At 33.1% G+C, this 128,292-nt stretch overlaps 1 protein-coding gene across 5 annotated transcripts; it reads left to right on the top strand.

Moving 5' to 3' along the window:
* Positions 1–1,128: 1,128 nt before the first annotated feature.
* On the top strand, positions 1,129–111,907 carry LOC118200486 (Golgi-associated plant pathogenesis-related protein 1-like). Of its 5 annotated transcripts, none has more exons than XM_085816804.1 (5): positions 1,193–1,284; positions 36,740–36,925; positions 58,332–58,502; positions 79,437–79,559; positions 110,777–111,907. In XM_085816804.1, the coding sequence occupies exons 1-5, from the start codon at positions 1,260–1,262 to the stop codon at positions 110,995–110,997; spliced, it is 726 nt and encodes a 241-aa protein (XP_085672930.1). In that variant the 5' UTR covers positions 1,193–1,259; the 3' UTR covers positions 110,998–111,907. The 5 variants fall into 5 exon arrangements, with proteins under 5 accessions (XP_035228331.1, XP_085672930.1, XP_085672931.1 ...); XM_035372438.2 differs by lacking the exon at positions 1,193–1,284 and adding an exon at positions 17,748–18,030; XM_035372440.2 differs by lacking the exon at positions 36,740–36,925 and having other exon boundaries at positions 1,129–1,284.
* The last annotated feature ends 16,385 nt before the right edge of the window (positions 111,908–128,292 follow it).

A 128,292-nucleotide genomic window follows, 5' to 3' on the forward strand; every position in this document is an offset into this window, starting at 1 on the left:
TATGTATATAAATCTAATACTGCGCTTTCGAGACTAAAAAACGCAATTTGAATTTCGTCAATCAGCGCAGTAGAACGGGAGGTAGAGAACTGTCCGATTTTTTTTCGCAGTGTACATTAATTATAATTTCACAAGGTCATTTTTCAGTTACCATATTTTTCAGTTAAGCATTAATCCGCAAAGATTTCAAACAAACGAGAGTTTCATTAATTACTTTATACTTAGCTTAAATTCAACAAAGAAATTACTGAGTTAAGGTATTTAAATTTAACAAAGAAAATACTGAGTTAAGGTATTTAAATTCAACACAGAAAACAATAATTAAAATATTTAAACAACAATACAATAACAATAATTAAAATTAAAATATTTAAATTTACTTAAATAAAGAAAAAACTTCGTTAAGCTATTAAAATTATTTTCATGTGAAAAATGCGTAGATTGTTTTATTTGTCGTATTAACACGAAGGCTTGTGATCATGCTTTAATTTAAATAAATAGTCACTTAAAAATGTATATTTTTCGCAATCCACCATGGTAAAGTACACTATTCGATTCAGGCGTCTAAACATTTAAATCATTTAATACGTTAAAATAAATTTGGGGAAGAAATTGGTAAATAGCTCATGATAGAAGTCCAGAAATATCGGGATTATATGTTTATTGTACTAAATTCAACTTTCTTTTCTGTGATTAGTAACTTTCATGAAAACAGAAAATTTTGTATCTAGATGTCACAAAAAAGGAAACAAAGATGAACAAAATGATTTTGGTTTTCTGCATAACAAGATTAAGGTTTTTTCAAAAATACTATTGCCACACATAAGACAAATCAAAAAGATTGAGTGGATTATGCGTAGTTTTGCTGTGAAGTAAAAAAAGGTAGTATAAATACATAAATAACTGTAGCACTATTTTTTTAGTGTATCGTTATTTTAATAATAAATTATGGTTGCGTTTTACGTAGCGGAAAGCAAGGAAGTTCATTCCGTACTGTGTGATGACGGAGAAAATATCTCTCACCTTTGGTGAGTGATTGCTTGTATTTCAAGGTGTTAAAAAAAGACAGGCAAAAGTAAAAGTTGGGTGACAAACGGAGTGGAAATCGCCAAGGCGGCGACTTTTCGTCCGATATCCATCGCCAAGATAGAAGAGGAGAGGATTCAGAAGCATTAAACGTGTTTGGGGCATTGGGTCGCGGACACTTACTGCTGTGGATGATTGCCAGTTGCTGACACATTCATTGGAGGTTTTGAGTCATGGAAAACACGCTACAGAACGCAGGTGAGTCAGATTAAAAGGTATTTCCTCTAAATTGTTTTTCATTGTAAATGAATTTTTTGAAATGTATTGATCAATTTATTCTGTTTTTTTCATAGAGAGAACTAGTCTAGACACATAACATTTTTAATTTTGATGATTTTACGGCTATTATTTTTTTATCTTAATTAATGTCAAGTAAACATCAGTGGGGAAAAAATAAAAGTGGATTTTTTCCCCTTACTTTTCCAGATAGCAATTTATGTGATGCTAATTTCTTAAATTTCTGATTTACTTTGTATCTTTATAAAAGTCACATCTTAAGATTCGTTTTTCTGAATATATCATTTTAACAGACAAAATTAAATTCATAATTTTTAAACAAGGTTTTTATGTATTAAAAAGAGGTTTACATTTGTAAATATGATTTATTTTCAAATTTAATAAAATTTAAATTATTTTTCGAAAAAAGATATTTTAGGATGAGCAATGGAACTATGTGCTTAATGAAATATTTGGAAGGGCGGATGATTGAAACACTGATGAATAATGGGTAAAATTTGTGTTAGTTTCCTTGTTGTTGTTCAAATTCGACATACTTTCAAATGCTGTTTTATAATCGTTTTTTAACTACCATTTGATGAAAATTTCCAATTCAATCATGGCTAGCAGCAGTGTTTTCATCATTATAGTGTGCATATTTATTTTTATTATTTTTTATTTACGGATATCGGTGTTTAGGATAACTGATTTGGCAGTATTTTTTAAAACTGGAATTTTTGTGGTATTTTGATCAAATATTAATCGTCTGCAAGACTGTAAATTATTTAAAAGATTTTTACAGTTGTAACACATTGCGTAATACAGATTTGTTTCTTAAATATTACTCTAAGTTTTCATTTTACAAGGCGTAATTTATCAAGCAGTTACCTTTGTTCTCTTCACATACTAAAAGCAAATGTTAAAAAATTGCATTTTTTATAGCAAATTCAAAAACAAAATTGGTCATTTTAATCAAAAATATTTTACACATTTTAATCATTAAAGAAAGTTTCTGTACTTTTAAATAGACCCAAACTTTGCTTATCTTTATTTCGCGAAAATTAAAGGGTAGTTGTGGTGTATTTATTTATCGCAAAGCACACTAGGGCTATCTGCCTAAGGGAAGGGATGCCTTCGTGGAGGACGTTTTAAGGGAAACTGGCTCGTATACACGTTACACATGGGGAAAAGCACGAAAACACCCATGCAGCTAAGCCCGTTCGTGGGATTCGAACCTCGGACCGAACTACCAGTGTTCAACGACTTTACCACTCTGCCGCTGGTGGGATGAAAATTTAAGGGAATGTTGAATGCAAGTTAACAATATCATGTTTTACATAACGATAGTTTGCGTTTACTCAGAAAATACTATACGAGTTAACACGGAACATCTGGACTATGTTTTAGCTTGAATTATTAATCCTTTCAAGGAATAATGATGTATAACTGACATGTTTTTTAAAGTATATTTATCGATGCATAGGACCTGACGTTTCAACTACACGATTTCATTAGCATTTGAAGACTAAATACCAAATATTGTAATCAAATGTAAATCAAAGTGATGTAAACGTAATTTTTAATATATAGATTATTTTAATATATAAATAATTGGTACTTACGTATTAACGCAACCAGGCCAAAATTCGCATAAATTGCGAAATTTGGCGACCCTACTTACGGCAACCCTACGTGTTATAGGTAGTTTTGTAAAAAGAGCATGTGGAGATTCACAAAATTTTCCTGCATTTTCGTGCAAATTTTTGTAATTTATGAGAAAATAGCAGTGTACATGGATAAAGTCAAGAGTGTGCGCAATGCCATTTTTGTGCAATTCTGGGATGTTTTTTAAGTAAAAATAAGTCGACGTGTACATGGTTATGGCGAGTACGGTTTTCAATCAGTTGCTAAAAGCAATAGCCAAAAGATTTCCGCCGAAAAAATAATTCTGCAACTTATTCAAATTCGAAACCGGAAGGGTTTAATTGCTATTTTATATTTTAAAACAAAATAATATAAAAAACTGTATTAAAAATTATCTGTAATTAATAAATGTACATTTTCTTTCTATTCATACTTTTTTACTTACAAATAGCGCCAACCTGGTTGCGATAATACGTAAGTACCAAATAATTTTTAAGATCAGTGAAGTTACGGTACATAAATGATATATAACATAAAATATTAGATTTGCTCTTAGTGCATTGTATTTTGAAACAGGTTGCTGTATAAATCGCTCAGTGGATTTATTATTTCTAATTCCCATATTATGCTGACTTAGGTTTTCTTGGACCTAAGCTCGCGCTAACCACTAAGCTGACTTGGCACGAACAAAGCAACAAATTCCAAGGGGCTGGCTTGTCTCCAACAGTAGCATTAAACTCTTTTGATACGGATACGCTTGCCACAGTCGTCCTAATGTTTTAATCCGATATTTGAATCCCTTGTTAGCATTTAACAACTTCAAGTTCCATGTCTTGTTAATGTCGTTGCACTGGTGTTCATCTAGTGCCTGAATTTAATTTTTTTAAATATGCCAAATGATATATTAAGTCGTATAAAGATTTTTGAAATCTATTAGTGGCTAAAATCCCTGAACACTAGCAGCCCGTCCTTTGTTCTCTCTCCTCCTTGTAGCGAAGATGTTATCTCCAAAAGAGTTTTGCGATTTTCACCCTAAGTAATATGAACAGAGCCAGATTTAGACTTGATAAGGCCTTAAGCCAGCTAAAAAGTTCTCAACCTACCTTTTGACTACCTAATGCTAAGGAGCCCTAAACGTTCATCTAGGGACTGTTTGTTAAGTCGGTAGAACTAAAATAAGGTCTCTCTGCTAGAGAATTTATACTGGGTAACGCTTACGATCTAAACAAAAACTGAAAACCTTTATTACCACCACTACTAAGTACTACTACTACCACCACTCTTGAATAAATCTCAGATTGCATAAATTTACGAGTGTTGGAGAAAAACTCAATCAGGATGTTGGGTTTTAATTTTTGAATTTAATAATTAAAAATATCTTGTTTCTTTGCCTACCACCTATTTTTCTCTTGCGTACCACCGGTTGAGAATTCCTGACCTAAGCTATTCGAGATATGGGTCCCTTTATTTTAATACTATTTATACTATATTAATTTTGGGAAAGGCCTTGAGCTATAGCTTGTGTAGCTTATACGTAAATCCGGCTCTGAATATGAAAGAAGCTTTTCCGAAAAATAATCCTCCACGAAAGCGTCCTTTCTTTGGCCAAGTATCTGTCTCGTATTTTGCGTTAATTAAATCAACCAGATAACAATTTGAAAACTTGTTAAAAAATGAATAATGAAATTTCTAATTCTTTCAGTGACTAAAAAATATCAAAATGTCTCTGAAATTCTAAAATTAACCTTTCTCTATTCAAATTTTGTTTTTGATAAAAGCAAAGTAACTCTTCGAAGAAATGTTTTTGAGGGATATATTGCTTATGAACTTTCAGAATATTCAAAATAATAAGAAAAGGTTTACATATATTTTATTTTGTAGTTACGGCTAAAATGAATAACAGTTTAAAGCTCTGTTTAACTTTATGTCTGGCATGGGAAGTGTACAAACCATTTTTTATTCATAGTTTTTAACACAACAGCATCAGTGCAGTTTAAAAGCGTCAGAACTGCATTTTCCGCCGTTTCCAACAATTACGTTCTCAATAAACCGAAAGTCTAATGAAACATCAAATGCATAATTAATAGCCTGTATGATAATGACTTGTAGATGAACTTGCAATTTTCTCATCTGAAGGAACATCTAAATTATGCCCCACACAATAACATGCTTCAAAAATTATTTTGAAATTTGATGAAATGCTTTTCCGTTTGCATTTTTTCTTTCATAATTAAATTTACTCCGTGATTTAAGCTATTCATATTATTTGTAAAATAAAGTTTTTACTCAAGTTAAAATATTCTTTATAAATTGTTAAAGACTTAACTTGCATTTAAACTTATTTACTAAAACTTCTGTAAAGTATTTATGCTTTATATTATGTTCGCAGATTTTTAGTACAAATGTCCGAACTCTATTTAATATATTTTAATGTTTAAGGATAACATTAAGAGATAGCTATTTAAGCATTTAAATTGTTTTTCATGTATCTGTAGTTAGAATTGCTTAAGATATTATTAGTTTCTGTGAGAAACAAAATTATCTGAAAGCAAGGAACCCAAGAAGTTGATAGACTTAAATTGGTTATTTCCGGTTATTAATTAAAAACATTGTTCTCAGTTCACGAACTTGTAAAGGCAAGTGCCAAACTAAAATCTCAGAATATACGTTTAAGAGTAGAATCTAGCGCTTGATTATGAAATTCTGGGATACTTGTTGCAGGGTTATTTCAGGGATTCTCAACGAACATTTTCCTTATCTTTATTAGAAAGAGAACGAGTAATATCAGGATGATTTTGAGCCCTTAAAATCGTGCCTTTCTAAGCTTAGACTTTGTGGGTCTAAACACTAGTGAATCTCTAGTAGAATTCATATTTTTATGAAAAAAAGAATATGATTGAGTAACATTAGGATGATTTTGAGCTCTTAAAATCGTGCCTCTCTAACCTCAGACATTGTGCATCTAGACTAAGGTGACCAGACGTCCCGCTTTTGGCGGGACAGTCCCGAATTTTAACAATTTGTTCCGCGTCCCACTACGTTTTAAAATAGTCCGGATTTTTGGAAAGAATGCACGACAAGCTAGGGAACGGCGGGAGAATACGGTTTTGGGTGGCCATGTGGCTACTTCGCCAGGATATGAGTCTTATAATTGTTTTGTTAATTTTATAATGTTAAATTTTAATAATAAAAAATAATTGTTGGCAACTGATTATCGAGAACTGCTTATCAAAGTTCGCATTGTTGATCAGTTGTTAGAATTCAATAACCATTGTTTGGACTTTTTGGCATTGGCAATGGCGAAAACATTTTGTAACTGTCTCTCAGACGATACACATCGCACTGCGTGCTAGTGCTAGTTAAACAAGTGATGTCAACAAATCAGCTATTCAGATGATTTAGATACGTAATTTATCTCATAAACGCATACATTTTCTTGAATTTAGCAGGTCAGTACTTTACTCTTAATATTTATATTTTATAGTGGCGCGAAGAGGTCTAGCGTCGGCCTTGAAAGTGACGCTTACAACTTACGTTACGGCAAATTCAGAGGAAAAATAATACAAAATATGATAATGTAATTATATGCCTACTTACTGTGTTTTTAAGCAATATATATATAGATAAAAATTTTATAATATAGTTTATAAATTTATAATAAATTACTTCTTTAGATTTTTAACATAATGAGTAAGAACAGAAGAAGCAAATTCAAAGATGATCTAAGAAGTGAATTTTCTTTTGTTAAAAAAAACAAAATCGATTACATGGTAAAATGTGAGAAATGTAATGGTGAATTTTCTATTTCGCCCGGCTGGAAGAATGATATTTCAAAGCACTCGAGGACAAAGGATATTTAAATACTATTGCTTCTTCCTCCAAAATGCAGGAAATCTTTGAAAAACAATTTATGGAGACGAAGAAAAGAAATTAGCAGTAGCAGAAGGACTTATGTCTTTTCATGCTAATAATCACAAACATTCCTTAAGATCTCTTGTATCACAAGTTGTCCAAACTTTATTCAACAAAACAAAAAAAAAAAAAAAAAAAAAAACGACAGCAATCTACTAAGAATTCACTCAAATGCGAAATATGCCAAAATATAAAATAATACTATACGTAATTTTTTAATGTAATATATTTGTAAATTGTACTTATGTTGAAGTTTAAAAAATACATTACAATACTATTTTTTCGTTCTATGTAAATGTTTGTGTATGTAATGTTCTAGCCCATAGAGACCAAATGTTTAATCAAGAATTCCTCCCCTGTAAATGGTGTTCCGCTTTACCAATGTTAAAATTTGGTCACCTTAATCTAGGCGCTAATCGGTCCATAGAGTTCGAGTTTGAATTAAACCTTTCAGATAACCATTACGCTTGTTTATTTCTTTCAAATACCAAAAATCGTTTGACAAAATGTGATTAAACACGCCAATGTGAACTGTTTGCGCAGACGATATATTTGCGGTGGCGGGAAGCGTTCGTTAAACCGATATGTATGTATGTATGTATATGTATGTATGCATCTATCTATATGTATAATTTATTTACTAAATAAATATTGATTATATTATCTCCTAATATTAATTTTAGTAGAATATATAATATAAATAAAATGTATGTACAAAGCACACGAAATGTTGTTTATTTATAATTTAAATATAAGAACATATAACATAATGTCATAAATTACATAACATTCGCTTGAAAAGTTTACTTTTACGTAGTTTTAACTTTCCATATCATGGCTATACCAGCGGTTTAACTTGCTTACTTGTAAACAGAATTTGCTTTATCAAATTCGCGCTCGAAGCTCTTTCTGACCTTGGATTGCGTGAGGAGGAAGTGCTTCCCGGCATACCAGCGCAAGATCGATTCCAGACTTTAAGGGTTTGGGAGAAGTCCAAAATACAAATTTCCCCCCTTTCTTTTCACCACGACATGTAATTTTGTATTATTATGGAATTTTACGATAAATTTACCTATCCGCTTTCTGTCATCAGTTCCAATGCTTTTGCATCATAAAAATTTATGAAATATAGAAATCAAAGGCGCAGAATGAGTTTTTAGAAAGTATTTAATACTGTAATCCTGTTACCTTCTCCTTGGCGGCTGAATTGGTGGAATTAATTACTTGATTTAGGTCAATATTTGTTCTTTACGTGAAATCACTTTTCCCTGGGAAAATGAATTTGTCTTAACTGGATATATTATTTGGAATATAATTGTTGTTTTCTAGTATGATATTAAAATTGGTACAAGTGATTCATAAAAATTATTTTTAATTGAAGAAAAATAATATCTATATATCATTTTTCATAGAAGAAAAATATATATACATCAAAATCGAACATTATATGAACAAGGACACTGATATCATGGATAAAGTTAGGGAAAGATCTGCGGTTAAATGTTTCATATGATTTTTTTTTTTTTAAATTTCCAAGGAGACAAACACGGGGTTCTCCTCCAGTGTTTCGATCCTAATAAATTTATGAAATCACAAAGACTATATGCAATAATGATATTCATCAAAATGCGTACTTCTTTCCATTGCGTAAAAACAACTACGTAGGATTTAAATAGATACATAAAGTTATAATTTAATCCATTTATTTATGGCTTGACAGGAAATTCTGATTATACGAGTACCATACCCAAGAGTTATTTAGAAGTATTTAAATACCAAAGTTTATGGAAATGTGAAAACGTCTTAATAATGTGAAATTTTAGTGCGCGCATGCACTTTTTGCATGAAGGTAATGATTTTCTATTTTTAACAACGGTAACAGTTCAGTGTCAAGAGTTCATTTTGAACCCTTATTCCAAAAGATTAAGAGAAGTGCTTTTCCTCATTATGAATCCCTCACGTGATTGTAAATGATTAAACAAACAAACAAACCAAAGAAAAAAAAACTCGAACACTATTTTTTATCTGAACCTTATTTTAGTAAAAAATCTGTCACAGAAAATTCTTACGCACTTTCATGTTTCTATGGGAATCTATTTCGCACAGAATTGCACAAATTTATTAATTTATTTATTCAGTTTCTATCTATAGACAATTTAGATAAATTCGGAAGAAATTAGGAACTGTATTTTACAGTTGTACACTGCTTCAATATCACAGATTCGGCGTCAAAGAATTGATTTTTGAATAGATTTTGTAATTTTCCCCATCTGTAACACGAATATGAGCTATAACTTCCATAAAAAAATTCTCCAAAAATATCCTTAACCCTTTCCGGCACGCTACCTTTTAAAGTCGAAGTTTGATAAAAAAAAAAAAAAAAAAGAGAGAGAGAAAGGTAGGCAGTCTAATTAGGCCTAGAGGAGTACACAAGTAAAATTTTGTGAAGATGGCACTTATCGTTTTAATTCTGTGGGTGTGCCCAAAGTGGCACACTGATTGAATAGAACTTCGAAATGAGTGCTGAAACGAGCATTGTTGTCAACGAACTGACCGATGAGATGCGGAAAAACAAAGTATACAGACTCTCGGTTGTCTTCGATTGTCGGTGAGCCCGTTCTGGGCACACCTAGGGTTCGCCGTTTGATTTTAGGCAAGATTTCAAGGTAAAAATTTAAAACTAATATAGAATAAGGAGATTAGCATACAGCCAAAAAAATAACATAGATATTTCTTTTCAAACAATTCCTTTCATACCCTAAAAAAATCTGAAAGATTTCTTTGAAAAATGAGGGTCTTAAAAAACTAAACATGCCTAAAATAATATGGACTGGCTTGTGTTGAGCTGCCATCTACTATAAATAAAGAAGGTTCAGAGTAACCTATATTTCCTTTTTCATTCAGTGCGTACAGAAGGAAGTTTTTAGGTGTGTCTACACCGGACACACTGAGCCGCAAAGGGTTAACGCGGGCTGATTTTTGCCTTAATGCGAATAGCTCGCTTCGTTTGCTTTAATCAATTAACCATTCTGGGATCATGTCCCGAAATTATCAGTCTTGCTAAAACAAATAAATGTAGTTGAGTTACAATAATTAAAAAGAGCTGAGGATGAAATTAGCAGTCTTGTCTATTTAGTAATTAAATGTAATTAGTTTGTCGGCTTGTTTTAGTTCTGTGATTATTTCGTCATTCTGTATCGAAATAGATAATGAAAACGAGAAGGGTTGAATTATTTGATTATGGCATGTGACAGACTTTTCTAATAAAACCTGGCCGTTACTTAAATGCTAATCAATAGCTGAATCTGTTTAAAACCTTAAACCTAGGCTCGAATGCAGACAAGCGTTGTGCTGAGCTAAGCTGTTCATCAACGTCAAAGGTGAGAAAATTAATTTCTTGTTTCAGCAAGTTTTTTTTTTTTTTTTTTTTTTTTTAATTTTTAAATGTATCTGTAAAACTGCCAGATGTGTAGTTTTTCCTGTAATCTAATCAGTCAATTAGCGTAATTTAATATTTTTTATCGTTTACAAATACTGTAACAAACATTTCGCACACATATTGCTTTAACGCTTCTTAGTGAAGATGAAAGGAAGTTTAAAATATGATAAATTTGCTGTCATGGATTTTCAATAATTAAGTGAAAAAAGGAAACATAAGTTTCAAAATATCTTCTTCAGCTCGAAATTAAGCTGTGGAAAATCTGTGTTGCATTATTTTAAAATTTCCATTTATAACTAACGTTAAATAGGGATACCTTTTTCTTAATCCTGAATCCCAGTTAATGATCTAGTCACGCAGAGTTTGTGATTACCTGGTATGCAACATAATTAAGAGCAGCATTTCAGGCATTTTTCCTTTTGGAAAGAGAACATACCCGTAAAACTTTAAGCGACATGTGGCTGATACTGTACTTTCTGTTCAGCCAGCCTCAGTCACTGGTGTTTGCCGATATACAGTTTTAAAAAATTATATTCTTCTATCAAATACTACGCAGATCTCCGGCCGCCATATCGGTGAAATCGAATATCGCGGGCGTTTATATGTGTTTAGCATAGGGAGACAAAATAGACTTGGTGCTTAGTGTGTTATTTAAACAACTATCCACTTAAAACTGGAATAGTAAAGTTGAAAAAATATATACTTCTCTCTAAATCGCCGTAAACTGTATGAGCAGCAAGTTTATTCGCAGAAATTACATATCAGAAACGAAGAACAGAATTAATTTATACCTAATTAAATATTTTTCGTTATTCTGCATACTTGTTTGGAATAATTAATAATTTCTTCACAAAATAAAAGGCGCCTTTGAATATCAAGGTAGGCTGAAATAATGCAACGTCATCAAGTAGATTAGCAATTTTTCTGCAAACCTTTTAATGATCTGTGGCTAGGCTTTTGCGATTCAAATGATATTCGCGGAAAATGGGAAACAGGAATGCAACCAGAACCGTTATTGATTTAATTTCGGCAGTATATAAAGCCAGACTTTTGAAATTCGACTTTTTGTTTCACCGAATACACATTTTTAATTCTACTTGCCTTCGGATAATCTGCAAACGAGCAACCAAACTTTTTCTGATGCATACATGAGTCCCACCAGTGGCTGAGTGGTAAAGACCGCTGAATGCTGGTATTTCAATGCGTGTCCGAACTCGACGGAAAGGGCTGGCAGCATGGTCGATTTTTTTCCTCATGTGCGATACGAATACGAGCCGGTTTTTATTAGAACGTCCACCACGAATGCATTCCTTCCCTTAAGTAGATAGCACTCGTGTCTTTTGCCATATTTAAATAACCCAATCTGATGCAAACCTGTAAGGAAATAAAATTAAACTTTCTGATATCAATAATTCGGATTATAAATATTAGTTTATTTAGCAGATAATGGACAAAAATAAGATTTTTTGTCTTATGGAGGTCATATACTATACTCACACGGCTGTTAAAAGCATTGACGAATTGAAGAATGTCGTATTTACTTTAAATCAGACCTACTCGAATATAAGGACAAATTTTTAAGAGTTAAAATTTGGAAGAAAATATTGGGGAATATTTTGTAATGAAATTTCAATAATTCTGAGAGAACCTAAAGTCAACCAACCAACTGCGAACAGAAACGAAGACACAAGATAATTTAAACATAGTTCTCTATACGAGGTCATTTGTAACTTCATACGAAGACCGGTTTAAAACATACTGTGGGTAAAAAAAAGTATTTGCACACCTACATTTTTGTTTGCAATTCATAAAAAGAAGCATTGAGAAATAAAAAAATTGTATTGCCAAATCAGAATAAGTTCAATCATCCAAAACAAACAGAAAAATTACAATAATATAAATAACATTGCTTTTTTTGTAACAAAATTAAAATATCTCGTATCAAAAATGTATTTGCACACCTGCATGAATACAAAAGAAAAAAATATATAAGCAAATTTCAAATAACTAATATTTAGTAAGCATTCCTTTAGCATCTGTTACTGCTTGTAATCTTGCTGGCATTGATTTAATTAAATTTTCTGTAACAGTAGGGTCAGTATTCGATCATTCTTCAATAAGGGCTTGTTTAAAGGCAGATTTGCTTGGAATCTTCCTTTTTCTTATTTTTAAATCCAAAGAATTCCACAAATTTCCCAAAGGATTTAAGTCTGGTGATTGTGGTGGAGTGGCAAGTTTTCTGGGTACATTATAAAGCAACGACATACGTGTTATACCGGCAGTGTGCTTGGGATCGTTGTCTTGCTGAAAATAGTACGAATTACTGATACCCAATTTTATTGCACTTTGTGGCAAGTTATCTCGCAACACATCAATATAGGTTCGAGCTGTCATATTCCCATCAACGAAACAAAAATTACCAACTCCTTTGCTAGCCATGCACCCCGAAATGATAACAGAACCTCCTCCATGTTTAACTGTAGGTAACACATTTTTGGTATGAAAAGCAGTACAAGGTTTTCTCCAAACTAATTTCCTGCCATCTGATTTAAAGATATTGAACTTACTCTCGTCGGAGAATATGATATTTTTCCAGAAATCAATTGGCATATTGATATATTCCTTAGCGAATTCAAGTCTCTTCAGTCTATTTGGTTCAGTTATGAGAGGTTTTTTCCTTGGAGATCTCGCATAAATATGTGCATCGTGCAGGACATTTCGAACACTTTGGGCACAGATTTGAACTCCAGATGTTGACGCGAAATCATTGGCTAAATAATTGCACTAACAAATGGATTGTTCGATGCTTCTCTTATGATTTTTCGCTTTATTCGCAGTGAAAGTTTCTTTGGGCGTTCAGAGCGCAAGTTATTTGATGTAGATCCTCTTTCTTTATGACGCTTTATAATATACCGAACAGTAGAGAAGCAAACATTTACTTTTTTACCCATTTCTTGATAACTTTCACGTAGAGAAACAATTTTTTCTCGCAACGAAATCGGCAATTCAGATTTCTTAGGTGCCATTACAATTTGAAATCGACAATCAACTGATAACGTTTCAATAACACATCCTTTTATAGTCGTCTTACGTATGTTATTTACTGCGGGATGACTGTCAAATAATAGCATAAAAATGCAAATTTGCTAAAGTTGAGTTGAGTGTGCAAATACGTTTTTGACATAAGCTATTTTAATATTGTTGCAAAAAAAAATTTTTTATTAATATTATTGTATTTTTTGTAATTAATTTAAATAAATAAGCTTATTCTATTTTTAAAGGCCAATTTTTATATTTCTTAATGCATTTTCTTATAAATTGTGAACAAAAATGTATGTGTGGAAATACTTTTTGTACCCACTGTATTACTGCTCAAATGAGTATAAAAAATGTGTTGCCAGTATTTACTACAAGTAATAGTAGTCAAACTGTTATGGACTATTTTGACATAATTATATTTCAAATTATCTTTAACAATAATTGAGAATAAAACAGATACCAAATGAGGGATGATGCCCCTTAGAAATTTAAAATACCCATCTGAATTCAGTTTCTCGTAAAATATTTTTTACACTTTATAAAAGTATTGGATTGTAATATCCGCGGTTTAAATTCGAGCTTGGCTTTTCCTGATGCCTGCGTCATTCGCCGTTATGACGCAATCTTTCCTCCTCTTCTGTATGTATGTTTGTATGTATGTATATGCTATGCTTCTCCTGTGCATACACTGTCAATGTCCATCTAACTAATTAAAATGCTGATTGTTATAGTCCGTCTGGGCCCATTTTTCTTCAAAATGTTTAAAAGACATTTAATGCTAATGAAAACTCTGTGGGTGGCTTTGAGCAGCCAAGTTCCCTAATAATCCTTTTTCAATGATTATTTTTGACATTTTTGTCAGGATTTAAATACGATCCTATGAAGATGATTAGAATCATAAATATAATATTTTTAACAGGAAGTTCGTAATCAGTAATAAGAATAAAACATAGTGCTTCTTTAAAATTTAACTACTGAATTCGTAAAATATTACTGAATTGAGAAACTTTAGCTTCACTCATTATAAAGGGACGTCTGAAAGTCATACCCTTTTTATAATAAGAAAGAAAAAATTAGCGATCAAGTGTAAAAGTGCATAGTGGTGGGTAGTTCAACTTGGATTCAAATCGCGAGACACGGGAAATTTTTGTTTTTCTCGATGTGTACCGTATATACGAGCCAGTTTTTCTTTGAGTCGGTTATTAAGGCATCCTTCCCCTTAAGCAGATAGCCCTTGTCTGCTTTATAATCAAATTAAACCAAAGCAAGGTGTTAATAGTTAGTCGGTTATTTTTTCTAGTCTAAATTTTTATTGTGGGTCTAGAGCTTTTGTTACTAATTAAAACCCAAGAAAAGCTTGAAATCTTTATCTTACTATTATAGAAATGGTTTAAAGAAAATCTTTGACATCATTAGTGAATATTTTGTATTTTTTTACCGCAATTTTATGAATTATGCTTGAAAGAAAATTTTTTAAATCAATGGAGTGTGTGGTTTTCAAGGAAAACCACGCAAAACGTTATACAAATCAAAGAATTGAAGAAATAATCGGCCCACAAACCAGATTCGAACAATGAATGAACACATTTAATTGGTGTAACTTCGGGATCGTTCGTCATTATATTAACATAGCTGTTAAGTGCAAAAGAATTATTGTCGTGTAAAATTAGAAAAAATGAATTTGAAATAACACAGTGCAGTTTTAACTCTATGCAATACATGTTGAGCTATTATTGGAGGTGATATGTATACTGAAGCTGAGAGAAAAATCTTTAAGCTTTTTTTTCAATCGAAGATGCTTTAGATATCATACTTAGTCGTATTTTATCCATTTAAAAATATTAAATTTGGCTATTCAAATGACTATTTTTCGTCTAATAAGGAAATTCGTATTTTTTAAAATATTTCTGTAAAGAAGTAGTATGTTGGAGGTAGAGTGTCTATATTAAAGCCTCCAAGGACTGAAAGTAATACAGCTTTTATAAATTTTATGCTGAGAGCTAAAGAATGAAAGGGAATTGATTCTGAAATTCTATATGGAGCTGATTTATGTGAAGTAAGTATGCAGTGACAAAAACGAAATTACCCCTGAGACTAGAAAACATAATACTAGCGGAAAAAAATCATATCTTTGATCTCGGTGTATATTTGGTTTTGTCTACTGATTATATGAAGAGAGAAAAATTTTTTATTTTACTTAAACCGTGCTTTTAACTCGAAAGTTTCTTTTAAAGTCAGTGACAAAACTTGGAAACACTTTTAAAATTTGCAAACGTAATATTTATTTTCGGTAAATTAGGTTACAGGTGACATCGCATCTGTGTGTTTATGTGCAAAGCTTTTTCTGACCCGTCTGCTTTGTATGATTTCGATTTCGTTTCGAATGGAAACTGAGAAACCTTTGAGTAAATTTTCAAAAATTGTGTCATTTGTGATTCGGTAAACTCAAAATTTACCCATAACTTGACGAGATTGATAAAAGAAAAAACTAATAGATGCTAACATTTTAGTATCCTTAAATACAATTTGTTATTTGTGAATTTTTGCGATGTGCTGTATATTTAAATATGTTCCCGTGTCTCAAAATTATTAGAAGAAAGACATCTCTGACAAACTTATTTTGTGCGTTTAATACTTGTTTTAAAATAATTCTGTCCTTTTTTTTTTAAGACAGTACAAGTTCGAATACCTTATAACAGTACATTGAAATTGTGCGCCCGACATACTTTGTAATTGAGCATGGATACCTCTCCAGAAAATCGCGGAAGAATACACACTAAAAATGTTTCAATATAATAATATATGCAGCAACAGTCCCTGTTGGCCACCGTTAAATTAAATACGCTTTATACCTCTATTGTTTTCGGAAGTAGTCTTATTTTTTAATTCAAATATAAAAAAATTTAAAAAATCTGAAAGGTTTCAGATTTTAAATTACGTCCAAAAGGACGTTTTTAAATATTTTTTGTGCTACCTTTATTTATTAAATATCATGTTCTTTGCACTTAAACCATAAAATTCAGTTCAAGAGCAATATTGCAAAATAACTTTAAATTGATCGTATCTTTAGAATTTCCGATAGTTTCACGCGCTGGAGATATTTTTTTCTGTACAACGTTGCCATTGCTCGCTTTGAAATGCTTGAGTTTGTTAATCAAAAATTCGTTAAAGTTTTGCAAAATATGAAATCGTTAATAAAACAAATTCCAAATCTGGGCTTCCAGATGCCCATATTCGCAGTAGAATTACGTCATTCAAAGTTGGATGGCTTTTATCACAATGCAAGAAACATATATACATTTATGCAGATTCTTCATTATTTTAATTTCTTCAAATATAATACAGGGCGTTAATATTTGGTGGCAACAGTTTGAAAAGTGAAACGGACATTCAGAGTGATTCGACGCAAAATCGCAAAACGAAAACAATTTTTTTCCTTGTCTATTAACGTAACTAACATAAAAAGAAATATTTATGTTTGGAAAACTTTTACCGCAGTCAAAATGAACTGATGATGAAAGTATGGCTCTTGGCTAGAAGTATCCGGCTAGCGCGTTATTTTTCTAAATAAAACTGTTCCGGACATGCTGTTCGGTAACAGATAATATCCAAAATTTCTTTCGGCTCCTTTTTCTGTAATGAAAGGAACGGCAAAAATCCTAAATAATTGGAAATTATTTATAGAATTAGAGCCGTCATCTTGTCTTTTTCCCTGTGGAATTTTATGGTTATACTGTTCGATATCACACAGTTCTTTGATGAGGAATGAGTGCTCTCTGGATTAATTTTCATCAAGCTTTCAAGACTTGTTAATAATGAAATAATACGTAAGATGCTAAATGCCTGAAATGCATTGGCTACCTGAATCAATTACTCTGACATATATGGATTTATGAATTAGTATAGACTGACTAATAATTAAGCAACCATTTTTGCTTTAGAGAATATTTAGCCGAGCATTAGAAAACATTATGAAAGAAAACTAGATAAAACAAGATTTTCTGAAACGTTAACTACCTCAAGCTACTAAAGTGAACAGAAGCTAAAGGATAAAAGTGAAATTCGTTTATTTACTTTGAAATTAAATATCATGCATCATATTATTTTCGAAAGTATACTTCATGAAGTATGTATTGAAATATAAAATGTAATCTATTGCTGATGCAATTTTTCTGTAATTATGGAAAGGTTATTTTTTTACATGTAGCAAACAGAAACTAAGCACGTAAAGAACTGGAAATTATCATACGTCGAATTTTGCTTTTCAGTTTTTTTTAGATAGTAGTTGCTTTTTTTGGATCATGATATTTCGTTGTTCCTTTTTAGAAAAGATTATCATCCTCGTTATTATCTGGTGACTGATAATTTTATCTCGTTCGGAAGTTAAAACTAAACAAATTCCTTTGAGGGAAGCATTATGAAAGAAATGGGTAGATCAAGCATGTTTTATGACTTAATAATGGAATTTTTCAGTATTTTCTTGCGACTTGGCTGTGTGCTGCTTTCAGCTGCGTGCTTCATAAGCTGTGTGCTGTTTTCAGCTATGTGTTTCTTGTCTATGAAAGTGTACGAACTACTACTTTTAGGTTTTAGTCTTTACGTTCAGTTGGGTGATAAACTGATTAATGCTTTTAGTTCTTTTTTCACACTGGATGATTTTGACTTTGGTTATGAATATGTGGTTACAACGCCAGGTAAGTATGCATTTTGTCATTCGTTTGTATGTATTGTATGAAAATCTAAAATGCTAAATCAGTGTAACCATTTATTATCTGAGTATTTAATTCCATCAGAATAATTAAAACATCTTTGTTAAGAAATTGAGTAGTACAGCTTTTGAAACTGAAAATGTTTCTGTCAATCTTTCGAAGCATTAGCCCACCAGTGCTGAGAATTTAGATCTGATAAATTACGGCAAAACTCGCTATTCGCATAATAGGAAGGATGCCATCATGGATGATGATTGAAAAGAATGGTGCTTTACCGTTATCAAAGGCCGACTGGTTGAAGTCAAGAAATACTATTTGTTTCTATCGACGGTTGAACTGATTCTGCATTTTCATTGGATTTATATAGTTTTTAACCCTTCCCTGAGTAACGAGGCACATTAGCCCCCAAAATTGCTGAACACTGGCGGTTTAGATTAGGTTCGATTCCAAGCAAACGGGCTGGTTGCAGAGCGTTTTCGTGGTTTTCCTCTTGTATAACATGGATTTGCATTTATATAATTATGTAGTTTTATCTGCAAAATCGAATAAAGCCTATGATATGAATCAGAAGCCTGGTCTCTACTGGAAAGGCAGTCGTAGCGACGTAGGCTATTCCCATCCACTGCTTGGTATTGAATATTCTCCCCTTTTGACCTCTTCTTAATCAATACCTCTCTTAATAATAGCTTATGTATTTCCAAAGAATTGTCAATAGCTTTTTCAATTTGCTTTAGTCGGTTAGTGTTTGGGAGCTATACCTGTTCGATCTTAAATGAAGTTTCTGTTGCTTCCAACACTTTTCCCTTATCTGTGTAACATGGATAGAAGCCAGGTTCCTTTAGAAAGTTCTCCACTATGGCATCCTTCCCCTTAGGCAGATAGCCTTAGCCTGCTTTGCCATAGTCAAAGAAAACAAACTAAAATCTCGCGAGTAACATAAATATGGTCCGGCTTTGATTACAAACCTTTCAATGAAGATATTTTTCAATTTAAGCAGCCATTGTATATACTTTACCATAACCAAATCCAAATTTATACCCTTTTTTGATATTTTATTTGTATTTCTTTTAATTCTAACATTTTACCTAAACTGAACGCTATAGATTCAGATTTGAGTTCATTAGCTTAAAACTCTTCCTTGACAACATTTGCCTAATGTTCGGGCATTCAAACTAGACTATCTAATTGTACTTTACTCTCGATTAACTATTTAAAAATCCAATACTATGTTGTCATTAAAGAATTTATAGATGAAGTATGCTAAAAGTACCATATTTCATGTATGCTGACTAGGTTACCTAAGTGTACTTTACTGTCAAAAAATGTCTCCAAAAATAGGGATTATTAATAATTAAAGAGTTTATATATATGAAATAACTTAGAAATACTCTACTTTATGTATGCATACCTGGAATGACCGACGGAAATTTTATTAATTGGTAGCTTATTGGAAAGCACTGACTAGAACTGAAACAAAAGATAGTGTTCTTGTATGTTAGCCGATAACCATTTACTGTAATACTAAGCGTTATCCACATTGCATCAAAAACTCGAGTAAATAAGTTTATCACAACAAATCTGTTATCATTTAGTAGAAGGTACTTGTTTTCAGGTTTTTGTTTTGCTTCAATGAATGGAATTATGCCAAGAAATATACCAGTGTTAATGCTACAAATATTTAACAGAGTTTGTTAATATGATTTTAATGATAACCTTCGCTGAAAGCGGCTCTAGGTGACTTAATGAAAGTACCACAAGAGACTGATATTTATATCTTTAGATCGAATTTCTACGATGGACAGTTCACCACAGACCGAAGACTTAAGCTTTGAAGAACTGCTAGCTTTCTCCGACTACATTTTCCTGGAAACAGAGCACACTGGCTTAGTTTTCATGTATTTTCCAAACGCAGAGCTCTTTTTACTGGTTCACGAATGCATTTTCTTTAAGCGGAATACACACTGTGTGTTCTTCTTAATTGATAGCCTAATTTATCACTTCTGCTGAAACATGGCTGCATTAACTGTGTGGGTGTTGTAGTGTTTCCCTATGTGTACTGCAGATATAATCAAATTCTCTTAAAAAAATTCCTTAAAAACTGGCCACATCCCTTAATTGGTTAATAAGAACGCTTGGTTCTTATTAATCAATTATTCTGCTTTAAGTTCAATATTGAACCCTTATTGTGCGCTTGATAATTATGCCATTATGCTAATTTTCTGAAAAACAACCAGTTTATGGTGTATTGTCTTTTTGATCTAATGTGAGTATTTTCAAAGTTTTCTATGTGTATTGATATCCATATAACCACTAAAGAGTTCTATAACTGTATTTTACGTCTGCCTCCTACAACAACACTGCTTTTTTCTGTATGCTTATCGAACACATTAATTTTTCTTCTTTAATTCGAGGATCCGCCTTTTGATCTATCAACTGCAGCTTCATATAATTTTTCTTTCTAGCTCTTTGTCTTTAAGTACTTGTCTTGGACTATACATTTTTCATAATTATTTTGCTTTTACTTTCATCTGCTGAACTATATGTATGAGCGTTTTCTGGCTACTATTAAAAAACACTATTCCTTATATTTCTGGTTCAAAATTTTGTCGCTCCACGTTATCGTAATAATTTTGCTAGCACAGTGAATATTTATAATTAAAAGTGTTAACATTAACTCCAAATAAGTTTTCAAAAAAGCTATTTGGAGCATGCTATCCTATAATGGAAAACATACTTTTTTTTTCTTCAAACTTGATCAGACATTATTTTCGAGAACACTAAATGAAAGCTCTTTTTAAAAACCATCTACTTCTGTTTCTTCTATTTAATTTGCCGACAAGATAATGCAGTAGAACGCTGGTAGTTGCACAGTTCAATTTCTGCAGAACAGTTTTTCTGACTTGACAAAGATTTTTTCCATTTTCGATTCTACGATTTAAAATATGCGAAAGTGCCAAATTTTGTAAAAATTACACAAGTTTTAAAAACATAAGCTCTTAAATTTTAGCTCCTGAATGTTAATTGAATTTGGTATATGTTTAGTAGTATCTCTTTGTCTATTAAGCTTAATTGATACCTTCTTTCACAGTTCGACATTTAGGTTCAATTCAAATAAAATTCGCTGACATTTTCTAATTTCTTTTAAAATTTGTATTTTTTATCATTTTTATAAGTTTTTCGAAAAACATTTTGAATTATAAACTATAAAATTTTTACCATGACCTTTTAAGGTCATGGTAAAAATAAGTCCACTTTAGTAGATGTATTGCTAGTAGATGTATTTCTGGGCATATTTGAAAACAAATTAAATTCAGAATTTGCAAAGATATACGTGAATTTATATATTGGCGAGTTCTGAAATTTGGCATATTTAGTATAAGCGATAATAACGCCAAGGAATGAATTTGAAGGAATGAATATTGCACCTTTGCTTCCGCTTGCGCACAGTGAGAAACGAGATAGGAAAATAAGTTACTGTAAATCAAGAATATCGCTAAGCGAATTATTCTTGGCAGAAAAAGACAAACTTTGCGTCAAAATACCTATGTTATAAAGATATATATAAATCTAAAATATATCCTAAGTCCCACTTTGGAGACCTGAAAAAGAGCATGTTTTATTTTGGCAATCGGTCCAGTGGACCGGAAGATGTTGGGGAAATTGTCCTTTTGTGTGTGTGTGAGTATGTGAGTAAATACTGTTGAATGGAAAGCAATCATTTTAGTAAATTCCAGTTTTTCATTTCAGCAAAATTTTAAATAGCGTTTTGACAAATTGGTTTCCAAGAAATAGTAGCTTCTTCAAGAAACTGCTAAGGATTTCACAAAAAATAGTTCAGTATAAATTAATCATTTAAATGTAGGACACCTTATCATGTGTAATGTTTATGTATGGATGCTCCCAAGATGTAAAAGTTATTCCAAGCTTTCCAAAAGAGTAAATAGATTTAGAAAGGTTGATGTATAGATAGAAAAGTTTCAGCTGTAGCGCTTCATCGATTTCAGTGTGTTAACATTTGTCATTTTGATGGATTATCTATCCGCCAAAATGATAAATATTTCTCTGTGGTATTAATAAATACGTTATGATCACTCTTAGCTTTACAGTTAAATCTACTTGCAAAAAGCTCAAATAAAAATCAAATTCCTGTACCGAAATAAATTTAATATATGAAGTAGTTACATAAATAGTTTTAATTTAAAAGGATTTTTCAACCGTCAGTATGTGCACTTTTAATACGGAAGTTCAATATATTTGTACATCGAAATAGATCAGATGCAAAATGGTGAAGCCTGAGGCAGTGTAATGCATACTAGAAGAGAGATGAGTTAGTATAGAATTAAATTTGCTTTTGAAGAAGGATACATATCTATTCATCCCGAAATCGATGCAGTTTTATTCAGAATCAATGTCAGCCTGGTATTACTTTTTTTAATCTATTTTAAACAAAGCTATATACCGTGATCGACATAAGTGAAAGCACACTTTGCATTTTCTCAAAAAATGCGGGAAAATCTGTAAATTTCATTATCTTTATCAAAACATTTATCATTTATATAATCTTTGGAATGTTATAAAGGTCACTACAAAATGTAAAATTAAATTTAATGAACTTCAGTTTATTTTTATAACATTCAAGCCATCAAAATGAACAAAAGTAAAATCATAGTGACGAAAATTATCAGAACAAATTTTAATTTTGTGGTTAGTTCTTTGTTTTTGATAAGACTTGAACTTATTTTGCAAGGAATTCAACAAGATTTTCGTTGTTTCAGATGACATTTTGCCTCATTTCTTCTGGCAGAAGTCTTTTCATATAGTCCACACTCAGTACATCGTGTTTGCTTACCCTGTTGTCAAGTTCTTTCCATAAATGTTCGATGGGATTTAAGTCCGGGGATAGAGCTAGGTGACTGAGAATGTAGGGTGCATGATAAGAGCATCCATAGATAAACAGCATATGCCGTATATCTGGGATCATAGTCCTGTTGAAAGTAGCATGAATGAGGTTTGAAACTTTGTTGAAAACTGCATTTCAGAATATTCAAATCATGCCGGTCCATTGTGCCAATAATGAATTCAAGATTACAAATACCTCCACTTGACATGTAGTCACATACCATCATCACAATTTTGCGCTCATCTTTTACTTCAACACGGTTTCCTTAAAGCTCGGTTTTGAGTTGCCTCCAAATTAAATTTTCTCCATTGCAACGAATTAAACATTGTTTACTTTTAGCAAGAAAAGAATACATTCGACCAAAATACACCATTCTTAGTCAAATGCTCCTTTACAATAGGGAGTATTCCTGTATTCCTTTTCTTTCAGCCCAACCAATGGCCGAGCGGTAAAAACTCTGTCTAGTAGTTCGGTCCGGGGCTCAACTCTCGGCGAATGGGGTGGCTGTATGGGCGTTCCCGTGGTCTTTCCCATGTGTAGCGTGTGTACGAGTCAGTTTCCTTTAGAAAGTCCTAAACGAAGTCATCCCTTCTCATAGACAGATAATCCTCGACTGTCTGGCATTAATGAAGATAAAGTAAACCAAACATTTTCTTTCGACGGGTTTGATATGGTTCTTTTACGGCTACTTTAGATTTATAACCAGTCCATTCAAGAGTTCTGCGGATAGTTTTTGGATGCATGACTTTGTTAGTCTTCCTTGAATTTTATTACAAAAGCGAAGAAATTTTTCGTTTCATTTTAATAAAATCTTGACAACTTTTCGCTACGAGTTAACTTTTGACGGTCACTTCCTGGTGCATTTATCACACCGCCAGACGATTTGAAAATTTTTTCACACACCTTACTGTATATCGACTCATTCATTATTTCACTAGTTTCTTTCAGTGATTTATTCTGATTGTATAAATAGGTTTATTTTTCTTTTTTGAATGGCAGTTTTCATACACTCTCTAGCCATTTCAAAATTGCAACGAACTCAGAAATTGTTTATCGTTCCGCGCTACTACAGGTAAAATAATCTATTACCTGTCTTATATCACTGATTGATATGTACAGAATAACGCAATATGGCTTAATATGCATAAAATTTAATACTGTGCTTTCACTTTTGTCCTTCATTTTCATGGATGGAAAATTTTCATATACTTTTGAAGGTTTATTAATTTTAATTTAACATTTTGTGGTTATCTTTATAATACTCTAAAATTATATAAAATGTTTTGATAAAAAAATGAATTTTACAATTTTCTCCCATTTTTTGAGAAATTTCGAAGTGTGCTATCAATTATATCCATCGCTGTACTTAGCGCTTGATGAATTTAGCACAGTAGTTAGCGGTCTTCATAGTGACGCCTTACTTCCTGCAAATAAGGACGTTTTAACGCGATGTTGCTGTAACAGCAATTTCATATATTCTCATATATGGTGACATTTTGTACCAGTCGTTGTAATGGAATTGTCACTGTAATAAGTGGTCGTTATAAAGAGCGTCGACTAGGGTATTTCCTTGCCATCAATCTAAAGACAAACATCAGTGATGATAATCAAGGTAATGCATTTTTTGTACCCTGAACTAGCTTGTGTTAGAAACTATTCTGCAGGCGTCACTGGCAAAATTCCTGATTTTTTGCAGTTCTATTTGCAAATGTTACCTTCAAATTCTTTTCGGAGATAACAGACCTAATGTTTAAAACACTTAACTGTGTACTGAAAGCGTATTTAAAGATAAAGTAATTTGGCAGCTTTTCGGTGTCTAAAAACATTGTAAATGGAGAGAGATTTGTGAAAATACAATTTTAATGCAGATTCATTTCGTAGAATGTGGCATGTATTCTGTTCGCGGGATTATTTTGCGCTTTAAGTGTATTCGTGCTTTCAGAATAATTTCGCTAAATAATCTAATTTAACAATCATTTCTGCAAATGACTTCTGTTTAGCGTTTTATCATCGTGGATAAAATTGTATATGAGATTCTGTAGTGCTGGATTCACAGGTATGCAGGGATAAAAGTTTAAAAGGTAATAAGTTGGTAGACATAATAGCAAAAGCTGCTGTTGAAATGTCCAGTCTTTTCATTCCTTCCAGAGATGTCAACATTGTCTTCAAGAAGATCCTCTATAAGCGACAGTGACTCTGGAACGTTCAGCTGTTTGTTGAAAGAGTAATTATGTTTTTTCGGCGATTCGCATTTTAATAAATTGTCCTTATTTTAACGGACTTCGTGAAAAATATTAGTAGTCGTAAGGTAACTCTTCTTCGTCTGATCTGATAAACATTAATTCTAATATATTTCGATATATATTTCTATATTTAAGAGATACTGGTTTTTGCATTCACTCTGAAATAGTTTTAATGTAGTTTGATGTATTTTAAATGTATCATATGAGTTATATATGAGTTTCACTTCTTTGACATCGGAATTAATTTTGAAGATTCATGGGTTTCTTTATCACACATTGTAATCAGGGGATTATACAAGCTATCCATAATTTAATCACTGGATAGCAAAACTAAATTGAAACGTAATTTTACAAAGAAACAAGAAATAATTTATATCCATATAATCTTTAGTTTGAGGAATTTTGTTTGTTGTAATTTTTAGGAATCGCGACGGGGAGCTTTGTTTACAGACAAAATGGCGTAATCTATTAAAAGATGGTTAAAGTAATTTCGGAACACCAGGCATGTTTTTGTATAAAGGAAGTGCAGGTAGGCCAAGCGTCAGTAGTGAAAATGTTTTCGCCACTTAAGATCTGTTTTTGGGCAGTCCAAGTAAATCCATTTGCCGTGCCAACCTGCAAACACTTGCATTCCAAGGTCGACCATTCAGTTCTTATGAATGGTTATTATCGACTAGGTGTAAATTGCATACTTGTCATTAGATCAAACCTAATGATCTGTCGAAGGAATTTTCTGTATACATTCTTGACCGAATCAGTAATGATGATAAAATTCTTCAGAATATCTTATTTTAAAGCAACATTTCATATTTGAGGAGAGGTTAACCGACATAACTTCAAGATTTGGGTGTAGGAAAACTAGCATTTTGTAAAGGAAATTGAGTGATGCAGCTCTTAAGTTAATATTTGATGAGTATTAACTCATAACAAAGTGATTGGTCCCTTTTCTAAGAGTCGTCAATTAAATAGGATAATTACTTAGATATGCTGAGATTGTTTTCCTAATCGCAATTAAAAGAAATGCTGCCAAACTTTTCTGTTTTGCAACAGGATGTTTCTTGACGAAGCATTCCCTTCAAATTCCCCAGATTGTTATAGTTTTACGATTGTTGGATTGGTAGAGGTGGACCAGTTTCATGGCCATTTTATTCTCCGGATTCTATTTTACTACTTTTTCTGGGGACAGCTGCAGACATTCACAGCATCAAAGAATTAAAAGGTCGAATCACCACAGAAGCAGCTACTGTGACTTCGCAAATGCTTAATAACGTGTGAAGGGAAATCGAGAAGACTGTGTATCCTGCGAACATCTAATGGTGCTCATATTGAAGTGTATTTATGTAGTATTTACTTTAAAAAAACACGCGTTAGAGCATATTCAAAGCATAATTACTGCTTAATTTTTACTAATATTAAATAAAGGAAATAAAAGAATAAAAAGTTAATAATTCCACTGGTAATCTCATGGTGAAATGAAGTCCGACAATCCGAGAGGGATCATATAACGATGGCTAATACTCAATTCTAAGAAATGTATTCAAAGGGACGTTTTCCCTAATATGGCATAGACAAGCATCGTCCGCTTGTACCACAAGGAACTTGAGCCTCCACGGAAACCATCTGTTCTCGTCAACTCTTGGATGATCTGCAAGCCGTCTGCTTGTCTCCGTTTCGTTCCACGTCTGGAAGCTGTCTGGGGCTGTTTCGATTGCTCCGCTGCGATGACGCTACCTCGCTAGGTATTCGCTAAGTCAGCATCGGTCATCGATGATCTCCACATTTATATAAAATTCTTTTAATTGCTAAATAAAGCTGTCTTTCCCCATCTGTCTCGTATTCTGTGTTAGTTAAAACATGTCTTTATCCAATGAATAAATTATGGACATCCTTTTATTATCTGGGTTTATAATTTTGATCTGATTCTATTTTATTTTGTTACAGTATTCATTATTTTAAGCGATTTTAAAATTGCCTTACTTTTCAATATGTGTTATCTGACCATATGTTTGGCGCATGATAACCTTTGAGGTTATGCGCCGCAAATTTACAAACCAACTATAGCTATTGCAGTTTGGTGGTGTAAGTCTTCAGCATGCTTTTACGCAATGTGCACTGGTCAACAAACATTGTCAGAATAAGTATGTATTTCTGTAGGCTGATTTTAAATATGCAGTTAGATGTTTGCCATTTTGTAAGTTTCTGAGATTCGCAGGTTTTTTAGGCTACTTATTAGTTTGAAAATTCTTCTTGAAAACGTGTATCTATGTCGATGTTTAAACGGTTTGTGCAATCAAACTGACGTTTAAATTAAAACAGATAGTTGCTTATATTGTGAGCGTTTTTGAATTAGAGGTCAGAAAATCACTGCAGTCAATTACGAAAATGAGCCCAAAGTAAAGACCAGCGTCTCATTAGCAAAGCACGTATATTCTTGAAACTCTATACTTTCTTTATCCTTTAAACCAGGATTTAAGAAGACTGTTAAGACTTGGGATCTGCGTAAAGGAATTAAGATTCGCATTTTTTAACTAACCATATTTTCTGACTTAGTGATCCTAAAATCTGAGAACATATTTTATTAGATTCTCAAATTAGAAAAATGATCAAGAATTTGATCGCATCTGATGAAGGTGAAAAGACTAAATGATAATTTTTAGGATCGTTTTCAAAACTTTGAAGTACGTGTAAAACAGAAAACTACTTAAAATAAGTAGATCACTATTTGAAACTGAAGCCATGAGATGCAACAAGTTCTAAAAATTTTCATTTGTAAGTTTCCATTTAGAGCATCCGGCAAATCTTAGAATGATGAGCGAGGGCATTATGTATGTTTTCGTAATGAATTCGATGTTCAGAAATCATACCAAAACCGCTAAACATCCCAGTATGCTTTGACTCGTGATAGTTCCTTAAGAATTTTATTTCTTAGGCTAAGTATAGCAAGACGTTATATGCTTACCCTTTTAAACGAGTTAGTTTCTATTGTTCAAATTGATAAATTAAAGAATGCATCGCTCTAACAACCAGATCAAACAGGCGTAAGTGAATTCTTGTTGAGTATATAAGTAAACAAAGGGAAAAGAGACAAGTTAATATAATGTTTAAATTAGTCGAAAATGGAACCCTAGTTTGGCGTAGGTATTGTATAAAAACTCTTATCAATTTCGGGAGATAGATCCTATCCTTCAGGAGCAAAAAAAATTTTTTTGGAGTATTAGGAGGAACAACGTTTTTGCATCGATGATGTCCATTCGCAGAGCCAAGCAAACACAAATGTCTATTTTGAAACGTAATGAAAGAAATTGCACTTCTTTTGATATGTAGAAGACCGTACAATTATTTCTGACTCAAGAATTCTTTTCCATTTTTCTGCCCAAAGAAGTACTCGGACATGCATTATCTTAGCCCTGAAGAATTGCTTTTAATCTTCTGATATCATCTAGTAATTTCTTGAGCTAATTGATGACACGTTTATTAGGGATTTAGAAATATTTTTTCTTTTCTAAAGATTTAAAATTTCAGTTTCCTTGTAATTTGCTGCATCTTTTATTTGAATTATTAGTTTCGAATTTTTAAATATGTTCCGTAATTTTGGTAGATTTTGTATAAGAAAAATTTCACGTACAAGCACTGAAAAATTCTTGACTTGAAGTACCTCGTAAAAAATCTTTAATCTTTCTTCTTCAGATATTTCTCATTACATTTCCTATTCTATAGCTCTTAAGAGAATGACGATCGTGCTGCATAGTTTATTTTTGTCTCCATGGGCAACTTAAATAGAGCAGTTTTCTCTTAAAGTTCTCCGCAAAGGCTTCCTTTCCTTTAGACAGATATCCCTCGTGTGATTTGTCATATTTATTTAAACCAAACTAACCTGAGAGACGAGGTTAAATTCACAACTTTAAACAAATCTAAGATTCTTATATCACGTTGTCAAAATAATCTTTTCCATTTTTATTCAAAGGGATAACTTAGCACGTTTAACTACTTGCGAAGATCTGCAGTAGTTACGAAGTAGGAATCTGAAATAGAAAATAAATAAATGCAAAATAATAACTGAAGTACACATGCATTAAGTACACATAATGAAAACGCGTTGATCGATTCAAAATGCAAACAGCGAAAGAGATGAAATACTTAATTTCTAATTTCTAAACTTGCTTTTCGGAAGGTATTCTGCTTCAAGACCTGATGAATTTGACATCTTTTAATATTTAAAATGCCATTCAATGTTAACATGAGACCTTTAACTTTCTTTATCAGAGGTATGCGTTACATTTATGAATGAATTCTTCTATCTTTGAAAACTTTCAGATCTTTGAGGATAGCTTCATTTCGAATGAAAAAAGCTGCTTTCATAATAATCTTAAGAAGTTTTAATATGGAAGGCATTTCAATTTTCTGTGGTTCTTATTTGCGGTCGTTATGAGTTGGTAATGTAACCAAGCGAAGCATAGATCACAACTCTTAAGAGTTTATGTACAAACAGCTATTTTAATAATTAAGATTCAAAACAGATCTTAATTTCGATAAGTGCGTTTATATTTCTAGGTGTTTGGTTTTTAAGGCTGCTAAAAATAATGCTTAGCAGAAAATATGGTTGCCTACAAAAGCAGCGTCCTTGATGTAAGTGAAAAACATTTTAACGGTTGCTTTTTTTTCATTGAGCTTTACAAAACAGATGAACAAGGGTATGTCAACTTACGACATGTGACGAAAAAACATAAGATGGATTGTACATTGCTGTGTTTTGTCAGAAGATTCTACTTGGCAATTCACTTAGAAGGGCAGGTACTTCTTGAATGCAGTTTCATACGATACTTCATATAAACGCTGTCCGTGACACACTGCTGAGATTCCTTTGCCTAATCTTGTCTTTGACATATATATTCCATGCCAAGGCTCCCTGCATCAAATCGCAGCACCACGTAGATTACCAAGACGACACACACCCAGATAGACACATCGAGACGACACAGTCTTCAAACATTTCTTAGCTTTTACCACGCGATTACATAGCGATGAAAGTTTCGTCTCTTTACTTTCCCTTGCTTTTGCGCAGAAATGTAAATTTCCCAACACTGTGTAACAAACTGCAAATCACCAGATTTGAAGACATTTTAGATAATTTTAAGAGAAAGAAATCAAAGTATTTGAGTGATCAGCAACAAAACGGAAATGTCAAAGCACACTGAGAAAATGCACTATAATTTCGACAAGAATTCATATTCAATAGGATCTAAGAACTAAAAAAGGAAGTTGCAATTGTTGGTGATCTCTGGATCATTTCTCGGTTTGTTCAAAAGTTAATATTCTAATCGCTTTATACGAGTGTGTAAGAATTTCAACAATCATCCCCAGAATGACACTTTTAAGTTGAAATGTTAATAATTCATTTTATTTTTATGGTCATTAAAAGTGTCTTATCTATATTTTAACAAGAGTATTGCAGGTTTTGCTTTGGTAAGTCGATGATTAATTACTGTATTCGCAAACCAAGCTGTAACTGAAAATACTCCAGCATTGTGACTAGGATATTTTGCTTAGATAATATTACAGGACTTGTTTTTTAATGCTTTTCCTGGTTTTTAATGAATGGCAATAGAATCTAATGTTTTAAAATATATTAATTAGATTGATATAAATTTATGGGGTATAACTTGAGAAACTCGTCATTGCACTTCTTAAATTTTCTTTTGTATCAAATAATTGAATTTAGCACCTTAAGCTTTTTTTTTCTGGCTGCGGGAATTTATTTCTACTTATCTCAGCAGAACATATTGTTTAATGGGCTCAATGCCACAAGTGTTATTCTTTTAATAGCAAGACAAACTTATTTTGGCCGTACCTGATTTATTCTGACCATATATTCCGCTCAAAGAGTTTAAATCTTGTTTAGTCATACAGTTAGTGAATATTTCAATCTTAGAAGTTATTCATCTTCCTTTAATGGTGTTTCCCTTTCGACTGTTATTTAACTTTCAACTATTCTCAATCAATTTCATCTTCACATTTCATCTTTGAAATCACATCAGTTCTTTCATCATCAATCAATCGGGGGTATGCATTTTTGTTTATTAAATAAGCCATGCTTTTCTATATTTACGTTAGCAGATACGCAATGCAAGAAGAAAATTTCGCTCTGAATTAATTTTTCTGCATTGAAGAACATCTTATGTAAAAATTCAATTTTAAAGAATAAAAATTTCGGTTTATTTAAACATGTTTTTTTCTTTTTTCAAGAAAACCTGCTCCAATGTTGTTTTCCATCAAAAGCTAATATATTTCTGAAATATTAAATTCCGTAGTTTCGTCGAAATTAGCAACCCATCATCATTCTGTGCGCCAGATTAGTATATGCTTAACTCCTTTACATGTGTATTTGGTTTTCTAATGTGTCAATTTAATGTGAGCCACTTTCTCATAAATAGTCCTCCAGCATTAGATTAAACTAGTTCTCCCCTGCTCTGTCCTATTCGACTAAACAAACGAAACTTAATTAGCTTTTGAGAATTTAGAAGCGAAAAAAACATTTCCATGTTCATCACTATATGCATCATACCATTTTTCATTTACTCTAATTAAATCAAGTTGAAATTGGCATATTCTAATGCCTTAGAAAGTTTGGTACATGATCTTGTCCAACAAAAATCTTTAATTTTTAAGTAATGGTGCAGTTCTATTAAGTCATTTGCTTTTGAGCTTATTTGCAAAATAATCGTCTTTATATAGTGTCTGACAAATTAATGTTAGCGCTTTTGCCACGGCCAAATTATAAATATGCCAGTAATGAGTTTCATAGGTATATAATTTTTGTATTAACATAACGTTTCTCAGGATTCTCATCAATACCATTTAGTCGTTTTTTACTTCCTTGTACGAAGTAAAAAGGAAATATTGTAATCGCGAAAATTCAGGCGCATATTTCAACGAAAATATCCATTTTGACCGCTATCGAATGCAATTTAACGATGTTTTTGCGTGATATCTGTACGTAAGGACAGAATAAAAGACTCGTTTCCTCCAAAAAAAAATATAAAACTGCTTTAAAGTGAATTCTGAAGAGAATATTTCGTGGCGTCTGTATGAACGTATGAACGTACGTGCGTATCTCGCATAACTCCAAAACGAGTAGCATCAGAACGTTGAAATTTTGTATATAGGACTGCTATAACATGTAGATGTGCACCTCGTATTTTGGTTGCAATCGGCCGCACCAAACGTATATAAATATATTTATGTATATATCCACTCTGTTACCTGGCTCAGTGATCTCAGTTTCTTTACTCGTATATGTTTGTAAATTGTAAATTTTTTGCTTTAAAAATGATTGAATTATGTTGTTTTTATCTTCCAGTTAAGGTTTTTATGCCTTTTTTAAATCTGTATGCAATATTTTTAGAATGATCAACAATTTTAAAGTTGTTTAAGTGCCGCTAAACCTTTTTTTGATGTTTACATTTGAAACAGCAGACTAGTAGATTTTTTTAGTATGTAATAAAATGCTTTAAAGAGTTTTTAAAAACACTTATGAAAATCTGCAAATTAATTCAAAGTTCCGACAGACTCATCGGGAGTGGGGTACTTGTATAAAATATTTAACATGATTAACTAAGGCGTTCTGAAAATGCGTTTTTTCCTCCTTGACTAACTAAGCGCAAAAACAAAAACAAAAAACTAAATAAATAAAATGTAATCACATTTGCTTACAAAACTATTCTCCATTCTCAAAGAATATACTCTTAAAAAGTAATAAAATAAGGACTAAGAAAATTTAACCAGTTAACTGTGATTGACGAGTATACTCGTTATGGAGAAGCGACACGAGTTTGTGTATTGACGAGTATACTCGTCACGCGTATGTTATGTTAATGAAATGGAAAGATAAGAGGGAGGTGTATTGAGTACTGTACATAATGGCAACGTAATATAAACAGAGAAAAGAAAAATAATAACAAAAGAAACCGGAGCTAGTGATTGATTATAATGAAAAAATGGGTGGAGTGAATATGAACAATGGAATTAGTATTATAGCGTACTCCACAGCAAGAAAGCGACTCAAAAAGTACTACAAAAAGATATTTCTCGATTTCTTAAACATTGTGTCTGAATGCATTCATGTTATATAGAAAAAATCTGATGTGTACACCACATGACTTCCTTGTACGGAATATTAAATTATACGCAGTTTTTCTTGCATTTTATTTAAACTTATTAGACTGAATTAAACCTACTTCGCCGACAGCGCATAAACCACAATAAGAATAAATACATTCTTTAAAATTCACTTTGTTTACCATAGCGACAATCTGGCGCTAGGTTTACTTAACAGTATTATATTTCATTCATATTATAACTCAAAATGCACAAAATGTATATCATTTAAAGAATTATCTAATCGTCGCCACATGTTCTATTCAAATACTATAATAAAGCTAGAATTATGTATAAAACAAAAAAAGAAAGTTTTTACAGACGATTGAGTATTTCTCATTTAATTAATTCAGTTCTCACTTCGCGAGAAGTCAAAAATACATAAAAACTCAAAATATCTATATTAAAAATTACGAAGTAAATCTCAAACGCTTATTTCCTCGGAAAAATTCCAGAAAGAATTAAGCATGATTTAATTGGCAATAATAAATGAAGGCGTTATCTTTGTTGTTGCGAAGCTAAGTTTCTCTAGATTGGCAACAAATCCACTAGTCTCCTGTTTCAAACGTAAACATCAATGACCGCCATTAAAAACAGGCTTAGCGCCAATTAAACAACTTTAAAATTGCTGATAATTCTAAAAATATTGCACACAGATTTACTAAAGGCATAAAATCCTTAACCGGAAGATAAAAACAACATAATTCAATCATTTTTAAAGCAAAAAATGTACAATTCACAAACATATAAGAGTAAAGAAACCGATATCACTGAGCCGGGTAATAGTGTATATATATATATATAAATATATTTATATACGTTTGGTGCGGCCGATTGCAACCAAAATACGAGGTGCACATCTACATGTTATAGCAGTCCTATATACAAAATTTCAACGTTCTGAGGCTACTCGTTTTTGAGTTATGCGAGATACGTACGTACATACGTTCGTAAAGACGCCACGAAAAATTCTCTTCAGAATTAATTTTAAAGCAGTTTTATAATTTTTTGAAGGAAGAGAGTATTTATTCTGTCCTTGCGTACAGATATCACGCAAAAATATCGTTAAATTGCATTCGATAGCGGTCAAAATGGATATTTTCGTTCAAATATGCTGCCTGAAACTTTTCGCGATTACAATACTTCCTTTTTACTTCGTACAAGGAAGTAAAAACAATAGAACATTATCGCGTATCAACTTTTTGCTCAAATTTATTGAAGACACTTTTGCAGAGTATCCAATTGAAAGAAATAAATCGACACAAACTTGGCCATTAAGACCTAATATAAAGCAATTAGGCGGGAATCATGTTGGGGATTATATACTCGGAACATCGAAAAAAAAAACCTACGCGAAGGTGTTCGCATTGCTACAAACGTAAGATCTGGAAGAAATCGCGTTACTGGTGTTCGATTTGCAAAGTCCCATTGTGTATAGTACCCTGTTTCGCTGAATATCACTCCACAGCTGAAATTTAAATTCTTACTTTTATGTGTATAATATTTAATTTAATTTATTGCGCTTTTAGTTTAATATGTATGTAATATATGCTTATGTTAACCAAATAAGTAAATATTAGTAATAAATTTTCAATTTTATAAAATAAATCCATCTTTTTCATCCAATATCTTACCAACGCAACTTGCTCTGTGATTGACGTATATACTCGTCTTAGCTAGATTCTGGCAACACAAAACGGTGCGTGCTCTTAAACGAGAGCGCCACAGTTAACTGGTTAATAAAACAACGAGATCTTTACGATATATCGGTGGTTCCTCTATCGATACAAAAAGTTGTGTTCCTTTATTTGCGCAAATGGGCGTTAGCCCAGAATGGCTATTAGTCTGCTACCGAATATTATCACCTTGTATTATATTTAAAGAAACTAAATAATGAAGAATCGACATGAATGTATGTATGCTTCTTGGGTGTGAAAAAGTAACGGTAACTAGAGTCATCAAATTATGAATAACGTAGTCCTTCACCAGAATGAACATGACACCAGGAAGCCCAGATTTCTTTTATTGTCTATCTCGTATTTTGTAAAACTTAAATGAATTTTTAATTAAAAAACTCAACAATTTCAAAGCAACACTGTAAGAAATAAAACATTTTTTGTCGCCAGCGCACGAGACTGTCTATCGGGAATTCTGAGGATATGCTGTTTTTAAATATTTTTAGCCCAGTGAGGCGTTAACCCAAATTGTCTCGAAACGTGTGTGTGGCTGTAAATGAAAAAACACCCATTCAGGCGTAATATAAAATCTGAAAGCTTTTAAAATTTTTAACTACTTTTTATTCATTTTAAATTTTGTGTAAAAATAATGAATTTTTAATTAATAAATTTAGTGAGCTAAAAGCAATATGTTGCCTCTGCCCGAAATAAATCACTTTCATGAACCACACGCCAGTGTGTTACTCTACAAAGCATGAGAAACATATTTTTCAAATTTAATCTGTTTGTTTTCAAATTTAATCTGTTTGTTACTGATTAGTAAACTAAGCGATTCAAAAGCAATAAATCCTATTCTTTACAAAACTATTTTTTATTTTCTAATCTGACTGATTTAAATGAAAATGCATTCAATTCATTGATGCATGTAATTAATAATAACGAAAGTCCTCCTCCCCTTTTTGTTAATTTGTGGAAGATTTTTTAACGCAGTAGTACATGACTGATACATAATTCATTTTTAAATTTGTATGGCCTTTTAAATTTTTTCTACTATTATTTCTATTAACTTTCTACTTACTTTATTTCTATTACTACTTCTTATTTCTACTTTATTTTATTAAATTCTTGAGTTCATTTCCTGTTTCAATAGCTCAATAGTTTGTTGTTGAATCCACATACTTCCACATTGGATTCCAGCCAACACTTCGAGCTTCGTGGCATTCCTCCAGTACTTTGGACAAAAGCAAACAATCCATGAAATGTAGTCACATAAAAAAGCAATGACAATGAAATATTCCAGCAGTCTCATTGAAGAATAAAATGGTTATCAACATTACTGCTCTTCTTAGTTGATGGTATAGTTCTAATGTATGGTTATATGCTTGAGAAACAAATTCAACAACTTAGAAGCGCATGTACTTTTGATAATATGCGATTTCACAGAAGTCGTTTATCAGTTTCATTTCTGTTTATTTTGGATTGAAATTTACTAAATTAATTTGAGATCTAAATTTTCAGACCTATGAAAAGAGAATGTTTTTTAGAATCCTTTATCTGATATCATAATCTATAGCACTATACTTAGAGAAGTTATTCTTCAAAAAACACATTAAAATATTGCTGTAAATGGCATCTGAAATATAACTGAGTGCTTCTAGTTTGATTATGTGACTTTTGGTTTAAATGTTATTCTCTTTGTTGGCAGTATTCCTTTCTTTCAGGTAAAAGGAGTTACGTTTTGATGAATAATTTGCACGATGTTTATCATGAGGAGAAGTTAACTTTGGACCATCAATCAGAATATCAGCTATCGTTAATCGACCATGACTGCCATTATGCGGACTGCTTCTCCGATTCGAATGAACAGTGGACCATATTAAATTCGAACATCACGTTTCTAATTTCAGGTTCAGTTTGTATCGCATTTCTATTAACTGTCACATCCTAGAGAAGGTTACTGCCAAGGTCATAAGTCTTCCCAGGTTTACAATTTTTTATGAACATGATAGCCTCCTTTTCTTAAAGACTGAGTTTCACTTAAGCATCATATAAGGCTTATATTAGGCTTATCATAACATAAACCTTATATTATTAATCAGGATTAAATATTAACCGTATATTAAGCTTATGTTTATTATGCATAATATAAGGCATAATGTAAATGCAGTTAGCAGCGTTATGTGTTGTATATTTCAAAATGTATTTGAATTATTTGGTTTGTCACCAAGTCATTTTTGCATATATACTAATATTTCCAACGATATTCATAGGGACTCTAAAAAATATATGTAACAAAATTGTATAGGGGCGTTCAAAGAAAGTGATTAGTTTCGACTAAGGGTAATAATTTTTAATGCACATATCTAATACATAATTCCAATAAATGAGTGATACAAAAAGAAACATTTCTAAATGAAAATAAATATTTTAAACGCATAACTTCAGATTTTAGGTTGAAAAATGGAAACTACACGCAGGTTTTTAATATTTCGTGAAACTTGCAAATAGAAATTGGTGTTCTAACTGACATATAGCCTTTGCAATAGTGTTCGAGAGTCAAGGACAGAGACCTCCAACAATTTGAAAAATATTTTGCTACATTCTTCTTTACTTGAAAGACATGTTTTCTTAAATACAACTAAATGTAGTGTGCATCGGGATGTATTTGGTAACTTTCCAGTTCTGCTTACAGACCCATAGCGTTCTAGTTTGTGCAATTTATTTAAATGGTCTGTCTCTGAAACATTGTTCTTCCATTGTCTATCACTCCAAAAATATCAAATTTGACTTTGATGGCTAAATATTATTCCATTTAGGAAATTTGATTTTAAGTTAGTAGACTTTATTAGCCTTTGACGTTTTGCCGTTATTCTGTAAGTGATTTAATCAGAATGTCGGAGACATTGCAAATTATTGTGGACAATATACTCCTATCTACGCTTGAAGGTTTGTTGCATAGAGCATCAACTCGCGTATCGTTGGATCTAACTTTATTCCCTTAATTGCATTTTGCATTACAAATGTAATGAAACGATCATTCTTTCTTTCATTTCTAGTTAGTTATTTCGTTTTTCCAGTAACTTTCAGGACACAAGAATGCCTTAGTTTTGTAGTTTTAACAGTATTGTGAAAAAGACTGGCTTGTTTTTAATAATCTGAAAACAAGTTTTCTATCAATACTGTTTTCTCTGCAATACTTTATATTGGTATTTTTTGTTTTAAGCAAGCCGTAAATATATTTTTAAATTTACAGTAATCTTTCACAAATTTTAACGAGAATGTATGATGTGATTGTAGGTTTAACAATTAAGGATATTTAAAAGATAGTAAAAGAAAGAAAATATGCTGGTGACTTGGAAGTAGAATTAACAGATCATTAACAGTCTACGTGAACTTTACCTTTTAAAGAAAGATAGTATTAAATGTGCAGCACCGCTATCTTTTTATATATTTTGTAGGCTTCCCCCCATAACACAAGACATCCTCAGGATACCCTATTTAAGTCGCAATCTCCCGGGAAGCAGTTAGGATATCCTGAGGATATTGATTCTCAGATATCCTGAGGACTTCTTAAGTCAACATCCTGAGGATATCCTATTCAAGTCTCAATGTCCCGGGATATATGAAGATCTCCTTAGGATGTTGATTTTCAGATATCCTGAGGACTTCGTAAATCAACATCTTAAGGATGTCCTGTTCAAGTCGTAATGTCCCGGGATATATGAAGATCTCCTGAGGATGTTGTTTCTCAGATATCTTCAGTACTTACTTTTTATGGAAGCTCATATCTGAAAATATTAAAGTAACCTTGTACCACACGCAAGTCATGTTATAAGAATCGAAATCTTACTCTATGGATTTACCTATTCTGCATATGAAAATTTAATTGTTATGCTTACACTGGATTTCGTCTTGTATATGTTGGCTGTAAATATTAAGTAATTATATTTTCAAATTTTTGTTGTTGTTTCACAGTGCCTATTGATCAGAGAACTTTCTTACAAGTTATAGGCAAGTGTTTTCATCCGTGTTTGAGTTTCATATTGAAAGTGTGTTTACGATTAAATTCTAATTGCTACATAATATATTTTGTAAACATTATTTTAGATACTTTTCTAATATCTTTGAACACAAATATTATGTACGTTACAGGTTAACTCAGAAAATCTTTTACGAAGACATTTATCCTATGAACAGATGGGCATGATGTGCATCCATGCCTTATATGGCATTCGAACTTGAGCCCTTCTGTACGGCAATCGGTCAATATAATCACTTGCCCGTCTCTGAGACACTAATCAGAAATATCAAGTTGTAAAAGTATTCTATTAAATTCACCGATAGTTCTTAGCATAGAAATAACTATACTTTGAAACTGCAAAAGAAAAAAATACTTTTTGATCTGTTACACTATTATATTAGTAATGAATGATGTTTAGTGCTGTGCAGTAATAAGTAACAATATTTTTTTTAACAAACGAAATTTTAGTTTACAGACGCAGTTAAAAACTAGTCTGTACGAGGTTTAACTTGCTTTAATTTGAATTTATAAACAGAAGAATAATTTTATTGGGCTAAAAAATTCATTGCAGTTTCTTCGTTCATTTTCTGGTAAGTTCTTTAATAATGAGAATTAGTTTTTCAAAGCAACTGAGGTAAGAAGTAACTTATTTTTTACCTCTCTGTAATAGGAAAATAAGGTTTGAGAATGGGAAGAACTAACATTAAGTTCTTACTCTCCTCAAACCTCACTTTGCTACCACTTTAACCATACACATATTCGATCTTTGCTAAACAAAGCGCGAAAAAAATATATCCAGCGCTCTGCAGTCTTCTACGTTATGCCGACAATGCTACATGACTCCTCATAATTTAACAATAATTGCTGCTTTATTAATTTATTTGTAACATCCAGAAAATGCAGTAAACACGTTTCTTCAAGGTATATAACACAAAGTTAAATGCTGTTATGAAAACTCAAAATTAGATAACGGATTAAATAGATGTTCAAACTTTAAATTAAAATGATTTAATTTTTAAATTAAACGCGTTCTTTAAACTCAGCAGTTTTATTACTTTATTTTATACTATAAATAACAATTGAAGTTGAAAGTTTTGATCATCATTATCATTGGTCGTAAAACTGCTTCTCAAATTTTCTTTGCTTTTGAGAAACCGAGCTCCACTCAGAATGTAACACCTCTGAGCACTTTTTCTGTAGCCGATGCCCCAAGAAGATTTCTCTTTTGTTAACGTGGCAGATTTATGTGTCAGACCTTCCCTTCTTTTGTATCCCCCTATAAGGGAAACATCCCTTCACAACAAAGTCGCAAAACGCACCCAACGGTTTTAATTGCTTCGTAATAGTGATATCCTTGAAGAACCCCACAAAGTGAAAAGTACACGTACTTACTTTCTGATTTCCAGAATTCAGCTATTCTGCTAAATGTTAATAGCCGTCGTTCCAAATTCTCTTTCAGTTACGAACTGACTTGCTGACGCTTGCAAGCGTTACATTGACAGAGTGTGAAAAGTAAGTTTCTAAATGTTTCTTTTATTCTACAAAAATGATCAGAACTAAAAAAAAATTATCTCAGATATCTAAAAGACGGATTTACAGCAGAATAAATCAACGTATATTATCGGATTCGTCAGAAGATGAAGTAGTATTTAATTATGAAAAAGGATTGTGTCGAATTTTCGCGCTAGCAAATATTCTTTAAGTTCCATTTCAAACTGTGATTCGAAATATGAACTTTTATGTCTCAAGAAGAACTGACTGATGACGATTACCAAAACGATTATCCCATTTTAAGGAATATTCCAAATATGGGACTAATAAATATTCCGTTAGACTTTATGTCCCTTGTGTGCTTAGGAGTAGTACAAAAAATGATTACTATTAGGATAGGCGGAGGCACCTTACAAGCACGATTACCACATAAAAATGTTGAACTATTTTTTTTTTTTAATGACCAGTTTTAAAAGCCTTATGTACCAATTGAATTTGCAAGAAAACCAAGGAACCAACTCTAAAAGAATTGAAACGTCAATTTTTACTGTACACTAGCCCACTTATTTTATTTATTTTTTTTTTAATTTAACAAAAAGCTACATGATCATTTTTACTACTTCATATTTCGATTAGACTCTTATGCAAAATACAGAATCAGACGGCAATTGATGAATACGCACAGTCTCTATTAAAACTCTTCGTAGTAAATTTTGGGCTTTATTATGAAAAACAGTATATTGCTCATAATGTTCACGGCCTACTGCATATTTGCGAAGATGTAAAAATGTTTGGGCCGTTAGATAATTACAGTGCATTTAAATTTGAAAGCTATGTATCTTCTGTAAAAAATTGATTAGAAAATCTTCCGCTCCATTACAGCAAATAGCAAGACGAACTCATGAACTATTTAATCATATTGTAGCCATGAATAATGATTCAATCAACATAACCGACTTAAGTTCAGAATTTCAAAATTTATACACATCTGGTCCACTACTTAAAGGTTATTAAATGCTTAATTTTATTATTGAATTTTGAATACAAATTAACTGAAGTCAGAACTGAATTTGTAGAATAATTTAATTATGAATATATCGAAGAATTCAGTTTTGGGCTATTGAATGGTTAAAAATGATCGAAAGATTTTTAATACTTTAAAGCAAAATTTTCTCTTATAATATTTTGTATTAATAATTCATTTCAAGTCTCTTGCTCAGTTTTAGATACATTTACAAATTATTAAATAAATTGAAATTCAATTTAGAAAATAAATTGTATAAATATTCTTAACATTTCTTATTTTTCCATAGTAACCACAGATGGGGGACCTGAAACTGTCTGTGGAAAATAAGCAAGTTTCAGGTTATCACAACACTTTCACACACTTTCACTGGAATATAAAGAAGATTTCTGGGGATATACTGGGATGTAACATTAAGCAGTTGAGAGTATGTATTTAAAAGGTTAAAGGGATATTGTAACTAGTATTTCAAATCCTGATAACATCCCATACGCTGTCGGTGGGACCTAGATAGGATGTTCTAAGGATATCCCGGGATGTGACATTAAGCACTCGGGAGGAAGTGTTTAGGAGGTTCGCGGGATATTCCGGGATGCCCTGAGGATGTGCGTATTTCCCGCGAGCAACATCCTCGGGATATCCCAAGGATGTTTTTGTGCTATGTGGGTCATTTTGTATTATATCAGCTTCGCCATTTGAAAATCGCGAGCAAAGAAGAACTTCCGTGATACTTATGGCTCCGAACGAATTGCATTTACCACCTCCATTAATCGTTCCTTCTGACTTTCTGTAAGTTGGGCTAGATGTTAGAGAAATAACACACTAAGTAATACAAAACTTCTATATCAATGCTGGTACGAATTTCTAATATTTTATCTTGTTAGTGAAACTAGCTAGCAGCATAAGCTTGTATATAGTTTTTGATCCCTTATTTCACTTAAAATTATATTAGTATTAAATTTTAGTTATTATGATAGTGAAGAAATTTTACTATCGTAAAAGCATGCCACTGAATTATTATATCGTATTCATGTAAGTATGATAGTAAAGGGGTTTCATTACCATAATATGGAAACTGAAATCACAGATAACATAACAAAAGATTGCATCGAGAAGTTTATCATATTTTGCACCTGAACTGAAACGGTTCTTTATCAAAGTGACTTTCCCGTTGCTTATCCTGTTTCAAACACGAAATTTTTTTACAAAGAATAATTTATAAAGACAACACTAACTTTACTTTTCAAAGGGGATTCCTTTCTTAAGTGATTAAAGGAAACGCTCACTAGGGCTATCTACACTATGAAAGATGCTTTCATGGCGAATTTTCTAAAGCAAACTCAGAAATGTTCGGTGTATGATTTCGGTAAATGATTTCGGTTATATCATGTGCGGTGAGAACTACAAAACTTACATGCCGCCGCCAATCCTTTCGTCGCGAATCTCGATCAAACTACCATTGTTCACCCGCTTCATATGATGAAAACATTCCTTCATATTATCTTTTCAAATGCCTGTATACTGTGTTAAATCGGTGTCGGTCTAAGAATGAATTGCGCCTAGGTTTATAGCTTTGAGAACCTTTCTTCAAGTAATCATATTTAAAAATCAGTTCGCATTAAGGAGCAATGAGTATATAGAAATTGCGTTCTAAAATTTGACTATAGACATACATTCAAAAACTAGGTTTTTGGTGTAGTTGGTTTGATTATGGCAAAGCACTCTAGGGCAATCAGCCCAAGGGGAGAGAGATGCCTTCGTGGACTACCATTTTAAGGTAAAAACGCATTACACATGGGAAAACTAGAAAAACGCTCATGCAGCAAGCCCGTTCGCAAAGATTTGAACCCCAGACTGAACTACCAGTGTTCAGCGACTTTAACCGCTCGGCTGCTGGGAACTAGGAAATAGATGGAAAGTTTTGTAAAGTTGGCTAATATATAATTCGATTTAAAACCACTGGTGAGTGCGATTTGGTTATAAGTTATATTTTACGAACAGCATTTTACTGAAACTGAGAGACTATCAGTTATGGCATTTGTACTCACAGAAGTGCTTTCATTTCTATAATTGATAATTTCTCTAATTTATTCATTATTTCTATAATTTTATATAAGTTTAGCCATACATAATGCCAAAATATTGTTATAGAATTAATGCCTCAAAAAGATTGTTTACTTTTTAAATGGTGACAATGCTAGTACCTAATTCTTTGGGCTGCTTACCACACCAGTGGCCGAGCTTTTAAGACCGCTGAATACTATTACTTCGACGTGCTTTCAAACATAGGCGAATAGGCTACCTATATGATCCGTTTTCGTAGTTTCCCCATATGTAATGTGATTACGAACCAGTTTCTCTTATTAAGCCCTCCACGAAAGAATTTCTTCCGTAAGGCGAATAGTACTCGTGTGCCTTGCCAAAACTGTAAGCGAATTAAATTTTCCGATTCAGCTTAGTGTTCCTATGTTAATTTTTCCGATTCAGATTAGTGTTCTTATGTTAATTTTCAGTTTTTAATTACAATAATGAAGCGTTGCTCAAACCTTCCGCATTCGACAACACGAATGAAAAAAAAAAATCTATGATGCGGTAGTAGTAAAAATAGAAACAGACTCAAAAAATTAACTACATTCTCTTTTAAAACTCTACAATTTAACGAATTCTAGAACGTAATACTTCCCGTTTATTAAAACGTATGACCTGGTGTCCAGTTAAATCCTGGTTATCCAGTGTCATCTAAGTGCTTAATGCAAACATTTCCTCCGGATTGCCCAAATTACTTAATCATGTTAAGCACTTAACTTTAATTGCTCCAAGCACATTCCTTTTAAAAGAAAGCAATCTTCATTAGGTTGAGTTGTCATATTCATGACCGCTGCAATCTGATCTTAAACTTGGTAGATATTAATGACTATTCGTCGTTAATTGAGATAACTCCAGTTAAAGTCCTAAAATTTTCCAGAATCATTTATATAAAAATATATTTGACGATGTAAATATATTGGATATATATTGTAGTGAGACGCAGCAGTTTAGAATGAAGAGATATTTAACTCACTTCTTCTTATTGCTTACTTCTATAGCCACAGCAGAATACGCGATAGTAAATTACGTTAATTAAATAAAGTTACAGTTAAACTGTGTCTTCCTGTATTGAAAAATCAAAACGCAAGAGTTTTTTCCAGATCGTTTATTTAGGATATTTATTTGTATAATTTATTTCACTTTCGGTAAATGATCTAGTGAATAATTAAACTTTCCGACTGACTTTCTTTTTTCCCTAAATAAGTTCGTGGTGCAATCGTATCATCAGATAGATACCTAAACCAGCTGATAAATTTAATGATTATCATAGAGACGTATTGATTGATAATGCAGATCAAGGACATTTTGAATTTGCTATCTATATATAGGTTTAGCTAAACTTCGGTAATTGCTTATCTTGACCTTTTTGATTTTTTATCTGATGCGTTGACTGAAAGGATACCATTTGATATAGCTAATTGTAAAAAAGCAGCTGCATTTCATACTGACATGTATGCATAAAATACATTTATACTCGTACTTATTCAGGGTAAAGTTCAACATGGTAATACATCAGCTCCTGCTCTTACTTGGTTACAGATTCATATGTGGACCGTAGAAACAAAAGAACTTTATACATAATGAATGCCATGCCTATTTAATGTTATGTCTTCCTAGCCTGGTCAAGGGCTACTCCGCACAGATATGAACTGCAATAAAATGGTTCTCATTATCTCTAATATTTGCGTTTTCATAGGAAATTCTTTGCAGCATAAGGAATCCCTCTGATTAGTGAGCACCTCAGAAATACCGAGGAAATGTTCTTTGTCAATGTAATTAACAGTTCTAGAAGAAATTGCTCATCGATAACCATTTACGTAGTGGTGGAAACAGAATGATTGTGGTACACACACACACACACACACACACACATGAGAGTTCTCAGTCACCCAAAGTCGCTAATTTTGCTTATTGACGAATCCGTCGAGATTGAAATGTGCTTCATCTGAAAACCATATAAAGTTCATGTCAAGATTTCCACCATTAATCACTTCCAGCATTTTATTCGCAAGCAAGCTCCTTTCCTTTTCTCAACAGATATGGTCTGTAGTGGTTGCTGTGTTTAACTTTTGTAGAGGAACAAGGCCAGGCGCGTAAGCATTATCTTATGCTCCACCGTTTTGCTCAACTGACATGCTGCTGCAGTTTCTCGGACTGATTTTCGAATGGAGCCTGCAATTGTTTCCTCAACGACCTGTACATTTGCTTCTGTAACAACCGATCGATGTCGCCTCAACAGTTCCAAGTTTCTCTTCGAGGATGCTACCTGTTCGTTTGCATTTCTCGTACAATGCTTTTAATATATTCGGCGCGAAACATTAGCGACTTGGAATTTGCTCTGAAAAGCTTCTTGTTACTGTAATACTATCCCTCAGTCTGTGAAATTCCAATACAAGGCAAGCCCTTTCCTCCAACGAATAAGTCATTATACTTTTTTCTACAGAATCTGCTGTTCAGCTCTCTACTACTCTTCCATTCAAAGATAACACTGCTTTTTGAGTCAAAACGTTAACCTCTTCTTCGGATGCGTATTTTCATGATATTCATGCATCAAAATTGTAAGGAGTAGTAGAAAGGTGGTGTGGTGTATTTTGAATACGGCAAAGCACACTAGGGCTATCTGCCTAAGGAGAGAGATGCCTTCGTGGAGGACTTTCTAAGGGTAACTGGCTCGTATACATGTTACATATGGGGAAAACCTCGGAAACGCCCATGCAGCCAGCCCGTTCGCGGGATTCGAACCTCGGACCAAACTACCAGTGTTGAGCGATTTTACTACTCGGCTGCTGGTGGGCCGAATAGTAGAAAGGACATGCAGGGTCATTTGTCGGAAAATGTTTGAGCTGAATCTGACCTGATGGTTGTTTTAGCCTTAAACTTTTTCTGTTATAAATTTTTGAAAAACATCAGCCTATTTTAGGACACTCGGTATTTTTAGAAGCTAATCATTAATCCCTCCCCCTTGAGTAGCAGGACCGTCTTTACCTGGTCATAAACGTTTTGTCACTTGTTGTATATTAGATTATAATTTAAAATGTTTTGCTTTCTTACTTGCTTTAATGATGTAAGTATTTTTCAGAGTAAATGTTTAAAATAAGACTAAAATAAAAAAAAATGTATAAGTTCTTTTCCTAATAGTTTTGAATGGCTGCCACTGGTCGAGCTCCATGTGTAACGTGGATACGAACCCGTTTTCCTTAGAAAGCATTTTATGAGGGCATCTTTCCTCATAGGCAGATTGTAACCCACCAGCGACTGAGCGGTAAAGTTGCTGAACGCTGGTAGTTCGATTCGGGTTTGAATCCCGGCGAACGGACTGGCTGCATGGGTGATTAGGTGGTTTTTCCCATATTTAACGTGTTATAGGAGCCACTTTCCCTTAGAAAGTCCTTCACAAAGTCATCCCTTCCCTTAGGGAGATAACCATGGAGTACCTTACTCTAATTCAATAAACCAAACCCCACAGGCAGATAGCTCTAGCATGTTTTGCCATAATCAAACAATACAAACCTAACAATTTTTGAATGAAAGGCAGTAAATTACGAAAACTTATTCTTCAGTTTCTTTTCCCCTGAGTTAATGAACTCGTATTAAGCCATTCGAAGTCTTCCGCGGCAGACTTAAAAAGAAACACGACGGCACTTGTTCAAGAAAACGTAAATTATGAATTACGAAATTAGCAATTATATTTCACATAATGTAGTAAAACTGAGGACGAGTCTATACACGCTGGGTCGGTATCTATACTGGTTTACACTTCAAACTGCTTTCAGCTTTGAAAGTACATGCCTTTTAGACTAGCATCTTAGAATTACTTACCTACCTTTTGAAACTATGGAGTAGATTCGTTCACATTATCCTTGCGGAGAATATAAATAAATATACTTTACATTTGCAAACTTTACTTATGCTTTTGTGTTTAGAATGGACTTCAAACCACATCTTGAATGAACTTAAGATATTCTCCTCTGTAACACAGGCTGATACTTTTTTTTAAATAACTCGATTTATAGACCGTGTTTTGGCTCCATTTTTGTACCATTAAATCGAAAACGTTGAGAAAACGTGTGTTTTTATAAAGGTTGCGCTGGCGTAATCACTAAAAAGCTTTATATTCCCTGAAAGAAACATCCATTGGTAGTTTAGAACTAATATCTTCCTTTTAAAAGGGACAACTAGGTGCAGAGTAATGCTTTAAGTAAGCGTGCATTATTAATTGATACATGGGATACTCAAAATAAAGTGTTCTACCATTCGTGGATGCTAATATATTGTTACGAATTTGGTATTTAAAAAGCTAATGTTAGTTCAATTATAAATTAAATGGTTTTATTTCTCGCGCAGTGCAGCGCGGGACGAATATTAAAAGAAAGCTAAACCGGAAAATTGAAAATACAAGAGCGCGTGCATTAAATAAATAAATATCTCTTTTTGATTTCGAGAAAGTACTGGAAAATTCTAGCGCGTGATTTTAAAATCTTATAAAAGGAGGAAAACATCTCAGTTTGTAGTAGTTGCTTAGTTTGTTGTTGTTTAGAAAACTGCTGTTGTTGATTATAGCGAATTAGCGTTCTTTAGCTGTTTTGAATTACGTTCTATTGTACATTTGAGTAGTTAAAAGATAAGTACTGTGAGATATTGTAATACTGCATGATAATTTGAGAAAATTTAAGCATTTTTGTTGTGATAATAAATTTTTTTTCATTTTTCATCGGACTTGTGCATTCATTTCATAACGAACCCGTACGCACGCAACAATTTTTGGTGTCAGAAGTGGGATTTGAATGCCAATAACAAGAGCGATGGAAGAGCAATTAAGGCATTTAATATGAGCCTTTGCCTCATTTAAAGAAGAAATGAAATTGGGCCAGGAATCCGTTAAGGACGAAATGAAAGCCGTTCAAGCTGGTCAAGAAGAAATGAAAAGAGAAATTACCTGCATAATAGAAAATAAATTTGAAGCTATGGAAGGCAGAATTGACACAGTTGAAAATAAAGTTGGACAAATTGAAGAAAAAGTTTCTTCTGTAAAAGATCAAATTGAAGAAAGTTTCTTCGGTGAAAGAAGAAATAGAAGAAAGAGTTTCTTCTGTAAAAGAACATATAGAAGGAAGAGTTTGTGCCGTCCAACACCAAATCGAACAACAAATTGATGATAGGGTTTCTGCAGTAGCCAAAGAAGTGGATATTTTAAAGAAATTCGTAGCGACGGCAGGGAACAATAGTGATGGTTTTAAATTTTTACCCATGCCTGCTGGTCCCTCTCTGAAGTTATCCACTTATGATGGGAAGACCTCCTGGCAAGTGTATAAAACAGAATTTTCTATAGCGGCGGATGCGAATGGATGGGATTCCCAAACTAAGGCCTGTCATCTCGCCGCTTCGCTGAGAGCAGACGCAGCGGATATCCTGCAGACGCTTCCTGAAAACCAAAGGCTTGACTTCGAAGCTCTATCCGGCGCATTGGAGCTGCGCTTTGGCGAGAAATGTTTAAAAGACTACAGCAGGCTCCAATTAAAATCCCGTCAACAGAAGCCCACTGAATCACTCCAGGAACTCGCCACGGATGTTGAAAGGCTGTCCCACCTCGCCTTTACGGAGTGCCCGAGAGAAACGAGGGAAATTCTTTCGCTGCAATATTTCATCGATGGCATTCGGGACCCTGAAATACAGAAAGCACTGCGAATGGCAGATGTAAAGGATGTAAAAAGCGCTCTGTTGTACGCCGTGAAATTGGAGGCAGCCCAGCAAGCAACTCTTAAAGATCGTTACCCAGTCAGAGCTGTGCGAGTCCACGACCCAGGGGACCAATTGATGGCTCGTTTAGATGATTTATCCAGACAAGTCGATGCTTTGATACGGAGTAGCAGTGAGAACAAAGTGGCTGTAAGATGTTGGAGATGTGGTTCTGAAGGTCACCTACGACGGCATTGCAGAACACCGCAGGGCACGGATAATAAAACGGATGAGTTGACAAGACCAGTGAATGCTTTAAGATGGAATAGTGGGAAAACGAAACCGACCCTAAAGTGCTGGAATTGCGGTGTTGAAGGCCACCTACGAAGGAACTGCAGAACTCCCCAGAGCACGGAAAATAAGGCATACGATTTAAACAGACAATTAAATGCCACGGGAAGGAAAAGGACTGACAAGAAACCAAAGTGCTGGAGCTGTGGAGCTGAAGGCCACGTACGAAAGAATTGCAGAACACCCCAGGGTACGAAAATTGAGACAATTTCTGAGCAACGACGCAGGAAACAAATTAATGACCATATCAAGGAACGGAGGTTGCCAGATAATGAAAAACCCTGTTTTAAAGCGCTTAAGATCTCTATAGTGAGTGGCAACAATAACGGACTGTCCATGAATGGAAATATCGATGGAGTTCCTTGCAATATGATCATTGACACAGGAGCTAATGTTACCATCATTAGGAAAGATTTAGCTGAACAGTTTAAAGATAAACTTATTTGGACGCCATCCTGTGTTACCCTTCGGACTGCGTCTGGTGACAAGATCGACATAACTGGGAAGTTAAACGTAAACATCACGTTTGGAAGTGCCGCCTACCATCACACGGCATATGTGGCGGATATTACAGATCCATGCATACTCGGATTGGACTTTTTAAGGAAATACAATTTTTCCTTAGATTTCAAAAACAATAAGCTGCTTTCAGCATCTGATGGTATGACTATCCATCCTCAAAAGGGATCCTCGCCTGGAAATGTCGACGCCTTGTCCGAAAGATCGAGCTCGGGAAGCTGCCGAAATCATACCAGGGTCGAAAAGAAACTCAAGACTACCAGCTATTTTCCATCCCAGAAGCTCTTCGGTCGAGACCTTCGTCTGCCTTGTGACCGCCTGTTTAGTCGCCCTACGGATGCGCCTTCATCGCCTGAGGAACACATCCAAGATGCCCAGGCCCGGTTTGAGGGGATGCACCGTTCTGCACGAAAGCGAGTCAACTTGGCGACGGAGAAAATGAAGACCAGATGCGACACAAGAGCTACTAGACAGAGATCCAACAAAGGAGACAAGGTGTGGTTGTGGAACCCAATTCAACGAAAAGGACTGAGTCCTAAATTACAGTCGCCTTTGGATGGTCCATATACAGTGCTGAACACGAATGACGTCGTGGTTCGGATCCGTGAGTCTTCGAACTCTTACGACAGGTTAGCTTATTACTATGGCCATAGTACATAATGTAAATAATTGTAAATAGTATAAGACCATGGTCCATTTTGTTTTTAAATGTGGATTTGATTTGATTTGTATTTAGTATTTGATTTGTATTTGATAGCATTTGATTTGTTTTATTTATTGCATTTATTGTTCATGTTGTTTATTATTGTAATGTAATGCTTATTAATGCATTTATGCCACAGTTGTAAGTTTAGCTTGCTGTCCAGGGTTTGTACTGCCCGGGACGTGCAGTCCTTGGGAAGGGGGCAGTGTTACGAATTTGGTATTTAAAAAGCTAATGTTAGTTCAATTATAAATTAAATGGTTTTATTTCTCGCGCAGTGCAGCGCGTGACGAATATTAAAAGAAAGCTAAACCGGAAAATTGAAAATACAAGAGCGCGTGCATTAAATAAATAAATATCTCTTTTTGATTTCAAGAAAGTACTGGAAAATTCTAGCGCGTGATTTTAAAATCTTATAAAAGGAGGAAAACATCTCAGTTTGTAGTAGTTGCTTAGTTTGTTGTTGTTTAGAAAACTGCTGTTGTTGATTATAGCGAATTCGCGGATTAGCGTTCTTTAGCTGTTTTGAATTACGTTCTATTGTACATTTGAGTAGTTAAAAGAAAACTACTGTGAGATATTGTAATACTGCATGATAATTTGAGAAAATTTAAGCATTTTTGTTGTGATAATAAATTTTTGTTCATTTTTCATCGGACTTGTGCATTCATTTCATAACGAACCCGTACGCACGCAACAATATTTAATATTAGAATTTAAGTGAAATTAACTCCGCTACGAACTTAATCATATTAAGATAAATATATTTGTTTCTGTATTTGTTTATTTGTGATATTATATCGATCTTGGAATAGCTATTACTTCAGCTTCCAGTTTTGAAAAGGTTTAATCATAGTAAATACCTGAGTAATTTACAGAATTAGTATTAACCATATTCTTAAATAGTGCGTTTAATATTTTAGTATTGTATATAAATTTGAATGTGTATACTAATACTAATCTGTGACTGATTATAAACTGCAAATTTTTTTTGAGCAGATGTATTTAATCTTTCCATTATAAAACATTTCAAAGACTTGGCCCAGTTTCATCCCCAATATTGTTAAGAAACACACGAAGAAAATTCCCATTTGGGAAATCTTACTTTCTACACAAAATTGCTCACATTTTTATTACTGTAAAATATATCATACTTGTTTTATGCCAGCTTTAGTCACGCAATTCGAAATGACTCGAGGAGAAGAATTTAGTAGTTGATTCCTTGCATCATAAAGTCTATTTCTGGAACATGATCTAGGCAATTGCACTTTTCCTCCCTAACAAGACAAAAACATCCCGAGAAATTGACCAAAGTAGTTCTATCCAAGAAGATGCAAAGAATTCCAATGCTCAATTGTGCTGAGAACAAGTTTGCGATTTTTCTGTTCTTTTTCGGTGCAGAGCCTTTTTCTTTGCTCTGACCACGTGCTGAGAAAATGATATTAAGGATCTGCTACATGGATTCCAGAGCGACGGAAAAGTAATAGAATGTAATCTTATATCGTTGAGGAATTTTCTGTTGGGATAACTAAATAACGGAGAAAATGAAATTATGTACAGTTTCGCGAAGGTTTTGAAGCGCCAAGTATGTAATAACAATAGTAAGGAGGTAAATAAGAACAAAAATAGGCTTTCTAAATACTTTTTTCCTAAAACATCACTCGTTTTGTTGAAACAGTTGTAGCCTCAATATTTTGCGGTTTTTCAGATTCCTTTGATTATTATTTATTCTATGATTCCATGATAACATGTGTAAGCGAATATCAATATTTTTTACCCTAGAATTTGCAATTCAAAAACAAAATAATAATAATAATAATAATGGATTTTATAGCAGCAAATTTATGCATACAGGATTTAGTAGTTAACTTCTACTTGGTATTTGCTTTAAGATCTAGGAGTATCAGAAATTGAGATGTTTTCGCTTTAAGCGTTCGAAATAATCACTGGATTCTGGTCGCCAATGTTTTGAAAGTGTTTGTTCTGGATATTTAAACTAATCGGATCTCATCAAAAGCAAATGAAACTGATTTTAATTTCTCGCTATAATTTGTGCTTCGCATGAAAAAGGCTCTTTACTTTAAAATTAAGAAAATAACTTTGTGCGATACAATGATAAATAAAGAAACTCAAGTTGCAAAGAATTATAACAGATTTAATGTTGATTGAAGTTTCACTGGAATTTGGTCACGCTTTATCAAAACATTACTGTTACTCAAGAGCTTGGTAATCTGTTGATAAAGATGGATTAAATTTCTCAAACTTGCATTCTACTTCAGATTTGTTTTCATTTTTATTGCATTCTTTTATCCTATTTTGTTTCACCCAGTTATCAAAAATGATTTATCAAATTTTGAAATCCTATAGTTTTATATTATGGGTTTCATATATTCTTCATAATCATGTTGTAGGAAATTACCACTTTTTCCCATGTGTTATCCTGTAATATAGAACTGCTTAAAACATCCATCTAGCGAAGGGAAGAATTTCATCTAGCGAAGAAGCCTAGAAGCTAGAATTTCCTATCTATCCAAGGGATCGTAATTCGAATCTAGGTGAGGGCACGAATAACTTTCCACATCTACTTTCCAAAAACCTGTAGGTTTCTACAAGTAATGAATAAAAGTGTATTACTTTTTCATTTTGCGCGAGTAAATTTCCTTGGTACATTAGCAGATACGCGGTCTGTTTTTAAGATGGCAAATTTACTGCAGAAAGCATTTTTGGTATTGCAGATTATGCAAGGTCTTTAATCGATGTTACTGTGCAATATCCATGTTTTAACATGCATTTTGAACGCAGATACGGATATACCAATTCCCCCAGAGCATTGTGAATTGGTAACCCCAATTCAGGAATACTCTTTGTGTCAAGGAAAGAAGCCTGAACGAGCCTAGAATTTCTATAAAAATAATAGAGGAAACGTTATACGTGTAGTCCGCCCACAAAAATCAGCAAATCACGCTGGCCACCAGAAACTGCAATTCAACAGCCAAACAATTGGATCATTTTGTGACCACGATTACAGATAAAACCATTCTATTTGCAGCTGTTACGGTAGTTAGAGCCAGATGATCCTGAATTTTATAATCTCATCCTTAAAAGCATTGCAGTATAATTGTTTTACCACCTGATTAATGTTCAGTGTCGAAAGGAAGTTTCATTTGTACAGAAACTTTATTATTGATAATGTCCCAAATAATGCACAGAAAATGTTTATGCTGTCGTTGAACAGATACGAAATTCATCAAAGCTGAAGATCTTTCGCGCCGTTTCACAAAAATAGAAATAAATTTTTAGAATGTTTGCTCCTCTCCCTTATTTTCTTCGAGAGCAATTTGATGGGTATTCTGTATCTTGACACGTTATTTCTCAAATCTAAGAATTCCAAAAATGGTATTACATTTCCCCCTTAATGATGAACTATACCGCCACTGAAATGATCAACAAGGAGACGAAGAGTTAACATTTTTCGGAAGGCTGCATGTCTCCTGAGTTTACTTCAAATGTTTTTCGTTTCCTCTCTCCTCTTAGACAATGTTTGAACTTGTTCTGTCAGCAGAAATATATGATATCCAGGATCGCAAAAGCGTGTCTGACGTACAACAAAACTGACAGAGAGCATTTAATATTTCAGATAGCTTTTCTTGAAACCTCGGATCGCATGCAATTTAATGATAACAGTAATATTTAATGATAACAGTAATATCAGAGAACAATATTTAAATTCGTATTCAACTAAAAATGAAATGTCAGGCGAGGAAAAAATCTGTTAATGAATTATGTGGCAAGCACTAATATGTACACTGCCTGAAAAGTTTTTAAGTCTTATTCACTGAACGAGAATTAGATGCCTTTGGGTCCGTATATTTTGTTTTCCCAAATTTGAGTCCATCACATTGAATTACACTCTTCACAGCATTTTGTCACCGATTCAGAACGTAAAACAGATTATTTTGCGACATCTTGTATAGCACTGTGAGCTAAACAGGCGCTCTTCGCTTCTTCATCTAAAGACGGTTCGCGCAATTGTGAGTTGTATACTGAAATCGTCCAGATCTCTCATTTCACTAAATCTAGGCCGTATGTAGACTATTATAGTATTAAAAGATTTCCGATTATTGCCTGCTAGCGCACCACAGTCTGAAGCTTTTGCGTAGGGTTGGAACAAAATCATTTTTTTTTCAGTAAACCGGATTTTTTCTTCATTATAGCAAATGGATTTCAAGACGTTTACTGTTCATTATCTACCCATAAATAGGAAATAGTACCATCTCTTAGCATAATGGATTATTCTGCCAAAATGTGCAGTGTCGGTAACGTTGTTACCATTTTGAAGTGCCTCTTTTACGAAAATATTGAGGAACGGTTAAATGGAGTTGTATGTTACGTGCTTCGCTACCGCTTTTTTCCCACATCTTTTTGTAATTATTGAGGAATCTTAAGAAACCCGAATGTATTGAACTTAAAACATGCTACGATTCGGAAGTAAACAAATCTGGAATGTTCACATTTTTTTCCTACGCACACTAATATTCACCAAGCGTGATATTTTCATAGGAACTTAATGCAAGGAAAACACGTGTTATTAATATTAATTAATTTGAGCTTCTGGTTTATGTATACACACTTCTGGTTATGTCTTCTGTATTGTATATTCTAGCCTTATAATATACTAATTATCAGTAGCTTCCGTTGATGACCGATGTGAGCAATTGTCTTCTAAGGATTTTATTAAACTGAATTCTTTCATTGAATCCTGCAATGGTCGAATTTAAAATTTTCTATTGATCTTTAAAAATATTTTTGAGGTTTATATTTTCTCCTATTCTTTTAATTTCATTACATTCCTGATATCTGATTGACAGTAAAATTCGAAAATACTGTCAATAGGCTTTATAAGAAAAAGTATCAAGCAAAGTAAAACAGTAATCAGATTTAAATTAAAAAGAAAAAAAATAATAATCTTATTTTATACAACTATTTATGAAGCATTTTAATTTTTCATTTGCGTCTATTAGGAATACGCTACGAGTTATCAGTTTGTCATTGCAATTTAAGGAAGCATTGGTAATAGAATCAATCTTTTGCTTAATTTTATCTGTAAAGAATAACGAAGTGACCTGTACAGAACTGAGACGGAAATTAAGCTCTGTGCATTAATTTTAATCAAAATTAACTGTCAATTTAATCGTTCATATAAAATAAGAACAAAAAATTATCTATTCCGATGAAGCAATAACATGCAATAGTAAATAAATGAAATCGGAAATTTTATTTTTTGTCATTGGTCCTAGAAAATGGCGATTTTGTTAAGTAACTTCATAATTATAATTGACCAAACAGTGTTTACTTTATTATACTACACATTTCCAGTTTTCTTGTTTTTTAGTTCAAATGGAAGTTTGGTTCGGTTCACTATAAACGGGTGTCACCTTTCAAATCGTTGCCAGTAAACATTATCGCCATGTATTATTTTTAAAGAACTCAAATAATAAATTATCTGCATATATGTAGGTATATTTTTCGCACTGTAAAAACGAGGGCACCTAGAGCCATCAAATTTTGAATAACGTAGTCCTCCATGCGAACATGTGTACCTGGGAAGCCTGAATTTATTTATTTCATATTTTGTGAGACTTGAATGAATTGATTAATAAACTCAAAGAATAGAAAGCTAACAGTGGCGAAACCTGTTCGAAATAAAACATTACCCTCAGCGCGTGACACTATTGCCATTCGGAAAAATCTAAGATATTATCTCTCAGTTCTAATTAACAAACTCGGCTGTATGAAAGCAGTGTGTTGCCACGGCCGGAAATAAAATACTTTAATCCTCCATGCATCAGCATGTTTCCATTCCGTAAAGCCTAAGAAACTTCCATTTTTGATCTGGAAATATTTTTGTCATAAACTGTGAGATTTAATAGAAATAAACGCAGTACTTAAAAACATTTTTTCCACTTTTAAATGTGATTGATTTAAATAAACATGTATTAAAATTATGAGACGTCTAATTAGAAATATTCAGCATTTTTACGAAATTACACTATCTACACTCATTAAAATCATTACATTCTTTTCTTTTGTATAATAACTATTTTAGGTGGACGGCAGCAAGCGGCTAGTTTCAAAGAAATACCATAGCGAATATAAAAATATGTATGGCAACCAGAAACACTGTTAAGAATACACTGTTTTTAAATATTTTCTGATTTAAATGCTAATTGAATTTTATGTGGCATAAGTGCAAAGAATGCGATATTCAGCGAACAAAGTTAACAAATAAAAAGAAAAAAAAAATAAAGTTTTTTCTTACCGATCTTGCTAAGAATAATGAGCATTGATATGATGAACTGAGAAAAGACTGAAAAAACTAGAAAAATGTATGCCAACACTTAACACTGCACCGCTAATTCTAAACAAATGCTCCTATGCAGAAACATTTTGCGATTTGGCTGTTGAACTGCATATGGCGTAAGTGCAAAGAAAACTATGCTTAATAATAAAGTTACAAAGACAAAAAAAGGGATTCACAGGGGTGAGTGTAAGAGCAGACTGGTATATTGCGAGCTCAGCGGGATCGTAAAAAACCTTAACAAATCATTTTGCGCAACCGCTAAAATCTGGAAACTATCAAATTTTGTTTTGGAGATATTTACGGCTCGAATGAATTTCTAAACTTCAAGCAAAGACGTTCTGCAGGTTTCTGTTTTAGCTGTACACATTTTAATGACAAATTACGCGTTTTTAAATTCTATTTCGCCATTTTTGCCAACGGTATTGCAGTTTTGTTCAGGACATCCTCATTTGTAAAAGATAAAAAATCTTTAATGGCAATATTATGCTGACAAATATTTGAAAAGTTGTCACAACTGGTTCCACTGGCACTTTGCCATTACCAAGCTAATGCTAGTATTTCCGTAGGTTCTATCAAATCTGCATCAATGTTTCATCAAAACTAGATTTTCGAAGTTCAGATCAGGGAGTTACTCGCAGCAATAAACTTATTTCTAGAACAGGTTTTGACGAACGTATTAAATTTTCAGTTCCAAATGCGCTATCCTCCCTTTTTGAGAAGTCACCTCTGAAACATTTTCTCATTATCTAATGATGGCATAAACAGCCGTCTTATACTAGCACTTGAATAATAAAATGCTCTCATCTCTGCAAATACGAAAATGCTGCTCTTCCCATTCCATGCTTGTAGATCACGTACATTTGCTACTGGAAAAGATGTAAATGAGCCGGTGTTACTATGGGACTTGAAAATATTATATCTCATCATTATAAACTGAATAAAGTCAATATACTATAATCAATTAAATAAAAGGTTTACTCAATTGAACCAGTAATCAATATTTTCAACTATATTTTAATTCATAAAAATGTAAATATATACTTCTTTGAATTTGTTTTTGTAATTTTCTTGTTTAACAGGATCTATGGAAATGAAGGAGTTCAAGCGAGCGACTTTCAATGCTCACAATAACTACAGGACTATGCATGGATGTCCTCCATTGATCATGTCCGAAGAACTGAGCAGCGCAGCTCAAACCTGGGCAGAAAGAATCGCAGAAAAGGGATTTTTGCAATACAGTGAAAATCCAGGTAACTTGTAACTGCCTCGAAACATTTTATCACTTTATAATCTTATGAAGTTAATCTCCTTGCATTGATAATTCTCAGAATTTCCTAACTTCTGCTGTTTTCCACTATAATTTTTACACCAAAAACTGGTCTTGTATAATTATTATTTAAAATTTATAAAGTATTATTTAAACTTGTACAATTAAATATTATAATATTGAAAACAGCTTGTTAAAGATGTAGCAATTTCACATTCTTTTAAAAGTGAAAATACGCTAGTAAGTAAAATATGTTTGCATCAAAAATAGTTTTTATTTCAATACTTTTATTTCGCAAAGAAAGCTATCTGTTTTGCCGAAGGCAGTCACCATTAAACCTTTAGGAGGGTTTAAACATGTGAATAAATATGGCATTTCGTAGTTGCCCCAACTCACAGAAGAGTGAGAATAAAGTGTCCTGCAGTATTTGCAGCCAAACTCTGTCAAACAACGTAATGCTTTTATGTGTTAAAGGTTGTTCTATGTTAAAGCGCTGTTATTGCAAGAGAATAGTACAGCAATGATTATTGCTTGAGGGTTGAGATACAGAGCACGAGCATGTTAGATCGCTAACAAGTAGTGTTCTGAAGCAAAAACATACATTATACGATTAGCCAAACGACTTGCAAACCTCGTGTTGCAGTACAAAGACTGGTAGGGAGAAGTGACGCAGAAGTATTCAGCATACAAGATGGTTCTAAAGTACATTAACAAGTGCTTTGTACAGGTGTAATTTACTCCATTATAGAACCAAAAACTCTTTAGCAGCAGTTGCTCGAAAATACAAGACGACAAAGCGCGATATTGTCTGAACTCTTGACAGATGATGCAATGGAGCATAAAGTGGCACTATTTCACCTGCACACGAAATTATGAAGCTGCGTAACATGCAATTCGATGCTATCAAAGAAGCGGATCCAAGATGCATTTATCAGAATTTTAAATAGAACACATTTCTATCACGATCTGAAATGCCCCTTCTATTCTGGACACAAACTTTACTGTAGGTGATATATTTAGAATAGCGCATGTTATATCTACTTCGTATAAGTTGACAGTCCTGCCAGAATGCGCATATACCTGCATCCATGGAAAGCTAGAAGTCAGGCACTTAGTATCCTGTAGACCATTGCCCATGATAGTTACGGTACGGATTGAGGCAGTGGAAACCTTGATTGGAATAAACTCTGTTATAGACGTTCATTGAGTATTTCGAGTTAGTTCTAAGCACTGGCCCCAAATCCACCTTGCAGGCGATGCCTGCCATATAGCTATGAGGGGGCAGGCCAATCCAACAACAAACGAACGTTAAATAAAGAAGCATAGCAAAATAAATGGTTAAATAACGAAATATTGGTAGTCGGTATTGGTAGATGTGAGGGCAAGACAGAGGATACGATTGGGTTCCAACGCAACTGCAAACGCAGATATACAGTTAGTTAATTAAGTCTGCGTACATCAAGAAAAGTAATATCAAATCCAAATTTTAAGGTGCTGCAAATACTGCAGGAGTTCTTAAAGTTTTATTTTTTAAATATTTAGTTTCAATAAGGGACTTTGGAATTATTTAACTGTAATATTTTCATATCTAATAATTTATGCACACTAATTTTTAAAAGATAAGTGGCCAGAAATCAAAACCAATAAAGTTTGCGTACAACGCGAAGGAGGCGGGGGATTTCTTATCTAACTTTTAAACTTCAAACTTGAGAATGCAAAGAAGGTTACTCTTTCAAGGTCATTGACTTCCGAAGCAAATTTCACGTTGATTGGAAGTTGCTATTTCTATTTTCTTTGACGAAAATGACAACCAATAAAGAAATTCCTTTAGTTACGAGACAACTAATTATCAAATTGAGAGATGAAGATAAAACTCTTCGTTATATTGTTAAACCATTGGAAAACTATTTTCTAGTGTGCAAAGAGTTATTCAAAACTGTCTTGACACTGGTAGTCAAGATGGGGGAGACCGAAGAAGCTAACGCACAGAGAAGAAAGAAAATTTCTTTTACGAATTAAACAAAATCCTAAACTTTCTGCTGCAAGCATTGCAAAAGACATTTTTTTAACTAGCAACAAGGAAATTTCTCCTGAAACTGTACGAAAAGTGTTGCGAAAGTCCGATTATCATGGACGCAAACCTAGATCTAAGCCATACATTTCCGAGACAAATAGAAAGAAAAGAATTGCTTTTGCCAAAATGTATTTAAACTCTTCGCAGGAATTCTGGAACAATGTAATTTGGTCAGATGAAAGTAAATTAACAATATGTAAAGTTAATGGCCACCCTATTGTATGGAGAAAACCAGGAACAGAAGTGAATCTGAGAAATTTAAATCCAACTGTCAAACATGGAGTTGACGGTGTGATGGTATGGGAGTGTGTGTATGTCGTCGAAAGGAGTTGGAAATTTTCACATTATTGATAAAGTCATGGATAAGTATGTTTATCTGGATATTCTGAAGAAAAATCTACGAGACAGTGCCCGAAATTTAAACCTTTCTAATACCTTTATTTTCCAACAAGACAACGACCCGAAACATACAGCTAAAATTGTGAAGGAATATCTCCTCTATTACACTCCAAGACAATTGCGTACTCCTCCACAGTCACCAGACCTCAATCCAATAGAACATTTGTGGGCAAAATTGGAGAAACGAATTCGAAAACACAATGTTACGTCGCAAAATAAGCTAATTAGTAAATTGCAGGAAGAATGGGCGAAATTTACGTCGGATGACACTGAAAAACTAGTTTAGTCAATGCCCAAACGTCTGCAAGCTGTTTTGAAGAATAAAGGATATCCTACAAAGTATTGAAGTAATGTAAAAAACTTATATTTTGATTTTTTTTAAAGTGTACGCAGACTTATTGGAGGGAATTTCTGAGTTTTTACATTTTTTCAAAAATATATTTTGTCAAAAAAAAAGTATTACACTGATATTATTTACTTTTTATTTAAGCTTACAATTTTAGCTAATAGAAGAAAAAAAAATGCAGTGATTAAAATACATTTTTCTATGCTTTAAGTGTTTTTTTAATTTAAAATTTAGTCTGTACGCAGACTTTTGTGACTAACTGTAAGTATAACCTTTGAAGCGATTCCATAGAACATGTTGAGATGGGTCATGGAAGCCTTTCCAGCGCTTGAATAGTAATTATATCTAAGAAGGTCAATTAAAGGATATTACTTTCAAACTTTACCTATCATAGCATAGCAGTAAATACTTGTGTGTGTACTGCTGTTTCACAACTACAGAATTAATACAAACACTTACCATCTGTTGCTATTTAAAGTTTGTACATTTCGTGTCATAAAAGTCTTACCTACGTATCTAGCGAGTCTTTACCGACTCTTAATGTTACATCAATTTGCTGTCAGTCCTGCGTTCTTCTAACGGAATAACAGTACTGTGAAATGATGCAGGCATATGACATATACCGTTTTATGATGAGAATGTGATGCCTTTTGACACTGCCTCGAATCTCAGATACATTTCGCTTGTCAGTCTATGGTGCAAATATTGCGGGCGCGCCGCTCGTACCTCTTTGTCCGCGCTGTTCTAGGGGTTGAAGATATCTGTGAAATGCCACGCTGTACGCATGTTTTGTTCACATGCTTGATCAATCCTCAAAGTTTCCAGGTGACTTCCGGAAATGCTTTAGGTTTCCATGTCAGTAATGGTATTTTTAAATAAAATTAAAATATAATCAACCATTACTTTCTTTTGGGTTGGTTGGTCGTGTCCTTTGAGAAGTCCTTTGAGAAGTTAGAGTAAATTGAACGGTGCCCCTTGTATTATCGCCAAGCTGTTGTTTCATTTATCGCCAAGTTGTTTTATTTATCGTAACCTGAGTAGTTGATGTTATGGAAACCTTATTATGACGTAATCGATTGCGTGTTGCCGTAAATTTTGAAAGACTGGAAAAAGATTTGTAAGGGCTTGTGGTGTGTGTTGGTTAGGAAGTAAATTGTTTGTTTTGTGGTTTAGATGGAAGAATGGCTGAATGTTGTAAGAGTAATTTGAATTTCTGTACGATTTGGAAAGAAAGGGTAAAAATGCATTAATTGACTGGTGTGTAAATAAAAGTTTGCTTAGTAGCCATTAAAAGCGCCCTGTTTGTAGGAATTGAAAGTCGGAAGATACCGACCCTATGGATGATATTTTTTACTCCTATTTTTGTGAATTTATGCGGCGACGCCGATATACGGATTCTAGTTCAGATAATTTTAGAAAGTTTTTGAATGCTGTTAAGGAATTTTGTGTGCCACAGATTGAAGGACTCGGAAAATTTCTAAATAGAGTAAGTGGATATTTGCTTTGTGTAGTGCTTTTATGCATAAGATGAATTTCCTTTTTTATGTTATTTTGTTTGATTTAAAATATAGTTTATTGAGAATATGCATTTTTTGTTTGGCTGTACTGTAGAATTGGAGGCTCCTTTGACTTCAGTCAAAATAGATCTGTGTGTACATGGACAAAGTCAAGGGAGTGCGCAATGCCAAATTTGTGCAATTCTCTGATGTTTTTAAGTGAAATAGGTCGATGTGTGCATAGATACGGAGTTTGTGCAATTCTTTGACTAGTTCTTTTGTCTTAGTGTAGCGACGCTTTTTGCGGCAAAAATCGCCGCTACGCAAAACCAAACTACTAAGACGAAGAACTGTACAAACTCGGTATCCATGTACCGCCGAAAATCGCCAATTTTCGCCAAGGGAAATTTATTTTTACCGAGAAGTCTGAGGGATCCATGCATGGAAATCACTTCTTTTGCCAGTTCCACAATCTTTTCCCTATATATCTCTCCCTGGAAAGGAAACTCCCCCAAGCTTTGTAGAGCTGCAAGTATTGTCGTTACAGGTTAAGATGTGTTCTGGGGAAAGCTCCGTTTCGGGGCAGTTTCTACAAGTTCTATATGATCCAATCCCATCTTGATTAATTTTCATTTCTTAAATTGGCGGGTTTCTTTATTAATAAGCTATGTATACTAACTGACTGTGTTAGTAAATAATATTAAGGTATCTTCTCTTATCTAAGATCTTAAGATATTCTAAATCTTTTCGCTACTTCTAGGATATTAAAGAATTTGCAGTACTGAGATTTTCAAGAAAGATTATTTGGTAGCTGAGAACTAATTTTTCTTTTTTTAATTTCATTTGCTTCTTTATTGATATTTCTTAGCATCTCGAAAAGCTTATGCTGAAGAACATTTGACATTTTTATTTTGATGATCTTCATTGTTTCCATTATTTAATTACCATACACAATTAGTACTTTGTTGGAATTTAAGTTAATGACATGTTTTAGAATACTAAAATCAAAAACCTTTCATCAAACAAAAATTAATTATGGTACAAGAATGTATCCAATATTCATATTTTCAAGATAAGGCAGGAATACAGTAAGGGTTGGTTCCCTTAGTTATTTAACCTAGTATTCAAAATTTGGCATCGATTCTGAACTCCTCAACTTCACCTCGCATTTCTTCGCCAGGATGTAAATTAAAAATTTTTTAAGGAAGGAAATAAATTTAAAACAGCATTTTTCTCAATGAGACGCCTGATTCTCGTTGAATGACGAACTTTAATGCAAGTAAGGAACGTGTTTCGTTTACGTATGCTCTCGAATTCAAGTAACACCATAGGAAGAAGTTGTTAAGATAAAGTAACAGAGATGGCAACACAGTATTTCCACGTTTGAAAATTGTTTCGGGAACATCTTCCTCAAAAGTTTTATCGAATCCAAATTATGGGAGCAATTTTCCCTATCCTTTTTGAAACCATAGCTCTATTCCGCTTATACGACTTCTGCAAAGTTATGAAACATTACAGTGTGTCGTTCTGCATTCACTGTCTGATCTGCACTGCACTGTCATCATCTAATGAAATGCTGATTATCGCAAACTTCAACAGTCCTCACCAAGTTTGACTCTGAAACTTTTTATGAATGTGACGGATGTTCCTGAAGATGCACGAAGTTTCGCTAGTCAAATATATGAACCGAAAGACCCGCATTAAACTATAAATTCACTACAGAAGTAAATATATGCTATTTGTATTATTCAGAAACCATGAGGTTTTTTTTCTGCCGTATCCTGTGTTTAAGGATCTTCAGTTCTAAAGTATTTATTGCTACTTTTAAATCTTCTCAGCTACAGCAAGCGGCAATAGCCCATCTTTGTCTATTCCGTATACTAAGACTTCTCCTCTAGTGCTAAATTTAAATTCCTTTGAAACTTTTTTTATTTTGAAAAAGAATAATCATTTGTAAGCAATAATGATCGATGCAATTTAAAACTTATTTATGTATACTGACGTAAAAAATAAACTGTCGTTCGTTAAGCAAACCCATACCAATAATATACTCAGTTCGCTTTCAAAAACTACGAAAGTTTCAAGAAAAATGGAATGCATAACTTTTAGGGGAATTTTGAGTCGATAACCTAATTCAGAGATAATATTGTTATCACCGGGCGAGACTTAAATTATTCAAAATTAGGCCAAAAAATTTCGCTGAGTAAATAACATACTCACTACTATAAAGATTTTGCAATGAAGTGATACCAATACGTTCCATAATTAATGCTGCCTTAAAATATGTTTAATATGCATAATGTTCACAAAAAATCTTACACCGCTTTAATTTTCGCGGACCTTGTTCGTAGGCATATAGTTAAAATTACAAAAATGCCTTAAATGACTCAAAAATTATGGTTTTCAAGTTTTTAAATATTTTAAAAATAATTTTGTATAAAATATAATTTTTACGCGGTCTTGCTATCGCTATGCTTACATTTCAGAAAATTTTGCACTTGCTATTAAAAAAACAAAATTTGATTCCCGTGCGAAAAACATTGACCGAGATATTTGACCTTAAATTCGATAATACTCAGGGGTCGTTCACAATTTGAAGAGAGAAGTGTTTGCATTTGTACCTAACAAAAAAATAAAGTATCGTTTAGAAAAAGGTTTCTCATTTTAAGATTATCTAACGAGTATTTTTATACATGACGGCGTTCAATACGACTATGAAAAATATTGATCAATATGTTTTTTTAAGTGGAAATTTTATTCACAGTCTTATGCAATTCGTGTTCTAGGAAACAATGGCAGTCTTCCTTAATAGCACATAGTTAACTCGTAATATTTGCATAACATAAAATAAATATATTTGTGCTTTAAGAAATTTGTATAATTCTAAAGTAATAAAACTTCACAACATTAATAATGCATTATTAGACTTTGAAAAGTTATCAATTATTTATGTGAAAATTCTTTCAGCATATCAGATGTAAATAAAGGACAAATTAGAAACTAATAAAATCATAAAACAATTTCAGTGAAGCGCATTTAAGGGAGAAAAATAAACCTTGATTTATTCTATTTACAAAACAATCTCTCAATGCAAATTGAGTATGACGTCAAAAAGATTTTGAAATTTTAATATTTCTGTCAATTTTTTATCGTGCAGAAGCCAAATGTTTAATGTTTTACAACGAGTGTAAAATGTTCCTGAATATAAGTATTATTAAAAGTTGGATTTCGTTAGTATTTACAAAACTGATTTTTGAGAACTTAAAAAATGCCAAAACCTTTGATCATTAAAAACACTTTTGTAATGGAATGTACATGTGTATGATTAACAGTTGCTCATATATAGGTTAGGTAATGACTTTTGTAAACACGATGTATATCCGTAACGAATGGAGATTTTACCCTTATTTCTAAGAGAATGATTCTAGAAATTTCATAATTGCAGGATTTATGTAATTACCCGTTAGCTATTAAAGGATTTATTCTCAGTAGCTATGCAACTGTAAAGATGGTTAGTTTCCAAATCTAGTAGAATTTAATTTTTTTCTGTTATTAAATATGCAAATAGGTGCATGAAACTGATGCCAGTTAAAAACTTAACTTCTCTAGTCGTAGCTTAAGTTCTATATGTATGTTTTGAACGTGATATAAAAACACTATGTTGAAAGAAATTGGGTGTACAAAAAGATCCAAAATCCAGGAATGCTATATATTGTATGTCATCAATTTGGATACACATATATTAACAGCTACGTGGTTCAGATCGGGATATACTGATATTTGTTTATACTGATATTTGTAGACGAAGATATCAGATATACTGATATTTGTAAACGAAGTATATTTGTAGATGAAGTATAAATATAAGACATAAAGCATTCATTGCAATAGAAGGATCGAATATATCAGTAGAAATAAGCGGATCGATAGCTGTATATTGGATAGCTGTATATGATGAATATTTGTATAATGTGAATGCGTGCAAATTTTACGTAGTTCTTCATAGAGGTATACGTCTTTTAGTCTGATATTTCTAAAATGTTTCAACTGCAATTGATAGTCCAAATAGTTGAAAATTCTTTAAGAGAACGGATGTTTTGTAAAAGGTGCTTTTAATTTTTGTAATGGTTCTAATGCTTAGACATTATATTATTTCTACATTCAATAATCCCCATGAGTTATATATTAGTTCACAAAGAGCTTAGATGTAAGAAATGTTTTAAACCTTTTGCTTGTTACAGCATGAAACACAACTTCTAAGAGTATCTGCTAGTTTGCCATGCATCGAAGTTGGAGCACAAGGTTGTTAATATTCACAAGGAGACTTACCTTAATGAAGACTGGTTTGAATCTGAAGATTTGAAAAATGCGTTCTTTTAGAGTAATATAATCAATTCATACTTCCTCTGAAAAATTCAAACTGGATTTTTCTAGATGTAAAATTCATAAGCTAACTGCACTAAATGGCATATGGATTTGCAGTAGAAGTCGAATTTTATGCAGACGTGTTTTTGCATAAAGATGAAAGAATGAAACAGGAAATTGACTGCATTTCAGTTTATCAGTCGCCTGGTGAATATTGAAAAAAAAAATGTCTTCGTGGTAGATGTAGCTGCCGAAAAATATAGTAACTTTGATTTTAACATAAGACGTGGTATTCTATTTTTATTATTTTACTCTCTTCTTTCTCCGAAAAATGAATTTGAAAAGTTAAGTATGCAGTTTCTGAAATTTTGAGAAATATAACTACAATCCTTAATATTTAAATTCGCAGTATATACTTACACACACATTTCCACTACTACTAATCTTACGCCTTGCTTAATGTACTTTCAAGGCAAACTTGTACTTCTTTATAACTAATACACATATTTTATTGTTGTTCTTACCCTTAAATCTGATCTTCCTCCGACCTCATAACAAAGTAACTGTCGCTGACCTGAGGTCTGGGGCAGCGATAATCACAAAAAAATTTCATATCCAGTTCCTGTCCAGATTTTATCCCAAATACCGAGAATGATGGAATCCGAGAATCTCGTGCCCTTCTTTTACTATCACCACTCTTTAATAAGAACTTTATCTGGGCAGAGTGCCATCATGCTGCTAAGTCACTATGTACACTTCGCCCCCCCCCAAAAAAAAAGGAGGACAGTTCTATATTTCCCATTCTACTGAGCCGATTGACGAAATTCAAATTGCATTTTTCATGGTCTTGAAAGCGTGACTTAGGATATGTATTAGATTTATATATAGCGTTGTTCTAATATAGCTGTTTTGACGCAAAATCGGATTTTTCCTGAAATAGCTTGCCAATGTTTTTCTCCATTTCGATTCTACGACTCAAATTGTGCCAAACTGCTACGTTTTGTAAAAATAGCACGAGTAGTTTTAAAAAAATTAGTTCTCAAAATTTTAGCTCCTCAGTGTTAGTTTAATCTGATATACATTTATTAATATCTCTTTTTTATTATACTTGCATGATTCATTCTTCCGAAATTCAAAATTTAGTCTTAATCCAAATATATTCCTCGCATTTTTAATTATTTATTATTAAAATTTGTATTTTAAAATATTTTATAATTTTTAAACAGTTTGTATTAAAACCTACAAAATTTTTAACAATTTAAAGTAGGTGTATTTCTAGGCACACCTGCAAAAAATTAGTTTTATTGTTAAAAATTTTATAAGATGTAGTACATGAATTTACATATTGGGGCGTTTTGAAATTTGGCATCTTTTTTTTTTTTTTTTGAGCGACAATAGCACCAAACGATAATACGTACTTTGTTAAAATTATTTGAAAGTATGAAGAATGACTTTTTCCGCTCGTTTACATCGGAAAAGAAAAAAAGGGAAAATGGGTTCCTGTAAATTAAGAAGTTCGCCAAGTGAATTATTATTGGCGAAAACTGAAAAAACACCAAAATAATTTTTTGAATTTTGTACCCAATTTTACAAAACTTAATATTTAGGCATAATTTGAGTCGTAGAATCGAAATCTGGAAAAAAGCTGGCATGTCATTTTGGAAAAAGTCCGATTTTGTGTCAAAATGCCTATGTTTGAATGATGCCATGTATAAATCTAATACATATCTTAAGTCGTGCTTTCGAGACATGAAAAACGCAGTTTGAATTTTGTCAATCGGCGCAGTAGAACGGAAGATATCGAACTGTCCTTTTTTTTTTTTTTTTTTTTTTTGGCGTAGTGTAAATCATCATTCTTTTCTGCGTTTCCAACAGTTTATCGGCCATAGCATATGCATAATATACCTATAACATAACTTATGAAAGATAAATTTAAAGGTAAATTATTATTTGCAGTCTAATACGTTAACAGATCTAGTAATAAACAACTATGTATGCAACTTACAAAGTATATTTCCTTTACCAAATTAAAAGCCAATGTAATCTCTTCACAAGGCATTTCATTAAATGTCACCTAATGCTGGAGATTAAATTCTGATTCACATTTGTAAGTGATCAAGTTCTTCTGAAAATGGAAACAAAACTGTAATATAAAAATTACTAAAGTTGTATTTATCTCCCGATGAAAAATTCTGCCGTATTTTTCATGTAGACTGGCGATATATATTAAAAACGTTTATGAAAGGCATGATACTTTAAGGCCAGTATACTCGATTGGTCTCCAATTATGCAAATAATATCAAATTACGCAGCAAAAGATTTCTTGGCAGACTCGAAAAACCGAATTTATTTTACCTGTATTTAACTTAATTTTTTTTTACAATCTTGATTGGTATGGTATCACAAAGATTTTTTTTTCTATGGCAGAGCTGACTGAATTGGGGGGGAAATAGCTGTCAGTTGGTGCAGTAAGGGATAAAATGTGTTGGTAAAGCGTATTCGCATTGCTATAAAAACAGTTTTCAAAGCGTATAACAAGAATCGGACCGTACAAACCAACTTTATCACATGATCATTATGTAGCTGTAACGATGAACCACTTTTGCTTAGTTCTTGCTTAACTGGTCTGAAATTAAGCGGATAAAAACAAACGTAAAATTTGCATTCAGCCATAACATACGAAAATAAAAACCAGTTTTTTTTCTGAAAGTCTGACATCACAGCATCTCTATCCCTTCGACAGATAGCCCTCGTGTGGCCTATGGTACTTATTTAACAAACAAACATGCGAGACAAGTTTTCTCTCCATGCTGGTATTTTCCATACATTTGAATTAGCTTGTCTAATATTCCTGAAAATCAATACAGTGCATTCTATTATCCAAGACATGGAAAGAAATCGTGGAATCGTTATTGAAGGTGCTTTCAGCATTCATACTTGGAAAAAAATTCTTTGTTCTACTTTTCAGGAACTTAAGCAGATTGTGTAGTCAGATTCGAAACGATAATTATTTGGCGCGAGTTCTGCCTTCCCTGTTGCACGAAAACATCTTTGAAGATAACCTTTCATTCAAAAATATTCTCTGCTTTTCTTCCAGCCTTAAATGTTTGTGAATAATATGTTTAAACCTAAAACATACTTTTAATGTAAAGCAAGTTAATCACGTCAGTAAAATATAAAATTATCCGATATTTTAAAAGTACGGAGCAAATGTAATGGAAAACTAATAATAGTTTCCCCAGTATTCATTATGTTTTATAATGCATGCGAATGTTCGTTGTCACGCGAGACTATATTTTAAAATGGTGCCTTAATTTTGAAATAAAAAGAATAGAGCCTTCAAAAGAGAATAAAGCATAAAGATTTAGCGTCAGTTTCTTTAACACGTTGAGCCCGGCGCCGAATTTGCTGTCCTTTCCGTTCAGCCGGCGCGAGCGATGAAGCGGTGCAATGTTGCAGGGTGATCCGCGACTTCATGCACTGAGTAGAGCTTATATGCTGGTGAGCTTTGTCGGCTACCGACATACAAGCCCTGCCTGAGCGGGCAAAGCTCGTGGTCGCGAATGTTAATACTGTCGGTCCCGAGGACTGACGCCAGCCAAACCAAAATTCCATTGCTGGTCCCTAAGGACCGACGCCGACCACACAGAAAGTTCACTGCCGGATCTGGGCTCAACGTGTTAACGTAATGACTGAATTTTATTAGAGGTTTCATTTTTTAAATGTCATGCACGCAACTACATTCTATGCATGACGTATGAAATGTTATTTTTTATTTATATTTTTTAAATCTCAGCACCTCTTACGAGAAGTTAAAGTAAGTTTCAATATTTTAAAGAACGTCTGTGCATTATAAATTCCTTAATTTTTTGCAGCGGCTTTAAAAATGGTTTCTGTATGATATAAAGATACCAAAGTAATTATTCATGTGTGGTATATTCATATAAAAGTTGAAAACATTTTTGTATTAGGTAATGTTTTAAATTCCTGTTATGATGTAATTCTTGAAATATTAATAAATTCTCATAAGGAAAAGCTAAAATAAATAGTATATTATATATAATAGTACAGATGAGTTGGAATACGAAGCAGTTTCAGACTTATAGTGGGAGGTGACTCTGTAAATCTTCGGAATAAAAATTGCACGATTCAAATTTCACGGAATAAATACAAACTACAGTAGTGGAAACGAGGCTTTAGAGTACCTGTCTATAGAAAAATTCCATAATTCAATAACTTGTGAATGCTACCAACTTTCACGCTACCGACAACCGTTCACAGTGTTGAGATTTGGTTTAGAGACGACTAAATAAATGATGTTCTAAATTAACATTTTTGATTTCATTAAAATGTGCAATTATCTCAAAACTTCATTAGTCTTTTAAGCACTTCTAGTAAATTTCCGACAAAAGAGCTTAAAAATGTCGTTTTATTTGAAGTTGGAATAAGATTTCTAAAAACGTATACTCAAATTAAGGTGTACTTATAAACAGTAAATCTTTAACCTAATTTTTATGAAACATAATATTAAGTCATCAAACTGAATTTCTAAACTACCTCATCACCTTTTTACCTGTTACAAGAAAATTCGGCTAATGCAGTATCACACTTGCTACGGCAGTTTGAGATAATGAGAAGAGGCCCCCTTCTTTAAAAACAAATTGAAGAAGTAAGGCTGAGAAATACTTATCACGTAAACGTTATGCTAATTTATGGACATAACGCTATTTTTACATTTTAATTTTTAATATTGATAAAAGCTATATGCTAATAACTAAAACTGTTGATGCAGTTACCTTTTTTTTTTTAAATTCACTTCAGAATTCCAGATTTCTTCAATACGTAGATTTCTCATATATTTCTGTGTTTCCGAACTTCATAAATAAGTAATTTAAAGAAATTTATTCTTTTCTAGCAGCTCATCGCTGCATTCTTCTCTATTATTTTTTGTTGATACCATCTGAGTGCTTCTCTTTCTCTATGAGACCAAAAAGTGTCCGTAGATGTATAGATAAAAGTTGAACTAGGTTTACCTTCTTGCGGTACGTCATCATTCAGTATAATGTAAATTTCAATCAAAGTGAATTCATTCGCTAATTGAAGAAATGTATACATAATGCAGCAACATATATGGACCTCTCAAACCGAAGCGAAACTTACGATTAAAATAATATTCGCACCTGGAAATACATCTTATTGAAACGGAATTTCGTATGGAAAATCTTTTAACTCAGCATACAAATGATTAAATATTGGCTGTCAATGAATGAATAATTAGAACTGCAGAGCGTCCGGATAGAGTATAAAAGAAAATCTAGTTTTAGGTCATCACTGCCTTTAAAATTTACCATCTACTCCGAATGTCATATAAACATACGTCACCAATTGAGAGAGCACCTACTACTGGCCTAAAGAAATGCAGCTTGATTAAACTAAAGGATCACACAGCATTTGAGTCGGAGAAATGCTGCCATTCGCCGATGTTGGTAGGAATTGATGAAAGGATGGAAACATGCCAGAGCTCAACACCAAGAAAGCCATCGATTGATTCAGGTAGTACACATCATCGTGTTGTCCTTCCATTCGACGCATCCTGGGGCTTACATTTCAGAAAGACAATACTGGCCGTATATAGCAATCATTTTCATATGTAGCAGCGTATATAGCAGTATTTTTCTTCAGTTTCTGTAATTTTGACAATATTTATTAGTAATTTATCAAAGCCATTAATTTTGTCGTTTTTCATTAAAAGTCTTAATATTTCTTTCTCCTTTGCCATTAATTTTCCGTCAGGTATTTTGGACAGCCGTTAAATATGCATGGATATGCAACTTCTTTTAACATTGGACGTTTTCTCGGAATTCTTAAAATCGCCCCATTTATAATCGTGAATACATCTTCACGCACAATCATATCTTCGCGAAAATTGTACATTTTGCTCTGCATGCGGTAAAAGTGTTTCATATTATGTCAGCATATTAATTCAAATAAAGCCGTCCTTACTTCAAAAATAATAAAGTCATATTTCAGCAGTGAAATAATTGTTAACATGTAATTTGCATTGTTTTCGGAAATATGATTTTTGAAAATATATAAAATGCATAACTTAACTTACTTTGTAGATTAGTTTCATTTTTAAATATTTTGTATAATATTTATAAAAATATATTTTAAGTATTATTTATTTTAACAAAATTTTAACAATAATTTAGCACGTATTTTTAGTACTAATTAAATTTAATAATTCAAGTATTTGTATTAAATTTATATTTCATTAGATAACTCTACGTTAGATTAATATATTTAGATAAAATAATGAAACATTGCCAAATAAATCTTATGCGGACTTCAGATTTTTGAATGGGCAGATTTAGTCTCTTTTCATTCTAAAAGTAACGCTGATAAATTATGAAAAAGATGCTAAAACGACCACGTCTAAAAGCGGTCACATCATGACGTTTCAGCGACGTCGGCAAACTGCCAAGATGCAATGGCCAATATTTTGCGTCTTCGCAACGTTGTAAAGACGTTGTAAAAGTTACTACGACCACTTTGCAAACTCTCGGACCTGTTTGCCGCGTCGTTACGACATTGCATTGCAGTGCTACTTAGGAAGACACCTTCGACCGTCACAGAATGTCATCTATCTAAGCCAACAATTGGAAAGTGTTGAGAGAGTACATATAAGAAATCTTGAAAGAGATCATTCGTCAACTTTACTAATAATAAATGACAAGCTGGTTAAGAGCTAGCATAAGGACTAGAGGTAGACTGAAATATTATTGATTTATTTGAATTATATACCAGTATCTCCTAAATAAAGTCTGCCTTTACTGCATAAGACTGCCTTCTTACTTAGTCTATCTTTACCAAACTATTATCAATACCGTCTTTTCAAAACATTTCCTTGACTCCATTCTTGACTTTTATATTTATTGGTACACTGCATCAAATTAACAAATTAACTATTTCACCTTTTGTGTTTTTTTAACTTATATAACTTTTACGTCGTGCAAATGTATTCCATTTTTTAATACTCAGGGTAGAATGACAGCATGGTTAGTGTGGTAAAGATGTCTCCTTTGGCAAATATTTTACATCATCTCCAAAATGATTTAATATTTGCAATATTGCTTCAATGTGTCCAAGAAATCTACTTTGGAATCCAATCAGCTGTTTTTATTGTGGGTCAGCTGCCCATATCTTGAAGTATAGAAAGACGTGGAACACTAATTTAGTGTATTTGTTGGGTATTTGCTTCTCGATTCGTCTGCAAATTGATTCCTCTTGCCACACCAGAAAGTTTTATGCAAGTAGTTGCCAGCCTGGTTAGGTCAAATTTATTTCATACCTTTGTTAAGAATTATTTATTTCTCTCCCAAAATAGTTGAATCGATTTCACAGCGACGTGTTTTCCTCTAACGTCGTGTCTTTCTAATATTTCTTAAATTCTCTATTTAAAATATAGATTTACATTTTAATTTGAAGAACCGTTACAGTATTATTTTTAACGTCTAGATATTATGAAGGATGTGCAATTTTTAAACTGAAAACATTTTGGCATTTTATTATAAGCAAAGTTTTGTATTATGAAATTATATTATAAAATTGTCTTATTTATTATACTTCAATTCTTTATAATAACTTTTATATGAAATTAGCATGTTGTAACGGAAAAAGGGATATTTCGCGGAGAAATGTAAATTTCGTGAACCACATTTTGGTAGACAATAGTAAAATAGTGTTGTAGGGATGAAGTAAATAGTAAAATAGTGTTGGAGGAATACACATAAGGAAAATTCCGGCGTAAAAGGTTTTTAGAGAACCAATGAGAACACAAGACAGGAAAGGGAAAAATACTTATTGGAACTGCAAATTTTCAACGCGTACAAAGATTGTCATTTCCCGTAACTTCGCAGTTTCGTGTCTACCCTTATCTCCCAGCCTCAATCCCATGGATTTCTGGTTCTGGGGTTGTCTGAAATCTAAGGTATACACGCATAAAATCCATGAGATTTATTAGAATCGAAAGAGCCATAAACGTGAAATTAGATTCCTCCTGCGATGTACGATGTTTCTTTTTCTCCCTCGCCTTTCTTTTGTTGTCATTAGTCCTTTATAATGCTTTTCTTTGAAAATATTTTACGCCGGCAATTTCCGTCAAACATGTATTGCTCCGTCATTTATGTTTGACATCCTGATAATTTGCTCATTGAAAAAGTACATGTTGCTATTCTGAAACTTCGAATTTTTTTTCGCTGTTACCGTCACAATGAGAGCTCTACTGTTTCTACTAATCATTAGACTCTCGAGTCGCATACCTTCAAATAACAATATGTGAAATTTCATTTTAGTTGAGCGCTTAGGCCGCTACGGGTTCATATCTCGTTCATATATGACCGCACTGTACTTGACTATAAGAAAAAAGTAATGGGGCAGATTTTATCAGAAACGACTTCAGTGATTCAACACTATCGCTTTAGCTGCAGTTAAAGACAAATACCACAAACAAAATGCGCGTGCCGATCTTTCTAACAGCTAATATAACTATATAATAACATTTTATAATAAAGTGAAAAGAAAAAAAGCAAGTAATGACATTTAAGAGTTTATAAGGTGATCAGAAATTTGTTAACAGATTAGTGGGAAAAGTGAATTCGAATTCGTGATTGCCTAATTGAGAGATTTTTCTGGATAGGGAAACCTCAGGGCAGTCTAACTCACCAAATATGTGAGTGTTTGGAATAATTTTGATATAGGCCAAGTAAAACTGAATATGTGGTTTCTATCAAACAATCCTAAGTAATGGATTTTCCTTTTCTCGAAAATAGACAACGAAAATTGCTAAGCGATTAAGTCTTTAAATTTTGGTAGTTAGATTAGGGGATCCTGCAAACGGTCTGGCTGCATGGGCATTTTCGCGTTTTTTCCCCATGTGTAACGTGTACACAAGCCAATTTCCCTTAGAAAATCCTTAATTTAAGCATCTTTCCTCTCCCCTTAGACAAATAGCCCTAGAGTGCCCTCGAGTCTAGTAATCCAAACCATTTGTCTCAAACGTAAGATTTACTCGTATGTTTACTGATGCGAAATTTTAAAGTTCAGTTTGTTGTTCATCAAACCCTATTGATGAGATATACTTTAGTTATCTCAAATTATCTTTATAAGGAGTTTAGCATTTAGAACATCTCCTAGACAAGTGTAAAATCGCATTCATTACTTCAAAATTCCATTTGTAATACCTTTCAGTGAAATATTTGTGCTTAAATTTCAAGGCAATTAAATGAAAGAACTTAGGACTTTGATGTAAAAGGAGGTTTACTTATGTCAGAACTATGTTCAAAACTGAGATAACTAAAAGTACGAAAACTCGACGCATTGGAAAATCTCCAGTCATAAATTATTTTAACCTTGACATAGGCCATTAAAAGAATCTATGGGCCGAATGCAGCTCGCAGATCTACCGTCACAGTTTGCCATTACTAGTTTAAAAATGTCAACTAGTCTGGAAAACTCTATTTTTTTTTTAAACATAGGATTAAAGCAAGACATAATTTGTTACGTAAACTAAAAAATAAGACTTTTATAAAAGACTTATTTTTTATAATTGGAAAAATAAAAATTATTCACGAATTTAACCAACATTCAGTCGCATATTTTTCTCGCTTTTTGTCCGGGAAGGAGGAATTCGCCCTTTTTTCATTTAAGTTCACTGGGCACTTTTTGATTTTATGCAGCGTGCTATGCAAAATTAACGAAAATTCAGCAGGATATTTACGTTTTTATTTAAGTATAAATATTTACAAGGCATAAGGTGTCAATGCTCTTCTTAATTTATTCAGTGCAACTAACTTTGGAATAAATTTAAAGCTTTCTTTCACCGCTGAAGATAATTCTAAGACTCATTATGCTAGAGTGCCCAAGTTCTGTAAAAATCACACGAGTAGTTTTAAAAAATTAGCTCTCAAAATTTTAGCTCCTCCATGTTAATTAAACTTAGTATAGATGTATTAATATCTTTTTATTAAACTTATTTGATTCTTCCTTTCACATTTGGAAATTTAGGTTCATTCCAAATAAAATTCGTCCCTTTTTTTATGAATTTATTTTATAATTTGTATTTTTAAATATTTTTTATAAATGTTTCGAAAACAACTTTGAATTATAACATATAAAATTTTTACCATCGTCTTAAAATAGATGTATTTCTAAGCATAGCCAAAAAAATGTGTTTCTCATTCAAAATTTCCTAAGATATACGTGAATTTATATATTGGCACGTTTTGAACTTTGTCATATTTGTTATAAGCGATTACAACGCCAAATGTGGTTTATGCACTTTGTTAAAATTATTTGAAAGTATGAACTTTGACCTATTCTCCTCTGTACAATTAAAAAAAAGGAAAGGAAAATAGGTTGCTATAAATTAAGAAGTTTGCCAAGTGAATTATTCTTGACGTAAACTGAAAAAAAATGCGCAAAGATAATTTTTTTTATTTTCCCGTAAATTTCTAACCCAAAAATTACGAAATTTGATGTCTAAGCATAATTTGAGTAGTGGAATCGAAATATGGAAAAAGATTGGCATGTTATAATTCATAAAAATTCCGATTTTGTGTCAAAATACTTGTTAGAACAATGATATATATATGATATATATCCTAAATCGCGTTTTCAAGACATGGAAAATTATCCATGGACATGGAGTTTAATTTCGACAATTGGTCCAGTAGAACAAGAAATGTAGAACTGTAACTTTTTTTTTTTTGGTTCAAGGTGTGCATGTTTCTAAAAATATTTAAAAGCATAAACAAATAACTAAGCAATCATCTCTTTCGAAACTTTAGACGACAGTTTTGATATTGGATGCAGCTGACTGCAATTTGATTAGCATTACTTTGGAAAAGAAAACCATGCATTGTCAAAACTAGTAAAATATTCTGGAAAGAAATATAAATTACTATGCATATCTAACTAAATTCGCGTCGCTGCTACAATTTAAATATTTTATACCAAAGTTTTATGCTTTCGGTGTGCATTAGTCTTGGAATAAATTGTAAATTTTCAACTTTTACTGTCAACAGCCGTTACTTCAGCTTTTGTTCTAAGACTGAAAGTAAGTTAAATTTTGATACAAATAACATTTGTTTCGCAATCCATTATTCTCAACTGCGTTGTCTGGCATGCAGCCAACAGCATATTTCAATTGCTTAAGGATATTTTATCTTATAAAATGGGGAATTAGCCAAAATTGACAAGGATCAATCAACAGATGTCTGATAAAAGTCTAGTGACATGTCATGTTATCGTTTGCAAAGTAAGGTAGCTCTAAACAAAAGAATATAATGATGGATAACGAGGCAGAAATTTGGCTCAAGCATTTTTAAGGAGGAAAATATTTTGACATAAAATCGGAAGCAAATTAAACTTTCTAACTTTATCTAATGTTAAGAAGCTTTTGAAGTCATTATAATCCTTAAAACGTCATAAAAATAAAGGTATCTAAACGGCTTTCGAAATTACCTTTTATCTCAACTATCAAGAGATTTGCCCTTTGATTATGGAATTGATTTTTGAATTGGAGGTTTTAGGGTTGTGAAACGAAAGAAGGACTATTAAAGAGCCGTATTGTTTCCTGATTTCAGATTACTGACATTTATTAATTAACCTTTCTTATGGTTTTAATGACCATCTTCGGAATTTTCATGTGGTTGTTATAATAGGAAAATTAGAAGCATTTTGTTTGCATTTGTGTTGAAGGTTTATTTGATTATGGCAAAGGAAGGCGTCCGTCCACTCAGGCATATAGCCCTCATGTGCTTTGCCATAATCAAATAACTCAAGTTAATCGTATTTATTCGCATTCTGTTCAAAAAATTCCATTAAATGTAAATGTTTCAAATTAGTCTCGAGCAGTGGAAAGACTTTTTAAGGGAAACTGGCTTGTGTCCACGTCACACATGAGAAAAATCCCGAAAACGCCCATGCAGTCAGCCTGTTCGCCGGGAATTATACCCAGACCGAACTAATCGTGTTCAGCGGTTTTTCTGCTCTGCCGCTGGTGAGCTCCTAATAAACTATAAAAAACTGAAATAGCAGATGAAACTTTTATTAATATTAAAATGCGTATAGTTTTAAAATTAGATGCGTATGTAGTTTCTTGATGATACTGAAATTCAAAAATAAGTGATATAAAAATAAAGCTGAAATATAACAGAAAAGAGTTTTATGTTACAGGTGTTGGAGAAAATATTTGTCTCATTGACTTGGATCAGGCCTCCAAGACTGGGGAACAAATTGTGAATGATTGGTATAAAGAAATCCATAATTACAACTACAATAAACCAGGATGGAAACGAGGTGAGTATGCACACTCTTCCACCCAATTATTTCTTAATGAGGCGTTCTTATATTATGATATTTTAGAAACAAGATAGGAAAACCAACCAAACATTTACCACCTTTAGCTGACCACTTCTGAAAATAGCCTCCGTTTCTGAGAATATGAATACTGATGTTAATAAGTGTATTATTCTGCAAAACATTTCATACCTAATCAGGCATCAAATATATTATTGGATCACCAAACATGTCTTAATTCTTAGCTAAAATGTTTTTATATAATTACCTGTAAATTTTAAATTCTTACTTGCAAGATCAGCAACTGAACTTTAATATAAAATTCAATTTACATTTCGGAATAATCAAATTATTTAAATTTTAATATCAGCTTCCTATAATGAATATTGTGATGTTCTTACCGATTCAGTAGAACATGTAGGTGAATTAAGTCAAAACAATTCTTTGGTAAATACATACAAATACATGAAAGGAGTAAGGAACAGATTGATGAGAATCAGGTATTGAAATGTTTTAAGAAAAGTGGCGCAGAATTTGGCGTATGAAATATCATACGATTCACTTTTTCCATAAATTTTGAATATTATATATTGAATGTAGCGTGTATTTGGATGCTTTTGTTTATAGAATATACGATAGATGTCAAAAGAAGTCAGTATCTGATTCTAATCTGCTGTGAAACAGTAGTTGGCAAGATGGCGGATAATGGCAGATGAGAAATCTCATCATCTTGAACAGATGATGAAAACTGTAATATATTTTGAACAAACGAAGAGTCTGGGTATGACGCAAAGAAGTTTAAATTCTGATTAAAAAAGAAGAGGAAAGCATTATTGCTCCTTTAGATCAGGATCTCCTAACTGGGTCGGTAATGACCGTAGAAGTCAATCAAGTTTTAAAAGGATCAATGATGATCAAGCGGTCGATAGCCGAAAACGAAATGGAATTTATCGGCATAATCATATTCCTACTGATTTTAAAAATTTAATAAAATTTATAATTATTTATTGATATAAAGCTGTATCAAATTGTAAGGAAGAAATCATTAAATGGTACTTGCATATTATCCCACCATGATATTTGGCTAACATCGAACCATGAAAATTGGCAGAAATCCTTCCCAAATTGTGCCAAACGCTTTTGCGAAATTCTGTAGGAATTCGACTCTTTATTTAATAAACAGTCTGTGTTTGATCCACTTCGTTCTTCGTTTTCTTGGAAAAGGCTTCTCAGAATTTTTCTATTTTGCTAGGCTGTCCGGTTTTATTGGATTTTATTTAAAATGTTATGAGTACAAGCTTTCCCTAGGTTTTCCCGTAGGTCCAGTCATTAATGCTTTCTCAGCCACATTTATTTGACCATATCGTGCCCATTCACATACGTTTCTTGATGATAGGGATCCTATAACTTTGAAACTAATCCACTGCTTATTGTTTTGTTGAAAGCAGGCCCCAAATTTTAATATCCTTCGAAATACAAAGGAAAAAGTAAGTAATTATATCCTTCTTCAAAAAATAACATGGCTTAATAGAGCTGCATTACATAAAAGCGCAGATGTTATGGATATATTGTCACATCATGCTTGTCTATAACTGGCTCTAAATTGCGCTGCTTGGAAACTGTTTCACGTTCGAGGGAATAATACGGCGTAAGTATCCATAAAATTCATTTAGGAGAAAATGCAAATATTTATTTAAAAAAACCAATAATTTTTCATTATATGAATTTTATATTCAATACATGCGATATAAATTAAAATGCAAGAACAATGCTCGGTAAAGTTTAAAAAAAATGTATGAAGAACGCAAAATTGAAATCGAATACAGGAAATAGTTTGAATGTTTCTGAATAAGGTGATTTAAAAATTAAACAAATTTATGCCAAATAAAAAAAATTGCATCAATGCATCGAACGCAGACATAACATTGATTAAAATGGAACTATGCACGATTAATTGCAGTATTATTTTGTATCCTGTTTATTATACAGGAAAATGTAAGGGGCTCGATGAAAGAATATTAACATTAATTATTTTAAAAGAGATCGACGCAAGAAAAAAATTTGGGAATTAGATGGAGCTCTGAATTATGTGAACAAGTATTGTAAACATTCTTCCGTGTTCTTGTTGTAGATGATACTAGATACAGTGCCATTCTTCGTATTTTCATTTATAGGGTTCCCCACTTTTATTCTGCTAAATGAAGTGTCGAGGAACCTAGTGAAGCGAATTACCGCTTAGTCCAAAGAACAGAAAGCGTCAACTCAAGAAGGGTTAATCACCCTTTATTCACTCAAAATAAGATTAACAGTCGGCCCCTTTCTTCGGCCTTACAACAAGCCTCCACTTGGACTTAAATTTAAAAGTAAGAAATAAGAATTAACTATTACTAACTGAGAGATTTAGTCGAGGCTAATAGATTTCTAATATAGTTGGCCCGTAATCTTAAATTAGCCGGCAAACTATCAAAAGGCACGTAATAATACGGCCGAGCATAGAGAAACGTAGCCCAAAGGCAAACGCGGGCTATTCAGCATTCCTAACTCTCCCTCTGTCGAGAGCCCACCAGCGGCCAAGCGGTAAAGTCGCTGAACACTGGTAGTTCGGTCCGAGGTTCGAATCTCGCGAACGGCCTGGCTGCATGGGCGTTTTCGTGGTTTTCCCCATGTGTAACGTATATACGAGCCAGTTTCCCTTAGAAAGTCCTCCACGAAGGCATCCCTCCCCTTAGGCATATAGCCCTAGTGTGCTTTTCCATAATTAAATACACCAACACCAACCCTCTGTCGAGGTCAGTTGAACTTTCCTTTAATGCTATCTCTTCCTTATTTGCATTCAACGCGTTTCTAAAAACTTATTCCAGTAGAAAGTTGTAAGTTGAAACGGGATAAGGCTCACTAAATTAAAGTAACTGTTATAAAATTAAAATGCACCTTACATATTTATTAATACAGTTATATACATTTATACAACAAGCCGCATTGTGCAAGATTTTTTTTTCAAACACAACATATCACCATGTCATGAGTTTTGTACATACTGACGCTTCTGTGCCCTCTAAACGGCGGGTATTTTGGAATGCCATCTATTGGCAGGTTAAAACTGCTAGTTCGTAATTTAGTAAATAATAAAGCACTTGATTTGTTTTATAAAAAGTTCAAACCATTTCATAATTGGAAGTGATTAACAAATAATGAAGTCAAGCAAGTGGACCTTATTCCGTAAATATAGCAGTATTTTTGCTGTTACTAAAAACAAATTATGTATTTTTATATATTAAAATTATATAGGCTTATAGGATATTTTCGCGTTTTGCATGTAAAATCTTTCCTCCGAAATTTAAAGTACTGTTTGCTAACAGCATCTCAGAAATCTAATAAATTATTTCCTATGAAATTATTATATTACATTATTCACTATTTTCTTTCTTTAATTCGTAGTTTTAGTAATATAATTCTACTAATAAATTAATATTTGCACCATTGAGTATTAAACAGATTGTTGTTGTGGCCAATCTCATTTTTCTGACCTAATCAGAGCAATCCGACGAATTTTATTGTAAGAATGCAAGATTGCATCTGTTATTAGCATGAGCCTTGAACACCATATAAGTGACAGAACGACTTTCTCAGTTCCACCCCAGTTTTGAGGTCTGAAGGTCTCCACCTCTATTCCTTTACCACCAAACTACTTGTGATCACTTTCGGCTAATGATGTACTTTGAATGCTCCCATGCGACACAGACACTATAACACATCACCATGCCTTCTGTGGGGTTTGAACAGAGGCCCGTCTCTACATCAACATTTTTCTTTAACAAACTCCAAGATTGCTGAATAGGATGGATCCCTCATGTTTATCACCGAAAGCTGTGTTCTCTAAAGCTTCGTTCCCACTATGGTTTTCAAATCGTTAGTGGTCTAAGCTGAGCTTCACTACTAGGCAACCAGATCTTACTACGGAAAAAATTGGTTTAAGGATTATGCCTATAGTGGTGGCCAAAATTGTGGACACTTTCGGAAATTTTTATGTTTTTGAACTTCGTATGCTTATAGGAAACGTTACGTTTCACAAAATGCAAACTTGTATATATCATTTTAAACAGAATTTATTACTGAATTCAATACAAAACACAAAATTCAATTATTTGCAATATAAAAGAAAGTTAAACGATAATAGTTATCGATATACACTCATGTCCAAAATTATGTTTACATGCATAAATTCACGGATTTCTCAGAGACTACAACTTATAATTTAATGAATTTTCGTGGAATTATATATAATATGATGACACATAAATGCAAAAGAAAAAATTGAAGATCACCTCATATGATATAAAATTGTAGCATGAAACAATAAAAATGGTAATAAAGTGTGACAAAGAGAGTTAAGAAAAAAAGGAATGATTCAGAAAAAGAATTAAGTTTTACGAATTTAATATGGAATACGATCTCCCCTGACTTGTACACACATATCACAATGTGTTTTAAGGCTGGAAATAACGTTGTTAACCACAGTTTGGGGAATTAATCTCCACTCTTCCAGCAATGCCGTCTTCAGAGCATTTACATCTCTAGGAGGAGGATGTATACGTGCAATTGCTCTTCCAAAGTAGTCCCATAAGTTCTCTATCGGATTAAGGTCAGGAGAGTTTGGTGGTAATTAAGGCATTAAGGTATTCGCTTAATGTCTTCACTTTCAAGGAATTCATCAACGACGTTTGCTCGATGTGGACGGGCATTATCATCCATAAATAAAAGGTCAGGTCCATATGCACCCCTGAAAAGTCTTACATAAGAATCTGAGACCTCATCTCGATATATCTGGCCTGTCACAGATGCACTGCTGAACACGTGTAGGGGCGTACGTCCATCGATCATTATTCCACCCCATACCATCACACCTCCACTACCAAAACAGTCACGTTCCACAATGTTCGAGGGATCATTTCGTGTTCCTGACTCCCTCCAGATGTAAACACGTTTAGAATCACCAGTTAAACTAAACCGCGACTCATCAGTAAAGAGAACATGGGACCATTGATGTTCAGTCCAAGTTTTGATGTTCTTTACACCAATTAAAGAGATCCCTCTTTTTCTGTGAAGACAGTAAAACACAACCCTTGGCTTTCTGGCATAAAGGCATTTTTCATTAAGCCTTCTGTATATTGTTTGCTGTGATGCAACAGTTCCAGCGGCGCCTGCAAGCTCTGAACTTAACTGGCGAGCAGTAGCCTTTCTGTTACGACGGGCAGTTAATGCCAGATACCGATCTTCAGAAGTAGTTGTCATTCGTTTCCGACCTTGTCCAGGCCTCCTTACAACACTTCCATCATTTTGAAACTGTTTCCATAGCTTAGAGACTGTCTGTCTTGAAATATTCAGACATGTGGCTGTTTCCATGATTGACTGCCCTGCTTCTAAACGGCCGATAATTCGCCACTTTACAGATTCTTCCAAATGATACTTCGAAGCCATAACAAACCGCTTTGAGTCCCTACACACTGAAATCAAACGCTATGTTGCAGAAATTCACTTAAATATTCAGTTTGCGCAAAGCGCTTGATTCACCCTTGGATGACGTAACGCCTAGATTTGCATATCACAAACCGTTTGATTACTTTTGATTGGATAATGCTAATTAGGGTTGATTTTCACACATTCCCTGCAAATACGGATTACATTGATTCGATATTTCATTGAATATCATCATTTTTGGGTATGTTAAGATAATTTTGGACATGAGTGTACATTAGACAGTGATGATTGCAGTAAGTTATCAGTACTTAGTACGGTACGCTTTATTTTTGATTACAGCTTCACGTCGACGTTTCATTGAGCTGACAAGAGTTTTAAGCTCTTCTTTCGTTATTACATGATGCCAGGAAACAATTATAGCCTCAATTAGTTCCATTTTATTTGATGGGCGCCTCATTCGGACAAGAGTTTTCAAACGGTGCCACAAATTTTCGATAGGATTGAGGTCAGGGTTGTTTCCTGGCCATGACAACAATTTAATGCTCTTTGTACGAAACCACTCTTTCGATATTTTGACCGTGTGGCAAGGAGCAGAATCCTGCTGAAAAATAAACGAAGTATTGTTGGAAAAGAGATCTCTGATGGAAGGTAGAAGTTTTGGTTCTAGAATAGTGTCAATGTATTTTCTGGCATTCAGTGTTCCATCGATGACATGAAGGCTACCAATACAATCTGCTGACATGCATGACCAAATCATAACACTAACTGGGTTTTTCACAGTTGCTTGAATTCAGTCAGGATGTAGCTCTTCTCCTATTCTACGTCTTACATATTTTCGCCCATCACTACCGAATAATCTTAGTTTCATCACTCCATATAACTTGTGACCACTGATCATCTGTCCAATTAATGTGTTCCTTTGCCCACTGTAGTCTTTTTTTTCCGTTGCTGAAAATTAAGATAAGGCTTTTTTCGTGGAATTCTACCTGTCAGTCCAACATCTGTTAATCTTCTCCTAATTGTTCTTGAACTGACAGAAACACCAGCATCATTCAGATCACTTCTGATGTCCGCTGATGACATTTTTCTATCTTGGAGACAGTCTTTTTATTCTTCTGTCATCAATAGATGTGGTGCACCTTTTTCAGCCTTTTCTTTCTTTGTTTTACTGAATTTCTCTCCTGATATCGTAAACAAAACTTTAGGACTCCAGATGTAGTCACTGAACCACCCACCTGTCTTGCAATTTCAGCATAAGAAAGACCACTTTCTCGTAACACAATATTACATCTCTTTCTAGGTGTCCAATCTACTCTTTTATTTGATGTCATTTCTTCTTGACTAAATATTAAAAATTTTTACAAAAATTCCTACTTGTAATTGCAGTGTGTAAGAAACGGGTCTTCCTTCTATAGAACAAAGCCAAATAAAGAATTGTTTCAAGTGTAAGCATGATGTCAGCTTCTACTGGCAGTTACTAACATTTGTTTGGATCTCAGAACAAGAACAGTGATTGGCCAGGAAAGCTAGACATTACAAACCACTTCATAACTGTGTTTTTTATTTATATTAAAGTACATATAACTTTTTTGTGTTGCAAATAATTAAATTCTGTGTTTTGTATTGAATTCAGTAATAAATTTTCTTTAAAATAATATATACAAGTTTGCATTTTGCAAAACGTAACATTTTCTATAAGAGTACGAAGTTCAAAAACATAAAAATTTACAAAAGTGTCCACAATTTTGTCCACCACTGTAAATGTTCTAACATTTTAACTTATTCCACTTGCTACAAAAGCTGACCAATCACAGCGAAACAAACATGTCTCGACGGTTTCGCTAAGTCAGCTGTAGATTTACGCATGCTGGACTGGAAAAAGTCTTTGATTTGCTACGACTTTAACAGATGTAAAATGGACTTTGCGACTTTTATGCCTTGAACCATAAAACCTAATGATGACAAAATTTTCATCTGAACGAAGCCTAAGAACTTCCAGCAGACGGCCGAAGTTGTTTAATCATGGTCTATCAATCATTTAATCATCGTCTTAAAATGTTTCATTGTGTATAAAATTAAAGCTATAACCTTCGGTTTCCCTTTCAATGTTTTTCTCCAATGTGTTTCTTTTTCAAAATGGTACTTAATTATTTAAAAAAAATATTAATAATTTTAAGAAGAAAATATGAACGATGATTTCTCTGAAGATTAGAAAGGTAAGAGCATAACTGCTGAGTAAGCAACTACATAACGTAAAATGTATCGGGACAACTATCATGGATTCTAAATATTAACCCTTTCATGAATGGTGGCTAGAATGGCTAGTCATCTATTATAAAAAATTTTAAGAGGATAGTGGGTATACAGTTTAGGCTTCCTTAATAAATGTAATCAAGACCCGTTAATAAAAGGCATATCGAGAATATACTTACTTTATCAACATATGAAATTTGTCATTTTGCAGAAAATTATTTTATACTTTTAGTATTATCTTATTAATGTTTATTAACTGTTATAAAGATGTCAGTAACGTAAGTAACGTTTCAGTAACAAAATTAAGTATATAAATTCATGAGATTAAAACTTCTTCAAAGATAATTTATCTTATTTGTATTTGGAAAATTTTAATGTGGTTGTAAAACAAACACCTCCTAGCCATCATGCACTGAAACTTCAACAAATGATAGCTCTAAGACCTTAAATTTATCTTGCTTCCACTACAAGATATAAATTTCAATCCCCCCAAAACAAAAGTTGTTTTTTGGCAGCGGACCGTTTGCTTTGAGAAGAATAAAATTCAAAGCTGCTAGTGGATATGCCAAAACCTATAAATTACCGCTAGGCTTTATTTTTCCCAAATTCTCCATGCTAAATAATTTATCTGCATGGTTCATTTGAAACATCTTAAATTGAAGTTACCTAAAAATTAATTTTAGATAGAAATTTATTTCGGAAATGCTTATATATGTGGATGAGTAGGAAATCAACAAGCATCCTATTCAGTAAACAAGTAAAATTAACGCAGAATATACCAAAAGATTGTTTAAAATAAAAAGTTGCTATCATCGCACTTATGCTTTTGCAAAATTTAAGATTTTTAATGGTTAGTTTATTTTTAAAATTAAGTAAATGAGTTGAGCGACTAGAAATTGTAGCTATTCTTGCAAAAATCCTTTGACCAAGAATTAGTTTGGAGGCATAGAGAATAGTGTTTGGATTGGATGGTATACAAGCTTTGAGATTGTCGATTATCGTGTATATATTCACAGAAATATTTTTTAAGTTCCTTTGAAAAACGGTGTGTGTGCGTGTATATATATATATATATATATATGCAGGATCTTTCAGCAAATCGGTTGCAAACTTTCAGGAGTAAAAACACGAACAGGGCAAGAAAACATATTTGTTATGCTTATACAATCGAAACCAAGAAATAAAGAAGGAAAACGGACAAAGATCGTCCTCAAATAAGATGTTCGACATTATACCCCGGCGCATGGGAGATCCTTACGTCTCCGGTGCATGGGAAATCCGATGTTCTGGAAAATATGGAGCGCGCTCCGGACTTCCCCAGCAGCTGTCACGATGGGTGCAACAAATTCCTCAGCACTGTTAACGGGTGTTTCCTACGCCAGTGTCTTGACCTAACCCCCAGAGGAAGTAGTCGGTGCAAGTGAAGACTGGAGATCATGCTGGCCAATGCACAAGACCACCCTGCCGATCCAATGTTGAGGATACATTACATTGAGGTGGAGACGCACATCAAGGCTTTAATGTGAGGGGGCCCCATCGTGCTGAAACCATACTAAAAACGTTTTCTCAACCTGTTCTCGTGTCCTTCCTTTTTTATGTTTTGTGTTACACTACCGCTTCAGGTCAGCGTTTCCGGCTGTGCAATGTTATGATTTTCTGTCATCTAGGTGTACTCTAATTCTCCTGAAAATTTATAACCGATATGCTGAAACATCGTGTGTGTATATGCACACATAAAATATAGTGTGCATGTATATATATACAAGATTGTTGTGTGCATATACAAGATAAAAAATATATGTATCAAAATTATAATTTAAACTAACGGTAAAACTTTTAGTTCTACTTCGCTATTCTAAAATTCGTAATAACTTCTCTCGATTGCGTCATTTCTAGATTTTTCTTTTTGCATGGTCTGTGCAGCGCTGATGACGTAATAATTGTAAACGGAAACTTTAAACTCAAACCAAAACTTTTCTTTCCTTAACTATACCCACCAGCGGCCGAGCGGTAAAGACGCTGAACACTGGTAGTTCGGTCCGAGGTTCGAATCCCGCGGACGGGCTGGCTGCATGGGTGTTTTCGTGGTTTTCCCCATGTGTAACGTGTATACGAGCCAGTTTCCCTTAGAAAGTCCTCCACAAAGACATCCATCCCTTTAGGCAGATAGCCCTCGCGTGCTTTGCCATAATTGAATAATCCCAATCCCTTTCCTTAACTACGCACTTCAGCTTTGCTCTCTGCCCTGCTAGGATGTAATTTCGCTGTCTTGCTTGCTATCGCTATAATATCAAAAATGTAAATGTTCTTGAATAGTGCCAAGTGAATTGTGGCCACAAAATGTGAATTTAAATAAGAGGAATTTAGTCCGGCTCGATCGCTTCTTCAAAATGGATGGACACTCTAAGAATCAAGTACCTTCGCACTCATCATTTCTACGCTTCTACATCTTAGTGTTCTTATATTCAGTGCATTCCAAAATTGTTCTGTCATTACATTCTTCGGCTAGTTCTAATTATGAAGAAATCTACAAGGGTTTGTTATTCTGTGTTCACGGTGAATTATGGCAAAAGTCCTCTTTCACCGAAAATTTAAATGCAAGTTTGTGCCGCATCCATAATCAAATCATTCATCTCGTGTCATTGAATCGCAGTTTCATTACATATATATGATAAAAAATAAATCAGCTTTATAATTTAATTTAGTAGTAGCCTCTTTTAATTTGGTTATTTCCTGTTTATTCTAAAAAAGTTAATAACATTTCTGGACTCCTTCATTTCTATATCAATCTATATAGCATGGCTTGCGTAACGCCAATAACGTAGTTAACTCGTCTCTCTGAGAACTAAGCTCTGAGTCTCTAAATTCTAAGAACTCAAACCTTTCTCTTAACAGACTTCCAAATTGTATAAATACACACTTCGCTTCAACCTGTGTTGTTGCCTGGAAGCTGTTTCGCTACGGTCTCTTGCTATCCCAATAATATCGAAAATTTAAATGTTCTTGAATAGACACGAGTGACAAGTGTATTGTGGCCACAAATGTCAATTTAAATAAAAATGAAATTTAATCCGCCTCGAATACTAAGTTTCGTAGTCATTAAGGATTTTAAATTCTACGCAATCAGTTATACAATGAAATTTTAATATTATTACATTTTTAGAGCTCTTATGCGTTTCCTTGAAAGAATAAATCTGATAAAAGGGATGAATCCGATGAACGAAAAAATAGTTTTTAAAAAGCTTTAAACTGATTTGCACAAGACAGCGAAAACTGCACTTTACGGAAAGAAAATAGCTGTCTCATCACTGAAGTTAATCTTGCAGAAGAACTGGAAGATTTCTTAAGCTTGGTTTTCGGTTTCACCTACGCCCTTTCAAGTCTGGAACTATGAGAAAGGATAGCTGTCGAAGAGGTGCTGAATATTAGTCAACATTCGAAAATAAAATTACGCTTGAAATAACGCTCCTCTATCTTGATGCATATAAACTCAAGATAAAATTACTGGATGTAGAACCTTGATAGGATAATATGAGGGTGTGGGGAAAATATAGCAATTTCTATCCCAATATAAGATAAATTTTGAACCTTCTAGTAATTTCAAAAACTCGTCACATTTGGCTAGATTTCTTCACAGATCGGCAGTGACTGGCATTTCGATATCCCATAACCTCTAGTTTCATCATAGGTACTAGCTATTATAAACGTAATTTTTTAATAAAACATTGAAGCAGTTATTCAGAAAATTCTAAAACAATTATTTATACAAATTTAAACAGCCTCTTCTTTAGAAAGTGTTGATTACTATTAAACATAGTATTCTTAGCTTTGTTATTAGGCTGAGTGGAAATATGTGGGGTAATATAGTGGAAATATCTACAACTTTGCTCGCATACCATTCTAAATTGGTTTTCCGAAACAAGAAAAGTTTGGTATCGATTCTGTTTTATAAATAGTTTAAAGGCAATTTTTAGGAAAACCTAAATCAATTTGTTACTTTAACAACAAGGCTGTTTCCTTGAACACGTGTATGCTAGCCTGTAGGTAATCGACAGAGGAAGAACATGATTATCTGATGAATAAATAAGCAACCGCTGTGAGACTTTAGAACTGTTTAGAGGAATATTCCTGTTATTTCAAAAGTAAATACCCGATTAAAGATACTTTCTATGTTGAATATATACAATAGAAGAAACTTTCATAAAGTTCATTTACTTTGTGTCATAAACAAATCATTTAAGTTAGTAAAACAGTTTTATATAAAAGAGAAAACATAGAATTTTATAGTGGATTTAATTAAAAATAAATTTAGACTAACAATATTTGATCATTATAGCTGTTCAAAAGTTATAAAGGAATAGCTAGTCATCTTGATTTTTGTCGTTTATTGCATGTTGATCATAAACTCCTGATATATTATTTCAAAAGTGTATTACATTAATTATGCCAAAACATACGAAGACTATTCTTCTTGCAGAAAACGTGGAAAACTTCATAAGTTATGCACGCCTACCTCAGGAAATTGTTCATTAAGAGATACATCCTGAAGTCATGTTGTGGCAAATACACTCATGTCCATAAATTAAGGATAATGCAAAATCAGGCAAAGGAAGAGTTAGAAGCAAAACAAATTCGACTTATTTGTAAAGCTTATTTATTAAACGAAAGGTAAAGAGCAAAAAAAGATGCTATATGTTTGATATTATTAAAATGATTAGCGATTATTTCTCCCTGGAGCAAATTACAAAAAAAAAAACCATTTACAAAAAACCAATATTACATGGTTGGTATGATTGTTAATACATTGTATGTCTCCCCGACGATGCAATACAGTCCGTACAACGCCTAGGCATGCTGAGTATCAAATTATCGATCTGATCTTGGGGGATATTGCACCACTCAAAAAGCAATGCTCTCCGAAGTTCCGGTAGACATGTAGGAGAAGGTTGACGGGCTGCAACTCGTCGGCTAAGCATGTCCCACACGTGCTCTACTGGTTTCAAGTCCGGTGAGAATGCTGGCCATCCATACTTGTGATATCCTCAGATTGAAGGCATTCGCTTACGATGTTTGCACGGTGAGGACGGGCGTTGTCATCCATAAGCACAATTTGTGCGCCCATGGCGCCCCGAAACAAACGTACATGTTGTTCCAGAATGACGTCCCGATAGATTTGGTTTGTCATGGTTCCAATTTGAACATGCAGGTCAGTTCTGGAACCCAGAATAATTCCACTCCAAACGAGCACTCCTCACCACCGTAACGGTGTCGTTCAATGATGTTTTCTTGGTGGTAACGGGTACCTGGAGCTCTCCATATGAAAGTCCGGCGAGAATCGGATTGCAAGCTAAACCTGGACTCGTCGGAAAACATCACACAAGCCCACTGTTGCGGTGTCCACAATGCATGCTGTCTACTCCAGGCTAACCGCAGGCGACAGTGAGTTGCAGTAAGTGGAACGCATCTGACAGGTCTACGAGCATATAGACCAATCAGCCATAAGCGTCTGTACACTGTCTGCCTTGAAATTGTCATACCAGTGGCTGAAGAGAGCTGCCAAGACAGGTCTGAGGCTGTGCTCCGCCTGTTTCTTTTGGCAGTAATTGCCAAATACCGGTCCACATTCGGCGTTGTAACAGTGGGACGACTTATGCTGTAACGTCTACTCACATTACCATCATCTTGGAATCGTTGCCTTACTAACTTTGCATTTAATGCAATGTCATTATCTGAAAGGAAATTATAAGTTTACATGGAAGTATCTGACTTCAGTCATCATTATAGTGGGAAACACTGTACCTGATCACATGAATATGAACAAACTGATGCCTTTGCCTTATTCCTTGAAGTGAAGAACCACATTCTTAAATGCATATTTTATTGAGCAAAGTGATTAATTTTTGTGCAAAGTAAGTTTTGTTTTAGAAAATTATCATAATGAAGAATGCTGCAGTGGATATTTTGAACCGTTAAAGGGTTTCGAATACATTTCCCCATAAGTGTCTTGTTGATTTGATTAAAGCGTACGAAGTGGTGGTCTTTTTCAGAAAAGAGATACTTCCGTGGAGAATATTTTAAGAGAAACTGGATCATTCACATTACACGCCCACCAGCAGCCTAGTTGCAAAGTCACTAGGTTGATCCGGGGTTCGAATCCTTGCTAACGGGATGGCTGCATGGGAGTTTTCATGGTTTTCAACATGTGTAACGTGTATACGAGCCAGTTTCCAATAGAAAGTCTTCCACGAAAGACGTCTCTATTTAGATAGGCTTATTTGTAGGCAGATAGCCCTCAGGCGCTTTGCTGTAATTAAAATAAACCAAATCATTCATATTGCATGTAGGCCAAACCACAAAGATTCCAGTGCAGCTAATCAGTTTGCAAGGATGCTCTTTTCAAAATCATTCCCATCTTATATATAAAGTTAAGTCGGAAGCGTTCAGATGGAATAAATTTCATTGAATAATGCGTGCGTGCGAAGTGTTTTTACTGCATTATCCTAATTTTTTGCATATATGTAAATATCCTGTTACTTTTGTTAATCAAACTGCATATATGGAAACAAAAAGACCTTTTTTTAATTAAAATTGTAATATTATAAAGGGATTTGAATGAGTTTTAAAATTAAGGAATCAAAAATTTTTGCACGATTCAATAAGTATTTTTTAAACGACGGTACCAATGGAAAAGTCACTTGTCGAAGGCTAAGGGTTTTGGAAAAGAATGAGGACTTTATTCAGTTTCACAAATACTTTTACTTTTGATATTATAGAAAAGTATATAAATTCTAATTAGTTAAACTAATGAAATTTTGAATTTAAAGTTCAGAATTCCAAACTATTAGTGTAGTATAAAATTATCATATTTAAAGCTACGTAGAACCTGTTCTGGTAGACCTATTTCCTTAAAACTTGGTATATACGTTATGTGAACCATGGGGAAATATGCAATAAAAATTATAGTTAACATTTTTACCGACAGATTGTGCTTTTCATGTAATGTAGAAATTATGTTATGCAAATTTGGATCGTTTTAAAAAGCTAGTAATCATTGCCGTAAAGTCATTCGTCACGAAACCGTTAGGGAAGAAAGATCGAACTTCACTAATCAAGTTGTTTTTAAAAGAACGGCAGTAATTTTTCAACGCTATTTCTAGAATACTGACATTCGAAAGGCTTATGAAACGGGCCCATCTCGATGCAGGTTTGAAAAAGATTATTACTGAATTTGAAGAGATTGGAGAGTTGTATGTGTGCGAGGAAGAAGACATTTAAAATGAAACTATTGAAGACGTCCTTCATGCCATGGTCGAAAGAGCACCCGGTTCCCATTGTTAAAGTGCTTAAGCGATGTCATGTGATTTTTCTCCCCCTTGGTCGGCAATACGAGAGGTTCTGCGCTCCAGTTTAAAGTGGTATCGATACGAGATCCAAGTTCTGCAAGAGCTGTATATTTTGCAGACCTCGGAAAAACGCACCGATTTAGCTAGCCGCCTTCTGGCCAGAATACGCTTTGGCAATACATGACCTTGGAACATTTTGGGATGAATGAATCTCATTTAACCTTAGGAGGAGTTAATATTCAAAACTGTCGCATATGGGGTACTGAAAGTTCTAATGCTGTGCATGAACAGGATCTGCATATTGATTACATTACTGTAAGGTGTCGTTTTGCTCCTGGTTTCATTCTTGTTCTCTTTTACTTTGAGGAGAATACTCCTTGAGGACCTCGAAGTGCGAAATTATGTTACATTACCACTTCACTTTACCAGATCAGTGAAAGCAATCCTGCAATCCTTCATTTTTAAACTCGCTATAACATGTTTCGGCTATGTGATTCATGCGAATGGCATGCAAATTGAACAAATTCTGTGACTAATTAGTTTTTTGTTCTTTCTGCGTCGCTTTCTCATCTGATGGTCGAAAGTTGAACTATCTTTTTATTGCAGTTTGCTTTTTCCCATAGTCCGTATAACTTAAGTACCAATTTTCTACGAAATAGGCCTACGAGAACGGACTTTTAAAAACCTCTAAATAGGGTAAATTAATTAACTTTAATTATAACCACCCACCACCCTATAGATTTGCCTCACAGTAGCCTGGTCATTAGAATCATTGAACGTTTATTATTTCGTCTCGGATATGTTTAGGTTGTTGTAATGGGCTGATTACAAGAGTGTCCTAATTCACCTTGCATCTGAAACCTAAAACCAAATCTCGCTTGAATGTCCTTCACGAAAACAATTCTCTCCATAGAAGATAGGTCTTAAGATGTTTCTGCTTTAGAAAATTTATTTTTATCGACTATAAGAAATTTGAAGCAAGCAAAATGCGTGAAAATATGACATCAAAACATTAAACCTAATTGTTAAAAACCCATCGAAATGCATAAGGTAGAATTCCTCCAACACGTTTTTCTTTTAACCATTTCCTGTTTGCTGTATATAAGTTCATTTTAATTTTGAGTGGTGAATCTTCAAATTTGAAGAAGAGAAAACTGATTAATAATCAAAAGTGGAACTTTAATCTTTCTAAAACTGATTAAATGTGAATTTATTTTTGTTGAAGCGAGTACCTTTCAAAAGCGAAAAATTTGCCATTTTTCATTTTAAAGAGCTTACTATTTTTTATCGTATGTTGTTGCTCATGCAAAGTATCTTTTATAGTAATGTAAAATGTACTCATGTAAAGTATCTTTATCTGAAAAATTTTAAGCGCCATATAATTAAAAATTTTAATGATAATTTTTAATTCATAGTAAGTATAAGGCATTTTCTTGTAAATAAATACAAGTGTGTTAATTCGGTAGGCTTATAATTCACGGTAATTTTTATGATCCGCCCCTACCCATCCACCTTCCACCGATTTCAAAATTTGATAGAATCGCAGTGTTTTGGGTGAATTTTCGAGTATACGCAGCACAGTAGACAACATATAAGTAAGCTTACCACATTATAAGTAAGGCCAAGCTAAGCCGTATTCCCCAGAGTGTAAAAATAAGCCATATTGATTTTTGCTTCCATTTTGTTTCTTATAAAATGCTTATTATTATTTATGAAACACAATAATGTTCATTAGTCGTAAAGATAGCCAAGCATATTTTGAAAAGTCACAAAATCGCATTTGATTTAGTGACTTTCTGTGAAGTTGCGGATATCCAAAATATATATTTCGCTTAAATAAAAACCTATACTAATATGAGCTTACTTCTGTTTCCCTTCCTAAATTAAAATCTCTTTTTAAATCAACTTGAAATTAAATAAAACTTATCATTGAATTATTCTAAAATCTGATACTTAGTCTAAATTGTCAGTTTCGTGATATTATCTAAAATGTTGATGCAGTATACAGAAAATTTCTTTTTCTTCATAGCTTATAACATATCTGATAGTTCCTATTTTAAGTATTTGAGTGCATAATAGTTAAGGATTTGCCATCACCACTCAGTCTTCTTGCGTTATAAAACTGAAATGTAACTTAACATAAAATTTGAGGCATTTGCTGCGTATTCCGCATGTTGACAGGAAACGTAATGGATTCTTCAGACACATTAATCAACTCGGCTTTAAGCTAAATATTGATCCCCATTCTTTTGACAGTCTGCAAGATTTCTCGAATTTGCATGAAATTTTGTCGTAACTTTAATGGAAGACATAAATTTCAATCTTTTCAGAGCCAAATTAATGGAAGTTTCATTGTTTAATTCTCACTAATTCAGAAAGTTAGATGTAATGATCCAACATCTTCAAAATGAACCATTTTTCTTCTAAATTTGAAATAAATTTTACAAATATATCAACAGCAATTTTGTGCTCGTCTTTTCTTGAGTTCATTTCGCAAAATAAATGGTGTTTCGTGGGAATTTTATTTCTTTAACGCACTTATTTTTCTGCTCGTAGTGAGGCTAAAATACTAAGAATGATGGAACGGCTTTATAAATTGGACATTCAGTGAAAGTAAAATAAGCTGGAAAGTATTCCTCCGGACGCGCTTAATGATGCAATAAAAAAGATCTTTTCATAGAAATTTATAAAACTGTATTTCAGAGAAAACGTCAGGTTTACGACTTCTGCTCAAAATAATTTGAAGCAGTTTGATAAATTGAGCAACGGATGAAAACTTTAACGAGTTTTCTGAGCAATAAATGTTTCCATTTACAACTTAATTTGTTAGGGCCGAAAAACTCACCATTAATAAGAAATTTTCCTTACCTAAGTCCTGTTTCCTCTTCTAAAAAATAAATGTAAATTTTACAACTTCGTAGTAATTAGTTTTCATTAAATGAGTACACGTTATGACGAACTTCCCTTCAGAAAATATACGGTAATTATTTTATGACAATACTTGTTTATAACGTAAAGGTATTTTTTACAATTTATCTACCAGCGTTTAATGCTAACAATTCAAAGTATTGAAATATTTGTATTTTAATGTAAATATTTAATTTATATTAAAGCATTATCAGCTATAATATGTTACGCAATCTTAAGTAAGTTTGAAAAATACATACGCAAAAACACTACATGACAAGTTTAACATTTTAACACTTAGTCTTTTAAGTGAAAGTAGTGCTCACAGCATCGATATAATCTTCTAATAAAATTTCGTTGCTTAATAATTTTTCTTTTAAAAGTTTTAATTTTTTACTTCATCCCTTATATTTCAACTGGGATCTCAGTTGTTTATTGCCGCAGCTCAGCATCACTGACTCATTTTCTACTTTGTTCTTGCTTTAGAAGTTGAATCAATGAATGCCACTCTTCAATGTCAAACATTGTTGAATCATATGAGAAGTGGTTCCAAGTGTTTCTTCAAAAGAAAATAATTGAAACTTAAAAAGAAAAATACGCTTCATGTATAATATTTTTAATCTAGAAATATTTGCCATTTTTTAGTTGATGTAAATAATTAAGATTTTTAACACTATATGTTACGTACTAGGTGCTCAGACAGAAAAGTAGTTTGTGACTGTGCTGAAGGGTCTGATTTCGAATCCCGGCGAAGGCATGGATGTAAATTGTCTCTCCCTTCATAGGAAGCAACGGTGGCCCACCTATTAGGTGCTTCCATAATAAAGTGATTACCGCTTATGGCCTTAATAGTGGCCTTAATAACGGCTAGTGCCTGACATTGGAAATTTTTTTTAAATTTCCGTACTTATGGTATCAAAATAATCATTTTTGTGATACTTAACAATGAATTCTTAGGAGCAGAACGTTTCTGAAACACTCTGAAGAGATACAGAAATATATAAAAGAATAGATTTTTCTGACTAACTAATTTACTGACTAACTAATAAGTTCACTAAATTATTTTTAATAACAGAATGAAAATTAAGAAATGTATATATTTTCCCCATCTGTTACATGGGACTAGGATTAGGAGGACAAGTGGGAAACTGGGGAAAAGGCATTTCTTCGCAGGTGATAAGGGGGGAGAAAACTGGGCGTAAAGACATATAAACTATATTTTTCTGGAGGAAAAAAATTCTTTAAGAAACTATGGGCTTTGTTTCTAAGCACATGGGTTTCAAAACTTTTGCATACTCACCTGTCGGTGTCGGCTCAGGGTAGTGACATTGACATTTTTTAATGTAATAAATGGCCTGCCATGATATGTTTTAATCAATCATCCTCATGATATGGTCTTAAAGTGTTTCCACCCTTGAAGTACTGCAGCACGTTCAAGTGCCTTATTGCCATATACATATAACATTTGAGTGTTCCTTTACCGATATTCCTAAGTTTAACACAGGATTCATTCACGATGTCTACCATAATTGCAAAGATATCTTCATTCTCCAAATTAAAACGTTTAGGTTCTTCAGCTCAGTACGACCAACTACCGAAGGCTATGTCTCTTCATCTACAGATTTAGATACTTCGAAGTATAAATATTTATAAATTCGATGTAGGATTTTTAAGTCTAACACCGGTCAAGAAAGACCTAGACAGTCTTAAAACTTTGCTATCTGGTTTTGTATTTTTAACCTAATATTCTTGGCTTCAGAAATATGTCATATAATATATAAAAAAACATCATTCAAGTAATAAATTTCAATAGTATTTAGGATTTTATAATATTATGTTACTTTAGAAAATAAACTTTGACACAGATCATTGATCGTATTATATGTCAAATAATTCAACAAGCCACCAACAGTGAAAAACAGTTTTTTTAAATTTTATTTTGGCTCATAGTAAGTTTCTATTTACAAAGTTATATTGTGAATATTTCGTTTTATTGCCTGAACGTAATGTTGTTTATTTCTTTGCAAACCATATGAACCATCGTTTCGTATTTATGATAACTGCTAGTTTTTGAATCTTTTGAATATGGGATATCTGTTTTAAGATCATCAGTCTTGCAAAAAAGTGCTTTAAGGAAGCTTGTATCTTAATTTACGTGCTGAGGTAATGTTTTTTTAGGCATTACGTAAATCAGGAACTACACTTTCATTAAACACAGTTTTGTTTTCTATTATTAATTAATAATTTTCTCTGCTATATTAGTATTCCCTATTTATTTACTTAAAATTCTGCATAGCGCGCAGAATTTCTTTGTAAATTTTTATCACCATATGTTATATACCCAAGTCTTACATAAGTGGAAACTATTAGAACGCTTAAAGTAATTTTTCTTATTTTCTTAGATATAAATATTAGGCATTCCTTTTTTAATTATTTTTATATATTGATTAATATTTTAAAATTTTATGAAAGAGATTTGCATAACGTGAATAACAGTTTTCTTCGTTATGATTAGAGCGGCCGAGCGGTAAAGTCGCTGAACACTGGTAGTTCGGTCCGAGGTTCGAATCCCGCGAACGGGCTGGCTGCATGGGCGTTTTCGTCTTTTTCCCCATGTGTAACGTGTATACGAGCCAGTTTCCCTTAGGAAGTCCTCCACGAAGGCATCCCTCCCCTTAGGCAGATAACACACGAGGCTTTGCCGTAATCACACACACACACACACGTTATTAGATTTCCATACATCATGCTGACATAAGTCCTTTTGTTTGGTTTAAGAAGTTGCATTGAGAATAACAGTAATGATAGACTGATAAGCTTGCTCAGATGTTGGCGAATATTAAAGCATTATTTACAAATTTTAAACCATTAAAAACTAGATATATCAAAAAGCAGGAAGAGCTAGGAAATTAAAATTTTCCTTTTATCAATATAAAGCGTTGCAGTTTATTTGGAGTTCCGGATGAGTGCGGTGGTGTGTTTCTGTTACAAATACATGCATCCCAAGAAGTCTTTGCTATTTCTTGCTTAGAGAAAGCAAACATAAAAAAACTTCTGTGCTTATGCAAGCAATGCAACTCAAGTAAAAGTCTTTCACAATCGATTCTGGGAGATGTTTGCTTACACGCCCAGACAGGAAAGAGAAAATTTCTTAACACTTCTGCCTTTTTAACCACATTTAAGAAATTCTTTTGAGAATTATTGGACTTGATGTCAGTGTTAATGGTGCAGTTTGTCTTCTTGCAGTTTCAATTTTCACTGGCGCTTAGTCATATCTAATTTTAAATATAAAAGGATATGTCGAGTTTTTAAACATATTCACTTTAAAATCGTCTATGTTTAGTGTTTTATTAATTTGGGAAGTGTTACGTTAAGCTATCAAGTTATTTTCATCCACGCGGAGTGACAAGGGTCACTCTTCGTTGAAACCCGTACCATCTACTTGTCCAAGCAAGTAATCACTCGAAATAACGTGAAATCTTAATTTTCGAAATTATAATTTTGTTTCCTTAAGAAGTAGATGATTTTGAAAATCTGAAACAAACATAATATTGAATGTTTTTAGGCATTTATTTTTGATAATGTAGTTGATACTAATTTGTGAAATGTATCTCATCTGTAAACTCTATGAATATTTACATTATTATTGCAATTAGATATTTTTAATCTTATCATTTACGTATATTGGGACAACATAATTGTGTTTAACTTTGACTAAAATTTCTGAAACTATTTTTGGTTGAATAGTTTTGAAATTATCTTTAGTTTACTTCACAGCTTCGTAATCTCCCCTTTCACTATTCTACTGAATATTATAAGCTATTTTGTTTAGCTCACTAGAAGCTTGCAAAGCTAATTGCCGTTCAACTTTATAACAAATTTATATAACACAACTTGTAAATTAACATAATAAAACTAGATTTCATCAGCGAAAGTTTGAAAACCCTACGTATGAGATACATTTCGTTTAGACCGTTACGTAACATTTTTCTTTAAAATTGTCCAATAACTGAATTCTGGTCGAAATCTTCGAAAGTACATATAATGTAACTTTCAATTTACCGTGTGAAAAGATATACTAATTGCATCTTTTTTTTAAACATTGCAATCGACTTTCCCGGTTGTGGACTATCCCCCCTACGCATTCCGTATAAAACAATTACTATACACCAAACATACTACTAGATATTGAAGCTCCATAAAAATTACTCTTGCATTACACACCAGTGGGATCATGCATTATGGTGCATGTAGATCACATAATTCATGAGATTCAAGAATACCTAAAGTTGATTAATGATCACTAAACTATATATGTTATTTCGCGTTCGATAAAAATTAGTTTTTTAATCTAAAATATATTCTTGATAGACTTTGTGTGACCATTGTTAAACAAGCCTAACCAAAAATATAAACACAGTGTGTTTAATTTTTTGGTTAGGCTTGAGAGACTCTTTTCCTCTACTAGTAGTAGTGCATCTGTGTTTAGTCTAATAAACATGGTAATGACTGCGAAATTATAGTAAAGAAATTAATCTTAATTTTTTTTGTTCTTGCATTACTTTTGTATGCTTTATATGGATAAAATATTAGCAAAACGTAGACTTTTTAAACATTATTGTCCTCCAGTAGTCGAATGTATAAAATGGTTGAATACCGGTATCAAAATCTGATCAGTGAGCAAGGCATGGGACGCTGGTAGGATTGAATGAGCAGTTTCATGGAGTTCCCCCCACTACCAGCAGCTGAGTAATAAAATCTTTAAGCACTGGTATTTCGACCTGGGTGCATAGGCGTTTTCATGGTTTTTTCCATGTGTAAAGTGGTTACGAATACAAATCAGTTTCGAATAAAGTGTCTTCCATGAAGGCATCCCCCTTTTCTTAGACAGCTAGTCCTAGCATGCTTTGCAGTATTCAAATAAATCATCCAACCATGTGTAACTTCAATACGAGATTATTTCCCTTACCTTAAGCAGGTAGCACCTGTTCATAAAACCTATCGAAGTCCATTTATATACATTTCTTTTCTGTTATGTATACATACTGAACAAAAGTCTGCATACAGGCGATTAGTTCGTGCTAAGATCATTATGCAAATGTCACTTGTGAAAATTAACACAGCTTTCAGTGAATCTTGAAGTTTACTTACTCAAACAACAAAAACTAGAATCACTGGTAAACAATCGCCTCGATAATTGCACCAGCTGGTGTGTTTTTAACTAAGATTCTTGTACGATTTCAAAAAGATTTGAGATTTTTAATGCTTTTGTGATTCCTTGGCAAGAAAAGGAATCAATTTGCTGAAAGAAAGGTCATCGTAGATCTTTAGATAAGGGGGGGGGAATCCCTTAGAGCAATTACTGAAACTGTACAGGCGACATTTTTTGATTCAAAAAGTGATAATGAACTAGTATAAATCGATTGGACTTTTAACTTCCAACAAAAGATCTGGTAGACCATCTGCACTATTCCTCTTCGTAACCAATTTTGTAAAAATAAATTAACTCACTTCTTATCTTCCTCTTTAATTTTAAATTATAATTAATTTTAAACATGGTTGTTCGACTGCTCTGTAGAAGAAAAGTTTAGCAAATTATCGGCAAATGTGTAGTTGTGCAGTATGGATAACTTGAAGTAGAGGACTGTATTCAGTCAGGCCGCAGCTGATAGGAGACCGGTCAATTGCACGTGCTCCTTAAGGAAGGGGGCAAAACTTTTGGCTAAAATTTCAGTATTTTCCTTTCTGAATCAAAATCCACGACTAAAAGTGGACATCACTTTAATTTTTGGCATTCTTTCTGTCATGACTCGTAATGTTACCTTTATAACAACCGTGGTACCATTTTCTTCTCATCCTGACTGCTCCCTTTCTTGCGGTGACCGCACATCAAGAAAACGTTTGGTAAAAAATGCACCAAAATAATAAAATACTGATTAGTCATTCTTAGCCAATTTCTATAAAATTCTGTCGATCAATGTGTTATACCTCTCCACGAAGCATTCTTTCATTTTTTTTCTTTGCCATTACAGAATAACCCAACGCGTCTGCTTTGATCAGAAGAAGTCAGAGTATTAATTATTGTTACAAATTATTCACCGAGGGCAATAAGATAAACAGAAATAATTCTTGGATATTTCATCATACTTTATATTGTTGCTGTCAAGAATTATTTCACTGTCACAGAAGATAAAAAAGTCCGCAGAAAGTACAGTTTATTTAGATATGGTAGAAATTAAAGTTGTGGGATGCATGACCAAATTAACTTTCATTTGCTGTTCTTCGGCCACCTCCACGGGATCCTATTAAGTTGAAACGTGTTCTTTAGCTGGAGAGAATAAAGAACCTAAAAAAATCTTATATAATCTTGTTTCATTTAAGCCACGCAAAAATATACCATGCCTATAATTAGAATTCGCATACCTAAATTTAATTTTTCATTTTTTTTAATTAAAGATGTGTTTCCTTGTAAAATTTGCAGTTGCGTAATTTTAAGGAAACGCACAATTTTATAGAATTGATTTTTTGTATTTCAGATCACTTATTACATTCTTGGGAAAATCCTCACGCCACACGTTATTATATATTTCATTATCTTCTAATGTTATTTAGCGTTGTCGATAACTGCAATACAGAATGAAAACTATAAAAAATGCAATAAATTTTAATGGATATATTCAACTCTTGCTTTTGTGAAATCTTCCAGAAATTATAATTTAATAAATTCAAAGGGCATTTAATTAATAATCAAAAAGTTACATTTCTGCTTAAATTATTCAGATTTTTATAAATTTATAATGCTATTTTTCGGTCAGTCATGCTATCGTAATGGTCGAATGTCGTAAGACTTCGATTTCGTAATTTCGGTACTAAGCGGTATGTAAACAGCCGAGATAAGGTTTTGAAGCTGTTATTGACATTTAACGTTAAAAAATATATTTAAATATGTTTGAATAAAATTTTCGTTACGTTAATACAATAAATAAATTAAGAAGTTGGAAGTGCGTAGTTCAGCTATAGGCTTAATCAGAGTTTGTTTCTCTTACCAATAACTGTTTTAACCCCAACATGTTTATTAAAATTGTTTAATAAGTCTACAACATAACTTCAACTGAAGCGAAGGCATTAAACTGAAAACTTGCCACGCACATGGCTGCCGAAATGCTTAATCTTTTCAACATTAAAACTGAAGACTTGTGGCATACATGGCTGCCGAAAGAATTGTCATGCGTGTGATTGTCAGAGTTTGGCGCATTTTGGATCTTTAACGATTTTTATTTAAATATTTTTGCTGGTGTGGTTGAGATAATACCAATGTACCTAGAAAACTTTACCCTTCATTTTAAATAGCTATTGTTATTCACCATGTATAGGGAATTCTCTCCACTACTTATCCGTAGGTGATAATCTGATTGATTTTTGACTCTATAAAATTCCACTTTCCTGAGTCCCCTTCGTCCTCAAGTTTAAAATTTCCGATTCCGGACTTTCTAAAACCACTCCTGTGATTATTCAGAGAAATAATCCGATTTGAATTTCGGCAAGACAAAATCCTGCATTACTTTTCGACCAACCTGATATATGTGTTCATGAACATTAAACAGTATTTTCAGCAAAACATGTAATTCCATTCTTTGATCTTCATTTTCTTCTGACCTAATTCATGGAACATGTAAATGCATGACCAGATGACGCAAAAATATAGCAGTCACAAATGTCAGTGCTTTGATGAAATTCTCACCTAGTCAAGTTGAGGTGAAAAGGACTGCCATACTAAGTGGGACGGTCTCACGTATAATGGTGAAACTTAATTTTTTTTTATCTGATTCCAAAATTACATTTTAAATTTCTTCAACCAAGAAGGAACAAAACTTACCAACAATTCTTCTTAACTTGAAGTTTTCTAAAATTGAACTGAGTAATTTACGCTGATTTTAGACAGCACTTTGTAATTTCCTCTTGTCTACCTTTTTTATCCTTATAACTTTAAAGTAGACGTAGCTAAAGCTTTATGAATATTGCAAAATATCATTTGAGTTTATGTAATGCTATCTTATTTACTATTATGCTGCCTTGTTCTTCATTATTATACTTCATAAATTCCAAAGCATGTTGCAATTCGTTGGCACGTTTGTGTTTCACCATAGCTTTAAGATCACGAGCTATTGCATTATCAGTTTTCCTTACCTGGGAGCCCACCAGCGGCCGAGCGGTTAACTCGCTCAACACTGGTAGTTCGGTTCAGGGCTCGAATTCCGGGAAAGGGATTAGCTGCATGTGCATTTTCGTGGTTTTTCCCATTTTAACGTGTATAAATTAGGTTTCGTACACACTTACACGTTACCCAGTTTCCCTTGAAAACTCCCTCACGAAGGCATTTTTTTTTTTTTTTTTTTACGCAGATAGCCTTCGAGTGTTTTGCCTTAACAAATTTAACCGAAACAAAAAACACCCTTGAATGCCAAGTAATATGGCTGATGGAAGTAATTAATGATATTAAGATAAAATAAGATGCCGGACAAGTATTAATTTAGAAGTCAAACAACAAAAATTAATTTGCGCTTTGGCAGCTGAGAATGATGGTTCGATAAAAACCATCGAAACTAGTTCTGTGAAAATTTGCAAATATAACTCTGATTTATGTTGTTTGACTACTAAATTAATTAATTATACTCTTAACCCATTACGTCCTTCTCCTATTAAAAGCTTGTATAGTAGCTATATTGCTTATATTGCTCGTATAGTAGTGTATTTCTTCTCGTATAGTAGCCGAATGAATATAATTGCTAAACACTTCACTTAGATTCGGGTTCAGGTCAAATTGAAAGGTCAAACTGCATATGTTTTCATCCTTTTTTTCCCACGTTTGAGCCATTCTTAAAAAAATAGTCCTTTCCTTAAACAGATAACGCTCACATGCTTTGCATAAATCAATCAATCTGCCACTATGTCGATTCAGATTAAACTGCTTCATCGCACTTTTAACCTACTAACTGTATTTAATTCTTAAACTGTTTACAAAATTTCCATGGAAAGCAACTATAGCAATTTTAAGCTAAGGATAAATGCACTGATTGTTTGAAACCATATATTTTTTCTTTCTGCAAAAATAATTAAATATTATTAGTGAAAACATTCTTGCTTTGATGAGGTAATGTGAAAAAATCCAAAAATATGAAAACTTAAATCTTTAAAGTAAAGCTAATCTTTGAAGAATTTTGGCTATTTTTTACATTTAGATTCGTACGTATAGAATCAATTGAAATGACTGACCCTTTCAAATGGCAAAGAAAATTAGCAGAATGACAAATAAATACTTGAGATAGAAGAAACTGTGTTCAGTTTTACCTGAAATAAAAAAATTATCTCGACTTACAACTGAAGTGTTTAAATACCTAACTAATGTGAAGGTTATCATACTCTTGCCATATTTCTTCCAACTTGTCCTTTATTCTGGCTGCACTATACAAACAGAGAAGTAGAGCTAGAAGTGGTAGACGCACCAGTACGTCTTCAAATGGCCTCTAAGTAACGCCTGTATCTACTAACCATCTTGAACACCAAACGACTGCTGTGATCCGCATTATAGAAAGAGAACAGGCGTAAGAGTGCAGGACAGCCAAACTTAATTGCTAAGTAAACATGTATAATTCTAATGCACTACTGCACCAGATAAATTAAGGGTACCAGTAGCTGAGCAGATGAAACCTCTAAACAACTAATACTTCAATCTCTTCAAACTCCGGTAGACGGCCTCGCTGCATGGGTATTTTTAGAGTCTTATAATATGAATACGAGCATTTTTCTTTAGAAAATACTCCACCAAACATCTCTCTTCTTATGATGGTAGCCTTTAATACATGCAGTCCAGCCTGGTGAGCTACTTTTAAGGAAGGAAATTCATAGTACTTATTACATTACACGAGAAAATTGTACATTTAATAGCAACAATGAGTGCACTATCTTCTTTCATGCAGGTATGTGTGTGGTGCAATTGACACAAATGTGTGAATAATTCCATTCTTATAATACATTTATCTGCGAGAACTATCGTTCCTTTGAAGGACAGTAAATTTGTATATTTTCTATATTGCCAATATGCATTTTAGGGTGTTTTCTGTTAATTGTTATATTTCGTAATTGTTACTTATTTCCACTTTCTTATTTCGTAACTTAAAATATTTTTATATACCTTTTGTTGTTCAAATTTTAAAATGGTTACTACTTGTAACAGGGAGCATTATATGAAACAATTGTTTTCATACGTTTAAACTTTTGCAACACTTAGTTCTACATAATTCATTGCGAATAGCTTCAGTTGTCACAAAATATTTTTTACTCAGCATGAGCCGATTGGTGGCATATGACATCAGTCTAGCATTCTGTAATGTATATCTACTGTTAATGACCAATTAAAGATATAAAGCTAATTTTTCTTTTCAAACAAATTTAATTGGAAGTATCATTCTTCTTTTTATAGATGTGGCATTGGAAAGGGATCATGTTTTGTAATGAAGAGGTTTAAGAAAAGTTGTTGAATATTGTTCCTTATTTTGTATTTTTGGGAAAACACAGAACACCCTTCGGTCTTGACTTGCTTGCTGTTATTATGTTTTATCTTACGTTAGCTCCTTAGTGAGGCTATCTATATGTTCATTTTGATAGAATCTTGCATGACCATAGCAATATCGATGCAGTTTTTCATATTATAAGAGGCTTGTGTGTCTAGAGGAACTATGAACTCATCTGTTGTTTGCCAACAATTGTAATTAATGTCTGTTGTATAAAATCCGCATTAATAATTGGTTGTTAACTGTGAAATATTGAAGTCAACCTTGCAAATACAAATAATCCTTTGCATGATATAAGGAGTACATTAAGTATAAGGAGTACATTAAAAATAACATTCTATAACAGCTTTAAAAATTTCTAAAACTCCGAAATTTCCCTTTTTTTATTTAATTTATATGAAATTAACGGGCTGTTAATTGGTGCAGGAATATAAACATCCGGAATCTTGCCCAGAGTCTTTAATATCACTTTGTGTTTATGCATAATTCCGCAAGTAGCCGAATGGATAACATCGCTGAACAATTATTGTTCAACCTGAATTCCAGTGAATAGGCTGGTTGCATGTTTTCCGTTGTTTCTCCGTGTGCAATATGATTACGAGTCGGTTTCACATAAAAATTCCTTTACGAAAGCATCACTCCTCTTAGACAGGTTCTTTTCGTTTGCTTTGCCATAACCAATCAGTGGGTGCTTCTGTGATAAAAAGATCTGACAGAACATTTACATTACTATTTTCGGTTTTATGTGATCAAGATATAATAATTCAGATAACTGCAGCTTGTCTTTGATTAAAGAGTCAAGTATATTTTTACTGTTCTATATTAATATTTATGTATAATGAATTTGAAATCCCTTAACGGTGAAGTTTAGGGCAAAGTATGCGTCTAGCACAATCTAAACGATGAAACGAATTTAAAACTTTCATCCTAATTATATTGGTTAGAGGAATTATTTTAAGCCGCATATTAACTCTAGCCTTGTACAGTGTTCTAAAGAGTCATTTTCTAAAAATTTAAAAATAAGAAGAATGTAACTTCTGCATGTCGTTTTAAATTTTTTTCAGTTTCAAAACAAAAGCTGTCAGTGCTCTGACAGCTTCTGTTAAGCTAAAAAACTCGGACCCTAAAGTAAGGCAAGTTAAGCTCTGGGAAAGTATTAAAGTCGAGTATCTGTTTCAAAATGTCTTCATATTTCAAAACTATGCTGCATTTGAGAGTTTACTTATTTTTCTTCATGGACTGTGTTTATTCGAAACTTCGCTGAGAAAATAAATTTATTCATGTCATCTTTATGCAATTTCTAGGCTTCCTTTTTTTCGCCCCCCCTCTCTTTTTGATAAGAAAAAAAGGTAGATCTACAATTTTTATTTCCGTTTCGAATTTTTTCCTCCCATCTTTGAAGAACTTTTATACGGTATTCATCACTCGCAGAAAAAAGACAATTAAAAGATATGCACAAATAAATACTTACTTTTCATCAGTCTAATTTACCAACTACAGTTAAATAAAAATGGGTGAGTGCTATCTGTTTAAAATTACTCTAAAAGGCACACAAGATTTTTTTCTAACAGGTAATACAAAATGCCTTTTAAGCATTGCATTTATTACACTCCACGACGAACCAAACGCTGAGTGATAAAAAACTGTGAAACTAGGTTTCCTTCTGGCTTTTTGTTCTGAGCAGTTCTGGTTACATTTTCATTGTATTCCTGAATATTCCACAGGTATAAACAGGTTTTGCTAAGAATTCCTCCAAGAACACATCCTTCAAACATTCAGTGTATCTTATTCTTATGAACTAGCCGTCATTTGCCTTGCCATAATTAATCACTTCGATACGTAACAACTATGAAATATTGCATAGCCAGATCAATAACTAGAACAAGAATAGACTCTTCCATAGCTAGATTTGCAAAAATCAAAATGTGAACGAGTAAAAGATTACGACAGAGCATAACAGAGCTTGCTGCCTAAAATAAGTTGAAGTAAAAAGAGTTATTAAAATTCATATATAAAAATGCGTACATATTAGCTGTAAACCCCGATATTTCTTTACATTCGAGAGCTTATTGAAGGAAAAAGTTTTAAAAAAAGAACTTTTTCATCACCAAGCAGATTTTGCAGAAGAACTTTACCATCAAGAATCAAGAAATGAAGAACTTTACCATCACAGCTAACAAATATCAGTTACAATATTCACAGGTCACAGCAGTGAAATTTTTGTTTGACGCTTTTTGTATTTCCATGTTTTAGTGGAACGGATTTCAATAATGAATGTAATCTGTAATGAGTCAAAAGTTTACGTAACTTATACCAGCTCTATTTTGTTAAATTCTTCAAACTTTGAACTAAAAATATTAATCATAGCATATTGTAGAAAACTAAATAGTAGCAATTTTTGGTGACATTCAGATATATCTGCAAATGACATTTGTCTGATAATAAACTTCGATACGTAACAACTATGAAATGTTGTTACGTATCGAAATCTTAACCGCTTCTCATTCTTTCGCGACCGTCGTAACTTAAACATTAGCAGTGATTTTTTCAGTTAATAATTATGAAATTTGTTACATATTTTTCTGCTTTATTGCATGTGTTGTACAATTTAGTTTATACTTAAAACAGTATTTTCTAATTGAAATATAAATTTTTCGTTTTGCAGGTGCCTACCATTTTTCACAGTTACTCTGGAAGAGTACTACTGAAATTGGCGTTGGTGTTGCCAGAATACCTGGTCAAAATAAGGCTTTTGTGGTCGTCAATTATAGACCCGGTGGTAATAACAACATGCCTGGTGAATTTGAAAGAAATGTTCTTCCACCACAGAAGAAGAAAATTTCAGACGACAATGCTAATTTGCGCCAAAATATTAATCGACGATGAAAAAATGTTCTTCAAACATTCAGTGTATCTTATTCTTTTCAGGAAAAAGCTGCAGGAGCAGTTGTAACCTTGGTTTTAGTTTTCCGAAAATGTGAGGTATTGTGTACCGATCGGTGATTTTATTCTGGAAGAATAGTCACAAATACTTTCAACAAATAGCATTTTGTACAGTATAAACTTCATTTATCTACCCTTCCCTATTTCTTCCCTTCACTTCTTTTTATAGCTTATTGTAGGCAGCTTTATGTGGCAAATACTCTTCAATTTTCCTAGCAAATTAATCATTACAAGGTCTGAAGATGTTATGTATAGAACTGAACTTCTTTCATTATAAAAACTATCGGAAAATGCCCGAAGAGAAAAAAAAAAGGAATTTTAATGTCAGTGAGCCATCTGTGAACAGTAACTGGTTTTTAAACAATTACATGGAAAAATTTTAATTTTGGGTGAATACGAATTAAATTTAAATCTGAATTCAAAATCTACCGACTAATTTGCAATTTTCACAAAAGTTGTTAATTTATATTTGTGTGCGAAGTAAATTGTATATGATATTTGTCTTGCAAATTTTCAAATGAAATTTTAGAATTCAAATTCTTTATTAATGAAATAGTTGAATGTGTCGCAAGGATTGTAGACATGTTAAGGAACTATTATGCGTTTAATTTCTTAGTTCTGCAATATGTGTAAAAATAACATTCATCTTCGCACTCTAATTGATACTTATCTGTATTTGTTAGAAGCTACATTTATGTAAAGTTTGTAAATGCGTGACTTTTATTGTAAAATATGTTAGATTTCAGTGCCTGCTTGTATTTTAGATGAAAAAATGCTTCCATATGTGATGAGTTTGTGAAATTTAATATTTTTAAAAAATGTATTATAGAAATAAAGTTATTTTAAACAATAATTTTTCTTTCTTTATTAAACGTGTTACCCTACCGAAAAAGTCAGATGGCAGTTCATTTCACATTTGGATTGATGACGTAAATCAACTATTAGTCTAGAATTTTAAAAATGGTTACGGTTGATAACATCGCGGATGAAAACGTCGTGGAAACAACTGCACATTTCTCCCGATACCTGTATCAGCAGTAAGATGTTCTATCAGAAAATTACGATCTTGCTGATGAGTCCGCTGTACCATATTGTTCACTTATTGCAAAGAAAAGAAAGAGCGCTAAACTTGAATAATGCTTTTATTGTGATGCGAAAATTTTAGTATAAAATCTGGAATTTTTTAACTTTATTAGATAATTTCACACTTTCGTATTGCCTACCTCTTTACAACAGATTTGGTAAAAACAGAATCAACTTTTCCATATACTGAATATTTTGTTAATCTAGTTATTTGTTTCTTCGTGTATTTTTGTTTCTTTAGATCAACTTTTAGCTTTTCGAATTAAAAAAGACAATACCGACATAAAATTTCATAAAATGCACTCGATTAGTTGAAATATTTTAACCAGTCAATGATCAACTTTTGTTTTTGAACAAAATGCGCCTCACAGTATATTGCTAAGATGGCCAAAAAATGTTTAGCAAACCAGTATATGAACATGGTTCGTTTAAAAATTTTTGATTATCTTAATGCCCTTTCCAATAGGACTTCAGCTACTTATCTCTTCTATATAATGCAGAACTACTATAGTGTGCTAATTCTATCTTAAATCGACTTTCTACAATTCGTAGATTAACATTAATTCTATTAGCAAAGCTGCAGCTTTTATGCCACTCAACTGCCTTCCATTTTGAAAATCTCCGGTACTTGATTACTGCATAGAGTTTCGAGCTATCACTACGATTTAAGCTTGAGCATTTATCCCTTAATTGTTATTTCACTGTGTCCCAATCGTGGAATTCAGATTATATATCTATTCATGTTCTTTACTAGTCTTCTGTACCAAACACAATCTTTTTCTGCACATTTACCGATTCCAACTTCTATCTGGAAAAGTACTTACTGAATAATTTTTATACAGAAACAGAAATGAAACTCTTTATTATTTCACGGCAAGCTATTAAAGCACACGTTTCTGATGTAGCGATCATACGTATCTATTGTGATGGATTATAAATACTTCGAATCATCGTTGACACTTCTATACATTTCAAAATAAGAAAAAAAATCTGTATTCTGATTCACACTTCAATTATTGAAAGAAGATAAACAATGATGCAAATATTTTTCACTTATGCCTTTAGGACTGTTATGCTCCAGAACTTATATATTGTTAGCTATGCAGTGATAGATGTTGGTATCATGAACGAGGAAACTTGTGAGTGAGAGATATTGCCACAAAACCAGCTGATTTTCTTTTGTTTCTTTACTTTTTTGAGTGCTTTGTACACATACATCCAAATATACGCCCAATTCTTTACACACACACACACACACACACACACAAAAAAAAAAAAAAAAAAAAAAAAAAAAAAGACTTTGGACTAACATTTTAATAAGAAATTAAGACTCGAGAATCCCAAACTTGAGTGATCAAAATATGAGTAGGTACCTGAATGAGAAGGTTTGTCGAATTCGCTCTTGCGGATCTGTTATTTGAGATTCGACCCTCAAAATCTGCTGAAACGTAATACCGTTGTATATAAAATGCTAGTCTCCATATCTCTCGTGCATATTTTAATTGGCATTTATAAGAAAAGATCCGCGATCTCTTTCAATTTTTACATTTTAATGCCATTTTTACTTCCTTGTACGAAGTAAAAAGGAAGTATTGTAATCGCGAAACGTTTCAGGCAGCATATTTCAACGAAAATATCCATGTTGACCTCTTTCGAATGCAATTTAACGATGTATTTCCGTGATATCTGTACGTGATATCTGTACACTCTTTTCCTCCAAAAAAATTATAAACCTGCTTTAAAATGAATTCTGAAGAGAATTTTTCGTGGCGTCTGTACGAACTATGTACGTCGGTACGTACGTATCTCGCATAACTCAAAAACGAGTAGCCTCAGAATGTTGAAATTTTGAATATAGGACTGCTATAACATGTAGATGTGCACCTCGTATTTTGGTTGCAATCGGCCGCACCAAACATATATAAATATATTTATATATATATATCCACTCTGTTACCCGGCTCAGTGATCTCAGTTTCTTTACTCTTATATGTTTGTAAATTGTCATTTTTTGCTTTAAAAATGATTGAATTATGTTGTTCTTATCTTCTGGTTAAGATTTTTATGCCTTTAGTAAATCTGTATGCAATATTTTTAGAATTATCAACAATTTTAAAATTGTTTAAGTGCCGCTAAGCCTAATAATTTTTTTATGGCGGCCATTGCTCTTGTTTACATTTGAAACAACAGGAGAGCGGATTTGTTGCCTATCTAGAGAAACTTAGCTTCGCAACAACAAAGATAACGCCTTCATTTATTATTGCGAATTAAATCATGCTTAATCCTTTCTGGAATTTGTTCGAGGAAATAAATGTTTAAAATTTACTTCGTAATTTTGAATACAGATATTTTGAGTTTTATGTATTTTTGCCTTGTCACGAAGTGAGAACTCAATTAATTGAATGAGAAATACTCAATCGTTCTGTGAAAAACTGTTTCTTTTTTGTTTTGTTTGCTTAATTTCTTTTATACATCGTTCTAGCTTTATTAAAGTATTTGAATAGAACATGTGGCAACGATTAGATAATTCTTTAAATGATATAAATTTTGTGCATTCTGAGTTGTAATATAAGTGACAGTCATCCTAAGAATATCATCAAAAAAACTAGGACATTATGATTTCACAATTGAACAACGCCACAAAAGGCCTCGCACTATTCACCATAATAGTCGGTGGTAATGTATATATTTTCATTTTCTTCTTAGTTAACCAAGATTTTACTTCATTTTCTTTACTTATAGATTTACTTATCAAATTACAAAGCGCTATGGACTTTGTTCCTGTCAAAGCAGGTAGACTTTGTGTGTAAATAGTTTTTACTCTTGTGAAACGTTTCAATGTACTGCAAATTGTGTTTTTCATCATTTTACTTGCCAATTGCTGCTTACCAAAAGAATAATTTTTTATGAAATTTTAAAAATGCCTTACAATACATCCTGCAAGAGATAGCGCAACCAGAGCTCCAGTCAACTAAAATGCTTTTGTTCACTACTAATAGATGGCTCCACACGAGCACCTCATTTGTTCAAAGTTTACTTATTCTACGGACGGCGGCACAGGAGACTCCGTTGCTAGTAATCTCTGAGCATGTGTACAGCATGTGTACAAGTACTTCCATGTTATTGGATACAACTTACTCGATTCTTCAAGCATTTAAAAGTCAAGTATCATATATTGGTAAAGGCCGTTAATGGTCGATTGCCTCTTACTAAGTGATAAGACATAAACCTAGACATAGTTATAATATGAACGAAATACAATACTGTTAAGTGAACCTAGCGCCAGAGTTTCGCTATGGTAAACAAAGTGAATTTTAAAGAATGCATTTATTCTATGTGATTTATGCGTTGTCGGCGAAGTAGGTTTAATTCAATCTAATAAGTTTAAACGAAATGCAAGAAAAACTGCGTATAATTTAATATTCTGTACAAGGAAGTCATGTGGTGTACACATCAGATTTTTTTATATTCGTTCAATAGGCAACAAATTATAAGCATTTAGCATTTATTTGTTGGAAACTAAAATCAGAAAAAGTCGTTTATTCTTGTAAGAAGCTTCGATATTTTAAAGTATGCGTATTTATTTTTTGAACTATTTTATTTTTTATTACATAATTTTTAATTGATGAAAAAATTTTACTTAACTTTAATTTCACTTAATCATTAAATCTTTCTTGATTTTAACGTCATGATTTTTTAATCTTTATTTTCACATTCATGTGTTTTTAAATTTGTTTCATACACATATTTCATTATCATCATTAATACTACTTTTGTTATAATTTTAGTTATTTTAAATTATATAATTTTAGCGCTTTCGGTTGCAATACCCTATCTTATTTGCAACAATAACGTATACATTTCAGCACAAATCTGGATAATTCTTAAAAAAGACGCAGATGTATTAACTTACGAGAATCTAATAACTAGCCAAGCTACTGAAATCACAATTAAGAGTTTTTTTTTAAAACAGTGATTCAGTACGACAGAACTTTTATATTGAAATCTAAAAAACCAATAGCCCACCTTGGATATACATTCGTATAACAAATTAAATAAAATAAATTTACAGTTGCAAGCAGGTGAACTGAAATTTTATCACTACCGTTTTTGAGACTATGTTCACATTAGTTTTCTTCAAACGCAATTTTGAGCTAGGAGAACTTTCCAGTTTTTGAGTCTTTCTTCGGTGTAAAAGCCATTATCAAATATGGCTGTTATTTTTGAAATCGTATAATCAAATATGATTTCTTATCAGCGCAAACACACTCCATAATAACAAATTTCCTGCTCTCTTTGATATAAAGCTTCCTCATTGGATTTTAGACACTTTTTAAATAATGAAAAGTCAGAGTTAGCCCAATTATCAACATTTTAAGAATTAAAATTCTTAAGAAATGGTTATGAAGATGTCTGTTGCAAAGTTAGATATTTACAGTTTTATCCACAGACTATAATGCTCAGTATTATAAGCTTCGGTCAGTAGCATCTTCTATTTACTTTACCTGAATTAATTAAATGTGAATTTCAAGCAAGTACAAAGAATTTTAACTAAAACGTTTGGCTCTCGACATATTTACATGGCGCACAGACACTCTACATTTACAAACATCCATACCCTCTTCGGTATTCGAACCCAGGTGCTTGGGTACGGCAATCAGCGTCGCTAATCACTGTCCTGGTTAGGCGGCATAAACTCATCTAGAAGACATTGACTTTTAGAAATTTTTCATGTTTTCTCAAGATTATATTGATCTAATGCTTCATCATTGGGAGTTGTAGCCAATTATTATCATCCGTAGTTAGAACTATCAAATTTTTGTTTATTTATTTATTATGTGATCGACTGTTAGGTATTACATGGCAAGGGAGGAATTCTCCGTTGGGGACTTTTTAAGAGAAACTGGCTTGTAACCATGTTACACATAAGGATAACCATGAAAACGCCCATGCAGCCACACCTTTCTCCGAAACTTGAACCCCGACCGAAGTACAGTTTTTAGCAGCCTTTACCGCTCGGCCGTTGGTGGGCCAGAATTATCAGATGTCGTCTTTATTTTTTCAGAATGAAAGCATTACTGCATTCACCGCATCATGGCTACAAATCAAAAGAACTCACCTATTATCTAGAGACTGAAGTTTTCATTTAGTCTTAGAACAACCTGAAAACTTCGTCATACGAAAGCAACAGCTTGAAAAATGGCTTGCTGGCTTAAACCATATTCTAAAAGGATGTAGTCCTAACTCGTCTCTTCCGAAATAATCGTGCCCCCCCCGAAAAAAAGCGGATGCCAATGGATACGGTGATGTCCACTTTATCCGTGGATTTTTAACGGAAAAGGAAAATAATGGATTTTTAACCGAAAATTCTGCCCCCCCCCATTTAAGAAACACGTGCAAGTAATCCGACCCCTATCAGCTGAACAGTTTTTAAGTTATCCATAAGCACAGCTGCATATTTGGCGATAACTTTGGCTTCTATAGAGCTGTCGAACAACAGTGAAATACAATTTATATGAATTTAACCATGTTTAAAATTAATTATAATTTAAAATTAAAGCGGTAGATAAGAAGTAAGTTTCTTAAAATTAAAGTGATAGATAAGTAGTAAGTTTTGCACTACTCTTTCAAGCATGAAATTACCCGATATTGGTGAAATAAAAGTCAAGTAGATTTGAAATTAACAATACAATGTAATCACACAAATTCACTTGAAACTGAGATACAGCAATAACCTAGTATAGCCTGGCTAATTGGTTCACCATTTATCCAGACTATTTAAAATTGGACCTAACTGAAAAACTAAAATTATTAAATAAAATTAGAATATATTTTTATTAACTTTAGTACTCAGTCTTTTGAGTCGCTTTCTCATTTTATTGGAATGCTCTGCATAATTAATTAAAGGTTTTTTTATTTCATTTATTTGTTTATTTATTTATTTGTGTGTGTGTGTGTGTGTATACTTCTGCTATGAAATTTATTTTAATTTAATAACAGTAAATTAACATGAAAGTGCCATCTTCCAAGGATAAAATATGAAAGCTTTACCGTTGTCTTACCGTTTTTTTAAATATCATGTCGAAGAAAGAAATAATGAATCTAGCTGAATAAATTAATTACTTTTAATAGCTGTTAAGGAGAGGAGTTATTTAAAAATCACCGCATTTTAGTTTTTCTTAACTTAATTTGTCTGTTTTTTTTTTTTTTTTTTTTTTTTAATCAGAATTACAAATAAGAACATTTTTGGTCTTTCCAATTCAAGTTTATTTCAGTACTTAGTACACTATCAAATCAAAATTAATTTATTGTATGTTGAATAATTTCGTTTAAAATATGATCGAATGGAAAAAAAATTAAGTAGTTTGCTTTGTGGAAGTCAGTGCTATTAATTAGTATGCTAATTTGGCAAACGATCACCAAATTTGAGCCAGTTAAAAACATGGGACTTAAGAAAACGTTAACGCCGAAATACGGCGGGCAAAGTTGCGAGGTCTTGGCTAAGTAGGGATTGTTTATTTACTTTCAGCCTTCATCCTTTTCCCCTTTTGTGTGGGGGGGGGGTAAAGAAATTTCGGCTCAAAGTCCACTATTTTCTCGATTTTCTCTCGCGACTAAAGTTCCACCGAATAAAAGGACACCAAACCACGGATAAGTAGTAGATTGTGCAGATTATTCTCGCCAATAACATATTCAAACTTATACAGATGTTTTATTCTCTTTTTTTTAGAAAGATATCTTCTGTGATAAATCAAAGTAAGTTTTCTTCAAATACAGCAGAAATTGTCCAATGGGTTAATACTACCGTTTCATTAACTCATTACATATTGTTTAGAAATGTGTCTGGCAATTAGCTGTTCAAACAACCCCACATGAAATCGAAGAGCTTATTTCATCTTGTGACGCAGATATAACATTTAAAAAAAAAACATACAGCATCCGTATCTATAAATTTGAATGGATATGCAAAATAGTAAATCCCACATTTTCGTAGATTTTAACACACCTGTAATTATATTATTTTAGTTTAGAGTTTTGATCTACGCATCATATATTATTGCCTCGCGATGCATTTTGTTAGAGCATTATTTTCAATCTTACACGATGCTTTGTTATAGCGACATTTTGATACTATAGTATTTTGCTGCTGCTGGTTGTTTTTTTTTTTTCAGCGATACTTTAGCTGCAGCCTCTTTGATCTCTTTTCGGGTCAGAGCAAACTTTCTATTTCAGTTTCTTAAGTTGTTTTAGTAAATTTGATCATTCCGTATAATTAGATTAGAATAGATTATCTAATTATGGCAAAGCACATTAGGGCTATTTGCTTCAGTCGCTCTTATTTACTTTGTAGTTCTAAGAGCTGAACTTCTACTGTTTCTAACTCCTAAGGCTTTAGAAAAAACTTTTTTCTCATCAAATATATTTATCACTTCCATTTATTCCTTAGGAGCTGAAAGAAAATGTAAGTTAATTTATCTCTAGAGTTAAAATTAAGCTCAATAATGAATTCTGGAGCAGAATCCATTTTCTCTTTATCAGTATTTTCAGCACCCTATTCCCCATAAGGATTCATGTAATGAAATAAATTGAAAAGCTTTTATATACGAAGAGTGGAGTAATTTCCGAAGTGTATAATAACGAAATCAGTTTCCGCTACAGTAAGTTTATTGTATAAGATACTTTTTAAAAAATACAATTTCATCTTGTTTCAAATAAGATTACGTTAAATAACATAGAAACATATTGTTACGTTTTTCTTTTTTTCTGACACCAATTGTTACGTTACGTTACGTATATACGGGGTTCCTGCGGATTTGGAGTGAATAACGACGACACTTGATGAAGTATCGAAACACACTTTATTAAGCCAATATTATCAGGACAACTCCAAAACACGTTTTACAATCGTCGATGAACTACTATAAATACGCTGACACGATCAGCGACACAGCCTTCAGGTTAACAGGCTATCACGGTGGAGACAGCTTCACGGCAAAGCACTAGAGTACAGCTCTCGACTCTGCTTGGTCGTTCTCGGAACTCCACATACTCTCGAGACTCTGCACGCTACAACTCGGGGATGCACTCGACGACACACAGAGCATGGCTCCCGACTCTTCTCTTCAGTCGTTCCCGGAGCTCAACACGCTCTCTCGACGATGCACTACCGCGATACACTAAGAGATTCTTCGATGCACTCGACGACTCACTCGGCACTCGCTGCCCGGCTGTCAACTCGATCGACTCCGCAGGGATTGACTCGCTAGACGAGACACCAACTCGATACTAACTAACTCGCACTCTATGCGAGGCACTCTCACTCGCCCTCTCGATGAGACATACATTGGATGAGAGACACACACTGGATGAGAGACACACACTCACTGACTGCGGACCAGCAGGGTTTATATAGCTTTCGGCTTGTGTTCGAGAACATTCTGGGCTAAACCGGTAAGAATTCGTTCCAGAAGGTTCTCCATCCATCCATGGTATATCGCCAATTTTGTCGCTAAATGTGGCCACCCGGCCTTCCTTTGCAATTTTATTTCAACCCTAAAATAGCTTTGCGGGAAGCTATCTTACCGCAAATCTATCTTATCTTAGACATTTCGTAACAATATTTACTTTGCGTTTTTGCTCTTCATAAAAAAAAAATGAAAACCGTTTATTAAGGGCCTGAATCTTCTGAATAGTTTCACTTCATGAACTAGTTTTTGACATTTAATTGTATAGGAACATATAATATGTTTAATAATTTTCTGCAAATTTTGAAGCAATCAGTACAGGAAAGCAAAAAGAAGTAAGGTCATTTACTAGGGCATTTGAATTTAATTTTATCGAAAGACCATATACTGTAACTCAGTTAAAAAGTTTCTAACTTTTTCATGTTCTCAGAGCTTAATATAAAGACTGAAATGAAGTTACAGAATGTCAAACTGAATACAGAAGAATATGTTAAATTTTTTTGGTTAATCAATGAACATATTAATCAGTTCCATACCGAATTTACAGTTGCTCCTTGATAGACATTTTACTGTAGTGAAAATACGGTCATAAAGCAGGTAACTGTTCCCTATGATATGTCATAGACATATACACTCATGTCCATAAATTAAGGATAATTCGGAGTCACGCGGAAATCGAACTCTAAAATAAATATATCACCTGTAAAATCACTACACACATCTTCAAGAATCATATGCAAATTTCAGGAAGTAACCAGATGACACCGATGGTAAGTCACAATGACGATAGTGTAAGAGAGTGATATATAAGGAATACAGGCAAAGAAGTAAAATTGTTCGCAGGCTCTTTATAAGCATTTCAGTGAAATAACCGAATAGTTACGACACAAAGGACGCATTTGGATGATTTTTTACGTAGTAGAATTATCGGCCGTCAATAATGTGGGCGTACTCAACTGGAAGTATCATACGAACTTGGAATTGCCCAGAGTGTCATCTCCAGGCTTTGGCAACGATTCCAAGATGATGGTAATGTGAGTAGACGTTACAGCACAGGTCGCCCCAGAGTTACAACGCCGAATGCGGACCGGTATTTGGCAGTTACTGCCAAAAGAAACTGGCGGAGCAAAGCCTCAGACCTGTCTCGTCAGCTCCCTTCAGCCACTGGTACGACAATTTCAAGGCAGACCGTGTACAGACGCTTAGGGCAGATTGGTCTATATGCTCGTAGACCTGTCAGATGTGTTCCACTTGTATGTGTCAGATGTGTTCCACTTGTATGTGTGTCAGATGTGTTCCACCTGTCAGATGTATTCACTGTCGCCTGCGGTTAGCCTGGAGTAAAGAGCATACATTGTAGACACCGCAGCAGTGGGCTTGTGTGATGTTTTCCAACGAGTTCAGGTTTAGCTTGCAGTCTGATTCTCGCCGGACTTTCATATGTAGAGCTCCAGGTACCCGTTACTACCAAGAAAACATCATTGAATGACACCGTTACGGTGGTGCAGGAGTGCTCGTTTGAGGTGGAATTATTCTATGTTCCAGAACTGACCTGCATGTTCAAATTGGAACCATGACAAGCCAAATCTATCGGGTCGTCATTCTGTAACAACATGTACGTTTGTTTCGGGGGGCGATGGGCACACAATTTGTGTTTATGGATGACAACGCCCGTCCTCACCGTGCAAACATCGTAAGCGAATGCCTTCAATCGGAGGATATCACGCGTATGGACTGCCCAGCATTCTCACCGAACTCGAATCCAGTAGAGAACGTGTTGGACATACTTGGCCGACGAGTTGCAGCCCGTCAACCTCCTCCTACATATCTACCGGAACTTCGGAGAGCATTGCTTTTTGAGTGGTGTAATATTCCCCAAGATCAGATGGATAATTTGATACTCAGCATGCCTAGGCGTTGTACGGACTGTATTGCATGGTCTGGGAGACATACAATGTATTAACAATCATACCAACCATGTAATGTTGGTTTTTGTAAATAGGGTTTTTTTTTTTTTTTTTTTTTTTTTTTTTTTGTAATTTGCTCCAGGGAGGAAAAATCACTAATTTTTGTAATAATATCAAACATATAGCATCTTATTTTGCTCTTTACCTTTTGTTTTATAAATAAGCTTTACAAGTAAGTCAAATTTGTTTTGCTTCTAACTCTTCTTTGCCTGTTTTTGCATTATCCTTAATTTATGGACATGAGTGTAAAAGAATATAATATTTACTGTATTTAAAATTTTATTATTTTTTTATAAATATTGAAGAGAACTTAAACTGTAATGACATTGTATCTTATATAATTTTACCTTATTTCTTTTGTAGGAAAATTTTAAATTTGTGTTATTTTTGCGTTTATGTTTTTGTATCTTCTTTGATTAAATAAGGAAAAAAAACATACATAAAACATTGTATTTTCTGTCGAATTCTTTCTTAAAATATCGAACGAAATTGCTACATCAATTCATTTTAAAATCAGAAAATGAAAGTTATTGAATTTAGATACATTGTGTCCATTTGGGAACTGAATACAATGAGTGTATATTCGAAATAAAAGACAGCAGCCAGGGTTGAAAAGCTAGTGATTTTTGTTTACAATAGTTACTTATGCAACTCTTTAAATGTTCCGCTGTTAAGAGCTGAAAGTGTTTTTAATAAACTACCCTCTTCTTTCTTCCTGAAACTCCTTCCACTCCAGTTTGCTTTTGCAATTTATATCATTTCTTCAGTTTCATTTTCAGTTCATTTAAAATTATTGACAATTTCTGAACGCAGCTGATCCCAGCCAACATTCATTGCTGATGAGTGAGTGAGTAAGTGCACCGTTATTATGGCTTCCGACCACGGACATGAACGAAACAGAATTATATACCATCACAGCGGGGAACATTCCAGAGTGACAAAGTTGAAAATTACATACTAATAACAGTTTCTATAATTCGATAACTGCAGACACCAAACGTTATTCTGATTTTCTGCTTTAAATTCTGAATATTTCAAATATAGTAACAATCCCAGTTGTTTCTACTTACGCAGTGTCTTGAGATTTTCTCTATTTCACCAAGCGCTACTTTGTTTTGGGGTGTGTTAGACATCCAAATTGCCCAGGCATAATCCGTTTGCTTCTTTAAGTGCCAGGTTCTTGTATGTATGTTACCGTGAAAGACCGAAATTGGAGAATGTTGACTTTCACCTGATAATATCAACATTCACCAAATACGTCGGTGAAAGACCGAATATTTCACTACATTCTTGTATATTCGGACCCTCACCGGTGTATGTCGACAATCACAGATATGCTCTGGTGAAAGTCGAAAAGAAAGGTCATAAAGTGCCATAATAGTTTAAGTTGTTGCAATAAATAAGATTTGAATCACATAATTTAGTAAGTTTTTTATGACTGTTATTTTATTTTCTCATTTAGAACGTACTGTATAATTAAGTAAGTTTTTAACTTCTATTATTTTCCTTTCTCATTTTGAATGTATTGTGTGTTTTAGGTTCTCATGTTCTTAAGTTCTTATTTCAAGTGACAAGTGCGTTTATTCGCGGCTGAATTACGGAGAAGAAAATATAATATTGTTATATGTTCAACATTCACCATTAGTACATGGTGAATGTCGACATTGACCGGTGTAAGTCAGAAATAAGAGTATTTGAAAAATATTTCGGAATACACCAAGAGACTATGTGAATGTTGATATTTACCGGTGAAAGTCGACATTCTCCAGATTTCGGTGTTTCACCGTAACATGTACACAATGAAAGTAATAATGGTCCGTGTCGCCTTCCTCTCCGCATTCGCAGAAAGGAGTATCTCGAAGTCTGAATCTGTTGAGGTGCACTATGAATAGTCCATAACCTGTCAAGAATTGTGTTAGGCTCGCACGGTGGGTCATTATTTCCTTGTTAATGTTAATCGTGTTTCGTGACTACTTTTTTTTTTTTTTTTCAGAATTTTATTTTAAAGAGTGATTTTCTTAATTTTATTGTCATACGTTATATTATATTTTGTTATAGGCATTTAAAATTCTGACATCCAAAAATATGTCTGTGCTATGGTTTGAAAGTTTTCAACAGTTATGAAAGCAACTTTTCATCTCTTTTAAACAAAAGTGGTAAAAAAATATTAATTAGGCTATTTTCTGGAATTTTCTTAAACTAACCCCGTTTCTGTAAGCTTTTATTTAACTCGCTTATCGTTTTTGTTGCTAGGGTGAGATTTGTTTCTTCCATTTTGAAACTATTCCCTGATAAACCATTGATCTGACTTTTTACACACACATTTATTGTGGATGGTAATACAATGTGGTTAAGAGATTTTTTTTTTCAAACAATGATTTACGCTGTTTTTACCTCCCGCCAAGCTATCTAGAGAGGTAAGAGCGGTAATGTTTTCTGTTCAAAAATTCGAAAATTAGTTCTGAATGAATAAGCATCTATCAGGACCTCCATAATCCATTTTTTCTGTTTTTAGAATGATGTATCTATCTGTGTGTATGCGTATGGTTATTTTTTTTCTCGTCCACTATAGCTTTTACATGAATCCTTCCATTTTTTATATTTCAGCTTTCTGCATTAATGTAAAGAGCAGATTAGATTTTGGGTAAAATTTGACAAATGATAATGGCACTTTACTTCAACACCGTAAAGGTTTGTTTACACTAGCAGGATTTAGTCAAAAAAAAAAAAAAAAAAAAAAAAAAAAAAAACCCTCGTGTACTTGAAGGTTCCACTAAACAAAAAAAACGGCACTCGCTATTTTTACGTTCGGCCAGTCTGTATACATAGGTAAGGGTGGTAATATTTTGATTCAAAAATTCGATGTATTTCGATTAATTCAATGGTGTTCAGTGAATAACCACGAATTAGGGTCTCCAACGCTTTTTTACTGCTTTTACAACGATGTTTGTATATGTATCTGCATATGATAATAACTTACAACTCTTATTTGATGCTCACAAAACCTTATGTTTTCTGAGCTTTCTGCATTTGCTGATTATTTTGGGGTAAAACTGAAGAATTGGAAGTGGTACTTTACATAAAGCCCATAGCAAATTTTAATGAACAATTGGAAGTTGTGCTTTTCTTTAAGCTCATAACAGATGTTAATGAAAAACTATATTAAACACAATCCAAAACTTATTTTTAGTTTTAGTATTTAAGGCAATCAATGAAAGCGATATATTACATTTTGGCTAAAAACTGATAAATAAATCGGATGTGATACTTTACTCGAAGCTTTGAATAGATTTTCGGGAAAACATATATTGCGAGATAATCCCAAATTTCTCAGATTTGGTATGTGAAACAGGTATGGGATTAAGAATAATATATTATATTTATGTGTAATATAAAGCCATAAGAACGCGTGTCATATATTATCGGTAAAGCTTTGTGTTGCCTCTCTGCAAAGCTTGTGCTATTTATGTTTTAAATTTAATCAGAAAACTCGGCTATATAAAAGAAGTGTGCTACCCATCTTTCAAATTTAATAAATATACTGAGGTATTTAAAATAATCGTGTTGTCACTCCTGAATGAAAATACTCTTACCTTCCACACAGCAGTGTTTTGTCGTCCTTCAAAGCGTAAAAAAATTCAGTATTTCTGTTATTAATTAACCAAATAAATTATTTAAAAACATAAATTTAGGTTAATTCAATTATTATCAATTACGAACTGGAGCCAAGTGCTGCTGTAATTTCACGGCATTGTGCTTACTACTTGTTAGGTTGTGCATTTCGTGTTGAAAATAAGGCTTTCAATGGCAAAAAAAATGTTTGCCAGCCTAACTGTAGCGCAAATAAGCTCATTATGAAGACAAGTTCTCATTTTCAAACAATCAAATGTATTAGCCTCAATCCTCAATTTTCGCCGAATCACTTCTCAAATAAAAAGATGCTGCCACCAGACGTTATCACTATGCTTTATTTTTAAAGAAAATACAAAGAAAATATAGCTAATACAGCAAAATAATGTAAAAAATGTATAGCGATACTTAACATTCTATAGGGAAATGATTCTAAAATATGCTGCTTTAAAGATTTTGTGACTTTTTTTTTAGCCCAAAAGGACAATTTGTCCAGAAGGACTATTAATTTCATTTTGGCATTTTGCGTTGATTCACTATAAATGGCGAATCACTTTTAAATTGTTGCCACCAAATGTTATGCCACCTGTATTATATTTAAAGAAATTAAATAATGAAGAATCTGCATTTATAACACATTGTATTATATCTGTTGTATTACATATGCACATTGTATTAACAATGAATAATTAATAATTATGAATAGTAATTATTAATAGTATATATTAATTAATAATTATTAATTGAATATTTTAATAAAATATTCTCGCCTGAATGCAATTACGTAATTTACCTAATAAATAATTCTCAGAAAGAAAATTTCGAATGCTTCAGCCATATTACTTCCAGCACCGTGTAAGCAAACTGTTTCTTTTGACATCGACGTTTGACGTTAGTTTCTTTTGATATCTAATACATGAGCCACTATTTACGTAACTCGCCTGTCACAAAAGACGACATGATGGGAAATTAAATTCTTATATCTCTTCCTATTTTTGTTCTCTTACCAAATACGAGCAAGGATATATTTCTGAAAATTTATAATTGTTTACTCTACTTCTTATACACGTTTATCTGGTTCTAGCAACGCCTGTCTGTCATTGTATGCTAAAATTCTACCTTCCCCTTGTTGCAACCAATTTAATTCGCATCAAGAACACAGACGCTGTAACTTAATAAATGGAAAGAAGTTGGGGAAGTGGCAGGGGAAATTGTTACTGTGCTTATATCAAGCAGGAAGTAGCGAAGGTCTTCTTTTGAAACAAAAGGTTGAAACACGATCTCTTGTACAAATTGGCCCATTCGCCACTTTTTTCCTTCTTACCACCGTCGAAAGTGATGATTTAACTGGACCTTGATTGCTCTTCTTTAGGTAATTTTTGCGGTTTAAATTCCGTGGTCAGTTTTGCAGCTCAGATGACTCGATACATTATTTTTAATTTCAGTCAAAAGTTGCTCAGTAGCAATCTGCAGTATATTCTGATTAATTGCTTTTATTGCCAAATTCTCATTCGTTGCATTAATTAGTAAAATCAATTTGTTTGTAACTTTTAACTATTACTACAAAAGTACTCAGCAACGGAAAGTAATGATAATAATGAGAGCAGCTTAAGTACTATAATTTCATAACTGTTTTTCCATATGGATCACTTCCATCAGAAAAGCTATTTTTTTCTTTCATAGGTTTGGCTTGCTGACGTGAACATGCGAATTCGCGACAACATTACTGTTTTTAGATTCCTTTATAAAACAAACAGCATATCTCAGTATTAAATACGTGAGCTTATGTAAATTTCAATAAAAAGGTTATCAAACAGTTTTCCGGAATTATTTCTACTTTAGGAACATAAAATTATTTTCATGGCACACAAACTCAACTGCAGTTTAAAATTAAATTGTTTTTCCTAAGATAAAATATTAGTAAACTCCTTTTATTCAATTTCCTGTCAAAGACTTCTCAAGTTTACGTTAACACTGAGTCAAAAAAAAAAAAAAAATATTATTTTACGTGTTTTAACATATTTTTATCAAGTGAATTTAATCGGAATTAATTTTACTCAGTTATAAAAATTATTTATCAAGAATTTTATGCC

This window comes from Stegodyphus dumicola, chromosome 5 (assembly GCF_044657685.1).
Source record: "Stegodyphus dumicola isolate Sdum_Otavi_A_Nest chromosome 5, ASM4465768v1".
Lineage (NCBI taxonomy): Eukaryota > Metazoa > Arthropoda > Arachnida > Araneae > Eresidae > Stegodyphus > Stegodyphus dumicola.

What these genes read in the sequence shown, in the direction of transcription:
- LOC118200486 (XM_035372438.2), top strand. Translation starts at nt 17,754, where the DNA reads ATGAAAGAAATGGGTAGATCAAGCATGTTTTATGACTTAATAATGGAA. An exon ending in ATATGTGGTTACAACGCCAG is followed by an intron (nt 18,031 to 36,739) that starts GTAAGTATGCAT and finishes CCTTTCTTTCAG; the next exon opens with GTAAAAGGAGTTACGTTTTG. An exon ending in GCAATACAGTGAAAATCCAG is followed by an intron (nt 58,503 to 79,436) that starts GTAACTTGTAAC and finishes TTTATGTTACAG; the next exon opens with GTGTTGGAGAAAATATTTGT.